The 144,179-nt window shown below is 48.3% G+C and overlaps 7 protein-coding genes, 1 long non-coding RNA gene and 1 other non-coding gene across 13 annotated transcripts; 5 read left to right on the top strand and 4 right to left on the bottom strand.

Annotated features, from left to right (window-relative positions):
• Positions 1–25,992: 25,992 nt before the first annotated feature.
• Positions 25,993–32,006, top strand: LOC135817425 (uncharacterized). 2 transcript variants are annotated; one of them, XM_065330606.1, is made up of 4 exons: positions 25,993–26,281; positions 26,391–26,786; positions 29,345–29,398; positions 31,244–32,006. In XM_065330606.1, exons 1-4 carry the CDS (start codon positions 26,210–26,212, stop codon positions 31,298–31,300), a joined length of 579 nt encoding a protein of 192 aa, XP_065186678.1. In that variant the 5' UTR covers positions 25,993–26,209; the 3' UTR covers positions 31,301–32,006. The 2 variants fall into 2 exon arrangements, with proteins under 2 accessions (XP_065186678.1, XP_065186677.1); XM_065330605.1 differs by lacking the exon at positions 31,244–32,006 and adding an exon at positions 30,988–31,226.
• Positions 32,007–38,140: 6,134 nt separating this feature from the next.
• Positions 38,141–45,022, bottom strand: LOC135817424 (uncharacterized). Its single transcript, XM_065330604.1, has 2 exons — positions 43,383–45,022; positions 38,141–39,613 (listed from the first exon to the last, which is right to left on the bottom strand). The coding sequence occupies exons 1-2, from the start codon at positions 43,938–43,940 to the stop codon at positions 39,056–39,058; spliced, it is 1,116 nt and encodes a 371-aa protein (XP_065186676.1). The 5' UTR covers positions 43,941–45,022; the 3' UTR covers positions 38,141–39,055.
• Positions 45,023–49,130: 4,108 nt separating this feature from the next.
• On the top strand, positions 49,131–50,513 carry LOC135816767 (uncharacterized). Its single transcript, XM_065329868.1, has one exon. It carries the CDS (start codon positions 49,131–49,133, stop codon positions 50,511–50,513), a length of 1,383 nt encoding a protein of 460 aa, XP_065185940.1.
• Positions 50,514–55,245: 4,732 nt separating this feature from the next.
• On the top strand, positions 55,246–62,038 carry LOC135816766 (uncharacterized). The gene is made up of 2 exons (XM_065329867.1): positions 55,246–56,905; positions 57,111–62,038. Exons 1-2 carry the CDS (start codon positions 55,246–55,248, stop codon positions 62,036–62,038), a joined length of 6,588 nt encoding a protein of 2,195 aa, XP_065185939.1.
• Positions 62,039–68,333: 6,295 nt separating this feature from the next.
• Positions 68,334–91,997, top strand: LOC135817428 (probable 4-coumarate--CoA ligase 3). 2 transcript variants are annotated; one of them, XM_065330610.1, is made up of 3 exons: positions 68,334–70,220; positions 78,500–78,647; positions 90,850–91,997. In XM_065330610.1, the coding sequence occupies exons 1-3, from the start codon at positions 68,850–68,852 to the stop codon at positions 91,173–91,175; spliced, it is 1,845 nt and encodes a 614-aa protein (XP_065186682.1). In that variant the 5' UTR covers positions 68,334–68,849; the 3' UTR covers positions 91,176–91,997. The 2 variants fall into 2 exon arrangements, with proteins under 2 accessions (XP_065186682.1, XP_065186683.1); XM_065330611.1 differs by lacking the exons at positions 78,500–78,647; positions 90,850–91,997 and adding an exon at positions 75,456–75,608.
• LOC135817426 (mannosyl-oligosaccharide glucosidase-like) lies at positions 91,156–118,762 on the bottom strand. Of its 3 annotated transcripts, none has more exons than XM_065330608.1 (31): positions 118,364–118,762; positions 115,954–115,992; positions 114,732–114,889; positions 114,429–114,508; positions 113,950–114,018; positions 113,069–113,167; positions 112,490–112,531; positions 111,911–112,006; positions 111,494–111,535; positions 111,239–111,274; positions 110,822–110,848; positions 110,429–110,473; positions 109,842–109,924; positions 109,559–109,589; positions 108,756–108,841; positions 107,820–107,850; positions 106,732–106,762; positions 106,004–106,191; positions 99,334–99,414; positions 98,933–99,004; positions 98,119–98,190; positions 97,592–97,721; positions 96,995–97,080; positions 96,463–96,535; positions 96,061–96,136; positions 95,182–95,290; positions 94,590–94,649; positions 93,577–93,719; positions 93,083–93,170; positions 91,650–91,742; positions 91,156–91,613 (listed from the first exon to the last, which is right to left on the bottom strand). In XM_065330608.1, the coding sequence occupies exons 1-30, from the start codon at positions 118,663–118,665 to the stop codon at positions 91,680–91,682; spliced, it is 2,538 nt and encodes an 845-aa protein (XP_065186680.1). In that variant the 5' UTR covers positions 118,666–118,762; the 3' UTR covers positions 91,156–91,613; positions 91,650–91,679. The 3 variants fall into 3 exon arrangements, with proteins under 3 accessions (XP_065186680.1, XP_065186681.1, XP_065186679.1); XM_065330609.1 differs by having other exon boundaries at positions 91,661–91,742; XM_065330607.1 differs by having other exon boundaries at positions 91,156–91,742.
• Trnas-aga (transfer RNA serine (anticodon AGA)) lies at positions 102,674–102,755 on the top strand. Its single transcript has one exon. It is a non-coding gene; the product is annotated as a tRNA-Ser (tRNA).
• A 1,177-nt stretch (positions 118,763–119,939) lies between the features above and the next one.
• Positions 119,940–129,956, bottom strand: LOC135817430 (uncharacterized). The gene is made up of 6 exons (XM_065330615.1): positions 129,366–129,956; positions 125,793–125,865; positions 123,876–123,962; positions 122,785–123,216; positions 121,204–121,326; positions 119,940–120,515 (listed from the first exon to the last, which is right to left on the bottom strand). Exons 1-6 carry the CDS (start codon positions 129,396–129,398, stop codon positions 120,466–120,468), a joined length of 798 nt encoding a protein of 265 aa, XP_065186687.1. The 5' UTR covers positions 129,399–129,956; the 3' UTR covers positions 119,940–120,465.
• A 2,097-nt stretch (positions 129,957–132,053) lies between these two features.
• LOC135816599 (uncharacterized) lies at positions 132,054–134,002 on the bottom strand. Its single transcript, XR_010553401.1, has 3 exons — positions 133,713–134,002; positions 133,446–133,616; positions 132,054–132,917 (listed from the first exon to the last, which is right to left on the bottom strand). It is a non-coding gene; the product is annotated as an uncharacterized LOC135816599 (long non-coding RNA).
• Between the last annotated feature and the right edge of the window lie 10,177 nt (positions 134,003–144,179).

The raw sequence follows: 144,179 nt of genomic DNA, 5'->3' as shown, positions 1-144,179 counted from the left end.
TATTGGTCGGGCAGGGATACTACACTACTTATTATAGCAATAAAAACTGCTTTATGGCAGTTTTCTAAAAAAAAGTTATTGTGTTCTAGTCCATGGACCCCGTCTAAAAAGTAAGAAATTAACGAAATGTGATAGCCGAAAATTAAAATTTCACACAAAACCTCACAATAATCACAACACTTGAAATGCTGCTTTCAACACTAAACTTGTACTGCACCAACAATTGGCAACATGCATGTCATGCATGCATAGGAAAGAGGATCACGAGGGGAAAAGGTCTTCTACATGTAGCTTTTCATTCTGTGTGTGATTATTGTGAGGTTTTGTGTGAAATTTTAATTTTCGGCTATCATATTTCGTTAATTTCTTACTTTTTAGACGGGGTCCATGGACTAGAACACAATAACTTTTTTTTAGAAAACTGCCATAAAGCAGTTTTTATTGCTATAATTTCTTTTGTTTTTTCTGTCACCAATCAATGGAATGCCCTATATAAATACTATATCAATATGTAAATTTAAACTAAATGATGGCCTTCACATCATATCAAGAGTACATAAACGGTTTATGTACATATCAATACCGTATTATACGCATTGATGTGCAAGCCTTTTCTTGCAGAAAATGGCATAATGCATGTTCTTCTGCGGGGAAACGGGTAGGACTAAAGGGACAAGCCCAACTATTTTTGCAGTTTTCTGTCATAAAAAAATAAACGTCACAGGCTGCTCTTCGCAGGTGTCCGCGTCGGAGCGGTCCGGGCGAGCGACCGCATCTCAGTGGGACACTTGTCCGTGGCCGTTGTACTGGAAATCTGTGGCAGAACCTTGCCATGCCAGAGGCTACACACACCCGGGTACCTATACCGGGATAGACAAATCCTTGGTGTTGCTTCTTTCATTTTTATTTGTTCTTGCTGAGAAAGAAACGTTGCTGCTTGGAAAGCTTTCTGTTCACTCCAGCGACTTTCCTCTAGTAACGTTGCTCACTGATAATGATCATAGCTCGTGATACCAATGGTGAAGAGAAGCTGGGTTTCTTGCCATTTGCAACTTCCTGGCTCTGAAAATATAGCTTGAACAAATAAGAGCTCCAAGTATTTTAGTTTTAGATTTCGATGTGCCAGACCTATCGTTACGAGATGCAGAGATGAGGAGCAAGGGAGGCGTTGGACTAATGCCAATAATGGTTTTATGGCCCAGACAACGCCAGCGATTTTCACTTGTCAAGAGGACAGTCAAGTTGGAGCAGGCAGATGACAGATTATTTGAGCATTTATAGCGGAGTGGGTGGTTTGCTAAAGAGAATCGTCTCAGTACCTCATGGTTACCAGGGAGTAGTACAATACCGGGAGGTGACACGGCCACACATTCAGGCGGGCGAGCTTTGCCTCAGGTCACTTTTCTGTGGAGCGCTGTGTCCCGGGAAACGTCACGAAATATCGTACTTCGCGCGCTGTGTCCCGGGAAACGTCACGAAATATCGTACTTCGCGTACCATTTATCGTAGCATTTCGTAGCATTTTTCAAAAAAATTCATAGAACGACTTGAAGAGAGTGGCAGAATGCTGTCAAGAAGTTTTCGAGCAGTACTTTTTGAAGTTTGTTTTGACGATGTAGGGAACGAATCCATCAGTCTTTGCTGAGTGATGAGGATGAATCCTACGAAGGATATCAAGTAGCAGCTGGCCTTCGCACGGGTACCTTCAGTGTGTCCAGTATTTACGTGGGCGGCTTGTAAGAGTGAAAATTTCTTCCTAATTTAATTTGTATTACATTTAGTTGTATTACATTTAGTTATTCACGTCGTTTCTAGGGGAATAGATAATGTTGACTCAAGTTTTAGTCACAATGAACAACATGTTTCAGGTATGGCTGACCCGTCTCAAGATAGTAAGGCTATTCCGAATCCAGATGCTATAGTCGTCAGAGAGAAACACAAAATAAAATAAATTTTATACTGCAGGGGCAGCTATTCGCAAATGTCACTATGACGCAAGTCTGTGTCAAGCAGGGAGTAGCACAATGGTACAATGGCACTGTGCTACTCCCTGCTACAAAGCCTGAGATGTTATGCGTTAACAGGAACTGGTGTTGATGATAAAGGCAGTGTGGAATTATGTACAATGTTACTGGTGCAAGTGACCATGCCGTGGAAGACCGTGCCGTGTAAGTCGTGTATGCAGGTAATCAGACCAAGCGTAAAAGGATAAAGATAGCCTGCTTACGTACTATTCCTAGTACGTGTGCTTATTATAGATACTTTGTGTGACTACTAGTTGTATGTGTCTGCATATTACTATACGTATTAGTACGTAATTGCTTTTACTACAATTTGTACTTTGTGGGGAGCTGCGTGACGATGAAACATGTGAGTACGTAGTGGTGGACCGTGGTGATACTTTTTTTTATACGGAGGTCATTCTGTGCATGTTCCTGTAGCAGAATTTCATGACTCTGTCATAAAATTTTCTTGCCTTTCAGATATTTCAGATTTCCCCACCCTCGATCAGATTTATTTCAGAAATGTAACCAGGTGCGTGTCGCAGATGTTTTTGTTGATTCTGTGTTTATAATGGTTTATAATCATGGGTTTTCGTGATAAGGTCATCCAGCATCATAATGCACTGAAATCGTAATCCTGTTGATGTCGATACAACTTTTGGAAGTAGTTCAATGACTTCAAACTGTTAGTCCACGATTTTCTAAAACAACACAGCAAAGGAGGAACAATAAACATGTATTAAAATGTAAACAAATACATTGCTGAGTCCGACACCTCGTTCCAACAACTACACTGATCCTGAGGATAAAAGGAGCAAGGCTATGGTTGGAGGTACTGAGAGATAAACAAGGCACTCCATAATAATAAAATCTTACACATCTTTTGGTGAGTATGAATGATAGATTTCTTCTACAGCGAAAGATTCTAAGCCACACCAACTCATTGACTTGTCTCGTATGAAACAAATGAGTCTGAACCTTTCTTTAGAAACATGACGGCAACTGAAACAGCAACAGAGAAAGTACGATACATGTACAGCACATTCTTGCAGGTACCCGTAAGAAGACCATAGGTCTGTGGGAAACACCCTAGTAAAATAAAAGTTAATAATAATAATAATAATAATAATACATGTACGTACTACAAACAGATTGCAGATCGTAATTCTTGCTTTGGCGGCACGAAACTTTATTTGGGGCAGTGCAATCTCGGCGGTACTCACAAATAATAAATCAAACAGCCCAGACTCAAGTAAACAAATCCAATCACACAAGTACAAGATCTTCACGAGACGAGACTGCACCCATTGGCTTGTTTCGTATGAAGCAAACAAATTACTGATCCTTTCCACAATGGAGATTTTCCCTGATATGCGAATTTATTTTGCAAACTCGGTCAATGGGTCCTTGAACCTTTCCCTCCAGATTGGGAACTGCCAACGATAGTATGCCACTGACCAGTGCCTTACTTGTAACGTACCAATGTACAATGAATATGAGTACATGTATTTCGACAACACATCTAACATAAGCCTTACCGTCAAGAAGGTGAACTCGCCGCACGGTTCTTCGCACACTGTAGACAAGGGCAAAGAGATAAAAATGGATCTAAATCCGAATAAAATCATCACACGTTTCCGTAAATGAAAGGGTGAGCATAAGCAAAATGAATCGAAGGAAACAAAGAGTTCCTGTCAGCTTTTCCATTATTTTTAAATTATATTGCATTCCGCCTAAAATCAGCACACTTTTCGTAAATGAAAGAGTCAACACAAGCAAATGAATCAAAGGGAACTTGTCAACTCACCTGTCATTGAGTAATATTCCGCGAAAGGAGGTCTCAGCAGCGCCGAAACGAAATAAGCCAGGCCAGGAGACGAAATATCCGAAACAGCTCATAGAAGAAGCAGTTCCAAAGAAGGAAGTTCCTCGCGCATGCACATCCGAACGTTCGAACACGGACTGCACTGCAACACAATGTCTGCCGTGCATGTGCACCGCACGCGGCTACCACCCGTTGGTAGATCTAATACCGAGCACCTTACGTAGAGACTTACGTAGCCTAAGTGAAATACCGAGCACCTTACGTAGAAACTTACGTAGCATAGCGGTGTCGTTTTTCTTGCCATGTGAACACAATAATAGAAAAGCTGACAGGATCGCTTTTCTAAATACATGTACGTCTATAGGATAGTGGGAAGTATTCAAGGTGAGGTGTGAAAAAACTAAAGTGGGAGAGAAGACGAAAGAAAGAAGAAGAAAAGATGTGAGAGTTTCCAACGGTGTGCGCTACTACAAAAGGTGAGTGAAATGAAGGCGCGGAAGCAGGTGAGTGTGATAGAGTGAGGAACTATGAGGTGTAGGTGTATGCGAATGAATAGGTGTGTGAATGCTAGGTAAAGAGTCTCAGTTTTGTGACATTTTCTTTCTGAATGCATAGATTAGGATTGTGTTTACGGATGAAAACAGCTTCTAATACCTTAAGTTCAAGAAATCTACGAGCACTTCCCTACACGTTGTAGACTGCTACACACTTGGTCATACCATGGTATTCAGTAGCCACGAACTTTGCAAAGCCGATATTGTGATAATGTACCGTGGTGCATGCACCGATGGTACCACCACTTCGTAGACTGCCTCCCGTTCATTTCTGTGCTCCTGTCTTTATTCTCGTCAGCTGTGTACTTCAGAAGTTCAATTCTGTACTCCAGTCCTCTTTATTCTCGTGAGTTGTGGACTAGTTTTGCTGTTTGTTTGGTTTATTTGAATTCGCACAGTAAACGAGTACTTCAGCTACTCTCTCCTCCCACTTCTGAGTTTGACTCTCCGCTGGCCTTCTCTCCTCCCATCCCCTTACGTTGCACATTTCCTGCAGTCTCACGTACCTGTGTACTTGTATAGGGTTCAACTGGTACTGGAATAGTGTGGTTCTGAGATAATTGTGCAACAGGCAACTGTTTGCGGGGACGGCCTCGTCCGGGTCGCTGGGCTCTGACTGCATCTGACAATAGGTACAGTGGCACATGTTGTTTGACGCGTGCTTTCAGGTGCTCAACTTCTTCTTTCTTTCTTTCGTCTTCTCTCCCATTTTAGTTTATTTTTCACACCTCACCTTGTATACTTCCCACTATCCTATAGACGTATAAGTAGTTTGTTTCTTCGCATAGCTTCTATTGTGAGACGATTTTCCCCTGATGATAGTCTCAAGAAAATCGATTAGGAACATCAATTTTAACATACATGTATTTTCATTGATCATTTCGTAATGTCCGCTTCGCTTATACTATTTATCGCCAATAAAGTTATTGTCTCCTCGTCGCCTATATGTTATGTGTACTTGAATGCTTTTCTGATATACGCTGTCTTTTGCATGCTATAAATAGCTGGTGCACCGGTCATCTAAGTGTTAGTTATAACTTATTATTATTATTATTATTCGATCGGAGTGAAATATACCGTTAAGATTCAATATTTGTCCTCGTGCCGTGCGGTCGTTCGTTCCTGACACTTATAGAGGATCAGAGGGTTCATAACATTTGGCGACCACGCCAGGATACGAAGCGAGCATGGCACAGGAACTATGGGATTTGGAAGCCAACTTTATCGCCAACGGAATTCGGTATGGATTGGAAGGCGATAAGCTGGTGGAATACGTGGAGCAGAGGCTCCGACAGTGCGAGGAGCGTGAGGAGCGCAGTGCCAGACGGCAAGAGGATGCGCTCCGCACCGAGGTTGAAGAAAAGCTCAAGGAGATGAACAAGCGCATCGCTAGGGCGTATGAGGGTGATGGTGACGCAGCCAGAGTGAGGTGGTTGGGAGGTACAGTTGAAGCTCCCTGTCTTCTTCTTCTTCTTCTTCTTCTTCTTCTTCTTCTTCTTCTTCTTCTTCTTCTTCTTCTTCTTCTTCTTCTTCTTCTTCTTCTTCTTCTTCTTCTTCTTCTTCTTTTTCTTCTTCTTCTTCTTCTTCATTCCGCTGTCTTGGCAGTGCGCCTCAGTAGCGCTTCTCGCAAAAAGTGACAATGACTCTGACCCGGCGAAATTTCGCCCAATTGCCCTATCCAACTGTGACGGCAAGATTTTCTTCGCCATGTTGTCAAAAGTTCTGACTCGCCACATGCTGACGAATGGGTATTTTGACGGCATGACCCAGAAAGGCTTCTTGCCGGGTATGTCCGGTTGTATTGAACACGCCACTCTTTGTCACGAGGCCATGAAAGACGCCAAACGCCACAAGCGTTCGATTGCCATGGTATGGATCGATTTAAAGAACGCCTTTGGCTCAGTAAAACACAATCTGATCCAGAGGGCACTGCAACGCTACCACATCCCGCTGAAAATCAGGAACCTTGTTTACTCTTACTATGAGCGTCTGACAGCATTCATTAAAAGACCACTCACTCAGACCTTCCGGTACAGCATCGGCGTATTTCAAGGTTGCCCACTTTCCCCTATTCTCTTCAACATCTGTTTCCAAATTCTACTTGATTCTCTTCAGACCAAACCGATCCAAGCCCTTTCGTACAGTTTCCGTGACACAACTGTCACTGCTTCGAACACTGGATTCGCCGACGATTTAGCAGTCTTCAGCAATCGAACTCATGGTGCGCAGAAGAAGTTAGATCTGGTTGATAGTTTCCTTGCCTGGTCAAAAATGCAGGCGGCCCCTCACAAATGCAGGTCGTACGCAGCCAAATTGACCAACAACAAATACACCTGCTTTGACCCCGCACTCAGAATATCGGAAACTCCAATACCAGCTCTAAACGGCCAACAATTCAAGTTTCTAGGCAGGATGCTAACAGATACAGTAGGTGAGATAACGCAACGCGAAGACCTCATAAACTCCACAAGATGCCTACTAAAGACAGTTGCCGAGACCAGACTGTACGGACACCAGAAGTTGTGGCTCTACCAGCATCAAATCATCCCCAAAATAGCATGGCAGCTCGAGATACTTGATCTCAGCCACAGTTTCGCCAAACTCCTACACAGAATTTGCCTTCCATTCTTAAAGAAATGGGCAGGCTTGCCCAGACCCGCAGCACCAGCAATACTCTTCATCGGCGCTCGGGAGCGCTTCGGCCTACGTTTAACGTCAGCTGGCAGCACCACCCGGCACCAGGTTTCCAGGGGCCTCACTGTCCCCTCGGCACAGTCAGAAGCCGGCAGATCTCGCCTGGCCTTTCAGGCAGCCTTGGCCTGGAACGCTCTCCCAAGGAGTGTAAGGGAGATCAAGGCTGCCCAGCAATTTAAGCTTGCCTCCATCCCCTACACCTTGCAATGAATGCTGTGTCTGACTTTTCCCGTCCACACACCACGTCATTTACTCTTATCTGCGTGCTTGTGCGCTTATGAACTCTTTGTGTTCCCTCTGTTGACACTGCAAAATCGCTCTGTTGACGCTGCAAAATTGCTTATCATCTCCCTCCCCCCCCCTCTCTCTCTCTTTCTCTCTCTCTCTTTCTCTCTCTCTCTCTCTCTCTCTCTCTCTCTCTCTCTCTCTCTCTTCCCGTAGCTCTCTCCCTTTTGAAATTCGCTTCCATAGAATTGGGCACCATTGCCCGTTTGGCCTTGCGAAGCAAAATAAAAATCAACAACAAAACGTACATCCCTACGCTATGGAAGCAACGACAGGTCATTAGATGGAATATCATCAAGAACAGCAGCGACAAGAACATGGCAAACCTGTACCAACATCACAGCAAACAACAGTATATGCTCACAAGACAATACTCCGCAATAAAAGAAATGGAATGTGCCGAGGCAGCGATCTCTGAAGCTAGTCCAACTAACCTCCAGCAAGGCAGGGCAGGACTCGGCTTTAGGCATGACAAACAAGAGAAAATCAAACCTAGAAAACAAATACTCAATACCATTCATGAAGGTGACTGCCAAGACCAGCTATCCCACCTCAAAAGCCTGCAAATGCAAGGCAGCTGGTTAAAGTGGAGAGACACGATGTTTGAAGATCTCACTTGGAAAAAACTGTTGTACGAAGGCTACGGGAGGACTTTCTCCTTTCAACTAAACTGTGTATTAAACACACTACCAACAGTTGACAATCTGAGGAGGTGGGGTAACTCTGTGGTCGAACAACAATGCCCTCTATGCAACAGGCAAGCTACGCTCCGTCACATATTATCAGCATGTCCAACAGCCCTCCACCAGGGCAGATATACCTGGCGCCACGACAACGTACTGAAATGCATAGTAAAACTAGTAAACGAAACCATCCAAACTTATCAAAAGGCCACGGCATCAGCAGAAACGCAGAGTAAACAGAAGAGAATTGATTACATAACTTTCTGCAAGGCAGGAGAGAATCTCCCCAAACAGCCCCCCTCCCAACGCAAACGGCTAAATGACCAATTCGTAACTAGCTCAGCAGACTGGCAGGTCCTGGTGGACATGAAGGATGAGAAACTTGTTTTCCCCCACTTCATAGCACCTACAACCTGTCGTCCAGACATAGTGCTCTTCTCCAAAGAATTGAGAAGAGTTCTGTGGCTGGAACTCACGGTATGTAGTGAAGATCGCTTTGCACAATCGCGCGAAATCAAAATCGAACGCTATCGTCACCTTCATAGCGCGTGTGTAAGGAATGGCTGGGATACGGAAAGTCACACAGCAGAGGTGGGAGCGAGAGGCGCCATATCCACCAGCTTGGATTCCTTCGCGAGATCCTTGCGCTGCACTAAGGAACAGCGCAGGCTTTTGCGGAGGAATTGTCGCCAAGCAGCGCTAAACTCAAGCTATGTCCTATGGCTAAGGCGAAGGGAGCGAACATGGCGCGACTGGCCGTTGTATTAAAACTGTTTGGTGAACCGGTTGTAGAGCACTTGGTGGGCGATCGGCCACCCAGCGAGGATAGTTGGACGTCCTTAAAATCAAGATTTGAACTCGCCATTCCGGCCTCTAAAGGGCCGGGGGTGGACGATCGCCAACCTTGCCAACCTCTCGTAGTCACTTGTTCTTGTCGAATCGTTATTTTCATAGCCTTCTCGACATTCGCCCTACAAATTACCATACATCACAACGCAACTACCTGTACATGACACACCATACCATACGGACACAACCACACCCCAACTGTACTGGGGGCCTATCTCTTCGAATTGCATTATCATGATGAGTTTCTTTTTCCTTTTTTCTTTACCCGTTACTGTCTAAAAAGCAGTCGAAACGGTTTTTATCCACCATTTGATGGTGAGCATTTCCCTCCAGAGCCGGACTGGGTTTCGTGACACCAAAAGCACCCGTGGTAAAACCTAGGAAACAAATCCTCAATACAATCAGAGAAGGTGACTGCCAGGAGCAGCTACGGCACCTAAAAGGCCTACAAATGCAAGGGGCCTGGACCAAATGGACGGACACAATGTTCGAGGACATGACATGGCGGAAACTCTTATACGAGGGCTACGGAAGGACGATAATTCTCGTTCCAAATGAACGCGATACTTAATACTCTGCCTTCGCCCGACAATCTGAGACGATGGGGCAACTCTGTTGTGGACCAGAGTTTGTAATAGTTTTACCTTGACTCTTCTTGCTTGTCTTATGGTAACACCTTGTGTTCCTACTATTTTCACTCCTGCGGTTCTCGCCTTTCTTTTGCTTTATAACCTCTGGTTTGAATATCATTCGGGGAATTCTCCAATCAATCAAGTCTATACTGTTACACTGGTAGCTTGAGGATGGTTGAGATCATCGTTTGCCCTTTGACGTGCCTTGTGCTCCTGGCCGCTACTGCTCTGCTATACGCCGCTTTCCGTGAGATCCGCCGCGCTCGGGACAACGTGGCTGCTACAGTTGGACGACATCAATTACCTGCTACATCAAGCTCAAGTCCTCCGGATCTAGCCCCGTGTCGATCGCGTTCTCTCTCCCAGACAAGCCCGAGCGTCAAACGCGTTACCAGAGAACCGAATGTTTTCCATGGCAACCCTTCCGAGTTCAAAGAGTGGGTATTTACGGTCGAGTTAGCCTTGAAGTGCTCACCTCAAGGTGACCCGGAGAGCCAAGTTAACTTTGCGGCTAGCTACCTCGCTGGGAATGCGCGTCTTTGGCTAATTTCTTCCATGGAAGCAGGTGAACAATTTTCGGATTGGCATTCTTTGAAAAGCGCCCTAGCGCGAGTGTATGGCCCTCACTATGACGGGGAAAGAGTGCGGTTGGATATGTTCTCTATCCAACAACGTGGGTCAATTGAATCGTACGTAACGGAGTTTTCTCGGCTAAGTTTACAGGTGCCGGAACTTGACGAACTCTCCAGAGCCTTGCTATTTGTCAACGGCCTGCACGGTAACATGCGGACCTTGGTAGTGAAGGAACACCCCACTACACTGTCAGCCGCCGTTCAGGCAGCGCTAGCAGTCGCCTCAGACAGCCGATTTCAGCGCAGACCACCACTGGCGACCGCGCCGGGATTCGCACCACCATCAGGTAGCAGAAAGCTAACAAAACTAAGCCCTGAGGAACGTGAAACATTACGAGCCCAGGGGGGCTGCTTCGCATGTCGTCGACCAGGCCATATGGCCCAGAATTGCCCGCAGCATCGAGATCACCCAAACGGTGGACGTCAGTAAGGCCGATGCGATTACTGACGCATCAAGAAAAGGCATCACCTGCGTATAGTGTGTGCTCCGTCTCTACCCGTAACCGATTCAGTAGCCTCGCTGTGGAGGATGTTGACGATGATGCTGAATGCTCCGAAGCCAATTTCAAGCGAGATGTTACACCAACTATTGAGGCCCAGGTTACCAGCGTCAATGTGGAAACGGAACATGGGCTCCTGCGTGTAGAAGGCAAAATCAACGGTCGTCGCGCGCTTATGTTAATAGATTCGGGCTCGACCCATGATTTCATTGCCGAACAGTTTGCCAGGAGAGTTAACCTGCCAACCGAAATTGGCTCGGAAAACCTGAATGTCACGCTGGCTGATGGAGCATCAAGCTCGTTTCCCATGGAGACGACCCATGAATTGAAGGTTATCGTAGGCGACTTCAGCGATAACCAAACCTTCACGGTGTTCCCCCTTCATCGCTATGACGCTATATTGGGGAAACCTTGGTTAACGCGTAACAATCCAGACATAAACTTCCGGACGAATGAAGTCAGGTTGAACTCGAATGGTTTGCCTTGTGCGTCACCCAGTCAAAGCGAACCGACCGCTCCTGTGGAGGCGATGTTCATATCTGGTCGTCAGGCTAGGCATGCTCTTAGGAGTGGAGACGAAGGTGTTCTGGCGTGGGTCAGCGTAGAAGACGGCATTGGCAAGGAACCTCCCGACAAATCCACTCAGAACGAGCACCCAGATCTCAAGGCCATGTTCCGTGGCTATAACGATCTTTTCCCGGATGATCTGCCAGCTAGACTCCCACCAAAGAGGTCTGTAGACCACGAAATCCGCCTGGAGGAAGGCTCATCACCCCCATCGCGACCTGCCTATCGCCTGCCCAGGCCAGAAATGGAGGAATTCGGTTCTCGCTGAGCATCTCGAAATCCACCATAGAAAACTTCTTCGTATCCTGTTTAGTCTACCCCCTCTCTACCCTTCTGCTTCCCTGTATGTCCTTGCAAATGCTTGCCCACTGTCGACCCACCGTCAAAAATTAATTTGCACTTTTGCTCACAAATTTAAACTAGCTCTACATCCTCCTCATCTTAACGTGTATAACTGGTTCCGAATCACAGATGGCTCCCAGACAAGATGCTCTGTTGCCCTCCCCTTGGCTAAAACGTCCTCCCTTGTACGCTCTCCACTCTTTGTTGCTTACTCTGCTTGGCTTGCGCTGCCCGCTACTACGCGCAATGCCAGTACCCTGGACGCATTTAAATCTGCTCACTAGATTCACCATCACCTGTCCCTCCCATGCTTCTCCGTCTTGACCATTACTTTTCTTCTTTTATTCACCATGGTTGGTTAACACCCACATCTCCCGTACTGGCTGATTTTCTTCTCATGCCATGAGGTGTTGTCTATAATAATAATAATAATAATTGAAGAAACAGCTCACAGAACTCTTGAAAAAGGGTTTCGTAGAACCAAGCAAGTCCCCCTTTGGTGCACCGGTGTTTTTTGTCAAGAAAGCTGATGGTTCGTTACGCATGGTCTGTGATTGGAGGGAGCTAAACAAGATAACTGTTAAAGAACAAGGCGTGCTTGCCCAATGTGGATGATTTATTCGATACCGTACAGGGCACTGGGTACTTCACGAAACTAGACCTCCGATCAGGGTATAATCAGATTCGCATTCAAGCTGAGGACGTGCCCAAAACCGCGATTAACATTCCCTTTGGGCATTACCAATTTAGGGTCATGGGATTTGGTCTCACCAATGCACCGGCAACATTTCAATCCATGATGAATACGATTCTTCAACCATATCTGAGGGAGTTCGTAGTCGTGTTCCTAGATGACATACTCATCTTCAGCAAAACGTGGTCGGAGCATATGCAGCATGTCCGGTCGGTATTGAGCGTGCTCCGGGACAACCAGTTATTTTGCAAACGGTCAAAATGTGAATTTGGCGTGGAGAGTGTGCGGTTCCTGGGACATTGCATCGATGGACTGCACATCGCCCCTGACCCAAACAAGATTGCCGCAGTAAAGGTCTGGCCCGCTCCGACTTCCGTCACAGAGGTGAGGCAATTTCTTGGATTTACGAATTATTTTAGGCGATTCATAGATCAATACTCATCGCTCTCTAAGAACTTGGAGGAGATAACGGGAAAACATGGACGATTCGAGTGGAACAGCTCTCGGCAACATGCCTTTGAATCGCTAAAGCATGCCTTGTTGAATGCGCCCCTATTGCGGCTGGCTGATGTGAACCGACCATTCAGAGTGGTAACAGATGCAAGCGATTTCGCCTTGGGATGTGTTCTTCTCCAAGAACTAGAGGAAGATGCCTGGCATCCAGTGGCTTATGCTAGCCGAAAATTGTCTGCTGCTGAACAGAATTCTACAGCTACAGAAAGAGAAACATTGGCCGTAGTGTTTAAGCTAAAGACCTGGCGCATCTACCGGCCTCTTTCAACACTTTGAGGTCATTACAGACAACATGGCGGTAGTTTATCTGAAAACAAAACCAAGCATTACAAAGAGAGAGGCGCAATGGGTTGAATTCCTAGCTGACTATGACTACACAGTCCGTCACAGACCCGGCAGAGAGAACCCTGCAGATCCCCTTTCGCGTCGCCCAGATCTCCATGAGAGTAACCTCGTGGAGAATGCAGTACCACGTTTGAATGCTATTGAGTATGCTTTAGCAATGAATGATGACGTGTCCAATATAATATCAGATGCCTACCAGAGAGACAAAGAGCTAACTCCCATCATAGAAAGATTGAAGCATTCTCTCCGAGGTAATTTGCATGATCGCTATTATTGGGGCGAATCCAATGATCGCTTGTACCTCAAGGCATCCCCCAATGACCGGTTGTGCATACCACAGTGCGGTGTCCGGTTAAAGCTCATTCAAGAACACCATGAGTGTGCAACGGCTGGCCACCCGGGTCGTGATCGAACGTACTTGCGCCTAGCACGTTTTTTCTACTGGCCCCGAATGGGTCTCGATATCAAGAGATTTGTCAAAACCTGTGATCTCTGCCAGCGAACGAAGGGAGGTCAGCCACGAACAGGGCTTCTCCAGTCACTTCCAATACCTAATAGTCCTTGGCAGGATATCTCAATGGATTTTATTGTTGGATTGCCCCTTACTTCTCGTGGCTTCGACGCAATTTACACCTTTGTGGACCGACTTACGAAGTGCGTACATCTTGTTCCAACAAACTCGAAGATTGATGCTAAGGGCAGCGCTCAACTGTACATTCAAAACGTGTTTCGTCTGCAAGGGCTGAGCTCGACCATTGTTTCCGATCGCGATCCACGATTCACTGCAGCTTTTTTCAAAGAAGTATTCTCTCAGCTAGGAACTAAATTGGCATTCAGCACTGCTAACCACCCTCAAACGGATGGTTTGACAGAGAGAGTTAACCGGCAAGTGGGAGATGTTCTAAGAGCATTTGTGAACTTGAGACAGGACAATTGGGATTCGCTTCTACCACTCTGCGAGTTTGCAATTAATAGTTCACAACAGTCATCTGTAGCTAATACACCGTTCTATCTGAACTATGGGTTTGACCCTAAGTCCCCGCCCGAATTCATTCTTACGGGAGGGGAAAGGAGTGATTCGGTCGATTGGCTTCATGAGCAGGAAGCCGCACTAAGGATAGCTCGAGATGCAATGCTCGACGCCCAGGCAAGGCAAGCTCTATACGCAGACCAGACGAGAACGCCCAGTGATTTGAAGGCTGGTGATAGCGTTCTTGTCTACAGAGACTTTCTACTGACCCCGGAAGCTCGTGGCCAGCCCTCTCGGAAGTTGCAACCCAAGTGGTTTGGTCCGTATCGTATCCAGGCTAAGATTGGAGCGAATGCTTTTCGCTTGGAACTACCCCGTGAACTTCGCTGCCATCCCGTGTTTAATGTCACTACTCTTAAACGCTACGAAGAGAACACGATTCCTGGAAGACACCAACCCCCGCCTCCGCCCTTCACAGATCTAGATGGACACACACGCTATGTTGTCGAGGCCTTTTTGAATCACCGACACCGCAGTGGTGAGCAACACTTCCTGGTGCATTGGAAGGGTTACCCCAGCAGCGAAGCTACGTGGGAGCCCGCTGGCAACCTATGTGATGAGTCTGGTCGGAATATTAAACCGCAGCAGAACTATCTAGCCTCACAACGACAGCAGCCTTGATCTAACTGGGCTGAGCCATATGCATCTCTTACTGAGATAGTTAATAATATGTTATAGACTGATATAGTTTTGTAATATGTTATAGACTGATATAGTTTTGCGTCATCTCCTTGTGAGAGTGATGGAGTTGAGTTGGATTACACTTCAATGTGGTTATGCATGTGCATGAGTGATTATTTAATATTCCCCTTTCCACAATGCATCTGCTAACTGAATTGTGTTATCTAATAGAACCTTGGGCTTCCTATGGGGCCGGGAGAGTGTAATAGTTTTACCTTGACACTTCTTGCTTGTCTTATGGTAACACCTTGTGTTCCTACTATTCTCACTCCTGCGGTTCTCGCCTTTCTTTTGCTTTATAACCTCTGGTTTGAACATCATTCGGGGAATTCTCCAATCAATCAAGTCTATACTGTTACACCCTGGGCCTCACCCTGCGAATAATCAGCTCATCTCTTCCTAGCTCCACATCTCCTTCCATCATGACCGAACATCAACTAGATATCAATTTAGAGCAATATCCGTAGCCTGGAGTCATATCATGGCTGCTAAAATCCAGACTGGTCATGACTTCGTAACATGCATAATGTACAAATGTAATGTACATGTACATGTACACGGAGTTTTGCGGACTACCCGCCACTACATGTATCTCGTCCGCCCCGGAATACCTGATGAAGGCTGATTCACTCACATCTTCTGCTACATGTACTGTACCAGTGTGAGAAAGAAATTTGAAGAAGACGAGTTCGAGCATACAATAATGTATTGCCATAATTTCTACCCTGCTTTTCATTGAAAACACTATCTGCATGACCTCCGAACCCTTTGCCATGCAGACCACCAGCACTGATCAGGTGCATTGTACACAATTGGATAGCCGCATACTAGAACTGTGGTATAATCGTGTAGTTATGCTCCTACCTCCGAGAGGATGCCAAATTATGCTCCAAATTTTCAACCATCAAATTATGCCAATAATTATGCCGGCATAATCCGCCGGTGCCTAGTCGGAGCCGGATACACATGTACCTGGCGCTGTCTCACCAGCCGAGTCACATGCTTTAACTGGTTGGTTGGTTTATTTTAATTCGGACAATAAACGGGAACTAGGCCCAATGATATACAGGCGAATGGATAAGCCGCATTTAGAAAAGAGAGGACAGGAATTGGAAAATTACGAAAGAAGAAGAAGTATCTGACACGTACAAGCCATGTAGTCAGTCCTTTCAAAGTCATTATTTCAGGCATAGAGGAGGACACTGAGGAGACGCTAGTGGATGTGCTGGCATCACTTGTTCCGGACATAGAGGTATCAACCTTCACTGCAGCAGACCGACTCGGACGACCAGGAGGTGATCGACCAAGGCTGATCCGCGCCAAGATGACAGCCACCACCAAGGCCAAATTGATGGATGCGCGCTTTGGCTTGAAACATGGTACGAACCCAGTTTACGTAAACCACGATCTAACTATGCAACAGAGAGAGGCCCGTCGAAGTCTCCTGCCGAAGTACAAGCAGCTCCGTTCACACGGCGTGAAGTGTTTCCTTCCCCGTGATAAAATCCTAGTGGATGGCAAGCCCATTACAGAAGAGAAGATCACGCAACTCTTGATGGGCCCAGGTCAGAGCAGTATGCAAGGATAGGATCCTCTGGGAGCTCCCAATCAAGTAAGAAGTAAAACCCCAAGTAATATCCACTCTGCATGTCTCGTTAAATACTCTGCCCATGGGGCCATGGCCCACTTGTAGTAGCACACATAAACATATGCAGCCTTAGAAACAGAACTCATGAAATTCAACAACTATTGTCTGACCATAAAGTTCACGTCCTATGCATTACCGAGTCTCACCTGGACTCCACTGTTAGCGATGCTCGCCTTAACATACCTAACTTTAATGTTTTCCGCTGTGATCGCACTATACATGGTGGCGGTGTCTGCATTTATGTTCATTCTCACTTTGCTGGAACCGTAATCCAACGATCTACAGGATCTACTGTAGAGATATTAACTGTCCGTATCCGTCTTGCTACCAAGCCACGTGCAACAGACATTAGTGTGTCCACCTTGTATCGCCCGCCGTCTGCCACAGTGAATTTCTGGGGCCAGTTGAGCTCTGAACTTGATTTAGCACTTCAAACTCCGAATGCATTAATCCTAGGCGACTTCAATACTGATGTCCTCCAGCCAACGACTCCAGGATATCGCCATCTACAGCGTGTCTGTGCGAAGCATCACCTCAGAAATGTTATCACTGAACCCACTCGTTTAGCACGCACCTGCCTAGATCTTGCTCTGGTTACAGACGGCTCCCCTGTAGTCAAGGCGGAAGTAGTCTCAATGAACGGTGTTAGTGATCACGATCTCATCATTGTCCAATGTGCCTATCAAAACCTTGAGCCCATTCCTGCGCACACTCACAGGCTGATTCGGAAGCCTGCACCCCATTCTATGGATTTTGACCAATGTGGCCAGGAAATCAGTGAAAGTTTCAGAACTTCGGAGTCGCCCACCAGCCTGGACGGTCAAGTGAAGCAATTTTCCACGTGTTTGAGACATGTTCTGGACAGAAATGCCCCGATCACTCAGCTCAAGGTGTCTGGATTTGGCAGGCCTCGTCGGCAACCATGGGTTACGCCACACTTGAAAAAGCTTCTTCAGCTTCGAATAAACTTGCACAGGAAATTACGAAGGAACCCAACCGACGGCCCCCTCCTCCAGCAGTACCGGGCAGCACGGCGCGAGGGAACCATCTTGAATAAGAAACTCAAAACAGAATACTGCGTGAAGGTATTCAACACCCACAAACGGAACCCCAGAGCCCAGTGGCAAATCCTGAACAAGCTTGCAGGACGAGAAAAAGTCAAATCACTACCTAAGGCGACTATATCCGACCTGACAGCCACATTTGCAACCGTAGTTTGTGATCCTGCAAGACCGTCTGAACTTGTTCTACCTAGCCCACCAGTCGACATTCCCACTCTCGACGAGTTTACGCCAGTCACAGTAGAGTACGTTGAAGATGTCTTGAAGTCATTGAACAGCCACAAAGCACAAGGTTCCGATGAAATACCACCATGTCTCCTCAAAGGATGCCGCACAGAGATCGCTGGCCCACTCACCGCTATCATCAATAAGTCTCTGCATACAGGCCAAGTTCCAAGTAGTTTTAAGCATGCACACGTGTGCCCACTCTACAAAGCTGGCGACGCAACTATTGGCTCCAACTACCGACCAGTTTCACTTTTGCCAGTGATATCTAAAGTGCTTGAGAAGGTAGTACACCGACAACTTGTTGCATTCTTCGACAATCATCCGGAACTCGGTGCACTACCGGAGGAGCAGTTTGCTTACAGGCGCAATCACAGCTGTGAAGACCTTTTGGCGTATGCAATAAACGACTGGCAGCTGGCCTTGGACAAGAAGCAGCTGTGTGGAGCCATGTTTGTAGACATGAGCAAGGCCTTCGACCGCGTTCAGCATGGCAAGCTCGTGCAGGAACTGGCTTCAGTTGGCGTCGGAGGTGTGGCATTGCGTTGGTTCGCAGACTACCTTACTGGGAGAACCCAGCAGGTCGTTGTCGGCGATGCCCGAGGCAGTACAGAGCCCTGCTCACGTGGTGTACCACAATGCTCCGTGTTAGGCCCCTTACTTTTCTGCATTTATATCCGGCGTACCCCTCAGAAATTTCAACATTGCCGTGCTCTCCTGTTTGCGGACGACATCGCGTTCTACGTCATTGGTCGCAAGGCTTCAACTGTGCTCAGAATGCTGCAGACAGATCTCTTGAATCTGGATGACTTCCTCAGCGAGCGGGGACTGGTGCTGAATCCCAAAAAGTCTCAGCTACTGCTGCTCAGACGACCTACTGCGCAACTGGACGTGATCCCCAGCATCACCTGCAAAGGCACCGTAATCCCCGAGTCCAGCCATATTCTGTACCTTGGCCTCCTATTGGACTCGTCGCTCAGCTTCGAGCAGCAGGTTGAGCGTGTGTGCGCAAAGGCACAGTGCAATGTTGCCTCATTCCGCCACGCCACGGGCACCGCGATGTCTCCATGACCGGCCGCCGCATGTTTAACCTGACAATTGTCCAGAGTACCTTGGACTATGCCAGCACATGTTATGTTCACTGCTTGTCTGCTAAACTCAGAGACAAACTTGAGTCAACCAGCAATAGGTGCCTAAGGCGAGTGTTTGGCCATGATCAGTATACTTCTATCGATTCATCATCATCGGTTGGGAGTCGGTTGGGCGTTCTGGAGCTCTGACGGTGTGCTGGATTTGCTTGGAGGCTGGAGGAGAAGCTGGAGAAGAAGACTCGGATGAGATCGCTACTCTGCTGTTGTTTTCCCGTGTTGTGTTGGGTTTTGTTCTCTTTTTTCTTTGGTTTCTGTTCATACTTTGTGTTAGCAGAGTCTCACCAGCTTCTGGCGTCCAGGTCTGAGCGAAATCACCAGTCTTCGCGCCTGTATGACGTGCCGGCATCCCTACTCCAGCTGGCGTCTCCTGTAGCAGTAATGCCTTGCTGTCAGTGTCAACTAACAGGGAAGTGCCAGAGATGTGCGTGCAAGATTTCTAACAACCCATGTGTGGATTGCTATCCAAGTCGCAACGTTCCATCAACGTGTCGAAACAGGACAAGAGGTGTCGCTGCCCCTCCTGGTTTCGGAGCTGGCTCTTCCTACAGCCAGAGCGATGGTCTGAGTGGCAGCGCTAATGTCGGCGCTATTATTAACAGCCGACCTGATAGTCTGGGTGGTGATAGCTCAGCGCTTCAGCCTGCCAGTCATGGTCATGGTGTGACTAGCGACCATGACCGAGGTGCTGACTGGCACAATCAGCCCCCTGCATGGCTGAGGAGAGTGTACCCCAGCAGTGAAAATTCTGAGCCGCAAACACAGCGCTATGGAGTACATGCAATTTCATCTTCGTCAGCACCAGCGTCTTCGCCAGCGTCAACACCAAGCCAGGACATGCCACCGCTAGTGGCTACTGCACCTTCAGTTGATTTGCTGGGGAGTCAGGCTAACTCTGTGCCCGATCCACCTCCGGAGAGAGTTTCCTCCAACCATTCTAGCCAGTCCGGCCCGTCGGGACCTGCACCTCGGATAGATCCGCCCAGCCCAGCAATCAGTTCTGCGTTTCACGAGGTTGTACATTGGAGGAAGAGATTTTTCAAGATTCCAACAGGGTCCGTTGGAAAGGATTTTGTCAACCTCATTGCCGCACAACTTCGCAGTTTCGTTGACTCGGCAGGCACCAATGCGAGTGCTATGTATAATCTGTCGGTCTTGCCATCGTTGATGTTGCAGGTGACTCACAGTAAGAGCAAAGCTAAGGCTAACGCTGACCATCTTCAGAGGCGGATGGCTTTGTGGCGGGGCGGTGATTTGGATGCACTGCTTGCGGAAGGCCGTTGCCTGCAGGACACCTTGTTTCGCTCTAGGCCGGGTGGCAAGAGGCAAGGAGAGAGTGACAGAGCCCGCATGTTTGCTGAACACATGAGGAAGGGAAGAGTACACGATGCACTGCGCTCATTGGATAGCGGGAATGATGACAGTGGAGTGCTCAAAATAGACGACATGGTCACTCTAAAGGACGGCACCCGAAGCTCTGTCAGGGACCTTCTTCAGGAGAAGCACCCAGAGAGGCTGGCTGCCAGCCCGGAAGTCTTGTTGAGTGGACAGCCCCCCGAGGTGGACGGCATTCGATTTGACCCATTGACCCCGGATCTCCTCAAGTCTATCGCCGAGCACACAGAAGGCTCCGCTGGCCCTTCCGGTCTGGATGCTGCTGCCTGGCGCCGCATGTGTTTGGCGTACAAAGGAGCCTCAACACGCCTTTGCGAAGCAATGGCTGATTGCGCCCGCTTGCTTGCGACCCGTGTCATACCATCGGAGGGCCTCATTCCATTTCTTGCTGGTCGGCTAATTGCACTGGACAAGAAGCCTGGGGTCCGCCCAATCGGGGTTGGCGAGGTGCTGAGGCGCATTGTTGCTAAGGCGGTACTTCGTGTCGCAGCCCCGGATATTGAGAAAGCCTGCGGATTTATCCAGAAGTGTGCGGGCCAACCAGCTGGGATAGAGGCGGCTGTGCATGCGGTGCAGCAGATTTACAATGACGAGGAGACAGATGGAGTGCTGTTGGTGGATGCTCGCAATGCATTTAACAGCTTGAACAGAGAAGCGGCGCTACACAATGTCCAGCGGCTATGTCCTGCCCTCTCCAGCGTCATCACGAACTCCTATCAAACGGCTGCACGTTTATTTGTTGCAGGTGGAGGGGAAGTCAAGTCGAGTGAGGGAACCACTCAGGGCGACCCCCTCTCCATGGCCTTTTACGCAGTTGCCACCATACCGATCATCACTCGTCTCCAGGAGCAGCACACATCAGTCCGGCAGAGCTGGTATGCGGATGATTCCAGCGGAGCAGGTAGGCTGAGACAGATCCGGTTGTGGTGGGACGAGCTGCAGGCAATTGGACGGCGATACGGATACTTCACGAACTCCGAAAAGACCCAGCTCCTTGTCAAGCCAGAGCTGGAGCAGGAAGCACGCCAAGTGTTTGCCGAGACAGGGATCCGGATTGTCACGGGGAGCTTGCGTTATCTCGGCTCCGAGATTGGATCGGAAGAGGCGGTCGCGGAAAGTGTGCAGCAACGGGTGGCGAAGTGGAAGGAAGAGCTGAAGAAGCTTACAGAGATTGCAAAAACGGAGCCACATGCTGCCTATGCTGCAATATCTCATGGTTTACGTGGTAGGTGGACCTACCTATTGCGTACAGTACCTTTCCCTGCACAATGCCTTACCGACCTTGACAAGGTGATCACAGAGGAGCTTCTACCTGCTCTAGCGGGCCGTGATTCCTTCCTACCAGAAGAATTGAACCTTCTCCGCCTGCCCTGTCGACTGGGGGGGATGGCCCTGCCGTGTTTTCAGCAAATGGGTACGGCAGAGCTCCCTGCGTCGAGAGCTGTAACGGCCCTTCAGGTGGAGGAGATTGTACACCAGAATGATCAATACACCCATAGCTCCACGGAGGATGTTCGCCAGGCAGCCCTAAGCGAGAAGACACGGCTAGCGCATGACCGTCGTCAGAGGGAGCAGAATGATTTCGTCACGATCAAGAGCAGTGCGTCTCCTGCCCTGGCTCGTCGGCTGGAGAGTTTATCCACGAAAGGTGTGTCGAGTTGGCTCGGGGTATTGCCTCTGGCAGACCATGGTCACCATCTGTCCAAGGGAGACTTCCGCGACGCTCTAGCTCTCCGCTATGGTTGGTCTCTCTTGGACACACCAGCGAGCTGTGTGTGTGGGGAGCCGTTCGACGCCACGCATGCGATGATTTGCCCCCGCGGAGGTTTCCCGACAATTCGCCACAATGAAGTAAGAGATATCGTGGCGGATCTTCTGACGGAGGTATGCTCAGATGTGGCAGTCGAGCCTGTACTTGCTCCGATCACAGGCGAGGTGTTTTTATCGGCATCAACAAACACCGCGAACGACGCCCGGGCTGATGTCCGAGCTCGTGGGTTCTGGACCCGGGCTCAGAATGCGTTCTTCGATGTCCGGGTCTTCCACCCGGATGCAGCATCATACAAGAGCAAGCCCGTCAGTGATCTTCTGAAGCAACATGAGCGCCGCAAGAAGAGTGAGTATGCCGAGCGTATCAACAATGTCGACCGTGGTTCATTTACCCCTCTAGTCTTTACCACGGCGGGTTGTTGTGCTCCGGAGTGTACTGCATTCATTAAGCGGTTGTGTGCATTGCTGGCAACTGCCGATCGACCGTATGCCCAGCTAATGGCCTATGTGCGGTGTCGCTTGTCCTTCGCTTTGCTCAGGGCAGCCATAATGTGCATTCGCGGTGCACGTTCGGCCTACCATCGTCCAGTTAATGCGATGAGGGAGTTGGCCATTGTGGAGAGCGGCCTCTAACTAAATCTAAGCATGTGATTGAGTGGTCTCTGCATGTTGATCGGGTAGCGGAGTTCCATCACTGACGCAGTGTGCGGGTATTGCATTATGAATTGGTTGAGTAGATAGTTCCGGAATTAATTCCGTGTTCGATATTGTTTATTTTCTACATATTGTTTATTTTATTTTATTCGTGTTCGATATTGAATTTTAATTTTAATTTATTTATTTTTTTACAAATATTGTTTTTATTCCATTTCACATTTTTCATTCGTGTTGGGTTTAACTACTCACTGTACTGATACATGGTGATGATTGTGCTTTGCTTTGCCCGTAAAAGAGGCCTTCCCCATACTTCTATCGATTTCATTCTCACCAAATATAACCTGTATACTTTCTCTCGCCGTGTAAACTTGAAGCTGTTTGTGTTTGTTTTTAGGTGTCTATCTCGTTGCACCAGTCCTCTTTTAGGCACGATATTTACCCCCGCTCTGCATCATGCCGCACAAATGCTGCTACCCGCGGTCAAGCTTCAGCCGCTCTGAACCTACCCAGAGCTACGTCTCGTTACGGCCTAAATGCTATTTCATTTTTGGCAGCAGACAGATGGAACATGCTTCCACCTGGATGTCGTCAAGCTAAGCCCCTTTCTGCATTTGTCACAAGCACCAAGTCATTCCTAGGGTTCCCAGTAAAAAGGCAACGCCTGTTGGGAGTTCCCTAGTAAAATAATAAATTCTACTACTACTACTACCTGTGACCCGGTACTATATTCTCAATCGGGTCCAAGCGCCGCCCAACTGGGTGGATTACCCGGCTCACCCGGCGCTGGAGCAGACACTGCATTATACAAACATTTTCGGAGCATTATCCGCTGGCCCCTAGCCAGCGGTGAACAGTGACAATGGATGGCGGTTGTTGGGCGATGTGTAGACTCATCACTGATACCAAGTTCAATGTTCTGTAGTATTGTTGTTGTTGCTGCTGCTCATGCTGATGCTGTGGTTATTGTTGTTGTTGTTGTTTGTTGGGTGTTGCTGTAGGGGCTGTTGTACAATCATCATGCAGGTGTTGCTGTACGTGCTGCGTAGGTGTCTTTTTGTTTGTGCAATCATGCTATCATGTTGTAGACATTGGCTCCTGATTTTTTTTGACTGAGGTGAAATTTTTTCGCAACACCTAGCCCCCCCCCACATATTTTTCATGCTATCTTCCCCCCCCCCTTACTGGCACCTTTTTTGGCCAAAATGTTCGTATTTGTCACTTACATAACAATTATCACAGATTCAACATTCTACATTTATCAGTACTGGGTGAATATGTCTCGAGACGAATTTAGCGGATCAACAACGCTTTGCTGGAGATAAATTCTCCTCTGGAAGACCCTCAGGATACCTGGAAGGGTATAGAAGACGGGATCGCTCACAACGTTGGGAGAACATAGAAAACAACCTCCTCTTCGATTGAAAATTGGCCAAAAAGTATGTGAAATGTATGTGCGTAGGTGCATTTCCACCGGCAAGCTAATCCCTCATTACGTCATCAGCGCTCGCTCGGCGAAATTCAAAAGTCGTCTTCCCGCTCGACTCGATCGCTTCTGGAGACTCGTTCTTGTTCGAGGGGTCTTCTCTTTCACCTACCTTCGTCTTGCCATCGAAAACTCGGCGTCGAAAATGAAGCCGGAGTGCCCCTTTAAATAGATGGACAAAAAGCAGGGGTAACAAGCAGCAGTTTCACACGACGATCGTTTCGCCGTATATAAAGACGGCTCATCAGGTGTGCAGGAATGTACTCAGATGGAGAGCCAAGGTATAATTTATACAAAAGAGAAAGACCAAGGAACTACAAGTTACGCTATACTGTCCACTAACACCACCAGTTATTAAACAATCAGCTCATGCGATAACATTGCACGACACTGACCGACGGTACTGACGTTCTACAACTAACTGGCTAACAGCTCTAGCACATCTTGGATGCGCACTCCAACAGCCTTTTGACCGTATTGTCCAATGGTCTTGCCAGTATCGTCATCGACATGCATGAACATCCGCCAACGTCCTTCACAGCTGAGACTTTCAGCTCGTGCTTATCTTGGTTGCGCTCACCTTCCCCTCCTTATGTTATTTCTATAACTTACTTAGAACCTTCCAAGTTGGACGGCTGTTGAAGTGCGCATCCAAGATGTGCTAGAGGCTGAGCTGTTATCCAGTTAGTTGTAGAACGTCAGTACCGTCGGTCAGTGTCGTGCAATGTTATCGCATGAGCTGATTGTTTAGTAACTGGTGGTGTTAGTGGACAGTATAGCGTAACTTGTAGTTCCTTGGTCTTTCTCTTTTGTAAAGAAGTTGATTGTTCCAACTAGGAACACACGCTTCTTGCCGAACTTGACACTTGACTATTACCGCGAAATCGCAACTTCTAAGTTCGTTTTCTCTTTTGTAGTCTATAATAAATTAATAATAATACAGTATTCAATGAAAAGTATGAATGCCGCAGACATCACCACGCAACATGACAATTTGTTCAAGGTTTGGTTTTGTGTGTTTCCAAAATCGATTTTCACGTTCCGATCATCAGTGGAAATACGGAACTAAAGAGATCAAGGGAAAAACAAAGGTTAAAAATCCAAAGAAGTGTGACACATGACGGGTAACTTGTGGTAAGTTCGGTAAGTTTCCACTGATGATCGGAACGTGAAAATCGATTTTGGAAACACACAAAACCAAACCTTGAACAAATTGTCATGTTGCGTGGTGATGTCTGCGGCATTCATACTTTTCATTGCTATTATTAAACTTTTATCTCCACGTAGATTATTAATACAGTATTCGAAAAACTTTGAGCACTTGAAGTTCTACCGAAAGAAGTATACTCTACCCAAACATGTACCGGTGCATGTACAGTGCTGGCAACTGAAATACCTGAATACGGTCGGATTTCAGTTGCCAGCACTGTACAATCATGTACATACAGTCATGTACATAGTCATTGTAGATCAAAAATGAACGCCCCCTACTGTCATGACTGTAGCCCGAGATCAAAAAGTTGAAAACGAACGCACCCTAAAAAAAATAAAAGCTCCTACCACGCGCTTCGTCATGGGATTTAATCGTGACGTCACAGTGCGTAACGGATTCGTGTCGTGGCTCGTGGGCCGGGCGCGTGGCGCGCGGTGGTTTGAAGTTTGAACTGATCCAGTACTCTCGTACGATCGTACAGTCGAGAGTAGACGGATGTGTGTGTGCGCGTGTAAAAAATGCATGCAGTGCATGCACGGCACGCGGGAGCGCGAGCATGTGATTTGTATCCGGCCTGAGCCTCCCCACGTTCTTGTTTTTCTTCTCTTCTCTCTTGCGTTGAAGTAACCAGTTTGTTGTACTTGTAGGCTGAGATATCTACGAGTTGCAGTGGTGTCTGAGGGAAATCAACACACACCTAGTGGACGAGAGAGAAGCTCCTGGCTTTGAACAGACTGCACAGTGACAGTAGTGTTCATCCCTTGGGTTAGTTCCTCAAGAATGGAGTGGTGCAAGCCTGAGAAGAGGAGACTGGATAACAATGAGGAACCCAGTTTACTTCAAGGTTGCGAGGTACGAAGGTGTTTTCCTGTCGAGTGGTGTAAAAATGTAAAGTAAATGCCTGACTATACTGTATCGCAACTAGACTGCTACGTATTTTGTTTGTTTCCTAATGTTTTAGAAACGCAGAGACGCTGGATTCCGTACGTCAGAAGCCAATAGCAGCTTTATGATGCCAATGGCAATGGATTCATTGAATCAGCCTCCGACCTCTCTCGCGCTGTTCAGCTCAAAAGCGGCAGTGATTCCCGCCACGCATCATTTCAGCTCTCCATTGTTGAATCAGACCGTTGGTGTCAGCTCTTATGGCATGATGCAGCACCAGGAGCTCCAGCAGCAGGCAATGACTTCTCAGGCAGCAGGTGAATCGTTGAACACTGATTGCAGTATGGACGTAGTGGAAGCCAGGACATCAGGGCCTGCGCCTCACAGTCTAATGTCGTCTTGCAGCAGTTCATCCAGCACAACACAGTCGCCCATGCTCAACAGCCCAGCACCCACCGACTTCGGGCAAGGGGTAAGCATCAGACAACGATCTGCAGATCACACATAGATTAAAAATTTAAAGTATTTTGCACGTGCTGATTTTCGTGTGTACTCACTAAAAATTTGAAAATTGGGGTTTGCACTCCAGTTGTACAGCATCAGCCGATCAAATAGTTGAATCCGGAGAACAAAGGTACGGAGACTCAGTCTGCAGCTTGGCATGGGGTGTGTGGCGAACAAATGCCACTCACAGATGCAAGCGGTTGATATTCGGGCAGAATCCATACAGCATGGCAGTAAGATCACCAGTTCTGGACAGTGGACAGTGGTATTCCCACTCCTTGCTACATGCCCCGATAATGGATTATCTGCACATGTAACTAACGTGCACACATTATTGACCATGACTTCACTTGTATTAGGACGTTGGACTGACCTCAAGAGAGAGAGAGAGAGAGAGAGAGAGAGAGAGAGAGAGAGAGAGAGAGAGAGAGAGAGAGAGAGAGAGAGAGAGAGAGAGAGGAGAGAGAGAGACATAGACGTGTGTATGCCAACGTCTAAAGCATTCATGCTCTGTTGCTTCAAAAGCTGTGTTCATAACTGGTGCGTATGCGCAGGTAGCCATGCGCTTCTCCGCATTCTTCTGGCTTTTGAACGCGCAGAAATGGAAGTTCCAGCCTGTATTTTTCCAGGGCATTCTGGCATGCATGCCAGTCACGTTGACTGGCGAGTTCAAAATAGTACTCGATGCCGTTGTGCGACCTGAATACAACTCCAACTCTGTGAGAGCTTGATGAACGTGTATTTTGGGCATGCACGAGCAGAAAATGTGCCATGTACACAAGCCTGTTATAAAAGCAGCCCAACATTTCCGTTTCATTGGCGCAGTCCAAGGAATAGTTGTGGTTTGTGTGAGAGTCGGTCCATCATGTACTGACTTTTTCCACCAGCAAAAGTGTTGTCGTTGCCATAGCAAAGCTTCACAACTCCTTTCTGATGATGCATACTGCTTATGATATGCGCAGCGTATTCTATAGAGCTTTTTCAAGGACGCAGCGCCGTGCCCGTCCGTGGCGCTCACCCCGAGTTTGTGGTGAACGGGCGCATTGAAAAGTATACGAAAAGTGACAGGTTCGTCTCCACCAGCGCTTGGAGCCATCTTGAAGTTAGTTCTCTTTTCGTCCAAGCCATGGAAGTGCTTCCCGGCAGCTGTTCTGAGTCCGCACGAGTGTCGGACATGAAGTTGAGCGCCATCCTAGTGCTTCTTTCACCTCCCTGCGTCCATTTCCGTGCAAACTGAATGTGACCTGGGCTTCGCCTGTTCACCAGCGATTCTAAATTTCTCGCACGTGATCCCCCAAAGTGACCATTGGTCCGTCCTTGAAAAAAGCTCTATTGACAGCAGGTGCATGTCATGAACAAAACCTTGCAACCTCTTATTGAACGCCAAACCAATGCCAGAGAGCCCCCCATTGGTGGACCTGCCATGTGATACTCATCCTGGTTTCATGCTTAGGCTTTGAGGACCTGGGTCTTCATCCTAAGTGTTTTGTGTCAATGTACTTATATCTTCTAGTGTGATGTTGTAGCCCAGGATCTTACTAATGTGTCATTGTGTGGATCCTCTCTGGGGGGGGGGGTTGTATGACTTGTCCCACGTGAGTGTTGACAGTCATGTACATCTTTACTTATAAAGAAGAGGCACCTGTGACGTGTGTCTGTGTGTGTGTGTGTGTGTCACGCTCCTTATAAAGAAGAGGCACCTGTGACGTGTGTTTTTGTGTCACGCTGAAGCGCTGCGGAGCAGCGCTGCCCTGAGCACGCGAAGCGTGCGAACAGTGTAGCACAGTGTAGCTAGCGGCCGCAGAAGCACTGAGCACGCGAAGCGTGCGAATCGTGTAGCTAGCGGAAGCAGCCACAGAAGCACTGAGCACGCGAAGCGTTGGAATCGTGTAGCCACCACCACGTGCTGAGCACGCGAAGCGTGCGAACAGTGTAGGTGGTAGCGCTTAAGTTATAGCAGACACGATCAGTACGAGTAGCAGTAGCAGCCGCGCGCAGAAGCACTGAGCACGCGAAGCGTGCGAATCATGTAGCCACCTAGCCTAGGCCATAGGTAGCACTAGCAGCCGCACAAGCGCTGCGGACCACGTGAACCGTTCTCTGCAAATAGAAACAGCTGCAACAAAAGGATACAAAAGATCTGCACTGACTGCACTCTGCATCTGATCTGCATGCAGTGAAGAGCGCATCGCACTTTTGTTCGTAAGTTTATGAATTTTTTGAGCCGCTTCATCCGCCACCAGGTGATGGACAACCCTGACCAGCCTCCCGAAGGCGTAACAGACGTCCCTCCTTCTCCTTCCAACCAAGAGGAACCTCCCTCACCAGGACTTCAGCAGTCTGGCCACCACCACGTGCTGAGCACGTGTGCTGTTCATGTACTTGCTTCACCCGCATGCCACATTCGGCCAGGCAACGCTGGCCTGGGGTGCTGCTAGTACTATCATAAGAATCCCCTTTGAAAGTGTGTTAGACTTTCTGTGTAGAAGTGATGGTTCTTCTCTGAACTTTGTTTGTTGCCTTCAGCCACGCTTTGCTTCTCCAGCAGCTCCATGTCCACGATGCCTTGCAGGAGAAGGGGTAAGTTGATTCTTCCTTTTATTTCCTTGCAGTCGGGCTTATGTAGGCTCTCTCTCTCTCTCTCTCTCTCTCTCTCTCTCTCTCTCTCTCTCTCTCTCTCTCTCCCTCTCTCTCTCCCTGACCAACACTCGCACGTGCAAGATGCCGGATTTGCAAGAGCACAGAGTGGACTTCAGATGCACTGCTTCAAGCTCAACACTGTTCCAAGTTCTTGTGGACGGGGCCTGGTCCTGGTAGGCTTGATATGGTGATGTGAGATGAGAATCTCAAGGAAACCTGCTAACTTCTGTATGGCCGCATTCACACGTTATCTACAATTCTCACACGACAATGACAAAACCAAGTCCTTTTCTGCCGTTACTCCGAGTTTCGTGTTAGGAAACACTCATCAGACGGCATGATATGACCAAGAAGCATTCACTAGAATATATATACGGAGGGGGATTTCAGAAAAGAGGGGGGCGGAGGTGATGGAGGTACAGTCAGACCTCGCTCAGGGCGCATTCACACGCACGGAAAAACCGGATACGGGTGCAGCTTACCTGGCGTGAAAAGTGTTACGGTGCATTCAGGCGTACTTCGTAAAAAGCGTTCAAATCCCCGAAGGCGCTCTTTTCGCCATGCCAACCAGGCGTGGCAAAAACAAAATTTGTACAGGAGAGGAAGAGAACGATAGAGATAGAGAGAGAGCATGGCCGGTTTTGTACATTCGACTTCTTCAAGAGGGCCTCGTCCGCTTTGGGCAAACCTAACCTGTCACTGTCATGTTCTAGATTGCCATATCGCCCAACACCGCTCTCTTCAACTTCTCGCCGTGGTCGTCGTCGTTCTCTCAATCGTCAGCGCTCGTGATGTTCATGGCGTGCTCTGCCTCTCTCAGACGGGAACGCAGTTGGTGGTCAATCCACCGAAGCGTCCAGGAGCAGAGAGGTGTCTGGGAGAACAAAGTACCACTGTGGCACAAAAAAAGCAGAGATGCACGCTCCCGGAGAGGCAGACGACTTTCTTGATGAAGAGTACTGTGGAACGTACCGGGTGCGCCAACAAAAAATCTTTCCCAGGGCTCCTCCGCGCGCTGGGCAACTTTTCCTGGCGGAAACGCGCCAGGAACATCACGCGAGCACTTTGACATGACAACTTTCCCAACTGCCGTGTTTTATCCGGGCGTGTGAATGCGCCCTTATCCGGTCCTCTTTTATCCGGATACTTCGCCATCCGGAAGAAAATAACTGGTTACAGATTTACAGCACACGTGATGCATCCAACATAACCGGTGTTCGGTTATCTGGTTTCCTCGCCTATCCGGATATTTTCGTGGAAAGCGGATGTGTGCGGTTAAGCCAGGTGTGACTGTGCAGCATTCCACTAGCGCGAGGAAATCTACATGTAACATTACAACGGACACAGTACAAAACCATGCGTAAGATGCCTGGTTGATCCTCTGTATTCGCACTCGCTCTCGAAGTGTCTACAAAGGCACCCACAGCCCACAGCCTTGTGACAGGGTCTCACGTTTGCACCATTGAATTTGCACAATGCTGCATGCGCGCGCATGTGTGTGTGTGTTTGTGTGTGTGTGTGTGTTGAAGTATCTGCGGACGACAGTAAAGCATCGAGGCCGATGGACGATGCAGACATTCAGAGACTGACACTTTGCCCAGCATCATGACATTGTGATAATAGAAGATCACTCATCCGCGTCACTTTGCAAAGCTGTAACATTGTTGTTTAATTTTATGATCGTGCCAAATAAATGAGCCCGTTGTGCTCTCTGCTGTGCTGTGCTCTGCTGTGCTGTGCTCTGCTGTGCTCTGCTGTGCTGTGCTCTGCTCTGCTCTGGTGCAGGGTCATTTCAAGCATGTCATCAGCGAGAGACACGAACACCACCCATGGTACTTTTGAGAATATCTTGGCTGTCATTGTTTAATATTAGCTCCTTTGTCCCCTTGTCCTAGGTATGTCTAGATCTGTGAAAGAGTCCTAGCCTTTCCCTCGCTGTGTAACTATTCAACTAGTCCATTTTTAACTTCTGAATTTTAACCCATGCACTTTCGGTGTGTGTAAAAGAGAATATTCTTGGCGCATCGGATTCGTCAGAAATGTATCCCCTCGCTTTCTCCCTTTCACCGGCTACGTGTCCAGCGTTTCCGCTGTAACTGCTCGTATCGAGTCTGCTATCCATCTCATGCCTTACATTCTCATCTGATATGCGATCCTGTCACGTCGTGGCTTCTATCTCTGCCCAGCTAGGGCCGTGTGAAATGTTCTTGCATGAACCATGGAGACTACGTCTCGGCGGAAAACAATCTCTGCCCTTCCGCTTCACGTTGGTAGGTCGGGCTCCATCTCAATCTTGATTCTTATCTTGCTTGACTCTTCTGTCCTAATCTGCACACGCGCAGTAATTCCTAATTTTTTCATCTGACATGAAACTAACCTATCTAGGTATGGTCACAATGTGCGTGTGTGTCACATTTTAACAGCTAGTCTATAGTCTAGTCTTTAACGTTTTATTCTAGTTCCCACTTCTTTTTCGATTGATCTTGCTCACCCAGTAAAGAGCGCATTGCCTGATGAAGTGTTGAAGGTGTTGAACACTGAACTTAAACCTGCGTTTTCTGACTTGATGAATGGTGAAGTATGGTGTGTGTGGGTGGGTAGGTGTTTTGTGCACACCCAGTGCATTTGCAGATTTGTGTGTTTCTCTTGCCACGGGCACATATACATGGTACTGGATGTGTTTGTGAGTGGGCGTGGGTGTGTTTGCTATCTATCCTATAAGAGTTAGAGAAAGCCGGTGCACCGGTGGGCGTCTAGCGCACTTGAGGCCTTGTCTTCTTTGTCGTCTTCTCTTTCAATGGGTGTACATGACGAGTGTGTGTGTGTGTGTGGGGGGGGGGGGGTGTATGTACGTATACTCAGCACTACACAAGTCTCGTCGAAATACAGAATTATGGGCAAGAATATCTTGTCCAATACAACTGTTTCATTGCACAGCTCTTCCTGTACCATGTACATGTACATGCAATTCGTATACTCTGTCCCCGGGGAAAATTGCGATTCCGCGGCCGCGTTTTTTTCCGCGTTTTTTGCGATTTTTTAAAAGACCGCGTTTTCCGCGATTTTCCCACGTTTTTTGAACTTTTTTGTTGCACTACAAGTACACACAGTGCACTGTTCGGTCAGCAACGTCTCATCGTGGCGGCTTTTTACTCAAATATGACGATTGCTTACACCAGAGACTTGTAACTGATTGATTTCACTACATACTCACTGAAAATTGCCGCACCTTAATATTGTTGAAAGGAAAAGGACATATGGATACGAGTTAAGAGTAACTCTCCATCACTGTAACTGGATACTATCCATATGTCCTTTTCCTTTCCACATTTATTTATGGCTCAACATCCGAGTTTCAAATTAATATTGTTCACCGCATATTTACCGCAAATTCACCGCAAATTATGCCATATTATGCCGCGTTTTTCCCCACGTTTTTTTGCGATTTTTTTCCGCAATTTTCCCCGGGGACAGTATACTGTACGGGCAGAAAATTTCGTCGCTCAATAATTTCGTCCAACTCCGAACACAGGGAGTTCGTCCGGTTGAAAATTTCGCCCATGGATCATAAGAGTGTATTGAAAAGCTGGCCAAATCGACATTAGTCCGGCATTTAAGCTCCTTGGACGAAAAAGACGAAATTAAATTCCAGACGAATATTTCTACTTATGCAGTATCACTTGCCTGGTTTGAGGACTGTCATTGTGATGGTGGATGCATGTTGTGAAACTCTACATTGATTTGACCCTTTGAAAGGCATAGGCTAGCTCTTTTGTCATGCGTTTGAACTGTACTGGCGCCTCTACAATGATATCATGTTTTCGTACTGTAGTACTTTGAGACTGTATTCCGTGCACTGGTTGTGAGCTTAGCATATCACCGCCACTCTCCGCTAGGCACTGTACATGTATCTGCCCCGGCCCTTGGTATAATGAGCAAGGCCTCGTAAACTGGTTTTGTTTCTAAGCACATACACTGCCTGTAAAGTCATTGATGGTGAGGATGTGCGAACTTTGTTATTCTGGTATAATAATAATATTCAGATGGAGAGCCAAGAGCCAAGGTTGTTTAGTAACTGGCGGTGTTAGTGGGCAGTATAGCGTAACTTGTAGTTCCTTGGTCTTTCTCTTTTGTATAAATAATATTAATAATAATACTGTAATTTCACAAATTTTCGGTGTACTTTTATTTTCGGTGCGTCTGTTTCATACCTAAAATTTCAATACACCGAACAAACACTAACCACATAATCCAATAGGGAACTGCTTCTCTGTACCGAAAATTTCTGTTCACCTAACCTAGCCTGTTGCCCTCATACCGAAAATATTGAGCACCGAAAATTTCTGAAATTAGAGTAATAATGACAGTTCGCATATCACTCATTGCGTGAGGTCAACGCATCTGTTGACAATTTCGAGCCAAGCAGCTCTATCGGAAGCAGATTGCACAGCATCCAGAAGCGAGATTCTTTTATACTTCGAAGTGTTATCTGGCTTTGGAAAAGTTTATTTTTCATTGCTATCAGGTTCGGCCTCATTTTCTCTGTGCTGCGCTGGCGAGTCCACAATGACACAAAGCTTAGGACGAAACAGTTCTGTCCGCAGATTGAGTGTTTTAATATCATTACAGGTGGTGTTTGTGTCATTCAGAGACCATCCCCAGGCTAAGTATACACGTCTATGCTGTTTCGTGGTACATATTGAGTCGTAGGGAGAATCACATCTGGCATGGGTAATACGTTTTTGTAATAAATATGTCGATGCATGCAAACACTCTGCAATATGGTTGTCTGTCTCTAAATGACAGTACTGCTGCATACATTACTGTACGGCAGTGTACGCTATTATCAGATTATGATTCCTACTGAACCCCAGGGCTGGCATGCAGACAGCAACGTTGAGAAAGCACGCGTCATGGCCGATGCAGTGATGGGTGGATGACTGGATGTTAGCCGATGGGTGGATGTTAAAGGGAAACTGAACGCCAAAAATAAGTATGGCTTATCCGAAGGAGAATTGGGCACTGATTCCGATGAGCTATGTCTCGAGCCGATCAGAGAAGAGGAACTGTGTCAAATTTCATAAATAACACCTCCCATATTTGGAAATTGGCCTTGATGACGTGCGTACTGCTTAGCTGTCACCATGCTGTGCATGTTCAGCAGTGTAATTGAATGGAAGAAAACAATTACTTTGGTGTTTTGCAGCTCTGTTTCGTTCCCTGACGGTAACCAAATCTAGATGTAGGAATCTGTTGAGCAGGAGAGTGACACAATGTCTTCCCGAAGGCTGTCCAGGCTGCAGTGGTGATGAAGAAGACACGATCATCACCCCGAGATCGATCGTAGCGAATTGGAAAACTCATGGTGAATTTGCTTCCACTCCAAGGCAATGTCGAGGTATGAAGGGTGCTTGTACTGCCTTCCAAAGTGAAGAGGAGATGAACATGGCTTTGCATAGCTGTTGTTCTATGCCAACTTACCTACTCTTGCTGGTACCGTAGTGGCATATTGCAAATTTCGTGGACGAACAACTCTAGTCACTAGTGGCTAGTGAGCAACACTAACAGGTGAGATTTTTCAATTCGACAAAAATTGTTTTTGTTTGAGAACTGACAGTGGCAGTCATTAGACTCAGTAGGTGTCTTTGCTGCTTCTTTCCCTTCATTGGTAGAGTTGTGCTTGAATAATACAAGTGCTTGAAGTAAAATAAAATAAATAGAACATGTGGAACATAAATCTAATCAAGCATCAGTACATGTATTGCGAAGTTCAACTTCAAAGCACATGAAATCGTGACAATGATCACGAAGTTTATGTAATCAAGAGTACACCCTGTGTTCAACGAACACATACACACATGCTGTATTGCGCACACACATGTACACATGTGCGTGCACCTCCATCCCATCCCACAGACACACGCATGCAGCGCGCACATCCATACACATGTGCGTGTACCCCCCCCCCCCCCACACACACACATTCCTACCCATACACATGTGCATCCCCCCCCCCCCCACACACACGTGTGCACATACAGATACACAAACACACACGCACGAACACACACATAAGATACGTGTAAGTGTACATGGTCTTCCTGGTGCAGATGCTGAGCCAGCACAATAGAAAATACCTCCATCAAGATGCTTGATCAAGTGTTGTGATAATGGCACTGTTTGTTTGTTTTTACAAAGAATTGTGGGAAAGATTACAATGCATTATAATTCATAATTGTTCTTTGCCTTGTACTGTGCAGACCAGAATGCTTCGTTATCAACTCCTGGCTTTCCATCGGCATGGTGTTCAGCTGCAGCGGCATCTGGTCCGGGGAGTTCAAGTTGCTGGATGGCTGCACTGACACAGGATGGGTTTGCGTTGGCAATGCGATACGGCAGTCATCCCACATCACGAGCTACATGTTTATGTAATTTATATTGTCGCTTGTCCAGCAACGTCAAGGCTCTGCATGTAAACACAGGAGAACACCATAATACTACTCAGGGGATAATAATTTTGGATATCAATTTCGTGACAATTATTAGATTCACACAATATTCACAACGTATGCAACACGATGCTGTCTATTGACACTACTTCAAACTGAAGTGCTCACTACTCCTCTCCCGTTTTTATCTCCCTCTACCTTATGAATACTCTGCATTACTGGTTTCGTTTCTACCCTTTCCATTGCTGCCAGCTCCCGGTCTTTTTCAATGCACAGCACCACCTTGACAGTCATTTTTGTGATTTGATGTACACATACTTTGATGTTCAAATTCGAATTACATGATCAGATTTTTGTTCCACATTTTCTATTTATTTTTACTTCAAGCACAACCCTACCGATGAAGGGAAAGAAGCAGCAAAGACACCTACTGAGTCTAATGACTGCCACTGTCAGTTCTCAAACAAAAACAATTTTTGTCGAATTGAAAAATCTCACCTGTTAGTGTTGCTCACTAGCCACTAGTGACTAGAGTTGTTCGTCCACGAAATTTGCAATATGCCACTACGGTACCAGCAAGAGTAGGTAAGTTGGCATAGAACAACAGCTATGCAAAGCCATGTTCATCTCCTCTTCACTTTGGAAGGCAGTACAAGCACCCTTCATACCTCGACATTGCCTTGGAGTGGAAGCAAATTCACCATGAGTTTTCCAATTCGCTACGATCGATCTCGGGGTGATGATCGTGTCTTCTTCATCACCACTGCAGCCTGGACAGCCTTCGGGAAGACATGTGTCACTCTCCTGCTCAACAGATTCCTACATCTAGATTTGGTTACCGTCAGGGAACGAAACAGAGCTGCAAAACACCAAAGTAATTGTTTTCTTCCATTCAATTACACTGCTGAACATGCACAGCATGGTGACAGCTAAGCAGTACGCACGTCATCAAGGCCAATTTCCAAATATGGGAGGTGTTATTTATGAAATTTGACACAGTTCCTCTTCTCTGATCGGCTCGAGACATAGCTCATCGGAATCAGTGCCCAATTCTCCTTCGGATAAGCCATACTTATTTTTGGCGTTCAGTTTCCCTTTAACCCCTTCGCCAGCCCAGCTAGCAGGACTTGCCAAACGGGTTATCATGGTTATGCCTGCGGCGAGACTGCTCCGTGGTGAACCAGCGGTAAAGCAGCAACAGAGTGAGCATGCTGAATACATGTACAAGTCAATAGGGCGAGCACTCGGCCGCACAGCATCCAGGTAGACTGTGGCAGATCTTGCGTGTATGGTGCATGACTGGCGTCCTTTCAAGTAGTTTGCTGAGACCCCATGCAGCAGTATGCTGGATGACTGTACTACTGTGCCACTTGAGATAGATATATACCATAATTTCAAGCCTAGACTGTGACCTTCTAGTTTACATGGTTTATGAACAGACCAAAATCCCCCATGTGAGTAACATGTGAGTGATAACAGCCATAGTGCTTTGGCATGGCAGGGCAGCAAACCTGCCAATTATTTCTTTTTCTCTCTTTTTTTTATTGCAAATGCATACTGAGTAGTAAGCGGTTAAAGCTGTGTTCACAACTGGCGCGTGTACGCGTGAAACCACGCGTTTGTGCGTATTTTTGCTGGCTTTTGGGGCGTCATGCGTATGGATACGCGCCGAAATGGAAATTCCAGCAAGTTGGAATTTTCAGCGCGTATCAGGCGCGTACCAGCTTACATGCCAGTCACTTTGACTGGCGGGGTCCAAAAATTAGTACTCGAAGGTGTCGCACGTGCTGAATACGAATCGGATTGCTGTTTTTTGTGAAAGCTTGAGCGCGCGTATGGGCGCGCATGAACCGCAAGCGTACCGCGTCAACGCGCCAGTTGTGAACACAGCTTTAGCGTGAACTCGAGTCCTAAGTAAAGCCTCGCCAGTTCAGCCTAAGAAAACTCTGCCTGTTGAGCGGGTGGCCAGCAATGGCAGCCTGTGTGGACAGAGGAAGACCTCTAGAATGCTGTGTGCATTTTTACCGTGATGATGTTAGAAGATGAGAAACACCAGCCATTCCCAGCATTCCCGTTGCTTTCAACTCAGTGTCAAGCCTCGCACCGTACACCGAGTTGGCTGCTGCTCGCATTTCAAAAAACGCAATTCAATTCACTCACAATCTGCACCGGCGGTGAGCTGTGTGTTATCGACGGGAAACGTATTCAGCCAGCTGCCCTCAGCCTGTGCAGATCGCTTTGGGGCCATTGCACCATTTCCATTCTTCAGAGAAGAGTTTACAATTCAGTGCAGCACGATGGGCTGGTGCATGGTATACACTGAGCAGCACACTCAGCCTCATGTTACCATGGTTACGGGCTGTCAAACCATAAAAATTCACAGCGTGGAAAATGAAGGATAACATGGTCAAGCAGTAGATAAAAATGGAGGTGAAAATAGAACTGGATTGGGACGGGTTGAGAACATGCAATTTGCCTCGGTGACATGGCAACTTAGCGGCAATGGAATGCATGCAAGTCTGGGTGTGGACACACACACTCTCATAAATACATTATACAAGTAACAATATACATGCATGCATACGCATGCACACACACACACACACACACACACACACACACACACAGTGTGTGTTCCACACATAATTTAATGCTCTCTCTCTCTCTCCCTCTCTCACAAAAAAAAAAAAAAAAAAACACACACACACACACACACACACACCTCAGACCTCAGACATGCCCATCGCGGAAGCGATGATAGCGAACAGCTATGTTAGACATAGCAACTTGTGCTGGGATTACACCACACACACACACACACACACACACACACACACACGTGCGTGCACGCACACACACACACTCTCTCTCTCTCTCTCTCTCACACACACACACACACACACACCTGCAGGCACACATGTGCTTGTTCAATCGAGGTTCAGATGGATGGCAGGCCAGTGCTTGTGGCTAGCTCTACCCCATACAGATTCAAACCTCGATTTGCACAATCCACACCTGGCATGGTCTTGGAATCACTAAAACTTGTATAAATTATTGGAACCGTCAGCATCTCTGTTACATTGCTGGCTGGTTCCCTAGTCTACACCATGACGACCCGTGGGCATCATAGATCAACACCAGGTGGCATCTAATTTTCGTCCTCTAGCCGGCAACTCAACATGGGCTTGTCAGCAGTGGCGCTTTCAGCAGAGGCATCCCCATCCACCGACTCCTCGATCGTGTTCAGCTGCGCAGAAGTGGCAGCAGCAGCTGGAGGCGGCAATAGACACGTCCCGCCGGGACCAGGAATACACATCATGTCTGGTGCTGACTGATGGCGGGTCATGCGCGGCGAGTCACAAGCACTCTCAGGGCTCTCCGGTCGGCGCAAGCTACCCGTTCGGAGCGGGCCACCTGCCATCGCCGTCGCCCAGGAATCGGGGACATCTTCAGGTGCGCTTGCCTCGGCCGCCGTTCTCTTGGAACCTGCCTGATGCCGCAGTGCCTGTGGTGACCTCGGTGAACATTCACGCTGTGTGGCTGGGTCTCGGTACACTTGCCTGAGGCTGCGGGCCGGGCGGCAATTCATTGATACATCATTCTGGGAGACGCGGCGATCCCGATAACTAACTTTCAACCCCGTAATGGCAGCTTCCAGGTCGTCTAAGCGACTCTGGGTTTCTGCCTGTTGTTGCTCGAGAGTATGCTGTGCGAGAGCAGAACAAGACAATACACACACACACACACACACAATCAGCACATCACTCATCAGGGGCGGATCCAGGAGGGGTTCCAGGAGTTCCGCGGAACCCCCTAAATTTCGTAAATGTACTACTGGCACCCATATGCGTGTTCATGTACATGTATCAGATATTCAGTTTTGACTATACTGGAACCCCCATGTAGAGATCGCTGGATCAGTCGCTGCACATGGACACTGTGAAACGGTGGTGCCATACATGTATACCCGAGGCAGGTCATCATTAGCCCTTGTTGGATAATACCGCAGAGCTATTGGTAGAATTTGGCACTTTTTCTGGTATATTTCATCATGCGGCATGTTTGATACATGGACGAAGAAGAAGATCAGAATTCTAGTAATTGCCCGCCATAAGCTTGGTATGGTTCCACCAATTATTATTTCACTGTTCTTCGATAAATGCAACTATCCACGACTGTAACAACTTGGGATAATAAGTAGTCAGAAAGTGCGATAACAGAGCACAAAACTGACTGCTACTGAGACATTTGAATGTCTCAGTAACAGTCAGTTCAAGTTGTGCCCTGTTATCACACTTCCTAACTGCGCATTATCTTGTTACAGTCGTGGATAGTTGTTTCATAACTCGTTTCCATGTGATTTCTTCTATTTTAATTGTATGCATTGCCTCAGTATCCGGGCCACTACAAAATGTCTTCCTTTCTTTCCCGTTTGCATCTTTCCCCCAAACAATAAATAATTATTCATTTTGGTTTCGAAAAGGGGAAAGATCAGAAGAAAAGATTGACTGTCACCACCGGAACTCACGCCAGCCACCTTCCCTTTACTTTAGGCTACTGTGTAAGTACAAATTTTCGTTTGGAAATTAACTTTCGCTATACTGTACTCAGTAGACATGGTTAGCATTTTCCCGTTCACGCTATTTCGACGGTCGGCGTGTAGAGGGCGAGTCTACTGTTTTTGATGTGTTTTCGAGACACGGTTAGCATGGTTAGCAGTTCGGCTCTCCGAGTCCCGACTCCAGACGCAACGATAGACGTGTGAGGTAACCCTAGTTGGAATCTTACCGTTTCGTTATCCCGCTAAAAAGAGCTTTCTATCGTCGAAACGGTACCAAACCGACGGTATTTTTGGGTTTGGGGTAAGAGTACCGTTGGATCTAGCGCGTGAACAAAAAACGGTGCAGGCCTACCGCCGAAAATAGCGTGAACGGTAAAATGCTAACCATGTCTAGTATTCGTTAGGGGGCACGAAATAACTAAAGTTTGTACGAGTACCAAACTAAAGTTTTTATTCTGAACGTTCGGGGTGACAGACCTCGACCAAAAACGAAGTTTAGTGCATAACAAGCCTGCTGCCAGTGCTGGTGGAGTGATCAAACGAAAGATGTCGTGAACGAAACATTTGTACTTATAGTTATACAGTAGTTTAGACCAGCAACGCTCTAACTGCCTATGGAGCTATGAATGATGTACTGAAGTAGCTGTCATCCCACCAGAGACCGTTCAACACCCTCCTCAGACTTCAAAGCTCACACTGAACATACTGGTGGGACGCAGCCCTCACTGTCCCCACACACTTCAAGCTCAAACTACTAGTGTACATGTATGATTGTACAGAAGAACACAGGGAGTCCCAATTATCATACGGTATCAAAATAATTCTAATTTAGCAACAAGGAGAACTAGATTCGCTGAAAGCACTCCCTATAAACTAGTCCTCCTTTTTTGATGATAAGTAGAAGCATAGTCATTGTAGGTTTGCAGTGTACTCACTGATCAGCTCAGTGCAGCTCATGTCTGCTGCATGCCTAGTAGATCTACAAGTACCAAGACCCAAAAAGCAAGAGTACAATAACCCCTGAACCCCTGAACTCTTGCTAGCTAGTACAGTAGACCTACACGTAGTCCGCAAGGAGGTTAGGTATGATTTGTCATAAGGCCACCCTTTGTTAATTCATTGTTTAACGTCCTTTTTTTCGCGAAAAGGTACGCGGGAGGGCGGAAAAAAAACAAAAGCCCATTCCAAAAACTGGAAACCCCAATCAAACATTTTGACCAGTAAAGCATGTGATATATACAATATTTCTGGGTCTAACGGCACTTGCAGGCATAGAACAACACTCTTTGATGGTACATTGGAGCACATGCCTGATGAATCCAACAAAACAGGTACATAGCATGGAGTTAGCATGTCATGCATTCATTACATCAGCATACTAGTTATACCAGATCTTGGTCAAGTTTTCGCTGCCTATTCGCTCTGGCTGGCCCTGCCTCTATCAGTAAAATCAAGAGTACATGGTTTATGTACTCTTGGTAAAACATCTTGTACACTAAAGGATTTAAAAAAAGTTCAACATGAAGCTTGAGTTCTAGCAATAACTGCTAATTCTTCATTCAGATTTGTTTCTCTTTGCCTCGCCCTGTGTAGCCTGTAGGTTATTCACGTATTGCCTCTTTGTTTTATTTTGTCATTTGGCATTGTTTTTGCTTACTGCCATGGCTGGTTATCGCCCCCCCCCCACACACACACATAGTGGCCTACCACGACTACCGGTATGTTCCCTGGCCACGGCCTGTGACAGGGAGGGTGAAATAAATACAGCACTCAACCAAGTACACGCACAAGTAGTGTGCAGGCAGTAGTGGAGCAGAGTGCCATGGTTCAATGATCCAGAACATAGTAATAATACTTAGCTCTAACAGCAACGGGCTCTATTCTCTACCTCAGGGGGGGAGGGGGGCGGCACCCACACACACCACCGCTCAACAGGTGTGTAGGAGGGACTGTGTCTAGTCTAGGAAGGTCGCATCCACTGTCACATGTATTATGCAAGCAGCAGCTATCATGCAAGCTTGAAGCTACCTCTAGCCTAGGTCTCTAGTAGTGGTACTACTAGTCTAGGCACTACTCACTCTATCTGGTGGAAACAGTCATGGCAAGTACTGCTACAGGCGGCTACAGCCTTACCAGTCATGTCAGACCAAGGCCACCAATGCTCAAACTCTTTATCTCTGTCTAAACTCACTGTCTAAACTACAACCAGCACACCAGCATGCTTTTGTGTCCTACCTTGCACTTGACTCAAGCTAAAAATTAATGTTGACATTCAGCGCACCGGCGACGAGACAGCTATGGATCATGTCATGCCATGATGATACAAAGACGTTACGGTTAGGCATGCTACAACACATGCGATACTACAAGTGTAAATTAATTGTCAATACTCACACAGCGCTGCGATGCCAATGGCACAACCAAGTCCTTCTTTGCTGTTGCTCGAAACTCTGCCTGACACTAGTACAATGTAACAGCAAAGCCGGACTTGGCTCAATACTAAGTGTGCGAGTATTTTACTGCTGCCTGCCCTGTCCGCCGGCCATCGCACACAGCAGGAGCATGATGTAACTGTTACTTGTAAAGTTGTTAGAATGTCATTATTATGACACCTAGTACCTAGTACCTGTCTACAATAATGTAGTGGTATTTAGTATAAAAGAAAGAAATAATTGTGTGTTGCTGCCTAGGTTCGAGATTGCGCTATTCCTCTCGACTTGAGTTGACACTTGACTCAATGACTGATTCAAGTCAGCGGCGGAAAGCGCAAGAAGCCATCCAGGGAGCAACACACAGTTACTCAATTATCGCCATGCCTCTTATTTTTCTAGTACATGTACATTGTAAAAACTACAATTTTAAAAATAAAAGTATTGCCAACAGAGAGACAGTCATGTACATACACGTCACTTACGATTCCCGCCATGAGCGCGCTAATCCCACCGCCAGCCATGTTGTCGGGGTTGCCTTGACCACCTGAATCCAAGCCTGAATCCATGGCTAAAAAACTAAAAGGCGAGGTTGGCGAAGGCGGTGGACCCGGCGGATATTCAGCCTTGATCTCATACTCATAGTCACAAGGGAAAGGACTATACCGAGCTTGAGTACTGCTGAGCTTGCTGGGTGAGCTGGACTGCTCAGCCTCAAGGAAACTTCGTTCATCTTGAACAAGTAAGCAAGAACAACTCACCGATTCATTTTCTAAGGCGCATTGAATGGGACTTCTGCTGGGACTTCTGCTGCAACAGCTCGTCCCAGATGAAGCTTGAGCCGTCGGTGGAGTCTTCTCTCGCGCGACAGCCATTGCCACGGGTGTTATGCTGGTATCGCTACCGGTAGCAGAAGACAGACATGCACCTCGGTGGAAACGCGGGCAGTGCAAAGACGTGCTTTGAGTTTGGTGGTCTCTTGTGCATTGTAAATATACAGGTGCAGGTGAGGTGGAGCTGTGCGCGTCAGCGGAAAGAACCATGCCGGCTGATGTCTTCGGCTAGCGCCCACAATGCTGCAGTGTGTACAGTAGGCTTCCTGAAGTTGCGAGCAAGCTGCGCTGCGCGCGTCGACTCTCGTCGCACTAAGCACCGAGAAGAGTGTTGCCTTTATAAGCACGGAGTCCTGGCCTACTACCACGCTAATGACGTTCTGAAGGGTGAACTGGAACCACCATTGGAGCCACCTTAATAATGGCCCTTGGACTGAGTGTGCAAGAACTAGTTTCTTCAGAAAAACTCAAACTCTTTGAAAGCCCGCAGCTGGTTGCAACTGGCGTGTTTCAGTTCGAAGCCGCTTCGTGACAGGAGTCTCCCTCTGAACACTACTGGTATTGAATACTTCAGTCTGCGTTTGTGTCCTCCTGCTCGCAACTGAAAAAGCCTGAGCTGTAGGCGGTGTAGAAGACCTGCTGAGCTGAGAGGGCGGTTGACTTGGCAGGATAGACTACTGAGGAAAATGATGAGGCACGCACGCAGCGTAGTCTCCTGTATCGCGCGCAGATTCGTCACGGGCAGTTAGACATGTTGAGCTGAGAGGGCGGTTTACGTGGCAGGATAGACTAAGTAGATCTACTGAGGAAAATAATGAGGCACGCAGCGTAGCCTCCTGTATCGCAGATTCGTCACGGGCAGTTAGATTCTAGGTATTTACTAGCTTATCTACCGAGCAGTGGACAAGAGGCGCTAGGCGCTCGGCATTCCCCGCCTGAAATACATGCTCGTAGCTGTCAAGAGCAGGACAACTCGCAGCACCCTGGCATGCCTGGAAGGACTCCCTAGCGATGTCCTGACTCACTCCATCCACCAGCAGTCAGCACCCATCGCATCACGAGCAAGGGAAACACAACGGTTACGTGCATAGCAAAGCTAGCTGTCAGAAGAAGAGCACGGGGCGCCGGGCCTAGGCTGCAGCACAAGACTTTGAGGTCACTAGACTCTCTAGTCACTAGTCACTACATAGATGTACGAGGTGGATCCACATTGTTATTGTGCATGCTTGTCGTACTCAGTCACTACTAAAATTTAATAGTACTAATACATGTACAGTAATAGTAGCTGTTTCGAGTCTTTCGACTGATTGCGTCAAAGTTTCTTCGAGACCTTTATATTTATAACATACTTGAAGTAATTATTTGAAGGTCTCATCCACGGTGCTCAGTGTGCCCGAATCATTGACTTTATGCATACTATTTTAATGCATATTGACTGTACATGTATTACGGTCTGCATGTTGCACAGGTACACTGTATTGTACTGTTGTGGACATGGAAATCCGGTCGCACGTCTAGCGGGCCCAGGGTGCACGGTGCTGGCAGCCGTGGATAAGCGGTACACGCATGCATTTTATGCGCTGCAGCGCGCTAGCGCTAGTCGCATCGGATCGGATCACCATGTGCCCTGCACGCATCGTTCTGTACGCGCTGAGGGCGCCGGCCCTGGTCAATTGACCGGATTTCCATGTCCACGACAGTATTACTACCTGTCTTGTGCACTTGCACATCCGCGCACTCGCTAGCAGGTGGCACCGTGTGAACACCGGACCAGCAAGCACTGTCTGGCAAGATGGTGCAAGTCTGTCACATGCCAGCATGCTGTCAACAGTTTTACATACATGGTCAAACCGAGCCTACTCACCCTAGCCACGCACTGGCACGGTGTCGGTATGCTGATTATGCAGCGAATATTTCTAGAAATATGCACATTCTACTTCCATATCGACCTATACAATCATGTACATATACATGACATGACATGTATTATGTCTGTGTATGAGGCGAGAACAGGGATTTCGGAGATTACAGACTACTGTACTCAGTACTGTATAGTGTACTTCAGAGTTCAGTTTCAGGGTGGGGTTCTATGTTTACTTACTAGTACTGTAGTACTACACAGTACACTAGTCGACTAGTCTACAGTCTACAGTCTACATGTACTCACCGCCACAGCACAGATTCAGTAGTGTCAGTACTTCACACTGGCAGGCGCTAGGCAGGCTGCAGCGCAGATGCGCGAGTGACCATGATGACAGCGATAGGAGATCCCCCTGGTGAGCTGATATCACGATAGGCGTTAGCCTTTTACGGGAAACGAAGAGTATTCACGCTACCACTGGCACTGAAATCATAATAAAATATGTTTATTGAAGTCAAGAGCAAGTAAGTCCGGACCTCACCTACTTGCATGCGTCTATCGACAGCCAAATGAGCCAGTCGCCAACTGGACTCGGATAGAGCTAGAGCAAGAGCTTGAGCGGGCGTCCCAAGTGACACCGTCGATGACCCTACTGGGTGACTTCAACGCAAATGTATGCCAAGGTAGTCATCAGGTGCGCCACTTGCTTGATCTCTGCGACGTATATGGCCCGAAAAATCACGTTATCTCCCCAACACGTGTCACACCAGAGCATCCCCATGGGAACTGTGATCGACCCACCAACGTCTAGTCTCCGCTTGCAGTGTTATTCCCTGTGACATCAGCGACCATTTCCTGGTGAGAGGCTGAGAGCGCATCTCCATCTCCTCACTGCGCAAACTACTAGTCGTGCACTTCGCATCACTCGCCATCTACTACTAGTAGTACCCCGGATGGACTTCGAGTCTTTTCGGCATGACCTCATCGCAGCCAACTATGTTACTTGTAATTGTATGCATTTGCACCTGGATCCGACGTACACCAAATGTGGCACCAGTGGCATGGATGGTTCATGGACGTGCTGGACAGGCGCTAGGCATGCTCCGCAGATTCCTACAAGTCAGAGGAAACGGCCATCAAACCCGCCCTGGTCGGATAGAGACTTGTTCCAGCTAAATCAGCGGAAAATCCGACTCCACAAGAAATGGCTCGCGAACAAAGGGGACTGGGCGGCACATCAGGACTTCAAGCGAGCCAGATCTGCATGCTGAAATGCGTACCGCAGAAAACGCAATGAGTACTTCCGCACCCAGTGCAGTGAGAATAACTCTAATTCTCGTCAAATGTGGTAGGTTATCAATCAGGTCACAGGACGAAGCCGTCAACACCAGGAGCCCGCATGCCCTAGTAACCACCGCGTTCCACAAGGTTATCACGGACACCAACCGGCCGCAAAGTCTCCAGATACCAAGCGGACCACCACCACAGCAATGCCTCATCTCCTTCCCGCTGGCTACTGTCAGGGAAGTTGAGCGGTTACTACGATCAATCAACACGACCAAGGCCACAGGAAGTGACGACATACCCGGTTTTTATACTGAAACATAGCGCTGATATCCTTGCCCCTTCACTGGTCACACTGTTTAATGCGTCCCTGTCCAGCGCCGACCAGCGGGGAAGTGCCCAGAGATTTCAAGCTATCAAGACGCTCTCGTCAGGTTTATGTGAAGGCGGTCATAATGCCCGACCTGCTTTATGGCTCCTGCTGCTTTTCAGCCGCAATGCGAGAGGGTCAACTGAAACGACTGCAAACCGCGCAAAACAGAGCCATCCGCTGTATCGATGGCAACCCGCCCCGGACAGCCATGCAGCCGCTGCTCACTGCTCACTCCCTGTACCGTGTCAGCGAGCTCTACAGGCAGAAAATATTGATCACCATCTGGCGGTGCATCCACGCCCGCACCAGCCCTGTGCTCGTCCAGCTTCTGACCCCGGCACAAGGCACCCCTAGGGCCCTAGCCTAGGCCCTAGGCCCCTATCCGCCATCAGCAGTCAACATGGTCTACTACAGTCAAATCTGTCGTAAGCGACCGCCCCTTGGTGCAAGAAAAAGCGGTCTCTTACGGCAGATGGTCTCTTACGGCAGATGTATGGTAAGTCCGGCATACCGGGCATGCACATAATTATGCTTCCATGTACGCAAATCGACGAGAATAATGCGATTTTTCATATCATTTTATTGGATATTGGGGCGCACTTGGAAGACAGCGCATTTTCACACCTTGCATGCAGTTGACAGCACACTGGCAAGTACAGTTTCGCACCTGACTGAACGACTTATGTGGGCTGCGGTCGCTTACAGCAGATTTGAATGCAGCCACCGTGCATGAAATCGCGGTCGCTGGTCGCGCACAGCAGATGGTCGCTCTGGACAGATCAATTTGTATGTGAAACCGTCGGTGAACGGAAAATCGGTCGCCAACGGTAGATGGTCGCCTACAGCAGAGGTCGCTAACGGCAGATTTGACTGTAGTACTAAGCCAGGCTAACCGTAGCCGCCGCTGCGGTCAGCGGAGATTTGCTGTTGCTGGTGCTCTGCTAGCATCATGCTGTGGAACGCTCTCACTGGTGAGGTCCACACAATTACCCTGCTACCTGAGTTTAAGCATGCATGTGTACCATATGATGCCTGTAGGGAGTAGTTCGAGTTGCTGCTGATCGCTCTGCTCTCCCTCCCCGTGCAGTTCAGTAATCCTCACGTAGTATCACAGATACATGTACATCGTATTCTCTCTCTCCCCTCGTTTACTCGCAGTTATTAGTATCCTATTCTCTATCTACATGTATGTGCTTCCAAAAAACACATTCCGCCACAGACAACACGAGAAGGACACCCGCCTATCGCAGTACGTCTGGACCAAAAAGGATGAAGGGAAGGCATGCAGCATTCAATGGGCGGTACACCGCAGAGCAGCGGCCTACAGCAACAAAAGCAAAAGGTGCAACCTGTGCCTGGCGGAAAAATTGGCAATCGCGCAAGCACCCAAGCACCTCTCTCTAAACAAAAGGAGTGAGCTTGTGTCGAAGTGTCGCCATGAGAATAGGTACTACCTTCGGAACTTTAAACCAGCTACAGCCATCACCTAATTGAGTAAGAGACAACCAGCTCCAGTGGTTGTCACCTTTCACCACTTGCTGTCATTCACGCTTTGCACTGCCGCTATTTACACTTTGCTTTGTGAGGATATAAACCAATACTGATCCAGATTTCCAATTACTGTTTTCTGATGATCGCTTAGTGCGTGAAACTCTGAGTAAAAACACTTCCTCTGTCCTCCTATTGTTTGTATGTGCTTCCATAGCTTTTACTATGTTCTTCCATAGCCACTTCTAGGCTAAGCCTTCGCCGTCATTTTATTGGGTCGTCATCCCGTTTGAATGTGCGAAGTGAAATAAAAACCAACCAAACCAACAAGCTAGCCCACGTCACACCCCTGTTCAAGGCCGGAGACCCATCCGTGCCCACAAACTACCACCCTATGTCGCTGTTACCCGTGATCTCTAAGCTACTCGAAAAGCTGGTGCAGAAAGCCATCAACCAGTATGTACTATCATCCGGGTTATATGGCGCGGCTGCATACTATGGCCTCACAACGAACAGTGGAAAACGACTGCTGGAGACAGCTTACAACCAGTGCCTCCGCGTCGCTACAGGATGTGTGCCTTCTACACCACTGACCAAGCTCTACGAGGTTGCAGGTGCTCCGTCCCTGCATACAAAGATCACACGCCAGGCTGGGAATTTGGCCAATATTGCTCTTCGTCACAGCACCCCAACCCCTGCTCGCACCGTTCTCTCCGCTCGGGTTCCTCAACGCATACGCCAGGACAAGACCACTTGGCAACAGTTAGCCCAGGAGACTTTGCCTACTCAGCAATTTCTCCCGCTGCCTTCGCGACCACCGCCATGGGCAAAGGTGGAGAACTTGACGATCCACATCACTGACTGCAGCAGAGATGATCCCCCGCATGTCCGGTTGTCTGCAGCCCTGGAGTGCCTGGACAAGGTTTCCTCTCTTTGTGCTCAATCTCAGTCATATGAAGTCTGGACAGATGGTAGTGTCACTGATGAGGGTACAGGAGGAAGTGGCTATCTTGTCATCAAAGTCACTGATGGCCAACGCTCTGAAGTGTGCAGTGGAAGCGATCCTGCAGGCGTGGTAGCAACTTCCTTCACCGCCGAGGTAACTGCAGCAGTGGCTGGTCTCTCTGCGGCAGAAGATCTACTTACGGCTGGCCTCACCAACACAGATGGTCAACCCTCGCTGCCAGACCTCATCCTCGTTACGGACAGTCGTTCGTTGACTGATTCTGTTGCCGGCGATCCGTACCGTATGAGCCCAGATACGATTCCTGTGTTTGAGGCTATCAAGAGCATTAGCCAGCTTGTTACCAGCATCCACCTTGTCTGGGTTAGCAGTCACTGTGGCTTATTCCTCAATGACAAAGTAGATCGCCTGGCTGCGGCTGGTACCCAGGTTCCCCAGGGTCACGTCCGTCTTCCAGTGCAAGCCACCAAGACTGCAGTCCGCAAGGCAACACGGTACCCACCACCATTGCTCGACACCAAGAAGCTCGGTGACCTTCGGACACGGAAAGCGTCCTGCAAGCTGAACCAGCTGATGACCGGCCACTGTAGTCTTCTGAATGGCTACCTCCACCGCATTGGAGCTGCACACTCGCCTCACTGTGTCTTCTGCCCTGGCGTCGTCGAGGATGCAATGCACTTCCTTTTCGACTGCCCAGGAAGAGCACAAAGCCGCCACTCTGCAGCTCTTCAGTCGTCTTCATCCGTCAGTCAAGCTGTAGCCGAGTCTCCCTACAATATTGCACGATTCTTGCAGTTGGAGAAACTGCTATGAAGTTTCGAACACAGTCTTGAAACACGATACATGATGAATTGCTGCTATTATTATGAGAACTCTCATTACACTGGTATGCGGTATTACCTTCCACATAGTCATTAGTCTAGCATGGCGTCATATATTTGTCTCAATTCAGTGTTTTCCGAAGAATAATAAAAAAAATAAAAAGCCCTCGTTGACTTCGTCGACCCAGCTCTCCCTAACACCCAGTTTGCATTCCGCCCTGGACACTCGATCGAAGATGCGCTGGCACTGCTCTCGGACACCGTCCTCCAAGCCCGAGACAATAGTTCTGTTGTAGCAACATGCCTGTTAGATATGAGTAAAGCCTTTGACAAGGTGAAGCATGCCACCCTCGTCCAAGACTTGTTCAGCATCCCTGAAATGGTTTCGGGACTATCTGTCTGGGCGCCATCAACGCGTTCTTATGGGCTCCCAACTCGGCAGAACTGTACCGTGCACTTGTGGTGCGCCGCAGGGCTCTGTACTAGGACCCATGCTGTTCTCCATATACACCAGAGATGTCCCCTCTGAATCTGCGCCGGCATCATCACTGCAGTTTGCGGATGACATCGCCCTGACATGTACAAGACGGACAGCGCAAGAGGTGTCTGATGCGCTCAGCTTGCCGGTTACCTCCCTCTCAAGTTTGCTGGACGCTCGTGGTCTTGTATTAAATGCAAAGGAGAGCAATGTATTGGTTTTTACCAGCAGCAGTGGGCAGCAGCCGGACATGGTTGTACGCTGTCGAAATGATGTCCTTCCGCACACCACCAGTGCGAAATACCTCGGCATCTTGATCGATAAACGAATGGCCTGGCAACCGCAAGTTGACCGGTGCATCTCACGCACTGCTAGGAAGATAGTCTGTGGTAGTCTGTGGCGGGCGTGACGCTGCCTCACTCTAGCTAGTCGAAGCAAGTACACGTGTACTTCCTATCTGCCATCATGCCGGATTTGATATATGGATCGTCAGCATATGGCTCCGGCTTGACCCACAACCAGCTAAACCGCTTGCAGGTGGCCCAAAACCGCGCAGCAAGGGCGGTGTTCGGACGACAACGATTTACCAGGGCCAGTGACCTCTTGGAGAGGCTCTCTGTTATCGCGTGGACGAGGTATATCGCCAGAAACTGCTCGTGATGGTATGGCGGTGGGTTCATAACCGTGCCAGTCCTGCTCTGCAGGCACTGTTTGGTCGCAACTGCGGAGCAACTCGCCTTCAGCGCAGTCTGGGCCTGCAACAACCAATAGCCAGAAGCCGAGCAGGCCAATGCCGACCGGCATCTCGCGGTTGCCTGTTATGGAACCATATACCTGACACGGTGCGAGCCATGGGCAACATCTCAGCATTCCGCCGAGCTGCCATTCCCTACACGTTGTAGACTGCTACACAGTTGGTCATACCATGGTATTCAGTACCCACGAACTTTGCACAGCCGATAATGTGATAATGTACCGTGGTGCATGCACCGATGGTACCACCACTTCGTAGACTGCCTCCCGTTCATTTCTGTGCTCCTGCCTTTATTCTCGTCAGCTGTGTACTTCAGCAGTTCAATTCTGTGCTCCAGTCCTCTTTATTCTCGTGAGCTGTGTACTTGTTTTGCTGTTTGTTTGGTGTATTTGAATTCGCACAGTAACCGTGTACTTCAGCTATTCTCTCCTCCCTCTTCTGAATTTCACTCTCCGCTGGCCTTATCTCCTCCCATCCCCTTACATTGTATTGGGCCTCCGCAGCTCCCCCCCCCCCCTCCCACCACCACCACCACCCCACGCACACACTACATAATAATAGTCATTGTCACATAGCACAACTCAACCATTCGCTACCCTGTTATTGAGCACTCCTGCTCGATTGGTCTCGCGAATCCAAATAAAATCAATCAATCAATCAATCACCTAGCCTGGTAGTACATGTACATGTATGTGCAAAACAAGAACATGGACTGATAATTATAATGATGGAGCCATGACTCGGAAATGACGAAGTCGCGGACTGATTTCATTCACACCTCACTGCACTGACTGGCGCTGGGCTTGGATGTCTTTTTGCGGTCTCTTCCTGTCAACGTATCTACGATGATGTCAAACCGTGCGTCCAGGACTGCAGGATAGGCTATGGGGTGTTGATGGTTTCGTGGCTATAGACTAGTATGGCCATTGCAGAATGCTGCATCGCTATCCTCCATGCACTCCATGTGCTACCACTACTACGAGTACTACTAGTCCTACATGTACATGTAGCTCGAGCAGCCATACAATGTACTTGAGCTTCTGCTAATGCCACGAGTATGGCTATAAGTGACTCTGCCGCCTAGGCTATGGCTTGTCTTGCGTGCGTGTGGCATGATTAGTTCGGAGTTCGAACATAAAAGACGTTTCGCATCACTGAATTCATGAAGTGAAGTGACGCCTGGTGCAGCGGCCAGCGCAAGGGGGAGGTGCAGTTTGAAGCATGCCCGTTTTACATGTACATGTACATGTAGATAAATGTCATCGTAGCTAACTGTGCATGTACTTTGCACTAGCCATGCATGGTAGTGACTACCGCAGTACTGGTGATGCGTCCCATCTCATTCCGCAATCTTGCCATGTTGGTGTGAAACTGTTTTGGTATGCTTGGCGGATATCCGTATCGGGCCTTCACCTAACATAACTTTTGTAAACATTCACCAATGCAGTTACGGGTAAACTATGATTCGTATGAACAGCTAAGCCATGCAGCACTACCACAGTTCAACTGTATTGTAATAATTATGAATTTAAACAATAGGAGGACAGAGAAAGTGTTTTTACTCCGAGTTTCACGCACTAAGCGATCATCAGAAAACAGTAATGAGAAATCTGGATCAGTATTGGTTTATATACTCACAAAGCAAAGTGTAAATAGCTGCAGCATGGCGCAAGTCTAAAAGTTGTGAATGGCGGCAGTGCAAAGCGTGAATGACTGCATCATGAGACAAATCCAAACGTAAAAGTGTGAATGACAGCAGTGGTGAAAGGCGACAACCACTGGATCCGGTTGGCTCTTACTTAATTAGGTGATGGCTGTGGATGGTTTGAAGTTCCGAAGGTAGTACCTATTCTCGTGGCGACACTTTGACACAAGCTCACTCCTTTTGTTGAGAGAGAGGTGCTTAGGTACTTGCGCGATTGCCAATTTTTCCGCCAGGCACAGGTTGCACCTTTTGCTTTTGTTGCTGTAGGCCGCTGCTCCGCGGTGTACCGCGCATTGAATGCTGCATGCCTTCCCTTCATCCTTCTTGGTCCAGACGTACTGCGATAGGCGGGTGTCCTTCTCGTGTTGTCTGTGGCGGAATGAGGATCGGTGGTTAACTTATGGTAGCGTTGTTTGAATGTTGTTGCTGTTAATCCAGTATACTCCTTCTTCTCCATATCTGCGGTGACTCTTGCCTTATACACGATGCTCTCCGTTAGACACGCTCCGTCCAGTGGACATGAGTCTTTCGCCCGATCTTCCTTCACTGCTTCATTGTCATTGAGCTACGACACCATGCCAGCAGGTACATGTGTATGCCGTCCAGTGGACATGAGTCTTTCGCCCGATCTTCCTTCACTGCTTCATTGAGCTACGACACCATGCCAGCAGGTACATGTACATGTACAGTATGCGGTGCACTCTGCAGCCTTCGTCTACAGCCATGTATGAACAGCGGAATCTGCGACTATTCTGCGTATCATTATACATGAGTCATTGAGTGTACATCATAGTGCGCATGTGGTATACAATGTACATGTTATTGTAATTGTATAATGTCACCAAGACTGGCAAGAGAATAAGCTCTCAGGTGAGCTTATTATTGTATAGTTTACTATTGATGTTGATGAACTTTAATTAGTAATTAGTATAAATACTACTAGTACAGAGAGCTGAGTCCTCCGGCTCGATAGAGTGCTCAATGCGGAAGCAGAGCAGTAACACACGAGTCACAGAAAACCACGCGTGATCAGTTGTCTGAAGATTGCTATAATAATTATAGCAATCTTCAGACAACTGATAATGCGTGGTTTTCTGTGACTCGTGTACTACTACTAGTACTAGTACATGTACAAGCCATACATGTACATGACGTACATGTATTGTCGGAGTCGTGGTGACGCCTGGTACCGTTCAGGTTTCAACAGGTCACATTACAGGACTGCACTTTGCGTGCATTCATCGAGCACTACACCTGTAGCCATGCATGACTGTATGATTTATGTGTCTGTTTTCACTACAATCATTCTCTAGTTCTGTAGGTCATGTATGGTATCACTCATGCGTGAAATCATGTGATCATCAACCCTGTTTTTCCCGGGCTTGTGCTCCTGTGCACGAGACGTTTGCTTCAGATGTATGGCCTTTTTCCCGCTGCACGGCATCTCACGTGCAGAGTTTTTCCGCGTGCAGTGCTCTAGCAGCTTTGGTTTTGTTGTTGTTTTTATTCTCCTTGTGTTGGAAAGAGTTCATGGTGAACAGTGGTTGAATCCAATTCTAGCTAGGTTCTTGATAGGTTTTTGCTAGGGCATTGTTAGAGTGCATCCAAGATAATCCAAGATGGAGTTGGGTTTTTGAGAGTGAGAACTCGAACCAGTAAAGTTTGTCTCCATTGTTGAACGTGGGTTCGGAAAGTATCCGCAGTCGGTATTACAGTCACGGTACTGATGCAACCTGGTTCCGGGGAATACGGAACATAGTGGTCCTTCGAGCCGGATCACGTCCACGATGGAGAAGCTCAGGCGGAGTCAGCGCACGACGAAAGGCGTCGCAGCGCCAAAACTCGGGTACACAGACACCCAGTCCTACGCTGGTGCTAGTGGTGGAGATGACAGGATGACCGAAAGTAGGAGCCAAGCCGTCACCGCGAATTCAGCTGACAGGCTCAGCGCCAGGATAGCCGTGTTACAAGCGGAACAGGCTGTGGCGGAAAAGCGGCTGGAAATCGCCCGGTTGACGGAGCAGGCGATGTCGGAAGCCGAAGGGACGTTGAGGGAAAGGTCCGTTGAGACCTCCAGCTCTCCTGCGATGCGAGAAGAAGTCTTCCAGGAAGCGGGTGAGTTGCATGAGGCGGTTGCAGCCCAAGATACGTCGCTTATCGACTTTGACGATGATGTAGTTGCACCTAGTTCAGTTGCTGTTCCAACACCAACAGAGTCACACACGGTAGTCGGTGTAGAATCTCAGCCATCAGAAGGAGAGGCTTCCCATAGATCTACGCACGTAACGTCAGAATCAGCAGTAGGTCTACACCATGCAGAGGCCTGTCAGGCTAGCACACCACCACCGGTAGACGTAGTGATAGACGCACATGTAGAGAGGGACTCAGATGTCCAGCATGTCCGTGCATTCACTCCGGCACACAGCTACCACTACCAGGCACCGCCATGCGTAGTCCAAGATCCGATTCATGAACACCTGAATGAACCTCCGTTTCATCAACCAGAACCGCAGGCACAGGCACAGACACAGGTACTTCAAAGAACGATTGAACACACCACTGCTGTTGTAGCCGATGCCACTTACGCTGACTATCTAAGCGAGTCCATTCAGCGGGGAATAGGGCCCGAGCCCTGGGATAGGACATTCGTAGAGCGTCAGCAACTGCCGAGATCCAGTACTGGCAGTAGTCTACGCAGTGTAGAACGTGAGTTCCGGGCCAAGGAAGTTGCGTATCAGCAGCAACTACTACAGCTTCAGACGATGATCGATGAATCCGCGATCGTCGAGAAGCGGCGCCAGCGAGACGCTTACGCACTGCAGACGAACCTAGAGGAAGCTGAGGCGAGTAGGGCAATGGTCGAGCTAGCGTGCGACAAGCAAGCCAGGGATCTTGCGGCAGAACGAGAACGCAACGATGAGCTGGCCCGATCGATGACAGAGCTGAGGCAGCGGCTATTCGCAGCGAAGTATGCCCTACGAGAAAGCCGTGCCAGACAACGACGAGCGCCGAAGTCTGGTAGTGTCACTGAGCCTGTTAGAGAAGTACAAGGCTTACCGGTAGTGCAACCACAGCCTGCACAGGTCCACGAGGAGAGACGTGAGCGCTGCGAGTCGACCGCAAGCACAAGGCATAGCGGTATCCCGAGCACTACGTCACCCAGTCACCCACACGCATCCATGCCAGTACCCGCACCACGAAAGCACCGTCGCGACACGAGTGCACGTGCACGCGGCTACATGACAGTCTCAGACTCCGACTCAGAGTCAGGGCCACGTGGATACTCTAGTGCCAGAGCTACGGAGACGTGTACCGGTGGTAAGGGCGCAGCAAGTAATGCGAGTGAGGTCGAAGACGCGTACATGAGTGGTTGTACCTCTACTACCGGTACTATTACTGGCAGCACAGTTAACAGCAATCCTGCGCGTCAGATGGCAGACCTGGCCAGTGAGTTTGTAGGTGCAATCACCCAGGCCCTACGTCAAGGGCAGACCTCCCAGGTCGAGAATAGTAACGCTGGCATCAGACAGCTGGCTGCACGCCAGTCATCCACCAGCAGCAAGCTGCATCTTCTCTGGCAAGCCGGAGGAATGGCCCGCGTTCCTCGCGCTGTACCGAAGCAGCACGGAGCAATGCGCATACTCAAACGCAGAGAACGTCCAGCGCTTGCAGACCTGCCTGAAGGGACCAGCCCAGGAGGCAGTACAGCTGCTCCTGGCCGTGCCAGACAATGTAGACGAGGCCATCCGGACACTGGAGCGTCGTTTCGGCCGGCCGGAATTGGTAGTGAAACAGCTAATCGAGCAGGCCAAGGCGCTGAAGCCAGCCAGAGCAGAGGACACGGACGCCCTGCACTCCTTGGCCACATCTGTGAGGAACATCGTCCTCACTATGAAGCTGCTAAAGAGCCATGGCCACAGGAACAACCCTGCGCTCCGTGATGAGCTGGTGGCCAAGCTGTCGCTCCCCCATCGAATGCAGTGGGGCGAGTATGTGAAGGCCAAGGGCCTTAGTACGGATGAACTAGACCTTGGTGTTTTGTCTGAGTGGTTGGCCGAACGAGCGGAAGCCGCCTCTCTGGTGACACCAACCTCCACCAAGACGGCCGCCGTTCAGCCAACCCCACCGCCTAGAAGGTCAACGACCCTGGCCGCAGTAACAGCGGACACTACCCGCGACGCCACCTCTGACTCCCCAAGGAAGAAGAAGAGCTGCAGGAAGTGCATGGAAGAGCACGCAATGGCGCAGTGCAAGGAGTTCCAACAGCTACCCGTCCAGAAGCGATCAGAGCTGGTGCGCCTCTTGGGCCTGTGTGTGAACTGTCTACAGGACGGCCACTTCGCCAGAAATTGCACCTCGAGCCACTGCAGGAAGTGCAAAGGCAAACACAACACGCTGCTCCACAGGGACGACTCTGACAGGCCTAGCAGCGGTAGCCAACAAAACGCCGCTCGCACCAACACCGCGAATATGGCTTCTGCAGCGAGCGCCCTGCATGCCGAAACCCCAGCAAACCTACCAGCTCTGATGACGACTGTGGGGACAGTGAGATGTGGAGACGTCGAGCTACAAGCAACGATCATGCTGGATTCTGGGTCCACCTGCAGCTTCATCACCACCGACATGGCTGAGAAGCTGAATGTCCCACCCGGTGAGACCACGTCCGTGCGCACGACTGTTCTCGGTGGCAGCTGTCTGCAGCACGAGTCCAGGATCGCTCCCATAGAGATCTGTCACAAAGACTCAACTGCAACAACCCCAGTGCAGGCGGTCGTTCTCCCTCAGATAACCGCCGACATGCAACGTGTGGACTGGGATGCGCAGAAGGCAAGCTGGCCACACCTGCGCGGGATGAATCCGGATACCCCAGCTAACCCAACTGTGGACATCCTACTGGGCCTTGACGTTCCACAGTTGCACGCCTCGCTAGCCGAACGCCGTGGGCCTGGCCATGGTCCAATCGCAAGAAAGACACCACTCGGATGGATTTGTTTCGGTCTCCTGGAGGGGAGCGGAACATCGGCGGAACCAACCGTCCACCACGCCACACATGCCGCGACCGCAGAGCCCACCAAGCCAACCCTGGAGCTGAATGCCATGGTGCGTAGCATGTTCAATTTAGACACCATCCGCTCTACAGCCACGGGAGAGACCATGTCTCGAGCTGAGCGTGAAGCCGAGAAGGTGACTGACGACACCATGAGCCTCAACAACAACCGTGTCACCATTGGCATCCCGTGGGTCGCTGAAGACAGAAAGCCTCACGTGACCTCGAACAGACCGATGGCCCAACAACGACTGGCGAGTCTCCAACGGTCCCTGTACAAACGACCTGAGCTCGCAGCAGCGTACGCCGGTGTCATCCAACAGTACCTGACGAAGGGGTATATCCGCGAGGTGCCCGAGACGGAAGTGCACAACGATGCGGATGACCAGTGGTTCCTGCCCCACTTTCCCGTGATCAAGGAGGACCGCACCACCACCAAGGTGCGGATAGTGTTTGACGCGGCGGCCAAGAAGAACGACGTCTCGATCAACGAGGAGATGCACGCCGGCCCAGCACTACAGAACAACATCGTGAGTTGCCTACTCAAGTTCTGTAAGGAACCTGTGGCTCTGATGGCAGACATCAGCGAGATGTTCCTGCAAGTGGAGCTGGCTGAGAGAGACCGCAGGTATCACCGATTCCTGTGGGAGGTCGACGGAAGAGCCAAGGTGTTCGAATTCCAGCGAGTGTGCTTCGGGTGTAAGGCGTCGCCATACCTCGCCGGAAAGGCCGTTCAGGCTGTCGCGGCCACCTATGCCGCCGAAGGGTCACCCACACGCACCATCATCATGGACAACCTCTATGTGGACGACCTACTCGCGTCTGCGCCAACGCCAGAGGCGGCGGTGGGCCTACGTACTGACGTCCAGGAGACACTGGCCAAGGGAGGCTTCCATCTACGGAAGTGGATGTCGAACAGTGCAGAGGTCATGAAGTCTGTGCCAGAAGCCGACCGGGCGCCGAACACGCTGATCTCGGTAGCTGACCACCAACACCCCACGCTACCCTGCGTGAAGACGCTAGGAGTCGCCTGGGATGCTGAGAGCGACCATTTCACGTTCAAGTACCAGGTGCCCGTCATCACGCAGTACACCAAGCGCACTGTCCTGAGCAAGATGGCCTCTCTGTTTGACCCACGAGGGCAAGTGTCACCCTACACCATCCGAGCAAAGGTCATGTTCCAGGACGCCTGCCTCCGCGGGCTGGAATGGGATGAGGAGTTCGCAGAGCCTGAGGCTAAGGGTTGGAGGAAGTTCTTCGAGGAACTGCCCAAGCTAGAAGCCGTGAGAGCCACCAGGTCATTCAAGGACCCAGACCGGGATCCGGCCGATGCAGAGCTCAGCCTCCATGTGTTCGTTGACGCATCCGACGCAGCAGTCGCAACAGCAGTCTACGTACGGGCGAGTTATCCAGACGGCATGGCTCGGTCCACGCTGGCCATGGCCAAGGCTAAACCAGCCCCGCTACACCGACAGTCGATCCCCATGCTTGAGCTACGAGCAGCTGTACTCGGCGCCGAGGTAGCCGAACAAGTCGCCCAAGCCCTCGGCATCAGCTCGTCCGACATCACGTACTGGAGTGATAGCCTCAATGTCCTGTACTGGCTTCACTCACACAGCCGCCGTTTCAAAGTCGAGGTGGGCAACAGGGTCAGCAAGATCCAAGCACTGTCGGACCCCCGTCAGTGGAGGCACGTTCCGACATCAATCAACCCTGCGGACAAGGGCACCCGGGGCCTATCTGCAGCCCAGCTCGCATCCGATGACGACTGGTGGCATGGCCCGAAGTTCTTACGCGGACCCGAGAGTGCATTCCCGGCGCGGCCGATCGAGGTTCCCAGTAGTCTGCCGGCAGAGCTGAAGAAGCGATCCGCTATGTCGTTCAGCGCGGTTCCAGGGAGGTACCAGCTTGACCCCTCCAACTTCTCGTCTTGGACGCGGCTCATCCGTGTCACCGCTTGGTGTCAGCGCTTTGTACGTAACGTCCGTATACCGAGGGAGGCTGGCGCCAACAGACCAACACCCGCTCCACGACGCAAGTTTGGATCTGCCAAGTCAGTGAACGGTATGACAGTACCCGCTCTCTCCCCTGCAGAGGTCCAGGCGGCCGACGTGTTCTGGGTACGGAAGGCCCAGGAGGAGGTGTATGGCAAGGTCATCAAGCGACTGGAGTCCGGCAAGGAACCCGATCCCAACGAGCCATTGCTGAAGCTGCGACCCCAGCTGGAGGAGGTACATGGCACAACCGTACTGACGGTCGGTGGGAGACTCACCACTGCACACCATCTGCCGCTGACGACAAGACACCCCATCATCCTGCCACCGAAACATCGGGTTACAGCCCTGATCGTGGATGACGAAGACGAGAGATGTCAGCACTCCATGGGTCCCAACCACCTGCTGGCCAACCTCAGCAACCGGTACTGGCTGATAAACGGGAAGTCCGTTGTGCGACAGCATCGCCACAGGTGCGTCAAGTGCCGACGAGGCTACGCGAAGGCTTTGACTCCAATCATGGGAGGGTTGCCGGATTACCGGACCTCGTCACCACTTATCGCCTTCAGCAAGGTGACCATCGACTTTGCCGGTCCATTTCTGACGCGCCAGGGACGAGGCAAGGTGCAGCAGAAGCGGTATATCTGCGTATTCTCGTGCCTGCTGACCAGAGCGGTACATCTGGAGCCCGTCAACTCGCTCGACACAGATGGGTTCTTGATGGCGATGACCCGATTCTGCAAGAGGCGTGGAACCCCGGAGTTCATAGTGACAGACAACGGGTCGAACTTCACCGCCGCAGAGCGACAGCTGCGCGAAGCCACCTGCACGATAGATCAAGACCGCCTAACCACCCACTCCGAGCTGCGAGATGTACAGTGGCATTTCAACCCACCGAGAACGCCCCACTTCGGTGGTGTAGTAGAAACGATGGTCAAGGCAGTCAAACGCGCACTCTGGCATGTGCTGCACCAGGCTGGCCTCACGGATGAGGAGTTCTCAACAGCGCTGGTACATGCCGAGGCAATGCTGAATTCCCGTCCCCTTACCACCGTATCATCTGACAGCGACGATCCAGAAGCGTTGACGCCAAACCACTTCCTGATGGGACGCGCGGCTGCAGTCACACACCTCGAGGCGGAGACAGAGGATCTGGAGAAGGTCCACCCCAGACGGCGCTGGCTGTTTCTACAAGTGCTGACAAGGCAAGTTTGGAAGAGGTGGCTGCGAGAGATGGTCCCGGCGCTAAACGTCCGGTCCAAGTGGTACAGGAAGGCAAAAGACGTCGAGGAGGGTGAGGTCTTCCTTGTCATGGATGAGAGTACTCCGCGCGCGACATGGCCTCTGGGACGCGTCACAGCCACATACCCAGGGCAAGATGGTGTCGTCCGTGCAGTCAACGTGAAGATCAAAGGCAAGGAGTATCGACGATCAGTTCATCGCCTCATCCCACTGGAGGTAACAGAGGGTGAGGTGGAGCTCGACTCCGAGAACTGCCCAGCCACAGCCAACGTCAATGTGGACAATGTCACCAGCTGAGCGAATAGTGGATGGTGGTACGGCAGTGGCGATGAGGTAGTAAGGCTGTGACTGTAGTGTTAGCAAGCAATCCACAATCAGAGTGAACAATACATCCAACCGGCTAGATAAGACGTATCCTCGTTCCCGGATATGTCTAGTGACATTACGGCATGCATTTGACAATGATGTTAGGTGTGACATCCAATAGCAGTTCCCCAGGAGTTAGAACATCACTCGGAATATTAGTTTGTCTCACTCGCATACATTGATTAGGCTATGATTCGTTCGCGAGGGAGGTATGTCGGAGTCGTGGTGACGCCTGGTACCGTTCAGGTTTCAACAGGTCACATTACAGGACTGCACTTTGCGTGCATTCATCGAGCACTACACCTGTAGCCATGCATGACTGTATGATTTATGTGTCTGTTTTCACTACAATCATTCTCTAGTTCTGTAGGTCATGTATGGTATCACTCATGCGTGAAATCATGTGATCATCAACCCTGTTTTTCCCGGGCTTGTGCTCCTGTGCCCGAGACGTTTGCTTCAGATGTATGGCCTTTTTCCCGCTGCACGGCATCTCACGTGCAGAGTTTTTCCGCGTGCAGTGCTCTAGCAGCTTTGGTTTTGTTGTTGTTTTTATTCTCCTTGTGTTGGAAAGAGTTCATGGTGAACAGTGGTTGAATCCAATTCTAGCTAGGTTCTTGATAGGTTTTTGCTAGGGCATTGTTAGAGTGCATCCAAGATAATCCAAGATGGAGTTGGGTTTTTGAGAGTGAGAACTCGAACCAGTAAAATTTGTCTCCATTGTTGAACGTGGGTTCGGAAAGTATCCGCAGTCGGTATTACAGTCACGGTACTGATGCAACCTGGTTCCGGGGAATACGGAACATGTATGGCTTGTACAGCACAGCCGAGTCCGCCGGGGAACGATCCTGGATTGCTGGAAGATACTGTACATGTACAATGTTGATGGTTGGCAGCATGAAACAAGGACTACATAGTCATTGTAGGTGGACGAACCAACAGCAATGACATGTATGAACTAAAACAAGGCTTTGTCATGGTTACCATGTACTACTAGTATGCAGGTATGGATGTGGCCAGATTTCGTGAGCTCAGTCTGCTGCCTAAGGCCTACTGGAGGACTTCATCATGTGCAGAGGGCACGGTGAGGGCAAGAAAGCGTCCGAGGGAGTCTCATCAGGCTTCTATAGACACCATTCTACGTATGAAACGCATTTCTGCCCAGACCTTCACTTCAGATCTACTTCTTTTTTTAAAAGTACTTCTACTACTACTACTAGGGTCCTCTAGGGAGAGGGGGGGGGGGTGACGTCGACACCAGACGGGAGAGAAAGGGGTTCCGGGAAACAAGATCTACCCCACGCCTTACTAGCCAGATAGCCATGCTTTTTACACCGAGCATCTGCGAGTCTGTCAGACTCAGCCCGTGAGTGTGGATAGAGTGTGGACTGCAAGGTGAGCACTGAGCACCATGCCAGCCGGCAATGCCGACATTCAATCATAACAAAACCCGTTAATGCGTCATGCGCAATGCAGCTGAACAGCGAAACAGAATCAAGAGAAAGGCTATAGTCTGCTAGTGCTTGGGAACAACAGCTATCATACGTTCAGATCACGGTAACAAGCTCCATTCAAACTTTGCAACAAAAGTACGTTTGGTAATATAATAATACAGGTCGCATGTCTCCCAAATAATGGGTTCCACGCATCTGTCAACTGTTTCACCATGAAATAGATTGCAGCAGGAAGCATACGAAAAACAATATACAGGTTTTAGTACACGACAAGTACATGGTAATATACATTTGGCAAATTCCTGCTCATCCACCGTGACGATGGCATACCCGCTAAGGTGCATTGAGACAATCCATGCCGGGGCACTACAAGGTGCTGTTACAGATGGTATTAGTAGCCTAATCGCACTGGATATGTACACGGGAAGTGACTAAGCGAGAGAGACAGAAAGAGATCAACATGCTGAGAAAGCCTTCCTTTTATCATGCCTATAGTGTTCATGGTGACTCCAGGCCCCTGAACCAGCCACTGCCGTACGTGGCACAGTAGTATACACCTCTCTTGACTTGATCTATTGCGCAATCACGTAGCTGCCCTGGCTGCCAAACATACTTATTGATCTTCTTCCAGGACGCGCCAGCATCGTGCGAGAGGTACACGCCCGGGTTCAGGAAGTTGACGGTGTGCGATGGGTTGTTAGCGACCAGAAGAGTCTTTGTATCCCATGCTGCTATTTCCACATCAATCACAAAGGGCATGTAGAAGATTTTCTCCCACTTGCTGTCGTGTCCAGCACTTCTTCTCCACACACCGCCTCCGGATGCATTACTATAGCTGTAGCCACATGCAATGTACAGGTTTCCGTCTTCATCCACCTCCACGTCATTCACTCCTCCAATTCCTGCTGGTATGTCGACTCTGCTCCACTGCAAACCTTTGTTTGTGGACATGTACAGCCCTCCGGTGGGGTCATGGGCAGGGTTTTGGAGGGCCACAAACGCCACTGCTGCGTAAAACTCTGTGCTATTGTTCGGATTGAAGAGGATCTTGTTGACATTGAGGTTGTCAGGAAGACCGTTGTTGCGTCTGCCGAATGACTTTCCGCCATTGGTACTTACGTACACACCAAAGTCGTCAAAGCCTGGGGCCATGGGGATGTGATACTCCACTCTCAGAGCTGGAATGCAGAAGAAGATGGTGCTGGAGTTGTCCGGGTCAAACATCAAACTGTTCTGCACTATAATAGGGTTGCTCTGGTTCTTAGGAAAGTTCACTGGGCACGAGACCGGTGCCCAACTAGCACCATTGTCGGTGGATCGAACAAGACAGCCAGCACTCCATTGCCGAAAGTGTAGGGTGTAGAAGGTTTGATTGTCACTAGGATCTATGGCAACAGAGCATACCGATGCTTCTCTTGGCATGAACCTGGCCATGCCGGCCTGGGCATTCTTCCGCACTAGATCCCCGTCACTCGTAGTTGACCACAGCCAGTTTTCACCGGAGCACATGAAGAGAGTTTCCGGAAAGCGCTTGTCTTGCATGAGTTCCTCGCACGGCGTGTTGCTATTCCCTGCTCCAACCCAATGTCCACTTCCTGGCGATGTTTCTTGTTCTTGGGACGAATACCATGATAGTCCGTTGTCTGTACTGTTTGTAACCACTTTGGCTACTTGCACCATTAGAAATGCTCCATCGGCATTGAAATCGAGGATGTCACCCGACTTGACAAAGTAATCATCCTGCTCTTCGATCCACATCTTTTCCAGGTACGCCAAGTGCACATTAACACCCATGGGATTGCCACGTGACTTCCAGTACTCCACTGCCTCTCCCGTTGTGTTCGCCCAGATCTTGCCGCCACGCCAGCACGCGTCCCAGTGCACTCCGCCATTGTGTGTGCACCACATCACCACCGGCATGGCAGTGACTTGACTCTTGTAATCATTCATCACGTATATGCGCGACGCATTGTTAGGATCCACGCGTACTCTCACCAGCCCATGTAGGTAATGTTCGGGAATCTTGCTGTACGTTTTCTGCGCCTCCGCTTGACTTATTCCAAACCAGTACCCCAGAGTTTTAAAGTAGAATGACTTGACTTCGTAGTCGGCAGCGAGGAGACTCATATTGATATGCATATCACCAATGAGACTCTTCCACGTTGCACCTTCATTCAGAGTCAGGAACAGACCACCACTGCTGGAAGTTATTCCACCTTCCTTGTCTGCCTCCCACATAGTCAGGGTTATCACGTAAATCTCAAACTTCTTGTTGATTTTGTCCACTCTGACGTCCATGTCCCTGACAATGTCGTTGTCTACATGCAGCAGTGTCCACGTATCACCGTGATCTATACTCTTGTACAGTCCGTACGTAGTGGCGGCGAATACATGACTGGGCACGAGGGGATTCACCGCGATACGAACAATGTTCGCTGCATGTGGGATTGTAGTACCGCCTAGCAGTGACCATGTTTCACCCCTGTCCATGGAGCGCCATATTGAACTCGTGGAGATGTTCTCCATCGGAGTGCCAGCAACATCATCTAAACTAATGGCAACTGGCTCGTGCGGTGGTTTCCTTTCTCCAGGAGTGCCATGTGGATAGGCACTGGTGTAAATGAACCGGCCGAAATAGTAAGCATCTCCAGCACCGGCATACCAAATGGAGTCATTGGTGGGGTCCGCCTGGATATAGTTGATGTGCGACATATTCCAAGTTGCGTCCAGGTCATAGCGATACGTCCACGAGCGGCCTTTGTCCTTCGTCATCCACATGCCCTCGGACTTATCTGATGAGCAGAAGCCCAGATTCTCGTCCTGGTGTGAGAATCCTACAGCCTTGATCTGTATAGGTCCCAGCTGCGTGGCATTGTATGCTGCATCATACTCCACCATGCCCCAGTAGGTCGTGCCACGATTGGAGGAAAAGTACGCGTTACCCATGTTCGGCCCTTGATACGTCCAGTCTGGGTCCGTCGGATGCCAGTAGCCGCGATCGCTGTTGCCCGACATGCCCGGGCCAAACTGCAGCCATTCGACGGACGGATCACTGTCCACTCTGACGGTCTGCAGTGTTTGAAAGTACGGCGGCACGTTCTCCTCCAGTGAAGTGTCTTGTTCAGGCTGCCAGTGCTGACTCTGATCAGCTTCATCAGCAGTTGATGGTCGCACGTCCGCATCGGCGAAGGCCAGTAGGCCTACGATGATCGTGCAGACCAGCAGAGCTCCGACGCCCACAAGCCGACACATCTTCCTGCTTTGGCCCGATGCACTTCAGGACAGTGCGAGTTGAGTGGTCACTGAGAAGCTACCACGTACCAGTCTCTTCAGACACTCCATGTGCTCTACTTCTCTGTCCACCGTTGCCGTTTCCAGGATGAGCCTAAAACAGTTTCTAATTTTCGGTAAATTCTAATTCAATTGCCTCGGCCTCGTGATCGATTGTCCTTTTCTCGTTGTCGACGACGCACGCCATGGCATAGTATGTACATGTATGGCAAACGATCGTGTCAGTCGGGGTTTGGTGTGATCACGTGAGGTAAGGACGGTTCGAGACTATCCTGCCTTTTTAGACTAGTCTAGTCCAAGATCCCGAACCGCCCAAATCTTCAAACTCAGACTAGCTTCTTTTCGTTCAAACTGTCTCTTTGGATCAGAAGGATGCTAATATAACCCACTTTCATTCAATGTTGATTCAAAAGGAAAGAAAAGCATTCAAACCAGTGTCCTTCGACTGAATGTACCCCCCAGTGAGTAGTGACTGTGTGGATGGGGCATCCACGGATTCAGAAAGTCAGGCTAGTACCATCCATGCCTTGACCGTCATGCAGACTCCCGGAGAGATACCCACTGCCACTAGGCATTGTGGGCATCAGCCATCAGCGTTAGAAACATGTAGTGTCATCCAGAACAGTGCAGCACTTCGGCAGTTGAAGTAACATCACATCGTTCCAGGGAGTAGCAAAATGCGCTGTACCGACATCTTTACTGCTCCCCGCTCGGGACTATTTCAGGCTGATTCGTACAACAAACACATCATGTACAGTGTACATTGTGCAAAGCAGAGTGTAGTTCCCACCATCGTGAGCTAGAGGTACTCTGCAGACTCGCGTGTTACCAATTAACCAGGATTTCCTTCAGCCTTTTGAAATCCTGTATCATGTGCATTCGCGGTTGTAGGTGTATAGTTTGAAATTTGCACCCTCCTGCGGAGCCCACGCTGCTTTGGCAGTGGCGGAGGCTCGCTTGCCGACGTAACCGTCGGAGACCATCATGAACAATGGACTGACTAATTAATCACTTGTCCTGTCTTTCTAAATAACATGTTATTGCACATGTTCTTGGTTTAGTTTTTGTGCCTTTTCGAAAAAAAAACCAATTTTACTTACTCGTGTGAGTATGCCATATTTTTAGTAGCAGAGGAATAGGAACGCAACAGAGGTGCAAGCCAAGCGCCTGAGCCGAGGTGCAAGCCAAGAGCCTGAGGAGTGAGGTGCAAGCCAAGCTTTGCAAGGGCAAGGCGCCACCGCGGTACCGCCAGGCCAGGGAAGCGCGGATACATGACGTGTATTCTCACTTCCGGCTTATTAGTACGTGAGCGGTTCAATCGACACCTTCAAAAAAGGCCCTGCATGCTGCAGCCTGGGTCATGTAACTAACTTTTCAAGGTGTCAATATGGCACCCTTGTCCCGCCTCTCTTTCAAGATCACCACGTAGATCTACACGAATCACAGACTGTATCAACACTATCACGAGTAGATACAGTAGATTTACTCGTAGATCTACTCGCAGTTGTGCTGCGCCTTCAACGCCTCAGTGCAGTTGCCTCGAGGAAGACTAGCCCTCTCGTTTTCACCAGGAACTCGGCGCAAGATGGCAGAAAGTCGAGGAGGATGTTCTTGCCCTTCCTCTTCGTTGCAGCGGTCTCCGACCCCACGAATGCACCAGTCCTCGGCCACTCAAGCAGCCCCGAGCAACGCCAACAAGTAACGGTTGGGTGTTGACTTGGAAGCAGGCACCAGACTGTCGGTGACGAAACCAGCCAGAGCTCTACAAAAACACTTCATCAAGTGCTCTAGCCCACGCGCGTGACTCCGAGCCGTTCACTTGTTGACGTGCATAATCTTTTTACATGCCAAGCTCCACGGCTAACAAGCGGTCCTTGGCCTAGCTCAAACGAGCTCTGGTGGTACTCCGCACACATCCCAAGAAATAAGGTGAGCCACACAACAGCCTAACCCTGCCAGACGACCAGGGAGAGTGGCGCTCTGTTGTTCATGGTGGCATGTACCCTGGTATGTTTCTGCACCGCTCCTGCTTCAGGCTACCGTGGCTTGTGCAAGCTGACGGAGCCTGCGTCCGAAATGCAAGCGCCTCTGCCGCTCTTCGTCCGAATTACGAGCCTCGACGCTCTTTCAAGCTGTCACTCGCCGACGACCAGCGCACTGTTCGGAGTCCATTTCCGGACGTTGACATCCCGTCAGGAAGCATTTCCGCAGCGCACTATGTGCTCGACGGCGGAAAGCGCCACGCTCGGTCGTCCGACATTGCACTGGTGGACTGTTTGGACAGGGTGGCGCTGACGTACGGTGACCTGCGTGACATGCACGAGGCTTTCCGCTGCTCCCTTGTCGGCCGGGGCATACAGCGCGGCGACGTTGCGTTGTTCTATTTGCACAACTGTCCCGAGTTCGCTGTATGCCTGTATGGGTGTCTGTCCGCCGGCGTGCGAGTTTCGCCATGTAACCATGCGTATGGCGTGGACGAGTTAGCTTATCAGATACAACGAACACAGCCCAAGCTGATAGTCACATTTCAGGACGGTTTGGAGACGGTGTCCCAGGCACTATGCAAGGCATCTCTGCATGGAGCTGAAGTAGTTTTGGCTGATTTAGCTCCTGAAGGGAGCCCATCTGCGCATTGCACTAGCACTCCGCCGACTCCGCTTGCTGACTTCTTGAACGATGGCCAAAAATACAGCTCGCCTGATCGTGTGCATGACTGTATGCGGGACACTGCTATATTGCCGTTTTCCAGTGGAACGACGGGTGCGCCGAAACCCATCGCTCTCTCGCATCACAACCTGATCGCCAACATTTGCCAGCAGACGGACACCCCCGGCAGAGACATATTCAATCACCATGGATACCATGGGGACAATCGGCCGGAGGCCACCGTCGGCGTTATGCCGTTTTTTCACATCTACGGTCTGACGGTGACGCTCGGCAGCGCTCTTCTGCACGGAGGCAAGGTGGTCACCATGGCCAAGTTTCAGCCGGACCTGTTCCTGCAGAGCTGTGCAAAGCATCGGGTCAGTCAGCTACACTTCGTGCCACCACTGACACTGTTCATGGCCCAGGACAGCCGTGTAAGCAACTACGACCTTTCGTCGGTCAAGTCCATATTCTGCGGTGCAGCGCCCATGGGCGAAGAACTCGCACGTCAAGCATCACAGCGGCTCAATGGTGCGGTGGTTCGCCAAGGCTACGGCATGACGGAGCTCAGTCCAATCTGCATGGCGTCACCACTGCATGCCACAAAGTACGGCTCTGTGGGCGTGCCCGTGCCTAACACAGAAGTCCGTGTGGTGGATATCGAGTCGGGGAAGCTGCTCGGCGCTGGGGAGAATGGCGAGATTCGCATCCACGGTCCACAGGTGAGTGGTGTCCTGCTGATGTGTATTTCCTATACAGCCCCCACATTCACACACAGTTTTTCATACAGTGCTACAAGACCCACCCTCTCCTGGCATATATACCGGCATGTTAAACTGGAAAATTTCGGTGGAGTTCTATTTTCGGTAACTTCGGTACATATATTATTATAGTCAAGAGGGGTAAGCAGCAGCATTCGGCCTTGTCCAGATTATTAGGCCGGAGAACGCAACGGTGTGGTGTGCTGGTTGATAATAAACTTCGGTAAAGGTAATTTTTACCTAAAATAAAACACACCAAAAATATACGTACATGCATGCTGACTGCAGTACGGAAAACTGGTTTACCGAAACGGTCCGAAAGTTTTGCGCTACCGAACCGTTTATCAGTTTGGGAAATACCGAAAATATCACACCACCGAAATTTCCCGGTTTTACAGTATTTGAAACCCACAATTTTGTTAGTCTTTTAAAGCTGACAAAGTAAGCGAGCGGTATTTGGTTGGGAGGCGTGTACGATTGTAAGAGTTTTTGCTACAGGCACGCACAATAGTATTCATATTCAAAACTACACGCAGTTACCACAAGAGAAAATAATTTCATTACTTGATATGGTGACCGCGTATCAGGAGAAAGTTACTATAATTATATTAATACGTTCTGCAAGTGAAAACCGGTGGTGGAGATTTGATATTGTCAGCATGGACGAGAAAGGAGTGAGTGTGTGTGTGTGTGTGTGTGTGTGTGTGAGAGAGAGAGAGAGAGAGAGAGAGATTGTGTGTGTGTGTGTGTGTGTGTGTGTGTGTGCGCGCGCGCGTGCGTGTGTACGTGTGTGAGCGCATGAGAGCGAGAATCTCGTATACGCTCATGGGCTCTGACTTGGCCAGGGTCTTCCTCCTCTCAACAGTGCATGGCTCCACCAGACAGTGCAGCGGTTGCATATAATGCACCTAACGCACCTCTCTACTAAATCCTTCGATACTCCATAGGAAAACTCACACTTCAATATTATTATTTATCCCAAGGAGTGAGGCCGAAGCGCATAGTGAAGACGATGTCCAGACTAGTAATGGTAGGATTCCGTCTGTTCTGGTACTATAACAATGAGGAAAGAATGGACTCGGATGGAGAGCCAAGAATTAATTTATAAAAAAGAGAAAGGACCAAGGAACTAGTGGTGTTAGTGGACTGTATAGCGTAACTTGTAGTTCCTTGGTCCTTTCTCTTTTATATAAAGAGGAAAGACGTCAATATTATCCAATAGTTAGCGTAAGTTGGATGCAAGACGCGACAAGTGCCAAATTTGAGAAATTGAGATTTTGAGCTCATTGTAATCAAAAGGGCTAGAAGTACTTTCAGGCAAAAATTCACATTCAAAATCTGACTAGAACCACTTCAAAAATGATGGCCTAATATGGATTTAGGAAAAAGCCGCACGTAAAATGAATCCTTTTTGGTCAATATCCGAAAAGTCATAAGATATAGATTGATCACAAAAGCACAGCCTTGAACAGTCTTAATTTCAGAAATTTTCGGTGCTCAATATTTTTGGTATGAGGGCAAAAAGGCCAGGTTAGGTGAACAGAAAATTAGGTACATAGAAGCAGTTGATTATGTGTTAGTGTTTGTTCGGTGTATTGAAATTTTAGGCATGAAACAGACGCACCGAAAGCATAGAAAATAAAAGCACACCAACAATTTGTGAAATTACGGTATACAAATAGTGGATGGTAAAAATAGAGTATAAAAATAATGGATGGGTAGGTAGGTGGATGTACCTAGACATTAGTAGACAGGTGCATGTAGAGGAGACGGCTCGATACCGGGACGTTTTGACAGCCAAATTTGTATAGACCCAAACCGATCATCAGCGTTGATTTTTCACTCGAAATATGTTTGTGGAAGGAAACTGGAATGTTGAAGTTTGCTCTGGGGCCAGAGTCGATCGAACTGAGCCACTCCTTTGTGTTGACCCATTGCCTCCAAGTTGCCCAATTTTTCGCTTCAAAAAAGTTCAAATCAGAGGTGGCTCCAAACCGGACACGTTTTAGATTGCACGTCAAATTCACTCTGGGTCTGAAATTAGGTAATTGCTATCGCTCCACGACGGCCAGTATAGAGTAACAATAAGCCTTGTGTGTGCTTCCATTAGTTTTGATTGGTATGCGGTGCTTTATTGGCGAGAGGCGAGCCGCTGTTTACCTGCGACAAGAAGTTGATTTTTCGAAAGTCGTAAAACTCAAGTCGCAGTGCGAAGCAACACGTCAAAAACTCACCTGCTTGATATGGCGCTTCTGGTCATCGCAGAGCCATGAAATTTTGGCTCGGAGTATAACAAGTAGTAGTCTCACTGTGACATATGTTTTCTAATCAAAATACCAAGAGAGAAAGTGAATATTGAGTCCGTTGCAAACCGGTGTCCTATTTGAAACCGTCCCCTCTACATGTCTTTAATTTATAATTATGCACATGTACATGTCTATGCACAAGTACCGTTGTGGACATGGAAATCTGATGGGATGACCGGGGCCCGGCACCCTTACTGCTTTCAGCGCGTACATGCACTCTGTAGTTCACGTGCACAGGCTGTAAAAACGGAGCAGGTGCAAGGCCAGCAGCGCCTCGTTGCCACTTGACGTCTCAACAGATTTCAATGTCCGCGACGGTAGGTATCACAGTGGGTGGGTGGGTAGGGAGGGTGGTCGGTAGGGTGGCGGCTAGCTATGTAGATACAGTAAGTTGGTGAGGGTCAGCGGGTGATAACGATCTGAGGTGATTGTATTGTCGGCGGTGGTGACCGAGAAGGCAACACGTATGCACTCTTGGAGGAGGGATAAGCGGCTCGGAGACAATAACTTTATTATGGGAATCAGCAGAATCAGCGAAGCGGAGGAGGAGGACTCATGGACGTGTCGGCTGATGTACCACACACGTTACTGGTTTCAATGCGTGCATACATGTATGCCAGGTGCCGGGTAGCTGCAGGAGAATACACCACATGTGCTGGCTGCACTGGACACCTACACCTCAGACCTGGGAATCTGTGACATGGTTGCAGTGGAGAGAAGTGAGTCGGCTTGCATGGATTGTGAACTGCATACTTCGGCGAATAGCTACACTTCCATCCAGGTAGTCACTGCTATTGTCGTAACCGATGTCTTCTACTGACGTGAGGTCGGAGTGTAGGTCTCCGATACAATCTCTGAATATCGTAGACACAGAGCAAGCGCGCCTGTCCTCAAGTACAACTCATCTAAGAGTCTACTTGAGTCTACTTGCAGCTTGGCTTTGGACTCCATAGTTCGTCCTCATGTTTCTCCTGCATGTACAAAAATACATTTGCTTATGATGGATGCGCTAAAAAATCGGTGTCCAGGGAAAACAGTCAAAATCAAGGGAACTCAGCGCCATTGTCCAGGGAACTCAAGCCTCCAGGTTGCCGGCATGTTTTTCAGGGCATGCTTGTCAGTGACCTAACTAGCATGCAGTTCACAACGGGTTATCTTGCCAACCCCAACTCGCAATGTGTGTGTGCAAGTGTTGCACCTGATGTTTCTTTCCTTCCAAGCATCTTAGGTCAGGTGTGTGTGGGGATGTGTCTGCTGGGTGATTCTCTTCGGTTGCTTTAACTGCATGGCCGCCTGTTGTATAGATTGATGTTGAATGAAGCCTTCCACGCCAGTGCGAGGAGTGGGATTCAAAGCAACAAACAACACTGCCTTCTCATCAGTAGGATGGACACATATTAGAATCTACACTGTACCAGGAATCCACAACCAAGAGTATGTCTCTGTTTATGGGTCAGTGTGCGGCGCGCTACCTTCATTACGTAACCTGTCTGCAGTACACTTTACACTCGTGCACCCAAACCCAGTATCTTGCATACCAGCGATCGTTTCAAGTTTGCTCGGTCCAGTCGTGTACCTACCTGATCTCCAGTTGCAATGATCCCACAGCAATGACGCAACCAAGTCCTTTTTCGCCGTTACTCGGGGTTTCATGTGAAACACTCACCAGACAGCATGATATGACCAAGACTAGCATTCACTAGAATATATACGGAGGGGGGTTTCAGAAAAGAGGGCAGAGGTGATGGAGGTGCAATATTTCGATAGCGCAAGGAAAAGGAGGTGGCAAAAATCAGCGTGATTATAAATATATGAGAAAAAAGATGTTACATACCATTGGGTTAAAAGTGTAGAGCATCGTGTAGAGGAATAGTGCCATTCTATGCATGTAGCCCACATGCTAGTGTGCAATTACCTGGCAACACAGCAGTACAGATTCAGTGTGCTGCATTATGACACATGACGAAGGTGGTGTAACAAAAATGGAGATGAGGATTTTGCGTAGTGGGAATCACTCACGCCAGGCAAGGGGTGACTACCACACTCGCCAAGGCATCGACAAACCGGCGACAGAATATAACATCCGCCAAGCACGTGAGCCAGGAGCCTTGCAGAGTGCTCACCACTCCTGCGCCCCGCGGAACCCAGGCCCGATCACCACTTCCCCGATCGCGGCCCGACGGGCAAAACAGCCACTCCCAGCCTGGCGTGGCTCATGTATTTGCCGTTCATCACGTTACCCTTTTGAGCGGGAACTTGTTGGAATGGCGGCATCTGGAGGTTAACTCGCCCTCTTGTTCAGGCGGGTATTCCTGTCGGCGATGATGATACAGAATTTCTCTGTTACGCAGAGATTGCACCGTTTGCTGACGTTGCTATACCCTTTAGCTTGCTCTGCAATCCTCCACTTGATGGTATACTGCCTGTTCTCTTTCAGCTGCCATACATGTGTGGATAGCTCCGTGTTGCTCCTCCTCGACTCGATGTTCATGTCCAATTTGTGCTTGTAGTGTCGCTTCTTGAATGGTGGCTCAGTAGATCCGATGTACACCTAAGGTTATGCTCGTTTTCTCTCGCCACGTACGCTTCATAACTGACTTCTTGGGCGTTGCACCGGCTGTTCAGCGGGCACTCCGATTGAGCGCGGCAGTTGCATGGCTTTCAATACGCTTCGGCTCGTAGCATCTTGTTGTGCCCGTTATCACTGCGGTTACGTTGTGCATGCAACTGTAGCTGACTTTGATGTTATTTTGCTGTTTGCAGCTTGGAATTCAGTGCTTCTTCACCGATAGCAAGAACGTCGCCGCCACATTCCTACTAACATTCTTGCTGAAAGGCGGGTTGAACCAGAACACTTTCCTCCTATGATTCTTTCTGTTCCTTGCTGTAGCACGTGTCACCTTCTCCTGGTATTCAATCGTTGAAGCGAATCCACTTTATTTCAGTGCGTTCTGGTATAACGGCGCCGCCTCGCCGAATGTCTGCTGATCGGCCGATATATCTGATACTCTCCGCTCGATCGCCTTAGGGAGGTTTCTCAGTACCATTGGTGGATGGTTCGACCTCCTGCTTACATACAGTGGCATGTTGTTCGGCTTCCGGGATGGTTAGGGTTAGGGTTAGGGTAAGGGTAAGGGTAAGGGCTAAAGGAGCTGCAAAGCATAGCGGTCGTAGGGTGGCACAGCACAAAGCGGAACGCAACGCTGCGGGATTAAGAGCGCGGTGGATAGAAAATGTAACACGAAGCAATGCAAAAGAAGGGAAAGAACACAATTTGAGGAGTAATGGAGAATTAATTATGAAAGAAAAGTGGGACCGTCCAGGAGTGGGTAACCAGCTTGTTTCGCTATTTCAATAATAGCTCACCACACCAATGGAACAGTTAGTGATGGAACGGTCCCTTATCAATGCAAAAAGTTAGATATTCTAGAACTCAAGAATTCGAGGTGTGAAATTACACGTGTTTGTGTGTCAATTAACTCGAGAGGCTCTTGGTCTTCTTCCATGCAATAAATGGTGGTTGACCGAGCTTGGTGTCGAGTTTCTGCTTGATCCACAAGTCTCGCAATGTTTTGTTTAGACCCATAAGGGGTCGTCCGCAATTATCGAAAGTTTTTTCCAATCCGTAGTAGCTTATTTTCCTCACCCACCCACCCACCCACCCCCCCCCCCCCCCAGTCCGTAATAAAATATTATTGATGGACACACAACCCAACACATATGGAACAAACTCAATCAGTGCTGGTCCACAAGCAATTTATTGTTCTGTAATAATCAGAGTCACCAGCGGTTTTGAAAAAGGGCTGCTTCTTCACCGCCTTTCCAAACAACGTCGCCTGTCTGGACATAGTCAATAACAGTCGTCAGCGCCAGCGCTAGACGGAAGGACTTCAAAGGAGTGCATGGAAGACGGTACTCTGGACGAAGGAGACAGTGAAACTCAAAAATAGAAAGTGTCGACTCGCCGTCGAATGCGCCGAACTATATGATCCCCGGCCCAGGACTAGCGAGCAGCCAAGGAAGCGCGCGCGGGGGCGCAGAAACTGCCAGAACTACAAAAATATTTGTAGTAGACAGTTCGCGCGCAGCCGCGCGTGGAAAACAGGGGCTACACGTAGACGTACACGTGGCACGCGCACGTGTCATTTCGGAAGTTTTTCAATCCGTAACTGGCCTTGACCCACCCACCCACTTTCGAAGCTACTACGGATTGGAAAAAACTTTCGATAATCGCGGACGACCCCTAAGACTAGGGTGATATGGAGTAATTACGGGTGGTGTGGAGTCACGCTTGCGTGAAGTGGATTTTTGTTGTGTGTTGTATGTAAGGCAGCTTTGATGATGAACTTAGAATATCCGCGTTCAACTTTGAAGGGACTGCTCCATCACCTTGTCCTCACCCATTTACTGAGGTATGGTGAGCCCATAAGTGGGATCATTTCCAAGTCCACCCATAGTTGGGGGGTTTCAGGGGTTGTCGGCCGCTGGGCGGTTCAATAGCTGATTGAGTCATCTTTCCAAGACTCCTTTTGGGTCTCTCTCCCACTTCCCGGGGCGATCCACGTGACCAGTTCTGGCTGTGAGCAAGTGCAAGCACAGTGCGTATTGGTTATAGTGTGGTCGTGTAAAAGAATAAACTGCCTGAAAGGATGAACTCTCATATTTTCACGATCATAACGTGGGTTTCAAGTGAACATTTTATTCTGACAAGCAAAGTTATCACATAGAGAGTATATCGGTCCTAAGAATGGACTTTATGTAGCAAAACATGCCAGAGTAGTGCAATGTGTATCGCCTGTACTTCTGAAGTAGGCATAAGACTGTCCAATGAAGTTCTGATCCGACTCGCATTGCATCGTAGTGCTGCAGGTTCAACTGTTGGTGTCGTGTACAGTCAACTTATGACACTCGGCGGGGCATCAGAAAAGTATCCTTATTCTCGAAGTGTCCTTATACCCCAAGTCCCATTATATGTATTTACAGTTAGATGGGACTTTGCTCTAGGCATGGAAATTCTGTCGGTATTCGCGAATTGTCGTTATATGCGCAGTCGTTATTTATCGCGAAGTTGACTGCGACTCGTGCTGTATAGCCACATGGTATACCTATGGGACTATGAACAGCCGCGCGCACAACAGCGATACGTTGCATGTATGGCCTTCTTACCTCTGCACACATGCATATGATATGTCACACTTGATTTATCGCATGTAAGAAATTAAAAAAGAAAGTTGTTTTTCAAACACCCACGCTATAACCAATACCAAGAGTACATAACCCCCAAGAGTGTGCAACTGCCTGCACACCCTCTATGCTGTGCTGCCCCTTTAAAAAAGAAAGTTGTTTTTCAAACACCCACGCTATAACCAATACCAAGAGTACATAACCCCCAAGAGTGTGCAACTGCCTGCACAACCTCTATGCTGTGCTGCCCCTTTAAAAAAGAAAGTTGTTTTTCAAACACCCACGCTATAACCAATACCAAGAGTACATAACCCCCAAGAGTGTGCAACTGCCTGCACAACCTCTATGCTGTGCTGCGACGGCAGAACTTCACATCAAGTGACATGGTTCAAAAGGTTATGCTGGCAAACAGTGCAAAGTGACCACAAGAGACTTGTACCCAAAGCTGGGCTGCGTACAACCCTGTATCAATCATGCACAGAGTGCAAATAATGTGTACAGGTTCATCACGTGATGTGAAGTTCTGCCGTCGCAGACCCCATAGCTGGAGTTGCACACTCTTGGGGGTTATGTACTCTTGCCAATACAGTACCTTGTGTGTGTATGTGTTGTGTGTATCAATGTGCTGTGTGTGTTGTGCATGTGTATGCGCATACGTGTGTGTATGCGCATACGTGTGTGTGTGTGTGTGTGTGTGTGCGTGCGTGTGTGCGCGCGCGGTGTATACATGTACATATTGTGCCTACTCAGGTCATGCAGGGCTATGTACTGGACAACGGTGACCTAGATCGAGGAGTGGACAGCGATGGGTTCTTACCGACTGGAGACATCGGTCACTACGATGAAGATGGATACTTTTTCATTGTGGATCGGCTCAAAGAAATCATGAAAGTGAAAGGTAAGACAGTGGAGGTTGTAGAAATGCTCTGCCGTGTATTGCATATAACGTTACTTCCACGTACACTCAATCAGTGGACAGAACTGTTTCGTCCGTTGTGAACTCATCAGCGCAGCACAGAGAAGAAAATGAGGCCGAACCTGATAGCGATGAAAAAATAAATTTACCAAAGCCAAATTTAAACAAGGCCCGAACGTACCTTGCCAGAGCCGGTATTCAAACTGACAAGTCAGTGACCTCTGGATAATTGCTACCTCTATGTCGTCCTGGTTGAGTGCATGCCTCAGGTCGTCCAGCTTGTTACGAAGGCTACAAGCATTAGTCACCAGCAGTTTGAGTCCTGTTGGAGAATTTGGCAATACAGATAGAGGGATGGGACAAGAATTTGGCAGTGGAGAGAAAGGTGTGGGTGTATTCAAACCTGACATAACAGTAGCCATAAGGTTCTCACTGATATTGCAGAGAGATGTGCTGGAAGGGGAGTGCAATGAAAGCCAAAACTACAGAGTGTTAGAAAATTACCCCCACAAGCAGTCTCAGGCATACCACGGCCAAAAAACACAAGTCTGGACAAGTAATTATACTAACTGGAAGGTTATTGTTTGTGCTAATACATACGACAGTACAACAAGAGAGAGAACTTTGTTCACCAAACCATCGCCATCGGAACACACCAGAACTACTGTAAAAAAGAGCCAGGAGCAGCGTGTATCAGAAAGGAACTGGAGCATGCATGCGTACCACAGCAAGCGCAAACAGCTGCACAAAAGATGAAACATGACACTGCTATTATGACAGCATACATGCATGCGTACAAGAAAGCCGCAACCACAGGATGCACATGAATCACATGACAGGCAACAAGAGGTAAAAAGTAATGTCAACTACACAAGACAGAGTCATACAAGAGAAAGTCATAGTTCGATTACAAGAGATGCGTACGGTAAGGAGCATTGGAAGATGGATTACTGTCCCCTGCTTGTCCTCACCTTGCGGAATCCATTCCATTTCGAGGCTCTTACCTCTCCGCTACTTCCGGGAGAGCAGGATCTCGCTCGTCGTCGTCGCTTCACCTGTGACCTCCGCGTCTCTACCTCAGTCCACCCATTACCTATGGGGCTGTTGGCAGGTGTTGAGCGAGCAAGGCATGCGGGGAACGCATCGCGTTGCTCCTCTGTAATCACCTTTGGACTGAAGCTTTTCCCAGCGGGCTCAATGGAGGTATGGAGCTCCACTCTGGAACGAGAGTGCACTGCCTGCCGGTACACTGAGGGCTGTCCTAAAGGACATGTAATCCTCCACCTGCTTGGGGGTTGGAGGGAGCAACAGAGGACTAGAATCATCCGCCTTCATTCGGGTTGAAGATTCTGCTGCTACAGGGTGATGTAAACCTGGAGCCTGAACATATGCAGGCATGGCTGAATATGAAGGGGCAGCAGCACCGTATGGCTTCATACTCTGCTGTCGAGACGGTGAGTCTTCTTGTGTCGGTTCAGATCGTCAGTCCTGGCGAAAGCACTATTGCAGATATCGCAGGCGTGCGGTCTTTCTCCAGTATGAGTCCGGCCGTGTCTTTTCAGCTGGTCTTTTCTTTTAAAATTTAGTGGGCACGTCTTACTTCCTCCGTTAACAAAAACTTCGTGATGGATTTTTGAGGGGCTGATTTGGGCACAAACTGCCGTGAAATGAGTCGCAATCACTTTCTTGGCCTTCCCTGGCATGCCATGAAAGAGGTACGATGCAAGGCAAGCGACCTTTCACAACAAGCCGAGCGGAATCGATGGTTGCGCTGTGGCAACATAGGTGATGACAGTCATGGTGAGCGAAACTGAAATACCACTTCTCCGAGGGATATATTGCGCTGCTTGGCCTCTCTACTGTGATATCGGCGATATCAACAGTTCATGCACTCAAAGTCTCTCTCTCTAAACTACGATCACAATCAATGCTATGACACAGTCGCAGACTTTCACAGTTGAACTCGGGGTCGAGAGAGCCTAACTCTCGGGAACGTACTTCTCTTGGTCTGAATCACGGAAAGGCAAAGAATGATTGTGAACACTAGCAATTTATAGAGGAAGTTAGCTATCGGGGAGATCGATAAAACAGCGCAGCGGAGCAGGGAGAAGGATCGCTAGATCGAGATGGACAGCGTAGAGTACAGAATAGCTAGCCGGAGAACAGCGGGCTTTGCGGCAGAAAGATCGAGACTACGGGAAAAGACAGCGAGAACTAGCGGAAAGAATATCGAAGAGAAACAATGGAAACGTTATGTTTAGGTAGCGAATGAAGAAAGAGAAAGAGACGCCAGCGGTGTAACGGAATCCATAACTAATTGCTAAAGCAAGGGAGACAGTGTAGGAAAAGTGATATCTATTATTATGTGTGTGGACCAGACAGAGTGGCGGCAGGAGGAAGAATAAAATCTGTGAAGCATTCAGGCTATTGACTGTGGTGTGCAAAAAGCGTGTCTATCAGGCCGGCGTACAGGTTTCTATAGATGACAGGTCATGCATGCAAAGTGTCACGTGCTCCTACGCTACGGTGCGCCAATACTACACCACACCTTGTTTTCTTGAGAACACGCCCTCGTGTTCAAAGTATACAGGTAGTAAACATGAAAGAAAAATGAAGCAGGGAAAACAATATAGATAAGGGTGTCTTACGATGACGTTTAAAATGATCTTACAATTTATGGTTGTCTATAGCGGTGAGGTCGCTGGAGTGCATTCCGAGGCCGGAGGTTATAGCGAGGCGGCGGGCCAGCCAGCGGTACGGGTAGGTCGTCATCGCAGGTCGGGTTAATCTGGGCCGTATACTGTGCAGGAGCGACTGGCACTTCAGGCGGCCGAATATACGGCTTGAGGCGGTTTACGTGGACCGTCAGCCGTTGGCCCTTGCTGGCGTCTTCGATGGTGGCAGTGACAGAGTCCAGCACCTTACGGACAACGAACGGGCCGGACCAGTAGCTGTGTAGTTTGGGCGACTTTCCTTTCGGGACGACGGGCGAGAAGACGGACACTTCAGCACCGACCTGGAGACGTGGCTTTGTGTGGACGGTGCCGTCATAACCCTTCTTCTGGCGACGGAGGGCGAGTGCATTCAACTGGCGGGCATTAGCAAAGGCTGTCTTAAGGGACGCTTCCAGTTGTTGGACATAGAGCGGGTAGTCCGGATGTGGGCGTGGAGGTGAACCGTACATGATGTCCAGAGGGAGCACCAGTTCTCGACCAAACATGAGACGGCTAGGAGTGTGCTGGGTGGAGGCATGCACGCAGGACCGGTACGCAAACATCGTCCGTTGCAGGTGTAAATCCCACTCCTGATGGTCGGTGACACAGGCGGAGAGCATCTTCTCAAGCGTACGATTGAAACGTTCTATCATGCCATCCGACTGTGGGTGATAGGCGGTTGTCCTGGTCTTGGTAATATCCAGCAGCTTACATACGGTCTGCATGAGTCGGGACTCGAATTGAGGGCCCTGGTCGGTATGGAGAGCGAGAGGTACACCGTAACGGCACACGAAGCCATCAACAAAGTAGCGGGCAACGGTGGAAGCAAGCATATCTGGCATGGCGAAAGCTTCCACCCACTTTGTGAAATAGTCGCCGATGACGAGGATGTACCGATTTTGGCGTGCCGTGGCGGGTAGCGGGCCCATGATGTCCATGGCAACACGCTGAAGCGGGAATGACGACTGTTGACTGCGGAGAGGAGCGGCAGGCTTTGGGACTGGGCCTTGGCGAGCTTGGCAAACTGGGCAGGCCCGAATAAACACTTCAATGTCCGAGGTCATTCCCGGCCAGTAGTAGCGCTGTCGAGCTTTGTCGGCCGTCTTCGTGATGCCGAGGTGAGCAGCAATAGCGTCAGTGTGGAGCGCAGTCAGGATGTCCTGGCGAATTGCAGATGGGACAATCAGCTGGTGAATTGGTTCGGCGGTCGTGTCATAGCGTCTGACGAGGAGGCCATCCTTGATCACTAGGCGGTCAATCTGTTGCCAGAGTTTGAGCAGAGATGGACTGGCGGTTTGAAGAGCAGGATCACCACGAAGCGGAGTGGTTGTCGACAGCCAGTTTAGCACGGCTGAAATGTCACGGTCAGCGGACTGGAGAGAGAGCATGTCGGGCGCCGCACCAGCAGCGCATTCCTGGGCAGTAACAACAGACACACAGACTGCGGGCAGACGAGAAAGAGCGTCTGCATTAGCATGTTTCGTACCAGGACGATGAACAATGTGATAATCAAAGATCGACAATCGCTCAATCCAGCGGGCAAGCATGCCATCAGGGGACTTGAAGGAGGCAAGCCAGACAAGAGCAGCATGATCGGTGCGGAGCGTGAATTTGGAACCCAGGAGATAATGCCGGAAAGATTCACAGAAATGAACTACTGCAAAGCACTCTCGATTGGTCGCAGTATAATTTTTCCGACTCTTGGACAGCGTAGCACTACCATATGCAATCACAACTTCACGACCCTGGTCATCTGCCTGAGAAAGAACCGCCCCGATTGCATAATCACTGGCATCGGTATCTAAGATAAATGCACGTGAAGAATCAGGATAGCCCAGGACAGGAGCAGAAAGGAGGCAAGACTTGAGCCTGTCAAAGGAAGACTGTGCCTCTGAAGACCAAACAAATGGCACATTCTTGTGAGTGAGACGGAGAAGAGGCTTAGCCACTGCAGAGAAATTCTGGATAAAGCGCCGATAATAGGAGACAAAACCCAAGAACTGTCTGACCTTAGTAGACGAATCAGGCGTTGGCCATTCACGAACGGCGGCGGTCTTCTGGCGATTGGGAGCAACACCCTCAGCACTGAACGTATGACCGAGGTACACGACTGAAGGCTGGAAAAGACGACACTTAGAAGGGCGGACCTTGAGGCCAGCCGACTTAAGACGCTCAAACACCGAACGAAGACGGGTCAGCTGAGTATTGAATGACTGGGCATGTACAATGATGTCATCAAGATAATCAAGGCATACATCGGGAATCAAACCCTGGAGCACAGTGGTCATGAGGCGTTGAAAAGTGGCAGGGGCATTGCAAAGACCAAATGGCATCACATTCCACTCATACAACCCAAATGGAGTAGCAAACGCAGCTTTAGCCTTGGACGAATTCTCCAGTTCAACCTGCCAGTAACCACTAGCCAGATCAAGTGTGGAAAAGAACCGTGCACCATTCATATGATCAATAGCGTCATCAACTCTGGGCATGGGGAAAGCATCTTTGCAGGTGACACCGTTCAACTTCCGATAATCAACACAAAGGCGGATACTATTATCAGGCTTACGTACAATGACGATGGGCGCGGCCCATGGACTGCTAGATGGGGTGATGATACCATCATCAAGGAGGCGGTCAACATGATCTCTGACTTCAGTCTGCTGATGAACTGGGAGCCGGCGAGGCGCCTGGCGAATAGGACGAGCGGTCCCAGTGTCGATGTTGTGTTGGACAACACCTGTGCGACCAACATCACCTGAATCTGTGGATATGCAACATGAAAACTCTTCCAACAACAGAGACACGGCAGAACGCTCAGAGTCACCCAAATGGGCCAGATCAAACAGAGAAGCAACAGAATCAACAGAGCTGTGGGTAGCATGAACAGGCAGGGCATCCGCCGGGGCAGATGACTCGGGATCAACAGAGCAAGGGCTAACAGTAGCTACCCAAGTGCCTTTCTTAAGAGTGACAGAGGCCTGGTGTGTACTAGCAGCACGGAGCGGAACAGGCTCAGCGAGGGGACCCGAAACAACACTGTAAGTAGCGGATATGTCAAACACCTCGTGAAGGTCAGGGCGGGGCTCAAGAAGAAAGTCACCGGTGGGAAGTGGTGCATCACAAGCAACAGGAAGAATGACTTGGGAAAAGGGCTGAATGCAAATACTCTCCGTTAAGCGGACACGACAGTTAGCGGGGAAGGGAGGTGGGGTATTGTTATCAAGGCGACAGGCATTGTTTGAAGCAGGCACAGGCTCAAAGGTAAGTCGACGGTTACTAGTGTCCAAGATACAGGCATGCAAATCAAGGAAATCCAACCCTAGGACAAGTTCTGGCTGGATATCAGCAACAAGGACGTCATGACGGAATGCACGGCCACCAACAGTAACAGACACAGACAGCTTACCCAACACAGAGACAGGGGAGCCATTAACGGATTGAAGTCGTGGAAGGGAAGACTTGCTCAAGGATAGGTGATCCGGCAGCCGAGAATACAACTGCATACTGACCATGGATACCGCAGAACCTGTGTCAATAAGAGCTACAGCAGACACATCCTCTGCAGAGGCAGGTACAGAGAATGAGGAGGCAGCATTGACAGAGGTAACATGCACAGGTGGTTGTACAGTCGGCAAGGAACACAAACCAGAAATCTCAGAGACAAGAGTAGAAAAGGGAAGGCGGAAGGCCTGAGGATTCGACCGGTACACACACCACAGAACGGGAGGACAACACAACAGCCAAGGAAACAAAATGCAGAAATGGATGCAACCCAGTGCAAACAGAGCGATGGCAACGAAGTCAAGAATATATACAAAATCACATCGGTCACTAACCGGAGCCCAAAAGGAGAAGACGGCTGGCGAACGTGGGCTCACCGTCGCAGCTGGCGCCAGTTTAACGGCTGGGAAGCCTGGCGTTGAGGAGCAGAGCGGCAGTCCCGGGCCAAATGACCGTCTCGCCCGCAGTTCCAGCACGATGTAGAAGGGCGAGGGCTGGGCGGCATGCGGCGGGGTGATGGCTCGTCACGCCGATGGTAGCCCGTGTCCCTGGTAGATCGGCGGGCAAGCTCCGTCTGGACAGACTGCAGTGCGGCCACGGTCTCCGCCAGGGCCTTCACTTGGTCGGCTAGAGCGTCCCTGATCGAAGATGGCTGCGCGGAACACGCGGGCAACGTTGGCGGGCGCTCCTCCGGGGCAGTCTCCGCGCGTTGGATTGCCTGATGTTGCATCGCGGCCCGAAGAGCGTCGTCTAGCGTGGCGGGGTTCAGCTCGCGGACCCGGATCCGCATGGCACGCGAATCCAGGCCCTGGACGAACTGGTCCTTTGCGAGGACATCCAAATCAGCAGGCTGCATGGCCGGGTAGGCAAGGCGTGCAGAGTGTCTTACGTTCTCGCAGAAGGAGCCCAGTGGTTGCTCCTTGGACTGGTGTGAGCCCTTGAAATTGGCGCGGTGTAGGTCCACGCGCTGGGCAGGCGCGAAACGGTCCTGGAGCGCCTGAATGAGAGCAGCGACTGGGCCCTGTCGGGTGGCCTGGGGCAGCGACTGGTAATAAAGCTGAGCCTCGTCGTTCAATGATATTGCCATGAACTGACTCTGCTCGGCGGGCGTCCAGGCATTGATGGTAGCCACTTGCTGAAAGTGGTTGAGCCACGTCGGCCAGCTGTCCGACAGCGAACCAGCAAATTTGTTTGGCATAATAGCGTGAGGAGGCACACGCGGGACGGCGGCAGGCGCAGCAGCAGCAGCACCAGCAGGAGCAGGTTGAGCCATGGTGACCGGAGCGCAGGTGGTGAACGAGATTCAGGACAAGAGGAACGAGGACCGCTAAGTGGACAGAGAAGCAAGCAAGTAGCGACCGAGACAGCAAGAGGACTAAAGAAGAAAGCACGTAGAGGACGAGCCACCGCTGCCACCAGTGTGATATCGGCGATATCAACAGTTCATGCACTCAAAGTCTCTCTCTCTAAACTACGATCACAATCAATGCTACGACACAGTCGCAGACTTTCACAGTTGAACTCGGGGTCGAGAGAGCCTAACTCTCGGGAACGTACTTCTCTTGGTCTGAATCACGGAAAGGCAAAGAATGATTGTGAACACTAGCAATTTATAGAGGAAGTTAGCTATCGGGGAGATCGATAAAACAGCGCAGCGGAGCAGGGAGAAGGATCGCTAGATCGAGATGGACAGCGTAGAGTACGGAATAGCTAGCCGGAGAACAGCGGGCTTTGCGGCAGTAAGATCGAGACTACGGGAAAAGACAGCGAGAACTAGCGGAAAGAATATCGAAGAGAAACAATGGAAACGTTATGTTTAGGTAGCGAATGAAGAAAGAGAAAGAGACGCCAGCGGTGTAACGGAATCCATAACTAATTGCTAAAGCAAGGGAGACAGTGTAGGAAAAGTGATATCTATTATTATGTGTGTGGACCAGACAGAGTGGCGGCAGGAGGAAGAATAAAATCTGTGAAGCATTCAGGCTATTGACTGTGGTGTGCAAAAAGCGTGTCTATCAGGCCGGCGTACAGGTTTCTATAGATGACAGGTCATGCATGCAAAGTGTCACGTGCTCCTACGCTACGGTGCGCCAATACTACACTACCACTTTAGCACTAAGTAAGTTGGAGAGCGATAGAGAGCGATAAAATGGAGCAGCGAGCCCACACAATGAGCGAGTGAACAAGGAGCTGCTCCGATCGCACGGCTCAATGAAACAAACTCTGAACTCAAGTTCTTGTTCAACCTGCGCAAAGCCCAGATTCGTATGATGATCACCATGCATTCTTTCAGGAAGTCTGCAGTCCGATGCGAGTCTCATGGCTAAAGAAAGTCGATTGGACTTGCTAGCCGCTGCCGTTCAGTGCTGGCAGGGGTATCCATTAGAGAAAATGGAATCAGTTTGGCTGTGCCTTTACTCCTCGTTTCGTGGAGTTCTGGATAGCGAAGATGAAACCAGGGAGTCGTAAAAATTAAAAATGTTTCACGACTCCCTGGTGGAAACGAGTAATCGCCATCGCGGCGGATCACGCAGCTTGAAAGCCAACTTACTTGAACGACGGCGACATCAAGGTCAGCGGAGTGTGATCAAAGAAGCCGAGGGAAGGCTGAAACGAGCGGAACAACGACTCGAGAGAGATGACGACTCGCGTGCAGCAGATGACGACGCGCGTGCAGCAGATGACGACAGCGACGCAGGTCAAAAATTGGTCTAGCGAAAGCGACGCAAACTGAACTCTCTGCTCATTCCGCCAACAGTGTCTCTTGTAAAGACGCTGTACATAGCCTGAATCACCTTCGTCCAGTGATTGGCAGTCGATACAAACTGTTCTTGACCTGTTCTAAGCGTTTTCATATCCATCAAAATCCATCACGAAGTTTTTGTTAACGGAGGAAGTACAATGATGTATCCTGTCGGGATGAGAATCTCGGCGCTTCAGGTCCTCGACACTCTGAGACTTGGCATTGCAGCCATTGTGGAAACAAGTACAATCGTCATTTGACGTCAATGGTCCTCGCTCTCGTTCTCCCCTGGCTTCCCTGGATGCAGAACTTACTGCTCCAGAATAGAGTTGAAGGCAATACTGATTGGTGTTCAGTTACTTCTACTGCGGCTGCAAGGACTGCAATTCAACAGCGGGCGTTACCGTGTGTGAATCGGCGTTATTGCTCTCCAAGCTAGGACTTTACCCAGATTGTGCCATCATGCAGGGATGTCTTGCTAAAGCTTGCACTGGTAGTCTGAGGCAAGAAGAGGTTCAATGCCAACTTTCTACATCGGAAAAGAAACGAGTAGTGACGGTGTTGGGCCCACTTGGCTGGTTTTATAATAAGGACCACATGGATGGACCTACTAACCCTCATCTACGAGTTGGTAGGTGAGGCGCTCAGCTTGGATTAGCACAAACTTAAGCGAGTACTACGACATTGTATGTAGGTGTATGGCAAAATTATACTGCCAATCTCTTGCTGTGCAGCAGCACCTTTGCTCGGTGTTTTTGGTTTTTGGACCGTCTACGCCTACGCCTCGATGTGTGCTGGAGTCCTTCATGACGTCTGCTTTGCTCCCGCCAATTGTGCATGGTTCAACACGTAACCATAGCTGTAATGCTGTTGGCAGTGTGGAGCCATGATGTACCGTAGTTCAGTTCTTAGCTGACCAGGCCAAGGATAATTGTTTTATTCCCGTAGCTATGCAAAAGACGTTACTTCAGTAACGTCTGGCGCTAGCCAGGGTCCACACAGCTTTAATTCCGTGTTTGTTTGTTTGTGCCACCGGCATGCCTGGCGCTATCCCGTACCTGTCCCGTACCGTACCATCAAGGACAGCATCGGCATGCCTGGCGCTATCCCGTACCTGTCCCGTTCCGTACCACCAAAGACAGCTGGCCACAATATTCAAATAGGGCTTTCAAATGCAAGATCATAACGTGAAGCGACTTGGAAGAATGAGTATGTATGCGAAGTGTATCGGGGGAATGCATGCCGGAGCAGGGCAATAGTGCGGGTTCGAATCGTTATATCTTGAAAATAAAATAGGAGAAATGAAAAAAATTCCCCTTTTTTTGCCTTGGTCAGCAAGGTGGCAGACGTTGTCGTAATACCCTCGAATGACAAGAGAGTTTATTTATTTCGCTCAGGGCCCTACGCTATGCTTTTTTGCCTAGCTCATCATGCATGTTATTCGAACTAATGGAAACTTTTTGCAATACAATGATGTAGCCGATCAGTTCGTTTTGGTATGGTCGGCCATTGTAGCCGTCATGGTCGACGTAGAACACTATAGCCAATCAATGGGAAAAAAAACATGTCCATCAGTTCTAATAACATGCATGAGTAGGCAAAAAAGCATAGCGTAGGGCCCTGAGCTTCCAAGCTCTCTCTCTCGTTATGCGCTGAATAGTCGATTACCACAGTACACGGAGTGTGCATGAAAGTCCACATCGACCTATGCTGCATAATACCATGCACTGCCAGAGTGACATGCACGTCTTGCTTCATTCATGCACTGATTAATAATAATATGAACAGGTCACATATTGGTTGCTCCAACGAGGAACACACGCTTCTTGCCACCACCCCACCAACTTCATGACTAATACCGTCGAAGACGCAACTTCTAAGGTCGCATATTGCCCGCATAAACAAATCATATGGAGGTCATGCATCTGTCAATGATCGTTAACCAGAGTTGCTTGTTGGTTGCGAGGTTGAGGCATTCCTGAATCGGCACATTCAGAGGCTTGAGGTGTTCTTTAATGTTGTCGACCCATCTCTTGTGGGATCGTCCATGGGGGCGCTTGATGTCCGAAGTATTGAGACATCCGCGCGAGCTTTCCTGCTCCAAGACACTGGTTGTGACCTAGCGATATTAATGCACTGATAACGGTATGAGTATAATGCCATGCATCAAACCTTAGGCTCAGTGCCAACCCACTATGCAGGCACTACGGCGATAGCAGGAGTGCTGCATGCATTTTTACCTGCTGCATGTGTGCCTTGGTCACAGTGGTGCAGTAAACTGACCATATGTAAACAGTGACCATGTGCATTAGACGTACCGCGTGATAGCGGCAGTGAGAGCTGCAGCAAATTCAGGCCGTGAGCCACTATGACCTAAACGAAGAAACCTTCCGGGGTTATTCTCCCTGTGTTCTACCATATCTTCCGGGGTGTTGGCCGCACTTGAAAACATATTCGCATCTGTGCGAGCATGCAGTGGAGTTAGCAGCAGATGAACTCGCTGAAAGTGTGCCATTGCAATGATATGTAGTGTTGGGATTTCTGAGTGTGGCCAGGCATGCAGGCATGCTTTCTCGCAATTATACAGCGCTGGGTAGCGCTGTAGCCAGTGCAGCCGTAACCGAAGTGCAGTGATTGCAAATTGCATGGCACCACTCCCAGGTGCAGTGATTACTCACTCAAATGGAGACAATTCCAATGCTTCTCTGGAGCTACATTGTGAGAGCAATACTTGCCAGCTGCATTTTGAAGACTGTTGTTTGAATGTCACTAACTTGAAAAGCAAACCTTGAATTTCAGTTGTGGCTCAAAAAGCCTATCACTAGTCTTGCTGATACTAGTCATGTGTGGGAGTTCGAATCGATTCAGGCGGGCCTTATTCAAAGTCCTTCCGACCAAAAATCCCTTCAATGAGAACTATTTCGGGGCAACAGACTGCTAAACCTTTTCCATACGCACTGTCCATGCCAAGAACATTTTCATTTGTGCCAGCTCGCTCTCGCTCTCTCTCTCTCTCTCTCTCTCGCTCTCTCTCTCTCTCTCTCGCTCTCTCTCTCTCGCGCTCTCGCTCTCTCTTTCTCTCTCTCTTTCTCTCTCTCTCTCTCTCTCTCTCTCGCTCTCTCTCGCTCTCTCTCTCTTGCGCTCTCTCTCTCTCGCTCTCTCTCGCTCTCGCTCTCTCGCTCTCTCTCTCTCTCTCTCTTTCTCTCGCTCTCTCTCTCTTTCTCAGGTTTCCAAGTTGCCCCAGCTGAGCTGGAAGCAGTACTACTACAGCACGATGGCATTGAGGACGTCGGTGTCACCGGCATCGCTGACCATCGCAGCGGGGAGGCTCCGCTGGCATTCGTAGTACGATCGTCCAGTCACGCAAACCTGACCGAGTCAGACGTGCAGGACTTTGTGGCCAGTCGCCTAGCCAAACACAAGCATCTTACGGGCGGCGTGCGCTTTGTTGACAGCATACCAAAAACCCTGAGTGGAAAGATCCTCCGCAGAGAGCTCAAGGAGATAGCTACAACAACCAGCAAGAAAAGTGTGCACCGTGTTCGGATTTGATCACGTGACGGGTTTCACTTAAAAGAATTGTTTGAAAGTAAGGTTAAAATTGAAGAGAATGCAAATTAATATTTTGCTGTATGTACATGGCAGAAAGTTCTATAGCCCAGTTCAAATGTTTCAAAAACGGTTACAGCGCAATAGCTTATTAGCTGGTTAACACCAAGATGATGCTATGAATTTCAGAACCGAAACGTACATGCTGCTGGACACTGATGTTGATGAACACAACTCATGTTTATGAAGACAGGGATTCAACCAACACTCAGCTTGCAGGTGTCAACCGCGTGTCGGGTTGCGTTTGATCTTCAGTAGCTATGTCCCGTGACGCCAATGATCGAGTATGATGATGATGATGATCTAACGATGATCATCATCATGACGGTTGATACGTGCAGCTACGCTCTCACTGCTGCTGTTCTTGATAGTGGCTGCTGCTGCATGGCTGCTGCATGGCTGCTGCATGGCTGCTGCATGGCTGCTGCATGGCTGCTTGTGTTGCTGTCAGTAAAGCTCACTCATTAGTAACACCACCAGGGCTGACCAGCCAGTAAAGGGCCGTGTTCCCTGCAACAATTATAGCAAGAGTGTGCACATTCAACATGTTCATCAATCCCTGGCAAAACCCACCATCCATCTTTGGTCTTCTGGTTACTTTTTTGGCCTTTTGTCACCATTATGTTCGTACTTCTTTCGCCTCAATTGATTTATGATTGATTACGAGTGTGCACATTATGAAATTGGTTTACTTAGTTGTCATTGACGACTATTATTTCTCACTTTGAATTGCCCCGTTTTGCATGACAATGGATCTAGCGGATTCATTGCAATTAAATTAGTGGTGAAACGAATGTCAAAACCCACTAGTCGAATATTCTTCAGCTTAACGAACGACGGAACGAATATTCTTTTGGTAACACAGATGTCATCACATGCCCTCCTCTCAGTCATTTGATGGATACTGTCAATACTAATGTATTATTAGGTATGACAAACGGTAGTGCCACGTAAAATGTACTGCCACATAAGGCTACTTCAAAGTGCATAAAATGTTATGTGCAACATTGGCAGTCCAGTATGGACACACATGTGCATGCATGCAGTACAAAGTCACCGGCAGGCTGTACGCACTGCACTGTACCGTGTTTGGCGTGCATGTATGTACAGGCATTGCATTCGAAGTGACGTAACGAATACTCGAATGTGAACGAATATTCGAATGTGACAAACCGAACGACTGTTCGAATATTCGAATATTCGTTTCACCACTACATTAAATCCATCCAAATTTTGTGATCCTGGGTCAGGAGCTGAGAACAGGCTGGGCAATGGGCTCAAAATCCAAACTTGAACCCTACGAGCAGGGTAAACGGAAAACGGAGGGGGGGGGGGCAAATTAAGGGCCGTGAAGGACCCACCGACCTGGAGTGATGCAGTGCACCACGGAAGCATCGGCTACGCATGAGCCAAATAGCCGCGAAAGACTGATGTCATAAAAAAGTTCACCCTGTGCAGCGGGATCGTCGAGTTGCACACTCTTGGTTATGTACTCTTGTTAGTGCCCATAAGCGGTTCCAGAATTCCCCTGACTCATCATTATGACTTCTTCCTATCTCTTGCATAACCTCTAAACTATAGTCCATTCATAAAAAGATGGGTCAAACTTTCAAACTTTGAACTCGGATGGCGAGCCAATTTAATTACGGTAAAAAAGGAGAAAAGAAAAACGGTTACGAGTTATGACTAACCGTTGGTGGACAGTTAGTCATAACTCGTAACATTTTGTCCTTTCTCCTTTTTTACCTTTCAAACTTTGTGAGTTTTTTTTAATCTTTTGCTCCCCATAGCCAGAGGTCGTCTTTTTAGGACGGAGTGTACATTAAAATAAAAGTCTGCTGCACTCTCACCTTTCCTTGTCCTGTCAAATCATCATACTGCTCCCAGATGAAGCCAGTTTGCTGGTATTGTTTGAAGATGTTGCTGATCAAGTTTTTCCTGAAAGATGGAGCACCGCACCACCAGCAAAGTAAGGAAATACTCAAGAAAACCGTTGCAAAAGGAAACTCTCACCAAGAGAAAATATCCGCAGACAATGTTATGTCACTTTACGGGGAAATGAAGGCGACAACAAGTACTCGTGCTCAATTGTATGCAGCCATGGGTCCAGCTGGCACGAGGAAAACATGGATGTGGCAAATGGGATTTCGGCCTTTGGCCTCTGGTTGGTGGATCTAATCTATCCTCCCCAATCGTTTAGGAGCCTCATCTAATGCCTGATCATGGGGCGGTGGCGACCCAGGGAAACGGAAAGGCGTTTCTTGACCGGCCCTGAACGCGAACCCGCGCAATTTATTTTATTTTATATTTCACAGGTACAGTGCTGGATGGCTTACACGCTTACCGTAACAGGCGATACAGTGCCCTTGCCTTGCGCTGGTGCGGGCCCTTCATCTGTCCATAGTGGTGCAGAGAGCGCACGCACAGGTAGTTGATGTTGATCCAGATGGCACCCCTCCAGTACGGCTTGTCATGCTCCGTGTTGTCCTGTGCACAGGCAAGTAACATTGAACACTGATACTATTGAGCTCCTTAAAAAATGCAACAATCTCTCTCTCCTCTTCTCCTCCATACGCTCTCAGCCGACTACTCTCTGTAGCCATTACACACACCGACAATTCAACGAAGGGGTTACGCTTAAAACATGATTCATTATTCACTAGACTTCTAGCAATGTGTTGGGCAGGTAACTCTGAGCTCCGTCGACGAGACCTAACAAGGTGGAAACCTGTAGCTGTCCACAGATTGAGTAGCAAGTAGAAGTGGAAATGACTGGTACACTCGAACAACACAACGCCGTACACTGTGAGCACCAACCAACCCTAGGTCCTCTGTTCAACTGAACAACAGTCCAGGCTTATCACACACATCACATGCAGTGCACTTTAGTTGAAGAAGGGGTACAACCAATACTTGTACACTGATACTCAGCACACTGCTCTGTATGGCAAAGTAATAGGAATTTGAAGATCGGTATTCATGATGCATTGAACGTGGAGTGATTTCCGGCAGAGATCACATCAGTGTAGAGGAGCCTATGCCAGCCATCTTACTACATTCTACAACACTGGCCAGGTTATTCAGAAATCTCTACACCTTGTGGTACAGAATATAAAGCAAGCTGTAGTGTGTAGTGTGTAGTGTGTAGTGTGACGAGTACAATGACTGTAACGAGGGGAACATGCAGAGGAGGACGGTGAAGATCATGAGAAACCGATTTCTTGCTCAGATTCGGTCGCATTAGAATGAATGGCCACGCTCTCGATGAAGGCACAACTCAATGAATTATCCAACAACAGTCTTCTGCAACCCGAGCAATTGCAAAAGCTATGAGAACTAATACAGTGTACTACTTACAGCAAGATAGAATGAGTCATTCCTGGCAACAGAACGCAGTCCAAAAGATGTCCACAAAAGCTGCAGTGAGAACACACATATGCCAGAGCAAAAATATACATGAAGGAAAGGCGTGTGAGAAGGTACATTCACTTCTAAACGTGATTTTCACACCAGCGTCGAATCCACACAGCTGCAGTAGCAGTCATCGCACAGCCAGCTGAAAACAAAAACAGATTTCCATACCACGTTGATCTAATCCAAGAATGCCTCCCTTTTCTGCGCATTCATCTTCGCAAAACACAGCCACCCAGCCAGGTCTCCACATCAAGATGCAGTTGCTAGGTGACAGCAGTAGCCACCGGAAATATGGGCTCTACCATAGCATAGTACAACAGTGTATTTCACACAACAGAGTGCACACGTTAGCAATAACATTCACTTTTCTAATTGTCCGCAAACTCCAACACATTTAGAAAACTTCACTTCTCAACTCCAAACTCCAAAAACGGTCCCTTCACTGCGATGTAATGTACATGTAAATTTGAATTTGAATCGCAGTGAAGAGACCGGTTTTGGAGTTGAGAAGTGAAGTTTCCTAAACAACATTCACCTTTGTGTTATTCAGCCTGTCCAGAATCACACCCAGCTGAGGGGAGCTAGGCTCCAGGATCTCCAGAATCAACGGGAACAGGTTGACGTAGCCAAACACTGGAACAAACCTGGAGACAGAAATAAAAGTAGACAAGACAGCTCAACGCATACGGCACACGTCTCTCAGAAAGAATACGCATGTCACCATGTTTTGCCCGATCCGGTATAACAGTTGGCATTACACTGGTGCAGTAAAGAAATCAACAACCACCGCTGTGTGGACTGCACCAGCTACTAAGCACCGGAAAGAACTACATGTAGAGCAACACCCCGACAGGGTTCACGTACGGGATTAAAAAAAAACTTCCACAGAGATTATCAGAGAATGTCAGTCATTCTCGATGGCCATACTGTGAACACCTTAACAAAAGAATTATGGGAGAATGTAATTGACCAAAATATTGCCATACCGTACTCGCGCGATTAGTGCCCCTGGGGTACTATTTTGTTCAATGTCCATCACAGATGGGGCACACTATTCAAGAGAGGGCACTATTTTTGCAATGCTGGTACATTTACGTCGTCCGGCATAAAAACAAAGAAGGCAAAGAAAAACAAAGCCTGAAGTTTGCTGTAAACTATCACTACTCAAGAGAAATTGCAACAAGAGCACCCCCCCCCCCCTCCATTCAGGCTTTGGCAGCCCTCTTTGAAAATCAAAAATGCCATTCTAATATGCACGGATCACTTTCTGGTTCATTGTTACAATTAAATAAAAAATGGCAATAGGCCTACATTACCATGATGGCGTACACCACGGTGTAACGCAGATTTGCACAATTGAATCATGCACAAACTCATCCTGCCAACCCTCTCCAATTTCACGTTGGCTACTCACTTGTTCTTGGGTGCACCAGTCACCTTGCGCACCATCTTACGAACAACACGAGGAGTACGATTTGACCGCTGCTTGCCTGAATGAGACAAGCCAGAAGATAGACAGGCAGGAAAGTCATATCCACCACAGGTATGTAAACACAAGATGCAGGCAGTGGACGCTCCGAAATTACGACAGTACCCGTAACAACAGCACAAAAGAAAGGACAACGGCAGAAACGAGATAGAGATACAGAGATAGAGACAGAGAGATGATAGAAATAAAGATATATAGATAGATAGATAGATAGATAGAGAGAGAGAGAGAGAGAGAGAGAGAGAGAGAGAGAGAGAGAGAGAGAGAGAGAGAGAGAGAGAGAGAGAGAGAGAGAGAGAGAGAGAGAGAATGATAGGGAAGACTCACCTGAATCTGGCAAGGTTTCTCTTTGCCAAATCAGTTTAGTTTGTGACACATGTTTCCCGTAATCACAGTAACTCTACACGCGCACACACACACACACACACACACACACACACACACACACACACACACACACACACACACACATAGCACCGCAAGAAAGCACACAGCAGGATATAATATACGGCTACTTGTACAGTCTATCCACAATGCACTGCTATATAGCAGACACAACGGAGTTAAGGCTAACATGAAGTAAGGAAGGAGTCTGTTGACCCTTTGAGCTTGGTCTGCCCCAGCGACATAGCCACCCTGCGTGGCCTCTACCATTAATTGTCCCTGCTCTTACCTGCTTCTTTTCCTTCACAATTCATTGGTAGGGTTGTGTTTGACGTAAAAATAAATATAACAAAGTCTCTAAAAACAGAGAGGTTCCAGGCTGTCCAATACAGTGCTCAATACCGAAAGGCAGCGCTAGTTCAAACAATAATAAGAGGATGAAAGAAATATTTAAAAAAATCTGTCTCTCTCTCACCCTGTGTTTCTCACACCAGTGTAGCTTATTCAGCATGTCATTGGCTGACAGATCCACATGCAGTTTCTGATACGCCTCGGATGGCTCTGCAGGGACAACAACCGGCCATGCGCATTGGTACAGAATTCAAGATTGAGTAAAGCATAAAAACTTACAAACACATGAAAGTTGCGTAACACGAAGTCGAGAACTATGACTCTGCCAATTTTAGATTTGAGAGACAAAATGGCACATGGATTCTACATACAGTTGGTGGGCAGATTTTGCAAAACCGAACGCAATGAAAGTTCTCATAAGCCAGCTTCACGAGTTGCTCAACCACTTCAAGAGCAACATCTTGCTTTGGGTTGTGCAATGTGAAGCATGCAGAATACAGGAGCACATCAACTCATCACATAATATCATGTACTTCTTATCTAGCCGATGACCGCTGGAACTCAGTTCCGGCATCGGTCCGCCTTGCTGCTTCACCAAGTCAATTTCGTATCGCAATCCTAGATTGGCTAGGGTACAGCGTAAGGCGACCATAGGTCTGTGGGGACTGCCCTAGAGAAATATGAATAAATACTATACTATACTACTATACTACTTGCTTACCACCAATGACCGTGGAGATATTCGCCATGATACCGGCAGCCAGAGCCATCCAGCATCGCAAGTCAACATGACGCTCATCCTCCGTCGGGTGACTACTGCGCGGGAAATCGTCAAGACCAGATGTCAAGGTCTGCACACACAAACACACGTACACACACACGTACACATGTACACACACACACACACACACACACACACACACACACACACACACCACACACACACACACACACACACACACACACACACACACACGCACACACACACATGCACACACACACACACACACACATCAACAATAGGAACAGTAGCATAGCATATGATGGCACAAAGCTCATCCGTAGCGATTCTACTTCATTCTGCTTCCTCAACTCAACACTCAACACGGTCTCTTCGCTGCATACGCCACTAAAATTAATGTGTTCTACAATGTACTTCATTCATCGGAAGATAAATTCCACTTGCTGTAAAGAACATCTACTGAAGTGTTTTTGCGCTTATCTTGAGCAAAGAGACCCAAACCTCACCTTCGGATTCAGCTCCATGTCTGTGGTGGCATTGCGCCCTCGCCAGCGATAGGAGAGCGGTACTGGACCAGCCTACAAGCCACAGCAGAGTACAGATAGAATCACACGTGCACGTGAATGGACACGCACGCACATGCACACACACAAACACACACACACATACACATACACATGCACACACACACACACACACACACACACACACACACACACACACACACACACACACACACGTGCACACAGACATAAAGACACAGTCAGTATGTAAGTAGAATCATCGCACATTTTTCTAACAAATTGGACATTCATTCATGTATTACAGAGGCATGCTACTTCCTCTGTGAATGGTCTGTAAACAATCAAAAAGGGCATCTAGAAGATGGTAGGAACCAATCACACAACAAAGAACAAAGCAAACAACAAAAGGAGCACAATGGAAATATCGAATCATTGTTACAACCAGGGCAAGTTAGACAATATGCAAAAGAAGAAGTGATAGCCGGGGTAAAACAAGGCCCACGCACATTAACGACAATTCGCGAATAACGACAGAATTTCCATTCCCAGAGCAAAGTCCCATCCCATTGTAATACATAATAATGAGACTTCGGGTATAACGACACTTCGCGAATAAGGACACCTTTTTGATGCCCCGCCGAGTGTCGTTATACGCGAAGTTGACTGTACATTTGTATCTAGTCTACGATGCTTCACCATCTTCTACATACTTCCAAGTACAGCCGTGGAGTAAGTAAAAACCAGAACTCTGCTCGTCGAGAAACGAATTTGTGTGCGCTGTGTGCGTTCCACTGACCTGTGTGACGTTGAACCACTCAAACCACTTGCTTAGTCTCGGGTACAGGTGTTGCAAGAACTCCTTGTCAACCTACAGGCACCATGAAGCATTACGAACACAAACAACAGGAACGAGGATGGCATTCATGGCCAACACACCCAATACTACTTGCAAGGTGCAACACGGCAATATACTTCCCAGCAGCAGCAGCGGTGTGGCGACAGCAGCAGTGACAGTAGCAGCAGCAGCAGCAGAGTAGACAATAACGTCGGCAGTAGCGAAAGCAACAGCAGCGGCAATCAAGCTGACCAGACATACCAGCCAGGACCGTATGTGTACACGACGGCAGAGTTGAGCAGAACATGAGCGAAGCAGAGCATGGCATACAGCACTTCTGAGCACAGGCAAGCTTCTCTTACCTGGTCGTTTCTCAATAGAGACTGGATACTGAGAAAGAATGTCGGTGGATTGGCATTCTCATTATGCTGCACAACAAACTCCTGGTCAGAGACGGGCAAAATAGGACGAGAACAAAACCAACAAGAGACAACAAACAGTCAACATGCAGGCCCGGAGCCAGCTCCTGGGGGGTGGTACGGCCCCAGGTCGGCTACGGGACCGACTATTTCCACATGCCCAATTTCAAAATCCTGGGAGGATACATCTCTACCTCTATGCATTGTCTGTTTGTTTCAGCTGCACACTTCCTCTAGCAACAGAGATGTCAGCTAGCACAGTAGACTCCACTGGACAGGAAGAACAGTTGAGGCTGAGGTAGAGACTCTAGGAAGGAGTGTATGAGGATAGCTTATTACTGGTGCTTCCAGATAATCAAGTGCGCAGTGAGCAGCCCATGAACGCTGGAGTTGGTGAAAACTGGTACGGCCATGGCCGCACCAGCCGTACCAGTGGCGCCGGCCCTGACATGGGGCACTACATTCTCATACCTCCATGTCTGTTCATTTGTAATCGCATTCTGGAGTAAAGGTGATCCCAGTAAGAAAACCTCTCAAGTCTCCGAAATCCCACGCTGTGGCAACTGAGACCCGCGTACACACCAGGCGTGCAAGGCTAAGGGGCCGGTCACACTGAGGGAAAATTTGAAAAAAAATCCGTGGTTACCATGGATATTTGCCGAGCGGGAATTTTGAGATTAATAATCCACTCGATGAAAATCACCTCGAGGCTCCGCTTTTCCGCAGAAGATTTTCATCCTTCCTGTTTCATCCTGTTTTTATCCGCAGCTTTGAGGTGCCTTCTTTGAGTTTCCTACATTTGACAAATTCCTACATTTGACAAATTGTTGTAGTTGTTACATGTTTCATGAAGTGGAGCGATACCCTAGAAGCTGTTCTGATGCAGCTCTGGCACAAGAGCGAGTCAAACTGCCAAAAAAGAATGGTGACGAAAAAGACCCAGCTCGGGTGGGTATCGGACCAGGGTATCGGACAAGCTGGCTCCGTACTTGGCTCCAAAGAGAGAATGCGTCATCGTCACCAACAGAATCACAGTCTGGCCATGGATTGAGCAAGTAGTTACAGGCTGACAGTGTACTTCTCCACCTGATCGAAGCCATCATGATGCTGTAGTTTACAGCTGTTTCCCCTCAGCCACTAGGATAGGATAGGACACCATAGGATACCAACTACATCCAAGATGGAACAGATTCCACCTGGGAGCGCTCCAGAAGTGTGTCAAGATAGGATTGGGCACTGCCCGCCCACAATACACACTTCCGCTGAATCGCTCCGCCCAGCAACACGTCAAGCAGTTACAGAATGAAATTTCCAGAGCAACATGTAGGTATTCACACAGAAGTCTCCACACAGAAGTGACTGAGAAGTCTTCACGTTTTCCCCCCAAGGTCACAAGAATGGAAGGCAGGCAGTGTTCACTGCAGAGCAGCTGAAGAACCATGCATTTCTAGCCGCGTCCGACTTTCAAGGTCCTTTCCATCACTGTTCTAGCATCAACGTCACAACCGATGGTCAATGAGTGCCTGCGAAAGATGGCGTTCACCAATGGACTGCGCGAATCCACCAAACCCAAGAAGGTACAGGCGGACATTAGCATTCTACCACATGGTGCTAGCATGCAACCGGAAAGTGTTTGCGGCTATCCAACACATGGTACTGGCCTGCAGCCAAAGTGGATATGCTGTCATGATACTTCCATCCAAGAAGAGCACACGCTTGGGGTGTGGGTAGTGAAGAGTTACCTGCACCCGGTAGACCTAACATGGTCGTAAGGCGGTAGCCGGTACCCTTGCATGCGTGCATGTGCGTGTGTGTGCGCGCGCGTGCATGTGCGTGTGTGCGCGCGCACGTGCGTGAGAGCATGCGTGTGTGCACGCACGCGCGCGTGTGTGGTGGGGGGCATTCAAGTTTCGGTTTGAGAGCAAGCTGCAAGTCCGCGCGCAACCCTCATGCAGGTTTAGTTTACGTGTCTATGTTTCGAATGCACCATAATACAACAGTTTTTTTTTAAATTCTGACCAAAATAAAAAAAGACTCACAAACTTCATTTCCCACAGTTTACTAGTTTTTACTACATTTTGTACAGTGTACAGTGTACAGTAGAGCCGCGCGTCCAAGAACGTTGTTTCCAAGGGTCTAGCCTAGGACGTTCTTATTTTTTCAGCAATCTGGCTGCGTTCTTATGGCACGTTCTTAGAAACAATCCGTACTGAATCGTAATGTATCCCACGAGCTCCCAGAAAACCAACACCGACATTAACTTTAGGCTGCGGCGTTCTTAAGCTGTGTTCACAACTGGCGCGTGTACGCGTGAAACCACGCGTTTGTGCGTATTTTTGTTGGCTTTTGGGGCGCCATGCGTACGGAAACGCGCCGAAATGGAAATTCCAACTTGTTGGAATTTTCAGCGCGTATCAGGCGCGTACCAGCGCACATGCCAGTCACTTTCACTGGTGGGGTCAACAAATTAGTACTCGAAGGTGTCGCACACGCTGAATACGACTCGAATTGCTGTTATTTTGTGAAAGCCTGAACGCACGTTTGGGCACGCATGAACCGCAAGCGTATCGCGTCCACGCGCGCAAGTTGTGAACACAGCACGAGTATTTCAGGCTGGAATTTCTTGGGCTCCACGTTCTTCAGCGCGCGACTCTACTGTAGTTTGAGCAGTTTAGCATTGTACTTCCGGAGAGTATAGTGCAGGGAGTCGTGTAAAATACCGGTGTTTTATGACTCCCTGGTATAGTGTGTATGCACGTTGGTAATATTTACGACTGTCAATTGGATTCAAATAACAGTTAGTTTCCGTTGTCCACATCAAACGTCAAGGAAAATGGATATCTACACTGTACATCAACAAGAGATGTTGCGACGTGTAGATAACTCCAGACTCCTGGAAATACGGTTCTACGAAATGAGTTCCATTCTGCTGCGAAATGTCGCAATATGCAATCACGCTCACGACACGATAATCTTCGAACTGAATCAATGATCTACTGAAGACCTGAATGGTTTCAAGGAAAGAAGGACAAGCCTGAAACCAACAGGGCAACAGAATGTCGGGCCGTGCGCGATACAACCATATCGATACGTCTTTCATATCAGTTTGAAAGGAGAAACATTCTATAATTACAACATGTCAACATGACATCGCGTGATCGACTTGGCCAGTCATCTCGGTACAGACGGTAGATCTACACTCACTCGCATCTCCTCCATAGAATGGATCCAGGTGAACGGGCCCCGTATAAGATGATCGATAGCGCAGAAGATCTTGTACGAAGCAGTGGTGGCCGAGTGGTTAAGGCGATTGACTAGAAATCAATTGGGCTCTGCCCGCACAGGTTCGAATCCTGTTCACTGCGATTGGTTCTCTTTTTTTCTCCCTTTTCCTTTTTTTCTTTGGCCAGGGAGCATGAAGCGCGCGCGATCACAAGACCGGAAAACGAACCTCGTTACACAGTACAGGTATAGCGCGATCACTTTTTTTTCTTCTTCATTTTCTCGTCTAGATTCAGGCTATGAACAGAGTTCTGGAGTACAGCTACACTACTATACTGACTGTACTGTCTGTGTGTCATGTTCATGTAGACCTGAAATTCCGGGAAAGAAATGAACTGGTCCGGGTGCCCTTGACAATGCCCTTGACAATGCCCTTGACTGGCTTGACAATTTGACATGACAGTGGCTAGCCCATTGGTTTGTTCGGTATTTTCATGGGAAAGCTGTGTGACTTGTGTCTGCAGTCCTCTCCTTACCACAGTCACACAGACAAACACACATTAGGCTAATTTCGGACTATAATAGTTTACGCTGCCTGCGCTCACATCAAACTATGCTGTGCTATCACTACTTCCAAAAGTACATACCCCCCCCCCCCCTCAGAGTGTGCAACTCCCACATACCCTGCTGTCCCGGCAGAATTTCAAGTTGACGTCATTATTTATGACGCAATGCTCCTTGCACCAGTGATTTACAACATGTGTACGGGTGTCAACGCATCACACGTTTTTCTTTGCAATAATTTGTACAGGATCAATCGGCTTCGCTCAACCACAGGTTCCGGATTCGTCTGATAATCTGTGTACAGTGCGCATTGCATCATCAAAATGACGTCAACTTGAAATTCTGTCGGGACAGCACCCATAGTGGAGTTGCACACTCTGGGGGGGGGGGGGGGGTATGTACTCTTGCTACTTCGCACTACTGTGCTGAACATCATCTTCAAGCAAAACACAGCGGCACAATAAATCCATGCACATGGTGCCAAATATCATCGAAGAAATCCAGATTCTGGACACCAGGCTTCGGCCGTACGCACACCGCTTTGTTTGCAAAGAGCCTAGTCAACAGCAGAACACTTTGCGGTGCTGTAGCAGAGTGAAAATCTACTCCTCTTGGGCCGCTCGGATAACCACCTCACATAAAACCAAGACGGGCCATAATCCCCCAGAGTGCGCAACTGGGATGGGGTTGTGGGACGGCGTACTCCGTGATGTACGCCATTTTTTGGGTCGGACTTGCATCATTCCGTCGATGCGATCCACCACACTGCCTCTACTCATGATGTCACACTATGACGTGCAACACGGATTTCGCCGTCCCAGATCTGATCCGTGAAGTTGCGCACTCTGGGGGATTATGGACTCTTGATAAAACCAAGAGTATATAACCCCCCAGAGTGTGCAACTCCCACATACCCTGCTGTCCCGACAGAATTTCAAGTTGACGTCATTATTTATGACGCAATGCTCCTTGCACCAGTGATTTACAACATGTGTACGGGTGTCAACGCATCACACGTTTTTCTTTGCAATAATTTGTACAGGATCGATCGGCTTCGGTCAACCACAGGTTCCGGATTCGTCTGGTAATCCGTGTACAGTGCGCATTGCATCATCAAAATGACGTCAACTTGAAATTCTGTCGGGACAGCACCCATAGTGGAGTTACACACTCTGGGGGGTTATGTACTCTTGATAAAACTGATAAAAGTACTAGAACAGAAAATAAATTCTAAAAATAGAAACCACTTGCTCAAGGGATCGGTGCAAGGAAAAGGTCTGAAGAAATACTAAGTCTTGATTGTCATGAGTCAGGACCAAACAGCGTAACGTTAATCAAAGGCTGCGGGAACAGTGGCTGTGTGGCCGGAGATGCTCAGTCAGTGAGCACCACAACCTAGATTTTCGGCATGAATTAAAATTCTAAAGTTAGAGTAGTGGGCGCTTGGCCATATCCATGGTCAACGGCGGCCGGCAATGGGAACAATAGCACTGGTACAGGAATCCGAGTGACTTTTAACGCACCACAATTGTTAATTTTGTTTGCCATAAACCCAGAAAACTAACAAACGCCAGACTCTCGTACAGCAATCTCCCTAATCCATGGCCATGGCTGATTGTAGTCAGCGGTGGGGTCGCAAAGTGCCTACCCCCACCCTATCCCGCAAATAAAAATAGCTCCGCACACTGCACGGGCCTTGCATTACGAACGCTATGCTGCGCAATCAAAAATGGTGCTGCTATACATGTACTCATGGGTGGGGGCTGCTAATGTGTGGACCCGATAGAAACTTGCCAAATGTGAAACAATTTATAGTACAGTCCTGCTCAATGAAACCCAGTCCCGGCACTCAAATTTGTGCCTTGCACCATTTCGCAACCCAGTGTTTGCAGGTCTAGGGCTGCGCAACGCCCGGTGCATACTTGAGAGACGCGACTGGATTTCATTGAGCAGCACTGTACATGCATAGTATAATAATAAAAATAATTCGCGGGATTCGCGTTGGCATCGCTTGAATGTTCAGAAACACACAAACTAGCCTTCGCTTCCGCAGGCCACCACTATGCCTATGCCTTGCACACCTGAGTGGCGAATGCAGACCTCACAAGTGAGTCAGGGGAGAGTAGGTGAGTCTCTCAACCAATCGGGCGTGTAACGGCCCATAACCCTGTAAACTGCATCCTTGTTACCCTCACTCCGAGCTGTGAGTACCCAGTTGACCGTGGGTGTCGGCGCAGTTCACCACGCGTAAAAAGTCTTTACTCACGTAAAAAGTCTTTACACGCTCCCTGCTACCAGCGCGGGTCTCGAACTCGGGACCTCATGATTCGCAGGCAGGCCTGCAAACCAATCGGCCATGTGCGTTGGTATACACCCAGTTTTAAAAGGGACCCTACCACCGCAGTCAAACAACACATCGCACCTGCTGTGCTGTGCTGTGCTGCTGCAGTACCATCCTGAGCATATCCACTGAGCTGTGCTCAGATCTATGCTGGGACTAAATCCTACTGGCACAACAGTCTTTCAAGGGATAGCTATGGCGTATGGTATATGGGGAGAGGGGGGGGGGGGGGGGAGATATATCCCATGATCTATGCTTTACTCCTATTCTACATACTACATGTACACGGGCAGGCTATGCATACAGATATGCTCAACGAAATTTGGGCTCATGAGTAAGCTACCACACTGTACCAGTGCACAGCCCAGTGTTGCACGGCACCCAGGGCTGGCTGACTCGCAATGCCCAGATTTCCTTTAGCAGCTCTGCAACTACAGTGATATTGGTTCTGGGCTTTGCTATCAGATGTTTGTCCTTAGAACTTACAGCAGGAACTCGACTTAGTGCCTCTGGTCCCAGGATCTGCTCTCGCGGTATCCAGCCATCCTGGTTGATCAAGTCAAACCAATGACCTATCGACTCCTTGGCAATCAGTGGGTCCCAGCGGCTGATCAGCAGCTGATGAAAGCCTTCGTCCCACAGGAATCCGCGGGGGAAGAAGGATCTAGAGGGTACTGCGAGTGAAGGGGGGGGGGGGGGAGGAGAAATGAGAATGTAGAGCGCAGTACGACAAACGTGATGGCAGCAGAGGTAACAGCTGCGATGGATGCTGGGACAAATCCCCAATGCACATTGATAGCACAAAAACAAAACAGTGCGTCCTGATTCCTGGACCATCCAGTCTTCAGCTACTGGTACTGCCAGATAACTGATTTCAAAAAGATCATGCGACGGCAACTCACTATGAATGAGTCGTATCTACACGGTCTGGATCCTACGTTTGTACATTACAAGTAACAACCACATGCCAGGTATACTGCATCTGACTTGCTGACATGGTATTGTGTACTGAATACACTGTACGTCGACTACATCTGAAAAGTATTTAACGTGTAAGGCTAGGACAGCGATCTCGTACAACCATTTGCGAGATGTGTCTACTCCATCCCTGGACAACTAGCATACGCATACAGAACAGAGCAAGTGAAGTAGGAGAAATCCCAGATGCAACAGTGCTGCGGTAGCCATTCAACACCGTTCGCTCTGGAACTTACCGGCAGTGAACAGCGGGCGAGTCATGTACTCCTGTACAGGCAGAATACAATGCAGGACAGACACACAGCAGTCAGGTGCAGCACATAGTCACACTTGATGCACTAGCAGATAATAGTGTCAGACCTTGCATAACCGCACACACCCGTTTTCCACAAAAATATCCGGATAGGCGAGGAAACCGGATAATCGAACACACATACTGTATGTATGCATGACATATGCTGTAAATCGGCAACCAACGATTTTCTTCCGGATGGCGAAGGATCCGGATAAAAGAGGACCGGATAAGCGAGGTCTGACTGTACTTCAAACAACAATAATACAGTGGAACCACTCATTTACTGACACCAGCAGGGAGCAGATAACATGCACTGTGCTGTGTAGGGATGCGCCCTCAACAAAGAACTCATCACGACTTTACTGGGAGCATGGGCGAGTGAAGAAACTGGAGATGTCCTCTGACGAAAGGGACGTTCTACTGTGACAGTTGTTTGGAGTACTTCACTCTAGTTTCCTTCCAATCTAGAGAAAAGTACGCATATATACAGTATAGGCGGGCGCAGGAGAAAAGACCGCTGAAGAACGGACAGGCTACGGTTTCAGTAAGACCCAGCATTCACGCGTTGACTCAACTGCACTTAGACTGCAGTACATGAAAAACAAGAGCAGCCTAGACTATGATGTTGGTCCCCCCGTTCTCTGGCACCCAGCAGTACAGTACATGTACACTCACAGGTACTGCGATGGGACTTTGATACATCTACAGTCAAACCTCTTTAGGACGAACGCCAAGGGACCGATGATATTTGTTCGCAATAACGGGAGTTCTTCTTTTCCGTATGTTATACCCAGTGAATATACAGTGATTTATCCAATGGAGTTACGAATACTAGTTCTTCTTAAGCAAACATTTGTCTTATCAGTGTTCTTTTAACGAGGTTTCAATGTACCATCTTCGAACCAATCTGTACGTGGGAAGTAATAGAAACGGCTTCTCAGCATTTAGCAGTGCAAGTCATACTGCAGCACATGTACAAACACACGTGGAGAACAGCGAAAGTCATGATGCTAGTAGAGCACTACTTACCACAGGTGTAGACAAGTCACTAGATGTCACGCTGCACAGACCGGGAAAACACACACACACACACACACACACACACACACACACACACACGCACATACACACACATGCACGTACACATGCGCCCACGCACGCACGCAAATGAAAGAAATTTTGATCAGGTACAATACATGTACATGTACACAGCGGTTTAAAAAAAGGTGGTAAGAAGGAAAAGTGACCCTGAAACAATCATCTCCGAGTCCTAAGCCTCAACTACAGCGCTGGCCAGTGGAATAGGACTACTCTGCTGAGAAGCACAGCACAACGTTACATTGTGGACACGTGAACTACGCTGAGTTGCAGAGCTATCTGGTACCAAGCATTGCATTTCAGACCAGCAGTGTACGTGTGTCAAACACAGTGGCGGCTACTGGAGCAACCACTATGGGTACCATCACACAATACTAGGGCAAAGTATAGCCAGGGGGTTATGGATGTGGACGACCTTTCTATGTATGGCACATGTACATGTTGTTTGTATAGTACTTCTGTTGCGTTTCCCCAGTGTCTACCTTGCAGCTTAGTCGTACATGTACGGCCAGCTCGTGCTTCCGCCAGTCTCTTTATAAGTGAAGTTTTGCGAAACACACCGCAATAGTCTAAGTGTGGGGATGGCAAGAGGCTGGCAGCGGTAAGCTTTGGCCATTGCAACACACCTACAAAACATGTTTTCTCACAACAAGCGACTAGCTAGACATGTACTTGTACTAGCGAGACACAGAGTGGTGCCTAGGTTATATTCCCCCTTCAGCAGTGGCTGAGATTGCACTGCACCAACTCAATGGCATGCTGAGCTCCAACATCCCTGCTCAAACCGACCCAGGAGTCAAGGGTGTGCGATCAGTACGTGCAACATTAAGTTACACTATTACATAAGATTAAAGTTCACCACCATACCTTGAAGCACCGTAGAAATATCCCATTCCACCAAGCATGTTACTGAGCGCTGCGCGGGCAAAGTTGATTTCAGCCGCCGAGTACTTCTGCAAACAGGAAATACAGCACAATGACAATGGCATGGCTACTGAAGAGGAGCGGTTCATATTCACTTCACCGGTGGCAGATCTTGTCAGAGGAATGAGAGGCGAGCGCTACCGCCCTCGCGCCTGAATTGGGGCCTGTGGGTGAAGAACCCTACAGCCAGTGTATTCATCCACGCTAGCAATCATCACCACCGCCAGTGAAGTTCGGCACTAGGTCTTGAGACTGCAGTCTCACAGAACGAAAAAAATGTTCTTCCTCACCGGACCTGCTTGTCAGTTCACAACTGCACAATGCTGGCTCTGATGATAGCCCACTAGAGTATTATGTGTCCAGTTTGCACCTCTCAATGCAGTTTTCATGGTTCTTCCACAGTGTTTTTTAGTGTTTGCTGCACAAGTGGCTTTGCCGACAGAGCACAGTACTGGGTGTGAGTGAAGCCAGGGGTTGTGTTTCTCACACATCCTAAAGCTTTGTCCCTGTAGCAGTCCACCCCAACCCCCTCCCTCTATCCCGCCGGGGAGACACCCCAGGACCCCTAAAAACTCTTGATTTCATCCCGGTGCCAAAACTGTTCACAGCCATTCAGATGACTCAAGAAATGAAGTACAAAACGAAGATATTCTTCCACTGACATCCCATTCACAAACACACACACGTGCATGCACGCACACACGGGGTACTTCTATGCAGCCGCGTGCTGGTACATATCAACTCACCTTAGCTGCAAGGTCAAATGTCTTCTCAAACCTGAATAGCAGAATGAAGCACAGAACAAAGTAGTGTCAGAGGAGAAATGTCTTCGACCACAACAGCTCACTTCCTCCCGATGCACAGCAAAGTATACCACATATGCGCCACATACGCCAAGACTATGAGCCAGGAGAGAAACAACATCCTCCCCTGAACGAGTGCCCTTCCCCCTGATTCAAAGCAAAGTGTATCACATACACCAACACAACAACAGATGCAAAGTGCCCAGACTGATCACACTCCACTTGCCGTGTATTGAACGCCTTGTGGTGTGCTTTCAACGCCTTTGTCAGATCACTACCAGCAGGAGGAGCACCGTTCCGGTCGGAATGCTGGACAGGGGAACACGCACAGAGATAGCAGGACAATTACCTACAAATCAGATATATTGCTGATAACACATAACTCCTAGGACCTGGCAAATACCATGCAACACCCAGGATTATGCTGTGGAGCAGAAGCAATCCATCTGCTGCAAAATAAAGTTGACACCCAAAAGGGAAGAGCTTCCATCATCAAGTACACACACACACACACACACACACACACACACACACACACACACACACACACACACACACACACACACACACACACACACACACACACACACACACACACTTAGCATTCATGAAGCAGCTGAGTAAAGGCAAATCACCAGGCACCAGGCAGCTGATATGCCAAGAACGCTGTTTTACAAGCTGAGCAGCACAGTGTGGTTATTATGTGAGAGAGACACATTTCATTGAATGTGCCATTGGCTCTGTGATTCGGGCGTTGAGCTACCGCAAAACAAAACATCGGAAGAGCAATCCTGATTGCACAACAAAACTTACAGATTTGAATGTGATGTCAGCTTGGAAAGGCAAATCAAACATAGCCTGGCGAGAGAAGAACAGAACAGAGAACGACACAAAGCACCAAAACTAGCTTTATCGATCTGTTTTTTATACACTGTTGCTGTCGGTAGTACAGTCACAGTGTATGCAAAAGGGAGAGCCGAGTCCAGTGAAACACATCGGTGCATGCACACACACAGTCACAAGTGAAATGCCAGATGGCAGAACACACAATGTGATCTCAAACCAAGTCAACGCAAACCCATGCCCACACGCACACAAACACACACACACACACAAACACACACACACACACACAAACACACACACACAAAGCCACTTGGGTAGCAGAGTAATACAAAGAAAGCAAAAAAACCCAAGAAGGCATACCTGTTGAATGATGACATTCGGCTTGGGCTATAACACAAGATACAGCACAGCAATACAACAACCTAACAGTTATGACAGTGAACCTTGCATGTGGACCATACAAAACAGTAATAATGACACCAAACCACTCGCATGATGACCATACATTTCTTGTATGCTCGTGTGTGTGTGTGTGTATGGGAGAAAGTGAGAATGAGCGAGTGGGAGTGGGTATGTGTGCGCGAGAGAGAGAGAGAGAGAGAGAGAGAGAGAGAGAGAGAGAGAGAGAGAGAGAGAGAGAGAGAGAGAGAGAGAGAGAGAGAGAGAGAGAGAGAGAGAGAGAGAGAGAGAGCTGGATTGTATGTAGCAGAGCATTTCACATGATTACGAAAATAGAAAAAACCATCCTCAGGTGAACATTAGCTGTATTCTACTTACAGGAAACAACTTGCCAATACACTCCGTGATGCTGCCCTACATAGAGGAAAAGCATAAAGGCAAGAAGGAATTCAAACTACAAAGTAGTAAATTCCATTCCCCCAAGTAATGGGTAAATATGGTGGACAACATTCTTCATTCACTACTCCCGAAGGCACGCAAATCCGTAGCTAGAGCTTATCATGGAGTAAAGCATGTTTGGGAGTAGGTGTCGGTTCTTGACCAGTTCAGAGCGTAACTTATTCTGGTCCTTACCTCAGTAGCGAACAATGTCATCAAGCAGTCCGTCCACGTGACCTGCATAGCACACATGCGCAAACAATTATTCGTACCGGAAAAACAAAGACTTAGACTCCATGCAAAGAAAATTAGCCGACTCGCGAACGTCCTGATAAATTCAACTCCACAATAGACCCTTTGAATTCAGAAACTCGTGACTACATTCTCCACGGAGAATAATATAACAGGAGCCAAGTTCTTCTGTGCATGTATACGCAGTTGCCTTTGCATGATGCTGTTCTCCAGCAAAGCAATAAAAGAGTGACATAATCCAATGACGTCATCAATTTGGTGCAAACAGTCTACATTGTAGAGGTGAGGACTAAATCACTAGAAACAAGTGTTTGAGTAAACTAAACTGCCATGAACTTCCTGTCATAACATCCAACTCACTTCATCCAGCTTGCGACCACCTCGCATCATCTTGTCCATGACAAAGTCGTGCAGCTTCTCCAACTTGGGCGCATGGCTGACGTAGTGATCCTTACCCTGCAGAAAACAGCGTCACGATGGGTGCGCACACACACGATCATGGTGTTCAGACATATGGAACAGCGATGCCTTTTAAAATACGCTGTTGATCAACTGCACGTATACTTCAGTACAGTATACCTCCAAGGGGCATAACACCTGCTATCTATAACCGAGGCACTCTATTTCCAAGATCAAATGAATGGAACAGAACATGAAGCGTACTAAAAACACGACATGTACACACGGGTATTTCGCACTTTGTAGCCGATTTAGAAAGATATTTTAAAAAGCACATTGCACGGCGGTGAAAACTGAAAAGATCACAATTTACATGTACCGGTACTCAGCGATCGAGCATTCGATCATAACTGTCAGCCAACATCATCAGTTTTACAAACGTAAGCACCCCTCCTTTTCGAATACTGGCGGTTCATAGCTCCGTCATTCTATTACACAAACAGGGGGCATCAAGTTTGAAGGGTACATAGACACACGTACCGTAGATGCTGCTGCCGGTAAGCTGATTGTGAACTCTCCAAGCTAGGTAACAAACACGCAGAGGCAGAAGAGCAGGAACAACAGCAAGTGAGTCTTAAGAATAAGAGCAAAGAAAACGGGAATAGAGCTGCAAAAGTTAATTTCAGAGGGCAGCGAAGTCCACACTTTACTCGTACGTCACGGATCAGTGCCGGTAGTAGTCCGCACAGATAGTCCAAACCCTGCCAGCAGCACTTGGTTCCAGTGATGGTGCATGGTACAGTACGGGGTAGTCAACATGTGACGGCAGTGCATTGTGCTCAAGGGTTGGAGTGCAGCGTACTCAACAACACTGGCATCAGAATCCTGATGATTGCTTTTCAGCATGAAACTCGTGAGTATGTTAGAGACATCTAATCACTTTTCGTTCCACCGGATTTTCGTTTGTACTAAGCTCTGCACCCCGTGTGTTGAGCACTGTGCCCGGTAATCAAGGTTCTTCTATAGATATGCTGACACAGAGCCAGGAGCAGACCTAGTAGGGACACGATATTAACAGAGGAGACAACGCACAACAAACGGAACAAATAATACGCCCACCTCTGGTGTTGCACCGCGGATTTCCGTCATCTTCGGCGAGCCAAGGCGTGTGCGAGCTGGCTCCACGATGGGGCTCATTTCACCGTCGCCTTCATTGAACTGGATACGTATTGAGACCACACGTGCAAACAATAAATCACGAGAATGTTGTCTACCTTAGAATGTAGTAGCTCTGCTTTCGCTGGCACGTCTTAAAACAGCTTTGCACTAAAAAAAATAGTTAGAAAACCGTTACAACTGCACATCCTTGAATTGAATATCAAGAGTTACCACAATGAATTAGAACAACCAGCTACTGTGCTTACCATTTGAAGTATTATTCACGCTATGATGTAATGCACTGCGGTGATTTACACCTTAACTGTGTGCGGGTATATAAACCAGCATCCAGATATTCCTCATCACTAATGTCTGATGATCACCTCGTGCGCGAAGCTCAGCGTTACAACACAATCTTCACCCTCTTCTTGTTGTATGCTTGAATAATATGGTGGTAAAAGCACACCTGGCGGAATGGCGTAAAAAAACCCTCGCCTGCCCACAACAAACTCTCCAACCTGCAAAGTTACACTCTGGCACAAAGCTCTCCTTCTCACCGGCACCAGCACCATCAGTTCATGCATGGCACCTGATCGATACATGGCTGGTGGCATTTAACACAGTGGGTTGGTACATCAGGTAGCGCTTGGGAGCTGGTGAGAAGGAGAGCTCTGTGCCAGAGTGTAACCTTGAAGTTTAGTGAGCTTGTGCAGGCAAGCATGTGTTTAATCTTTAGTGTACACTGTGTACCGCCGTTTCGTCAGGAGTTGCCAGGAGTTCATATTAGAATGATGTGGCACTTCATACATAAATCTAAAAACCTGGCAAAACGAAACACTCACCGCATAGAAGAAAAGAGCAATCTGATCTTTCTGCTGCTTGGACTTGGATGTCTTGACCTTCTTTCGAGGCTATCTCAAAGCAAACAATCAAATAAGAAAAAATACACACACAAAGACATATATACACATGCATGCATGTGCACACACAGATACAAAGGGACGGACACACAGACACAGCACGCAAAAGATCTGATGAAAATCAAGAAATCATCAACGCCAAGACGTGCCACTCAGTGGACTTGGATAAATAGAACTACAAACTTGCAGCCAACCTGCACACAGCCACAGTTTTGCAAACGAAATCCCTTCAGCCATGCAAAATGCAAATCAAGGGCATTGATGTGGATACACAGTGCACTGCAATACGACACATGTTCCGAAAATGACGTACACTCCGCCAAAATGGCAAGCGGGAAGGACTGTGCTGTGAAGAGCAGTGCAGTGCTATTGGTTACCCTGCATGCTCACTGTTCACTGACCTTGGCTGATATCCGTGCTGACCAATGGCCGCCGTGTTCACCACCGGCCTGCTTGACGAACTCCGTCGTCAGCGTGAAATCTTAGTTGTCGGCACAAAACACAGACACACACACATACATATTGACTTGGATGTGTAGTTGCAAAAACATCCCACTGGAGTACAGAGCAAAGGGGTAAAAGATTACACGCTCCACCGTGTGCTCACACACACATTGACTGTGATGTGCAGTTGCAAAACGACCCCATCGGAGGCCAGAGCGCATTATAAAACATCACACTGTACACCGCGTGCTCCACCTTACCTTCTTCAGCGACCTCCTGGCTACCAAACGCCTGTCCGTCATGCTTCAGCCAGCCGTAATGCAAGAGATTGTCATCCTGCTGAGCAAGATGACGAATGGACCGCCACCCCTGGCTTCCAGGCATGTACGGGTACCACATCAAGCCAGTGACAATAGACCTAGAACATATATACACACGGATGCGTGCACACACACACACACACACACACACACACACACACACACACACACACACACACACACACACACACACATGCACACACACATGCATACACACACATGCATACACACACATGCATACACACACACACACACACACACACACACACACACACACACACACACACACACACACACACACACACACATGCATACACACACATGCATACACACACATGCATACACACACACACACACACACACACACACACACACACACACACACACACACAAGAATACACACATGAACATGCATACACACACACACACAAGCGCGCACATGGACACCAGGAGCACAACATACTCATGAGCACCTAACGACAGCAGTGCGTAATTTGTCAGAACAGAGTGCGACCACACAGCTGTGTCGGGTGGACTCTGGCAAAACATCATGGGAGGATACTAGTACAGTTGCGCTCACTGAAATCCGACCCAAAGTGCAAAGCTGGCGCCCTCGACCAGTTCCGTTTACATCATCGTATGTGTACATGTGTACGGCCAGCCGCATTCGTTCCACTTCCAGGGTGTCAAGGGCCGTGGACGTTGAGGGTGCCAGGTTTGCATGTTGGGTCGGATTTCAGTGAGCGCAACTGTACTTGATGTTGGCACTGACAGAACCTCTTACATGTTCCGATCTCAACAGGCGCCACCCTCACCCTGTGCCAATCTTGTTAACAACAGACAGCCACAAGGTTGCCACACTCAGCGGCGACTGGACAATGCTCACAACAATCTACAACCAGTCTACATTACGATTCGTGAAAGGCGGACATGTTCTAGTACAAAACATGAAATTTTCTTCTCCGGTTCCGCAGTGGTTGAGCGTAAACCCTCTCCTTCGCATACACACACACACACACACACACACACACACACACACAAGCGCACGCACAAAAACACACACACAAACACACGCACAAGCGCACGCACAAAAACACACACACAAACACACGCACACACACACACACATGTGCATACACCTGGACGTGGATATGACACTTACTTTGGTAGACGGGGCCGCATGCCGAAATACACTTGCGGCCTGATGGGAACACACAGGGTGAACACAAACGTACATGTACGGTCCATTAGACGTGTATGCAAGGGAATTCTGGAAACCGAGCCGTGACGGAGGTTGCTGTTGAGTTGCACACACTGGGACAGTTATGTACTCTTGGTATGGGTACTACCAAGTACATACTGTACACCACAGGGGCGGATCTAGGAGGGGTTCCGCGGATCCCCTAAATTTCGTAAATGTATTACTGCCAACCATATGCGTGTCCATGTACATATATCAGCTATTCAGTTTTGACTATACTGGACCCCACCCTCGCAGGGATCGCTGGATCCACCACTGTACATGCAAGTACATACAGATGCAACTACACTACGGAATGTAACGTACTGAATTACTGAACGTGTCACAAGTGGCCTGATGATTGCATAGAGCACTAAACAAGGTGTTGCGACTAACTCTGCACACCTCTGCTGTGCCCTTTGTGTGTAACTGCAATTACATGTACAGTCAACTTCGCTTATAACGACATTCGGCGGGGCATCAAAAAAGTGTCATTATTCGCGAAGTGTCGTTATACCCGAAGTCTCATTGTATGTACTACATGTACGTATACAGTTGGATGGGACTTTGCTCTGGGCGTGGAAATTCTGTCGTTATTCGCGAATTGTCGTTATATCCGCAGTCGTTATTAGCGACGTTGACTGTACATGACGTACCAGTACTGCCGGAATCAGTTTTTGATTGGTCCGCTAGTGTTATCATGGCCTTTCATACTTTGTGTATGAGATTGCAGGTACACATGCTCTCCACAGTAGGGAACACATGTTGGTGGCCAAACAGTTGGTCCGGTTAAGTCCCACATACAGTACATGCAAGTATGCAAGTATGTACGAGCCGTGTACCAGCACATGCACATGCAAGTACATATACCAGTACGCAAACAAGACATGTTGAACTGAATGCATTTGCTGGCGGTCTAGCAACAGACGGTCGAAACGTGCGTACATACATGGAGCTGGTTTTACCCGCACACAGCCATGTACAGTGTACACTACAAAAGTATTCGGGGCCCATGCATGTGCATTATGTACACTGCCATGTACACTACAGACTATGGTCCGTGTTGAGTCAACGGTGAACCGTGTAGGCTAGAGTGGACATATTCATTGTTGTATCATGGTTATACATGTAATGGCAAGTGTAGGGTGTGCACAGCTAACTGTCTTGGCCGTTTTATGCCGATGTACTCCGTGTGGTGTAGACCAGGACTGGTGTGCATTGGTGGTCGATTCACATGGCTTCGCCAGTTGTGTGGATTAGACAGTTATCTGGCGCAAGTCTTGATCTGTCTCATTCAGATCTTGTTCGCTATCGTTGCTATAAGAGAAAATCTGTGGGTGAACATCCAGTGCATTTGCAGATTTGTGTTCTTCTCTTGCGACGGGCGTATACATGGTACATGTAATGAAAGTGGATTGTATGAGGTGGGCACCCTGTTGATATGATCTCCTATAGAAAGGGCACAATATACACAAATTGACATTGCGGTGTATGGATGCTTGTTAATCCTGCAGAAATCTGCCGCACTGACACCGCTGTAGGGGCGTAGCTCGTACATCTGTAGTGTGGTGACCATGTACCACCGGCAACCTCATAGCCCCCATTTCGCCTATTTCGACTATGTAGTAGCTATGACGGCAATTTGCCGGTGTCGTGACAGGACTACGCTGACTATGCACGAGCTACGCGCCTGCGCTGTATTAAATAGGCCTGACTGCGCCTGCACATTGCAGTCCTTGAACCGACAATACAACTTACATGACATTGACTGTTTTGGGGACCCATCCGGCATAAAATTTCCGATGATCCCACTCAGTTGACCTCTGATATAGAGCTACCACCTAGCCTATGAATATAAAGTACGTATCCTCGCGTTCCTTGGAGATAATAGGGAGGTTTAGCCCCACGTAATCCGTGGGTACTTTACGAGTGTGTACCACGTGATACTCAGTGACCCACGTACAGACGTTTTCTGATTCACGACATACCGTGTATGGAGGCTCACCCACGTTCCGCCAGAACGTGGGTGAAAATCAGAATGGAGCGCACTGTGCGAGCTGTGAGGGTGCTCAGCTGAAGAAGTTTCCGAAGCACGAAATCAAAATATTGGATGAGCTTCTTAGGCCGGGGTAGCTTCGTCTTTGACCAGGTTTTGGCCTTTAGCTTCATGCTTTTGTTTGTTCCGTGTGACTAAACACAACATTGCAACGTGGGTGCCCTTCATCCACTTTACGTGGATCACCCACGTACGCGTTTCCGTTACGTGGGAACTAAACCTCCCTAATATACACTCTACTGAACTTGTACCGTGACACGTATTGAATGACCTCACCTATAAGATCCCCACAGTCGTTCCTTGGAGAATTCTGGTGAGAAAGAAGAGCCATTGGTCATCACCCTGGGAGCGTCCAGGGGAACTTGAATATGATTCAGTGACTGGATGGACGTAAACAGGGATGGATAGGATGACCAGAGAGCTACAGCACAGCCCATGATCAGCCCGGGCAATACGATACAAAACATGGATATTCCTCCAGACTTGCGATCGTTCCCAGCTGTCCGCTGCGCTGAGTCCGAGCCATCAGGAGGAGTTGGTTTCCTCCGCCTCGGCTCACTCGCCGGGAGCTTCGCCATCCTAAAAGCCACCACTCATAAGCTTCAGCGGACTGCAGTAAAGTATACTTTATAAGTTTATGGGCACTTGGACTGGATCGGAAAATATTATTGGGAATGATCAGTGAAGCCTGAAGAGATAAAAATAAAAATTGTCGAAAAGGTACGATGTACGAGTTTGAACGCGAAACTGACGCCATAACTTCATAAGTTCTCACCATGGAAACGAGTTGGGGAAGCTTGATCGTGTATCCGGGACTTCCCCGGGCCCAGCTGCAATCACTGCATGTCAGATTGATTTGATTTTAGGAATAGGATCGGGAGCCACCAAATGTCCAAAGCCCAAATAAAAAGTCTACAAAAGACTCCAAGACCTTGCGCGAGCTGTCTTGTGCCGAGAAAGTGGGGGATCAGACAGCAGAGTCGCGACCTACAAGTAGACCGTTTTCATGTAGAAATATCTAGACTCGCTGACTGAGCCACCAGGTTACAGCTAAAATAATTAATTATTAGTCCTCCTTGTGGCTGTATTCGGTGCACGCCATTCTCAGACAGTGCTTCCGAAGGCCAGTAGGCGGCAGTGCACTGAGCAGGATCCAGGAAAGCCTGTACTGTAGTGATCACTGATTCAGTTCACCTTGCACCAAGTACAAATGTAAGTAACAGCTAGTTAGTCAGTGTCGACTGTTGTACCTATGCGATGCGAAATGCCACGAAGAACGTCGAAAGATCACACCTGGAACGAAAATGATGATCTTATATCGGAATCATTGGCGATCATTATTTGATATGGCATAGACATATGGCATAGACATATGGCATAGACATATGGCATAGACAGGATGCACTTTTAGCACGTTTACTGTTTATGATGGTGTTGACCGGGAAGTCGTGAAAGGACTTTTCCAGTTTGGACCTGTAACAGCTGGTACTGGTGTTGACCAGAAATACTTCGACAGCCGAAGATCCGCGCGCGACTCCAGGCGATAGGCATGTTGTGCACGTGCACACACACACGCACACACCAGGGGCGTAGCTGCCCCCCCCCCCCTTCTAGGGGTACACGGCCGGTTCATCTTTACCGGAACGCGTAGAATGGCTGGTGCATGTCATCATGGTCACTATGTGCATGCAGAAACTAGGTCGAACTTTTAGGAGGGTGCACGTACCCCATGCGGGCTACACGCCTGCACACACATACATATACACACACATGCACACACATGCACACACACACATGCACAACATAGATGCTATCATGCACTTGCAAGCTATCAAGGCTGGCATGAATGAGCACCTTGTAAAGCACAGCAAATAAATAAATATGCTGAAGTGTGATGGTACAGCTGAATACAGGTAAGGCATATATCACAGCAGATGGCAGTAGCAGATACGGAAGATAACAATGACCATGCTTCATATTCTCTCATGATATCCGCTAGAATACTGGACAAAAACCGGATTGACGTATGGATGTGGCAACAGTTACAACTTTGACAGCAGCTTTGTCAAGTTTTAGGTACAAAGTCATTCTAAAATAGCCTGATCAAGGCCTTACCATATGGGGTAAAGCAGCTCTCACCGACCATTAGATTTCTGATATTTAAAAAAATTAACAAAATATAATAGCAAATGGGGCTAAGCATGTATTATGGTACATCGGTAGTGATCACTCTTTTCAACTTCTGCGTGTGCTGCACATGCATGGTATTAAATGTGTTCTCCCTCTCTCCCTCTCTCTCTCTCCCTCTCTCTCTCTCCCTCTCTCTCTCTCTCCCTCTCTCTCTCTCCCTCCCTCTCTCTATAACAAAGTACACTGGGTCATGATGGTAATCTAGCCTTCTGCGGGTGTCTTCTTTCAATTCGGTATTCTACAGTCAGCACACAGAGAAGGCATCACATGGAGATAGAGCGAATGGCACACACACACGCCTAGCTAGCCACTATTGTAACATTTCATGTCGTCCTGATGAATGATTTCACTCAAGTGTGATAAATCATAATAGTTTGAAATGGTGCATCATTAAATTGCCACCCACTGTAACTTTTCTAGGATTGGGAGAACTTCAAAATTCAAAGGATCAGTTAGGGAAGTGAACTGCTTGAAAAGAGAACAAATGCTACTAGACCCACCAGGACTCGAACCCGGGACCTTGCTAATCATGAGCAATGCTCTAACCATTTGAGGTATATGGGACCAGGCCAAACTTAGAAGGCGCTGACAAGCTTTCCACTCTCAAGCCAGCTCACAACACGTCCCACGCAATCAAATTGATGGCAAGTGCCATCAGTACGATTGTGTGGCACGTGATGTGAGCTGCTACTAGTGTCATATGCACCTATGCATATACGTATACAAAACAGAGAGGTTCCAGGCTGTCCAAGAGAGTGCTCAATACCAAGAGGCAGAGCTGGTCCAAACAATAAGAGCACAGAGAAAGTGTTTTCTGATGATCGCTTAATGCGTGAAACTCGGAGTTAAAACACTTTCTCCGTCCTCTTATTGTTTGTTTCATATACGTATACATGTTCGTAGAAGATATTGCAGGTGAATCTCACCGTTAATCTTGTTTGTTTTCCAGCACAAGCCAACGAGAACCAGTGCTGAGAGTATAGACAGGGTGATGGATGCCGAGCCCATTGTGATATACGCTGTGTGCTTGTAGTCCGTGTCGTGGGATTCTGCAGAAAAAGACATGGACGCGGCACCAATACGTAAATTCACCACTTCACAATACTGTCAAGTTGACCAGATTGCTATTGCTACAGCACTGCCGGTCACCGAAGAACTGGGGGGGGGGGGGGGGGAGGTCAGCATCCTAGCCTAGACCGTTCTTAAGTTCATGTTTTACCGTCTATGCGCTGTTGAGTCACCGCGCATACATAAGTGTGCTGTGCTTGGTGAACTTCTAGCCTGGTCGTTCTTCGGCGCCCGACAGTACTGTATGCACAATCTATGAGCAGCAGCACGCACTGGCTTGACTGGCTTGACTGGTATGCAATTACATGCCAGTAAGTACAATGTAGTACTGTTGCTTTCGGTGCAGAAAGTCGACAGTTTGAAGCTGTACGAACAACACTACCGGCTTCAGTACATTCAGCAGCTCAGTTTCATAAGAAGGTTGGTTTCTCGCAACACTCGAGCTCGCGCTTTCCCCGCCAACTTGACTCAACACTTCACTGACTCACGACTGCCAGCGAGAGCACACGAGAAGTCCATCAAACCATCGACTTGGCACACCTGCAAGAAAACCGCACCACTCCCTGCATAACAACGCGAGTTCAAGGGTTAGAGGCAACCAAACTTCTTGTATTTATTGCCGACTTCGCCACCAATAATGCGTGCTCGTTTCAGTGTGAACAGATTACGAGCTGTGGACCCTATAAGCTTCTACCAGCCCACGAATCGGCACATTCTCCAGGACACGCAATGGAGCGTAGTAGAGCTATCAATTACTGGTCTTCTCTTGAAAACTGCCACCGATTTAGGAGCTGCATCTGTGCCTTGAGGCTTGAGGGGCTGGTGCTCCTATGGATGCGGAGAATTCAGTCTGAGTCTCACACGCTCCGTAAGATACGTATATCTTGAGACCGGCATGTGGCTTTCCAGTTCATGCACCGAAGTGCTGTGGATTAAGCGTGCATCCCTGGATCAAGCGGAATCCTGTCGTATTAGGACAGTCTCCGCTGCACAAAGGGCGTCCACTCAGGGCAGGTTTTACTGTAAATAAATAACTACCGGGGGTATAGTTTAAAAACAATGTACGTAGTGTCCAGTATGGCTGGCTGATCACACTTTTAGGACACTGCTGTTCAGTCAACTATTCAACCCCATTTTCACGTTATCCCAGCATACGAGGGAGCAAGGCGTTGCCAATGCACTGCTGCGAGTGCAATCTGCCTGCCTGACTGCACCATGCCTCTACAACACAGTCAATGCAATCACCACGACAACGGCTACGAGCCCATTGCGCAATGACGTAATTTTTACCGTCAACACGCCACACAGCTACCCGGGTATGGACGTGTGTGGGGTGTTGAACAGGCAGTGTGTTTGCTGATCCCAACATGCTCACATGCATTACTCTCGCAATCTACTAGTACATTTGGCAATGCGCAATGGGCTTATTAGGATATTACCTGCACATGCGGTGTATTCCGGCGACCAGCTCCCACCGAGCTGACACATCGTCACATGATACTCCGTCCTGGCCAGAGCATCAGCAGGATTGTGGACCTCACTGTTGCAGGTGAACCTCACTGAAGTGTGTGCGGGCACACGGCGAGGAAAGTCCATTTCATCACCACTAGCATTCACGAGAGAAATGGACAACGCAAGTCGGATGAATCTCGGCGACAGAGTGCAGTATTTCAGGGGCCGTGTTGTGACGTGGGTGGCCGTGGCGTGGCCCGGGCCAGCGGAGGTCACCGCTCGCATGATGACCACCACACGGTTTCCAAACGGCAGTCCAGTGATGCGGTGGTGTGTCGACTGTGAGCTGATATTCACCTGTGTGACTTGAAACTGAAGTTGTACAACACCATAGTCGAGCTGATAATATTGGAGAACTCCTGTTGTTGAAGAAGGGCAAAAAGAGTACAGATTCACGGATAGCACATGATCACATTTCCCAGAGATGTTTGATAGGCAACCACACAGCATCAGAGCTATGGAAAGGCAAATCCATGCATGCATTGGTGTGTAGCTTCTAGCAATTGGAGAACCCCGAGTTGTCCAGCATGATATACAGGATTTCCATGCACGGACAGTTCTGCATAGAAACTGCACCGGAAACAGCGACCAGCTTTTAGTGTATCAATTGCCATATCTGACCTGCACACACAGTGCCCAACGTGCTTGACTGCAACAGGGTTGAAGTGTGCTCAGAAGCGAGTGCATACAGTTAACGAAAATGACAAGGGACAGTGCGAGGTGTGAAACTCGTGGGTGCTTCGTCTGCATGACAGTGTTCCATACCAACACGTGTCAATACGAGTGAGTACATGTATAATGGAAGTATGTGCATGATCCGGCATGCCGCGAATGTATGGAACCTTGTTCTAAAGACCACTTGGTTTTAACGACCACTTTTGCTCGCACCGTGGGGTGGTCACCTAAACCATGCTTTACTATACAAGTAATTGTGATAGTACTGTAGTACCGGTAACTACGATTGCGAATGGTGTCAATTCTGTAGGTCCCAAATGCCACAGTATAACCCACTACTTACCATTGGTTACCAATGGTGGCTGCCACTTGACGTCAACTTCAGAGTCAGACCTGGCAAAGGCAGCCAGGTTGGCCACCGGACCAGCAACTGATAAAGCATAAAAAGGACAGCAGCAAGCCCAACTCTCACAATCACAACAAAGCCACCAAGACAGTTGTCAATGATAGGATAGGGAGCACTGTCTTTGAGCTGCTCTGACTGGCTCTGGTTGGATGTTGAAGAAAAATGACCACTTTCTTTGTCGATGGCGAGAAAAGTGTCAATTTTCCCCCGCGTTGGTAACTATAGCATGCATGTACGCCCGCCGCCCGTACACGCACACACACACACACACATACACACATACACGCACGCCTCAGACCTCAGACTTGCCCATCGCGGAAGCGATGATAGCGAACAGCTATGTTAGACATAGCAACTTGTGCTGGGATTACACCGTTCAACAGCTTGCAAGGCATGCACACATTCTGCCTTCTCTCTCTCTCTCTCTCTCTCTCTCTCTCTCTCTCTCTCTCTCTCTCTCTCTCTCTCTCTCTCTCTCTCTCTCTCGCGCGCTCTTTCTTTCTATCTTTCTCTACTCCAATCACGAACTCTTTTTAGAAACCCTATCTTTCAGACGTCTCTCTTTCTCTCTGTATCTATCTCTAAAGGCATTAATGACGATAAAAGGATGGAGCATGCGGTCTATGTACATCCATGAGGAAAACCTCGTGTCACAAAATATCATGTAATAAGTGTTACAGTATGCGGTTGATGTTACTAAGCTCGTGTATGTGACAGGGTGTGTGGACGGGGTGTGGAGCATGTGAGGGTAAATGGGCACATGGTAGGATGGAGTGGAGGGGGCATGTTGCACTCCCTATAGAACTCGTCTGTCCAAGGGAGAATATGACAACAGCTATACCTGATTGGATACAGTCAACTTCGCTAATAACGACTGTTGTCGTGCACGTGCACGTGTCCCAGGTCGTCAGACTAACACACGGGTCGAGCGAGATCCCTCGTCACAAACAGTTTAGAAACACATGTCTTCGAACAAACAACAACTACCAAAACTCCATTGAAGCATCAAAAATTCAAAATCAAAGGAGAAAAAAGAACCAAGAACGGAGAGCTGGGGACGCACGTACCCGGCCCCGTACCGGGCGCACAGCCAAGGAGGATGACACCGTAGCGTCCCCACGCTCGACTGGCAAAGAAAACAGCAAGCAAAGAAATCTGACGAGTGCGAGCGCAGTTTCAACTTCCAGCATTTTGAATGACAAGCTGCAAGCGCGAAGCGAGACACGTGACCGAAAATAATGCATGATGTCATCAGTGCACACGCGGACATATGCAAAAAGGTCAAAAGCGAGTGCTGCAAGAAACAGCACAAATAAATAATAGTTCGGATGGCGAAGAGCTAGAAAGGCAGATTCCTAATCATCGAAGAACAATACATATTGTAGAGTTCCAACGCGACTGCCGGGAGATGCTGGCACCCACCAGACGGGTGGTTGCTGCCCCTGTCAGAGAAATAGAACGGAAACTGAGGCAGAGGAGCCACGTTGCAAACGGTGAAATGCGCAAGGTAAGAATATTCAAGCGGTGTCAACTTTACGACGTACTGAGTAATATATGGGTAGACAAAGACAAACACTAACAAATGGAGAACGTTCCAACAGAAGCCGTGAGTGAGAAGAGAGGTGAGAGAATGAGAGCCCTTTCCTGATCGGATCCGCAACAACTGTAGATATAACGACAATTCGCGAATAACGACAGAATTTCCATGCCCAGAGCAAAGTCCCATCCCACTGTAATACATATAATGAGACTTCGGGTATAACGACACTTCGCGAATAAGGACACCTTTTTAACGCCCCACCGAGTGTCGTTATAAGCGAAGTTGACTGTATTATAATTATTGCATTGTCGTACCTGCTTGCTTCTCATTCACAGCACCGTGGATAGTGTTGGCTACCACCACCAAGAGGAGAGGCAAGACGTGCAGCTATGGAGAACATAGTCATGGAAAGAAAACACAACAAATGACTATATGATTGTACGGTTTGCGTGGGAGTCAACCATACTGATTATTCCGCAGCCATGGATAGCTTTTTTTTTTTTAGAAGTGCCACCACCCTCAATGATCAAGGCTCTGCGCTGCTAAGAAGAACATAGTCATAATGGTGGTCTTCACAAAGCAGCCAAAAGCCTATCCAGCCGTGTGACTGATTGCAGCAAGCTTCAGCTGCTTATCACTCAGACCATGAGTACATGGAAACCAAGGGCATGTTCAATTGGTAGGATCGGGATCCCGATCCACTGGATACGCACCCTTTCAATTGGTCGAATCCGGATCCGGATCCTTCGGATTTGGATCCGGTCAACCCACCTCGGGGAGCAGGGCTGACCGGATCCAACGGATCCAAATGTGACCTTTGTGCGTATATGGCGGGTGAAAATCATTTTTGTACACATTGTGGTATGCACACGTGGATGGAGATAGAGCTTGTTGACTTTTTGTACGGTGCACGAGATGAGTATGACGTTCACCCTTTTGGGTGACTTGTGACCGCCATTGTCAACATGGCAACAGTCAAGGTCCAAAATAAAGTGTTCAGTTGAATCTGAAGGATCCGACGGATCTGAGATCTGGATCCCGATCCTTACCAATCGAACATGCCCCAAGAGTGTGTAGCTTTTGACTTTTCTGCACGGGTGTCTGGCACGTAAAAAAAATCCTGGGTCACATCATACTTGATGCAGATAAGCGACAGGAAGTGGCGTAGTGCGTACGACTGAGCTGCAGTTGTGCAGCACGAGGTCTGCTTGAATCCTGCTTGTGCGGCAATGTGCACACTACATCACTAAAATGACGTAATCCAGGAATTTCGCTGTCACGCCAACCCATCCATGCAAGCAGCACACTCTGGGTATCATGTACGTTTTCAGGCGTGTGCGCCGGTGCCCTTGAAGGGGGCTTGTTGGGGGCCTCCCCCGGGAAAATTTTCAAAAAATGAAGCAAAATCCTGCATTTTGAGCGAAAAAAGGGGGGTTCCGGGCACCCAGGAACCCATACGGTATCTTGGTGATGCTAACCACATACTGTTAGTACGGACACAGTGAAGAAGTGCGCAATATTGAATACAGGTGGAATCCTGATAATTCGAATACGGCTTAATTCGAACATACCGCTTAATTAGAAGTTTTTCCAGGACCGATTTCTATCAATACGATTCCCACATCTTTTGTTCTGATAATTCGAACCTCGAACTGGACATGTCGGTTAATTAGAAGTCCTACAGATTCCACTTACTGTAAGACATGTTATTATAACGAGTCGCAAATTTAACGATTGTCCAAAATTCATAGGTTAACGAGAAGATATGTTAACGATCTTGCAGTATTCTGCCATATCCACACACAGCATATATGAAGCAGTACGGCCTCAACGGATCTTATTATAACGAAGAAATGTCATCCGTTAAAACGTTAGATTTGCTTCCTCGTTATATATACATGTCTTACAGTACATAGAAAATGTGTGGGATTTGTGCTGATAATTTGAAGTTAGCAAAGTGTAATTCGAAGTTCACTGTACACTGTACTGGTCAGTTCAGTGTCCGTAAAATTTGTGGCTAAGGTCCATAGCGCAACTCTGCGTGACCATGAGAGCATTTTGACATACATATTAGGATTCATGTTTGGATAATTAGAATGTCCGGATAATTAGAAGTTTTTTGCTGGCATTTCGAGGTTCGAATTATCAGGATTTCACCTGTAATACAATCCATGCATGTGGTTGGTTGGACTGGCTCCACATGGCCGCACCAGTTCTATGAACCTAGGGATGTCGACACATGTACCGTAAAGTACCATTGATCCGCCCCCCATGCCATGTCGCTTCCCAGCTGGGTTTTCGGCAGGGGGCGGGAATTAGATCAAGGCTGTCAAGTGCAGTACGATGTACAACAATGTGGAGAACCAGACTCGATGTGCTGGTTTGTGCACATTTTCATCCTGCACTGGCACATATTGTGTACAGCAATGCATGGGTCGGTTCAACATCGTACTTTGTTGTATACGCAGAAGTCGCTTCACAGGTAGAAACTCGACAGGAGGCAGCAATTAGAGAGGGCCCGGGGCGGATCAACGGTACTTTACGGTACTCGTACCTGATAAGATTCATTTGCAGACATGTACGGGGCCAGTCTTTCTAGACCAGTCCACCCTATTTCAGAGTCATTTGCACATGTACTGTACATACACATACATGTGTGTATCTATCCCCCCCCCCCCCCACACACACACACACACACACACACACACACACACACATGCGTGTGCACACGAGTGCATTCAGGAAAAAGCAATGACTTAGAAAACTTCGAACTTGGATGGTGAGCCAATGTATTCAAGGATTTAAAAAAAGGAATTACATAAATTGTTATGAGTTATAACTAACTGTCCACCATAGTAAACAGGTCAGACAATCATGTACATGTACATCATAATAATATTGTTGTCGCACTAGCTGACTGTAATAGTCTGTATGATGTACTTTGGTGGACAGTTAGTCATAACTCATCACATTTTCTTTCCATTTTATCCATACGTATGCCTGGCTCACAGTACTCCGGGCCGATAATTCGGCCGATGCTCCGGCACCAACACCAACACCTACATGAAATCGGCCGACTGGGTCAGACCACCTATACACACACGGATTTGACGGAAACGTGTGCGACAACATCGTCCACACCAGGTGATTATCGTGCCGATCTTGAGGATTTTTCGTAAGATTCCATATCGGCCGACAATCCGGGTCTAGTGTGCACCAGGCATAAGGATATTGATCAGGAATGTTGTTCATGTGCTATGCCAGTCCATGGGCATGGATCTGAGAAAGACCAGCATACTACAGAATTATAATAGTATGACTGCACTCTCACTAGTCTCTCAGGTATTCACGGTATTGGTGTGTCTGTAATCTTACAGTTGACAGCCCGTAGACTAGTACTGTGATCTGGGTAGCAGGGGAACAGCAGATCAGCCGTCACGTCAGGACACGAGCCATGTAAGGACATGCAGTCTTGACCCGTCACAGCGGCAGCATGACACACTGCCACAGAACTAAGTGCCTAGTGCCAGTCGTGCCGCTTGATGTCCATGTCGTGTTCGCAGTTTATCGAATACACAACAGGACTGAGGTAGTAAAAGCAAAGTAACATTACTCGTTCGTTTTAGCCGGATTCGCGGCCGCATCACCTGACGAGTTTAGGAAGACATCAAGCAAATACATTCGCATCGATATCGGCGGGCCACCACTTCGCCCATAATATTTTATCCTCAGTGTCCGGCAAAATGCAGACCTCACAAGTGAGTCAGGGGATCAAAACAGTACTTTTACAACATGAAAGTATGCCAGCAAGCAGTGCAGTGCATGCTGGGAAGAACTCGCAACTCAGGACTACACACACCACACATAGTAATACATGAGTCATTTACCTTCATGAAGAGAGTGTCGGTTCTTCCGTGCATCGTCTTCACCGCCGACTCTTCATAATCATTATCATTGACTGTTTACTCCAGCAACAGTGCGAGCGAGACTGCTCGGTTCTTCTGGGCATGCAGCAGTTGAATATCCTGCCAAAGGAATTACTAGTAGTACCAGCCGCTGCATGGACAATGATAGACAATGTACCCCACCTAACACTTAACAGTTGTCAGCTGGCAAGACAGCAGGAACAGCAACTACTGCAGATACTGAGCAGACCGTGATTGCGTGAAGCACGAAAACTTCGAAAAAGCAGTCGGAACCGTGTCTGTCAGGACAATGATATCCGGTACCCTACGTTCTACAGACAGTCCTGCCAAGAGTAGATAAACAGTTGTTTATCTTTCTACTCTTGTTACTAATGTAACAGACGTCTACGACCTGTGTCATGCCACACGACATGTGAACAACACCTTTTCGCTCTGATCTGAAGACTGACCACACACGTACACACTTCCTGCTGACAGTTCGGCAGAGCGCAACGGTGCCCGGGTGGTATTTTCAACGGCCGAATTACCTTTTTCTAATCTTCACAATGGGCATTTCGTTGCATCGGCATCCGTTTTCGAATGGTTGGCTCAAAACTACATGTCTGATTGTAAGTGACTGGTTGTACGTGATTGTAACTATTACTACTTGGCTGGTTGTAAGTGGTTCGCACAGTGACTACCGGTATCTTGGGCTTTCTATTGACGTTTTTGTCAAGTCTAGTTGTAGTAAAATCCCAAAAGAGCGCCCCTACGTAGCTACATTGTACCTCAGCTCAGCTCCGCAACCATTCGAGTACTGAGTAGATCCATTTGGGGAGGGGCGGTTGGGCGAGTCCTCCTTGCGCTGAATTGCCGCATTTACTACATGAAAGAGTACTCACGTTCACCCTACGAAATTATTATTATTATTATTTAAATTTTGAAAAGGGCAATCCCCACAGGCCTAAGCCTTTTTACAGGGTACCCTATGTGATCACGTACAGATTTGCGGAATAGTGAAAGCGAGGGGCAAGAGCGAATGTCAGCTGGAAGAGAATTCCAGCGGTCAGAAGCCAGAAAGCTCAAAGCGAATAAGCCATAACGATTGCGTGCTTTACTTGTAGGCAGAGCAAGTGAATCTATGGACTGGGAACGTGTACGGGCAGCTGTGTGTGTTGCGGCAGAACGAAGGCAGAAGCAATCAGAGATAAGAGCAGAGTGCAAAAAAGAAATCTGTGCGTGCGTCTCGTGCACCGACAGATCAAACGACGAAAGTACTACGACTCCCAGGTCTTGACCTCTGCAGAGGTCAAGACCTGGGAGTCGTAATACTTTCGTCGTTTTGTGCGATTCCTGGTCAAGAGGGGGAACTGTTGCGTACATTTCCAACCGGGTCGAGGCTGCAGTATAGTAGACGTCTATGGCCTTATCACACTTGACGTACGCCACACGTTTCAAGCATTGCTGTCTGGCTATGACCATATCTCCCTCCTCAACTAGCTCTCCGATGTTGTGCCTACCATGTCTTCTTCACAGATTCTGCCTGAACAGATGCTCACTCCCCAACGCATTCACGCTGCACAACTTTTCACTACTTTCACTTTAGCTCATACGTGTACATGTACATCCTTCAAAGCGGTGAACCCCTTGCATGATAGGCGACAAGCCTCTGGGTCATCCTAATAAAGATATTATTATTACCGTATATTCTCTATTATAAGCGCAGGTCTCCATGGGGCTGTTAAGTGTGACGTCACGGCCCCTTCGATACGCATAGCAACGGAGAGCACTGGGGACAAACAAAAGTCGCGTCCTCTGGATGGAACCAGTTGTCAAAGGCAACAGCATCTAAATGACTGGAGAGAGAGCAGTTTTTCTTTGCTTTTTCTTCAAGCGATTGTTGTCGCTCTTTACTCCTTGTTCTTTCCTCTACAAATCTCCTGTAGTCGTCGAGGGCCTTCATAATGGCTGTGAAATTGGCTGCCCACTGTAAAACTCCGTGTTTGAGAGTCCTTTGAAGATTCTTCCCGTCCTGATGGATCAAAGTACGAGCGCTCCCTGTGGATTCGATTATAATAATTATTATGTAGGTGAGTTGTTCAAGAAATCAGTGTCTTCTTTCTGTCTCTGCCCTCACGCTGGCACAATAATATCAGCCTCTATATCCATGACAGCTCGCACCTCCCGTAAACTGCATGACTTAGATATATTCTCGCCCTCCGTGGTGATTGAAGACCCATGGAAGAAGTTATTATGTTCAGAATGATGTCCTGAGAATATATTAAAATAAAATAATTCTAGGAAATTGTTACAGGGTATTTTGGAAGGATGGAGAGAGAGAGAGAGAGAGAGAGAGAGAGAGAGAGAGCAGTGAAGTGTTTGTCTCACTGTAATTACTCCAGATTATTGAATGGTGTATGATCTACTCGATATTTTCCGCAATGGGTTTTCCTGATTTGCGGGATCTCTTCTTTTGCTGTTTGCGTGTTTACAGGAAGAGACTGTCTGGTGTATCTGCACCACATCCTGGGGACATGAAGTCAGAGGCAGGGTCGTCCAGTGATGCAACACTGCCGTTCTATGTGCAACGTCACCGCTAATTCCCCCGGCGAAAACACAAAAAGACAAACACGTCACGAGACTACAGTATTGACCGTTCTGGTAATGAATCGCGACTGCTCGGACAGTCGATAATCAAAACACAGAGCACCAGCATGATGTTTTGATATTGGGAACCACACACCAGCTCAATTCTCAAGCCCAAAAATTGATGAATACAAAACACAGAGCGACGCAACAAGAGATCATCCGGCAACCAAACCAACCTGGGTCTAATGCACTGAATAGTCTTGAAATACGCAGGCCACACAAAGCAGTGCAAGCACATACTGTTACAAGGTACATGCGTTGCAGAACAAAGTGTCACCAAAGATACACAGGGCTATAGCTGCACACTCATGCATGTGCTCGCTCAGCCCAAGAACACGCATGATGATAGAAATAATCCGGGGGAAACACGCTAGCACCGAAGTAAGCATCAAGACGTAAATAGTCATCACCACAAGCCCATAGCCCTAAGGTCGTCGGGGCGTCACAGAGCAAGTATGAACAAGTGAGCGCCATAAAAATCGATCGCGTGCAGCAGCGAGCAGGGACTGCACGTCAAGTGCAGTCCATGAAATAATATTATCAAGCCATGACATTCTGGGCCTGCCTCGGCAACGACCTCCAGCAACACAACCCTGAAGAACAGTCAATGACAAACAGCCGGAACGAACAATATGACCAAAAAATTGCAATTTCCTTTTACGAACAGAAACAATAAGTGGGACTTGTTTGTGAATACTATTTATTTCCTCTCTAACAGACACATTCGTCCGTAAATAGTGCAGCTCTGAAAGAGTAAAAAATTACATTGACATGTACATTGGTGTGCCGAGTAGTATCGTCCTTGATTACCCATCCAACCAAGACGTTATCAGGTCCCAGACGCCGAGATCGCACGCCGAATGTGAAGTGCATCTAGCCTTGAACCTGTTGCACAAGGCACACACATATGACAAAAATGACATCCACTCCGATTATTTCCAGAGGCCAATCATAACAGAACACAGAAATGAAACCACGGGCTCAACAAAGTACATGTAAACGCAAAGGAAATTAGTTAAAATAATCCATGAAGTGCTATTTTAATTCCAGCGCTGACTGCAGTGTGGCGTCGTGGCCCGATACCCGCTGAGCATAGACACAAACTCCATTTCACAGGGGCAAGACATACTATTTTGGAATAAAGTCATAAAGTACAGCACTCTAATGACATAACGGACAACTCGTGCAAATGCGTGGTCTGTTCATCCGGCCAACTCGGCCACGCATGAGAGTGTGTGCATGTACGCGCGCACGCAAGCGCGCGCGTGCACACACACCATGTGTTTGGTGCGTATGGCGTACCTGTTGCGGAGATATGAAGATGGAATCATCAGTATCATGATGTTATGTACAGTGTATGTTTGAGTGTAAAGTAAATTTTATTTTATTACACATTTCTTCGACACAACTTACTCCACATCTTCGCATTTCTCATAATCCATCCACCTACACTCCGTCTCAGTTGAGGAAAACTCTCCCAGGTACAGGTATACAATAGTCACCACAGCCATGTGATGACATTGGGATGGGTCCCAAGCACGATTGCACTCTCCAGTTACAATATAATTTATTTGTCCAGATTATCTGTGCAGACAAAATGCAATGCATAGCGGCAATCGATGGATGAAGAGAGAGAGAGTTTGTAAATACACATATCTGTCCACTTGTTCAGGAGCTTACCTTTTGGAGTTCCCATCGTTTACACGATCTCTTATGCTGTCTTGCACCTTGGCTTTGTTGACCATGGATACGCCATCCCAGAAGACATTCTACAGGAGCTACTAATGCAGAGCGTTTTTCACGCTCGATCTCGGCGATCTACCTCGTCACGCCAATAAAATCCTCCGTGACACTGGCTACAGTCACAAGAGACGTCTCAGTAAGGTAATGAGCACGAAAACACCGTCGAGATCAAGGACAAAGAGAAAACAAAACACTCACTGAAAACAGCAAAGAAGAAACGAAGAAATGTACACGATTCCTATATGTTGCCACTGACAACTGGTTCGGTGGAGACGACGCTACTTTTGTTTGTCCCCAGTGGGATCGTTGCTATGCGTATCGAAGGAACTGTGACGTCATCACTTAACAGCCCCATTACAAGCACAGTCTCTAATAAAATAAAACTAGCACACTGTGAGCACCTTTCGAAACATTATAAGCACGGTCTCTATTATTAGCACGGTCTTGGTGGAATCAATGCGGCATGCGTGATATCTAGCATGTATTTCTTCTTGCCCTGTATGGATGTATTGGTTGAAAAAATATAAGCACGGTCTCCAATATAAGCGCGGTCTCCAATATAAGCACGGGGTAGAGGGGTGTTGAAAAAATATAAGCACGGCGCTTATAATAGAGAATATACGGTATTATCATCAATAATTATGTTCTTGTCCTCTATCCTAGTCCAAATCCTGCCTTGCCCATGCATGACTCTCATGAAATGCCCGTACTAAATAGTCTATAGAACAAGAATATTGGATATCATACTTATTATTATTATTATTATTATTATTTGGAAAGGATTGGGAGAACTTCAAATTCAAATGATCAGTCGGGGAAGTGAACTGCCTGAAAAGAGAAAAAAAACGCCAGACCCACCAGGACTCGAACCTGGGACCCTGCTTGTCATGAGCAATGCTCTAACCACTGAGCTATGGGACCAGGCTGAACCTAGAAGGCGCTGACAAGTTTTTCACTCCAAAGGCAGCTCACAACACGTGCCACACATACTGATGGCACTTGGGTCTTTTTCCCTCCCCCAGGGGACCAACCACGGTCAGTTTCTGGAAACTACCAGACTGATCCTTTGAACATGAAGTTCTCCCAATCCTTTCCAAATTTAATCACTTTCTTTCACCTCTGGTAGTTTCCAGAAACTGACCGTGGTTGGTCCCCTGGGGGAGGGAAAAAGACCCAAGTGCCATCAGTATGTGTGGCACGTGTTGTGAGCTGCCTTTGGAGTGAAAAACTTGTCAGCGCCTTCTAGGTTCAGCCTGGTCCCATAGCTCAGTGGTTAGAGCATTGCTCATGACAAGCAGGGTCCCAGGTTCGAGTCCTGGTGGGTCTGGCGTTTTTTTCTCTTTTCAGGCAGTTCACTTCCCCGACTGATCCTTTGAATATGAAGTTCTCCCAATCCTTTTCATTATTATTATTATTATTATTATTATTATTATTTATTCATATTTTACTAGGGCAGTCCCCACAGACCTATGGTCTTCTTACAGGGTGCCCTAGCCACGTGAAGATAGCGGAGCGAAGTGCAGCAGGTAGGGATATGGTGCGAATCGCGGCAGGGAGGGCGTTCCATCGGTCAGCTCCAAGATAAGATACAGAGTGATAGCCAAAATACAATCTGGCATGGGGCAGTACCAGGCCGAGCAATTCCTGAGAACGGGTAATTCTAGCAGTGCGGGATGATGAGACAGCACGAGGAGTGAAAAGTCGGCAAAGTAGGGGACTAGCACGAGCATTTATGCATCTATGTAGAAACACATAGAGGTTGGCAGCATAGCGAATATTTAACGGTGTTAGGTATATTATTAGGGAAGGCCTCTTTTACGGGCAAAGCAAAGCACAATCATCACCATGTATCAGTACAGTGAGTAGTTAAACCCAACACGAATGAAAAATGTGAAATGGAATAAAAACAATATTTGTAAAAAATAAATAAATTAAAATTAAAATTCAATATCGAACACGAATAAAATAAAATAAACAATATGTAAAAAATAAACAATATCGAACACGGAATTAATTCCGGAACTATCTACTCAACCAATTCATAATGCAATACCCGCACACTGCGTCAGTGATGGAACTCCGCTACCCGATCAACATGCAGAGACCACTCAATCACATGATTAGATTTAGTTAGAGGCCGCTCTCCACAATGGCCAACTCCCTCATCGCATTAACTGGACGATGGTAGGCCGAACGTGCACCGCGAATGCACATTATGGCTGCCCTGAGCAAAGCGAAGGACAAGCGACACCGCACATAGGCCATTAGCTGGGCATACGGTCGATCGGCAGTTGCCAGCAATGCACACAACCGCTTAATGAATGCAGTACACTCCGGAGCACAACAACCCGCCGTGGTAAAGACTAGAGGGGTAAATGAACCACGGTCGACATTGTTGATACGCTCGGCATACTCACTCTTCTTGCGGCGCTCATGTTGCTTCAGAAGATCACTGACGGGCTTGCTCTTGTATGATGCTGCATCCGGGTGGAAGACCCGGACATCGAAGAACGCATTCTGAGCCCGGGTCCAGAACCCACGAGCTCGGACATCAGCCCGGGCGTCGTTCGCGGTGTTTGTTGATGCCGATAAAAACACCTCGCCTGTGATCGGAGCAAGTACAGGCTCGACTGCCACATCTGAGCATACCTCCGTCAGAAGATCCGCCACGATATCTCTTACTTCATTGTGGCGAATTGTCGGGAAACCTCCGCGGGGGCAAATCATCGCATGCGTGGCGTCGAACGGCTCCCCACACACACAGCTCGCTGGTGTGTCCAAGAGAGACCAACCATAGCGGAGAGCTAGAGCGTCGCGGAAGTCTCCCTTGGACAGATGGTGACCATGGTCTGCCAGAGGCAATACCCCGAGCCAACTCGACACACCTTTCGTGGACAAACTCTCCAGCCGACGAGCCAGGGCAGGGGACGCACTGCTCTTGATCGTGACGAAATCATTCTGCTCCCTCTGACGACGGTCATGCGCTAGCCGTGTCTTCTCGCTTAGGGCGCGTTCAGACTGGCGTGAATAGCCGCCGGAAAGCTGCAGCGTAATCCCGGGAATCGCAATCACACTGCACGTGTATCCCGCTGGAATGGCCAGTACATGTGAAGCTTCGACATTTGAATATTTTTGAGTTGACTCAGTTTGAGTTGGATATCAAAATAAACTCATTCAGTCTGTTGAGATACTGGATCATTGTGCTTTTGCTTGTGCTTGTCGACGGAAAGAATACTATGTCCGGAGTGTTTGGTGCTTGGGTGGCATTCATCCGCTCCGCGATCAGAGTATTCTTCTCGTTCGCAGTAACGTTTTGCCTGCAGAGCGGCCCGCAAAAATCACCACGTACAGCTCCATGAACTCCCTCTCCATTGCTGATTCGAACAAAGATTTCGGCATGATCGGAGAAGTTGGCAGTCTAGAAGTCAAAACTCAAAAGCATGCAGTCAGACTGCAAGAGTAGAGGCTGAAATAAAACGAAAAGACGGAACATGTGCTGCAAGGATATCAAAAGCGCTCCGCGTTCCGCCGGAATCTGCATTCCACTGGCCTGCAGAGTGGTGGGAAACCTTTTCCGTGTTTACGTTGGCGGGAACGTCACGTGAGCGATTCACCTTGACAACTTTCACATTCCGCTTGTTTTTTACGCCAGTCTGAACGCGCCCTTAGGGCTGCCTGGCGAACATCCTCCGTGGAGCTATGGGTGTATTGATCATTCTGGTGTACAATCTCCTCCACCTGAAGGGCCGTTACAGCTCTCGACGCAGGGAGCTCTGCCGTACCCATTTGCTGAAAACACGGCAGGGCCATCCCCCCCAGTCGACAGGGCAGGCGGAGAAGGTTCAATTCTTCTGGTAGGAAGGAATCACGGCCCGCTAGAGCAGGTAGAAGCTCCTCTGTGATCACCTTGTCAAGGTCGGTAAGGCATTGTGCAGGGAAAGGTACTGTACGCAATAGGTAGGTCCACCTACCACGTAAACCATGAGATATTGCAGCATAGGCAGCATGTGGCTCCGTTTTTGCAATCTCTGTAAGCTTCTTCAGCTCTTCCTTCCACTTCGCCACCCGTTGCTGCACACTTTCCGCGACCGCCTCTTCCGATCCAATCTCGGAGCCGAGATAACGCAAGCTCCCCGTGACAATCCGGATCCCTGTCTCGGCAAACACTTGGCGTGCTTCCTGCTCCAGCTCTGGCTTGACAAGGAGCTGGGTCTTTTCGGAGTTCGTGAAGTATCCGTATCGCCGTCCAATTGCCTGCAGCTCGTCCCACCACAACCGGATCTGTCTCAGCCTACCTGCTCCGCTGGAATCATCCGCATACCAGCTCTGCCGGACTGATGTGTGTTGCTCCTGGAGACGAGTGATGATCGGTATGGTGGCAACTGCGTAAAAGGCCATGGAGAGGGGGTCGCCCTGAGTGGTTCCCTCACTCGACTTGACTTCCCCTCCACCTGCAACAAATAAACGTGCAGCCGTTTGATAGGAGTTCGGTGCTGTCTAGCTAAGATGGGTTGGATGGAGGCAGAGGGAGGGAAGCCAAAGACAGTGCGGATCGCCCGATTCGCGATGCTAATAAGAGCGTTATAGGTGGTCTGTCGCAGGCAGTGCACGTACGCATTGCTCGCGTACTCCAGGGTACATTGGACAAATGCAAGATAGAAAGTTCGCTTGGCTCTAGCACTGAGAAGGTGGCGACAACGGCGAAATGCATTGACCTTGGCATTAACTTTACTTCTAATGTTACTTACTTGCTGTTGAAACGACAGATGCTCATCTATGATGATGCCCAGGTACTTGGCTTGCTGCGATTGCTGTATACGGCTGTTGCAAAGCTGTAGGGCACAGTCTGCATGTACATTGGGTTTCCGTAGCAGCAGGAATTGCGTCTTGGATGGGTTCAGCTGTAGTCCATGGGCCTCCAGAAAGCTGCTCACACGAGTCAGATCATGTTCCAAGGTCTGTGTGGCAGTGGAAGGGGACGGGTCGGCAGCGTAGATGTTGGTGTCATCTGCATACAGGAGGCAGAGGGATGACTGTAGGCAGGCTGGTAGGCGCCTGGTGTACACCGTGAACAGTGCCGGTCCCAGGACAGAGCCCTGAGGGACACCGCGATTGGCCGTGTACGGGGTTCCAGGTGGTTGACGGAGGCATTCTCTCATCAACTATGATAATACCCATTTCATACCCCCCCCTTCATAAAATTAATACCTACTGTTTCTTTACAAATAATCTACGTGGAGATAAAAGTTTAATAATAGCAATGAAAAGTATGAATGCCGCAGACATCACCACGCAACATGACAATTTGTTCAAGGTTTGGTTTTGTGTGTTTCCAAAATCGATTTTCACGTTCCGATCATCAGTGGAAATACGGAACTAAAGAGATCAAGGGAAAAACAAAGGTTAAAAATCCAAAGAAGTGTGACACATGACGGGTAACTTGTGGTAAGTTTTACAAAAAGTGAGAACTAAAATAAAGAGTAAGTGTGACAAACATGGATGGTATCAGACGACTGACTGGTGGTGAATATGAGTTGGGTGATGATGCGGCGGATGACGAGAATACAGATGACGACGAGGCGGATGACGGCGAGGATACAGATGACGACGAGGCGGGTGATGACGAGGCGGCGGATGAAGACGAGGCGGATGACGGTGAGACGGCTGGTGGTGATGGTGATAAAACGGACGAGGAGGAGTCAGGTGGCAGGGAAGGTGATGGAGCTGATGAGGGTGAAATTCGTAAGAAGTCAGCTGTGTATTTGCATTTGTTATCTCGTCCCGATTGTTTGAGTGTGTATGATGATTCCCACTTCTCTGTACTGTGTCGTGCCCGTTATGTCCAGCAGTTGAAGGTCCTTGAAGCTGTTTGTATTCGTACGCATAAGCCCGATTTGTGTAAGCAAAAAGAACATGTTTTAGCACTTAGGTTATTTTCGTGAGTTTGCACCCCGTGTTCATGAGTTGTTTCTGCACTGTTCATGCCCGTTTGTCACACTTACTCTTTATTTTAGTTCTCACTTTTTGTAAAACTTACCACAAGTTACCCGTCATGTGTCACACTTCTTTGGATTTTTAACCTTTGTTTTTCCCTTGATCTCTTTAGTTCCGTATTTCCACTGATGATCGGAACGTGAAAATCGATTTTGGAAACACACAAAACCAAACCTTGAACAAATTGTCATGTTGCGTGGTGATGTCTGCGGCATTCATACTTTTCATTGCTATTACTGTTTCTTTCCTTTCATTTCATCTTCTTTTCCGTTCCTTTCTTTTTCATACACATTTTAAACATTTTCATCATAATATGATGAAAATGTTTAAAATGTGTATGAATTATTGTGAGAGCCGTGGGCCAATAGCCCCGGTGAGAAGGCAGTCTTGCCTGTTCATATGGTGAAGTAAAATAAAGAAACAACTTAACAGAGTCATTCATACAAGCAAGAGTACATGGGGGTTATGTACTCTTGATACAAGGATACAGCCAATATCACTTCCCGCAACTCAACTCTCAAGTCAAGAGCCACACGACAGGCAAATCCACGTTTGTCTGGTGCCCGCGCCCGCAGTAGGCCCAGCCTGCTCCGGTCGCCTCGATATTTTGCGGCAAAATGTTGCTGCGAAAGCTTCGATATTTTGCCGAGTCTGGCACAAGAAACGGTACGCTTTCCAACGGCCAAAGATAGTTGGAAAGCTTGTGTCTTTGTGGGTAACTAATTACTTGAACATTTGGGCTCATGCAAAATCGCACCGATTTTGGGATTTCCCCACAACTTTTTGCGTCAGCAAAAATGTTGTGCTCGACCGCATTCCTGTCACTTCGCAGTGGCTTTTCCTTGGTGCAGTTTGTATCCCACCCTCCCACTCCTGACTTCTGGGTGTGTGTTTATCGATATAATCTTATTGGTTTTCTTATTGGCCATGTGGCTGTCACAGTTGCAGTTACGACTGCTTTTCTTTTTTAGTAAAAAAACGTAGGGGTGGTGTGTGCGTCGTGAGCCAGCCATTGTATGGTTACATACAGCTTCAGATTGTACATGTATGGCTAGTGACAGGGGGGGGGGGGGTTGAGTCTGCAGGGGAAGAATACAGTGATTGAACTGAAGCTGGATGATGACCGTATGGTGAGTGTGTGGGAGTTTCGAGACGCCGTCCTGGGGCAGGGATGTCGGTCCTTTAGCTTGGACGGGTGTTGTTACATTCATTGTAACATGTCGTTTTCTGTGTGTTTTGCTGTGCGACTACAGTAGCAGCATGCAGTGTCTTGTGCTTATTTTTTCTTATCAGGCCCTATGCGTACAATTATTCAAGAAAAAAAGAAGAAAAAATCAGGAAGGAGATACAATAATATCAATAATAAAGCCATTGCCGAGCCACCGTGCTCACAGCAGAGACTTCTGTGTACATGTATGTTATTGTTGTGAAGTGGACCACAAAGACTTGATATTTTGCTCCATTTTGCTCCGGGAAAACGTGTATTATATCCACTTCCCGTACAATGTTTCATCAAAATCGCAGGGTCGGTTTCTCAACACGGGTTTCAACGCACGTGTCCCTGAGTTCTTCCAAAATCAAGTCGATCCACAGCGAATCCCAGAGATATTTCGGTGATTATAAGAAGCTCACTGCAGACTTGGCCAAAAGCCAAAACGCAAGCAGAGCCCATCACGGAAGGTTGTCTTGTGGAGACGGAAGCCATGGCGTTTTAAGGGCCGACACGTTAGCCAACTGGAGGCTCCCTTCTCCGATGCCAAGTCGATGATGCGTTTCGAGTCTGCGTCAATCTGTTGGTAGATGCTGGCTGCGTTATCTGCTTCTAGCTGACGAGTCACCGCCTAGGCTACACCGACCGTACACGCTAGCGCTAGCTCAGGGAGTAGTACAATACTGTATTGTACTACTCCCTGCTACCCGAAGTACTGAATTTACTTCTTCTGTACTCTATATTCTAATTTATCTTCTACCTCTTCTCCCTTACGAACATACTTTCTCATTTTCCATACTTACTTAGGAGACTCCCTTCGATAGGCATCTATTTGCCTCTAGTCTGGAGGATCCGTGAAATAAAGTATATAACACATGGTACGGAGGGCATTATGGCTGATTTATGCCCTGGTGCGTAGCCCGAGGTCGTGCACCGTAGCCCAAGGGCCGCAGGCCCGCGGGCTACGGTGCACGACCGAGGGCTACGCACTAGGGCATACAATCAGACATAATGCACGACGTACCATGTGTTTATTATAGTTCATACATGCCACGTGCCTAGTTGTAGACACATAAGGTAAACATGGTCAAGGGAGGAGGAAGGTTCCAATCAGCTGTCATATGAATGAAGGGTCGAACAAGATAAGAAGGAGCTTTCTCCGTGGAATGATAGAACGTTTTGAGTCAGATTTACTTGCAGTTCCAGGAATATGCCTTTGCATTTTGGTGTTAGTGTTGCCTATTGGGCGGTACGGAAGTTAGCTGATTCGCTGCTGCTTTGGAGTTGACGTTGGACGCAAACATCCTTGACCAAGTGGCACTAGTAATTAGACTACTAGTAGTTTTGAGAGTACATTGTAAGTGTTCTTATTCGGAAAAATGATACTTTTTCACATACATCTGAGATTTTGTTCGCATTGCTTTCAGTTTACTTGAGGTTCATGTACACTGGACATGTAGCTAGATACATTTGAAGTACATGTAGATGTAACTGTATATTTTGTAGGAATTCGAGGTACAATCTGATCTATTCCAGATAGGTAACTTTGTGATGCATGTTCACCTGTCGACTTGTTCGCCTCAATTGATTTGAATCTAGTAATGCATGGTAATGACATGCTGTGTCCTATTGTCACGTTGGTATAAATTACTTCTCCTATGTCGACATTGCTAGTAAAATATAATTGTTTTAGTAGTAGTAGTAGTATTCTTTTATTTTCCATCGGAAGCCTCAACAGTGATGAACACAACTCTTAAGAGGGCCGATAACAGGGTAGAGGGGTGTGGGGTGAGAAAAAAAAAAAAATAATAATAATAATAGGTTCAGTCTGGTCCCATAGCTCAGTGGTTAGAGCATTGCTCATGACAAGCAGGGTCCCAGGTTCGAGTCCTGGTGGGTCTGGCGTTTTTTTCTCTTTTCAGGCAGTTCACTTCCCCGACTGATCCTTTGAATATGAAGTTCTCCCAATCCTTTCCAAATTTAATCACTTTCTTTCACCTCTGGTAGTTTCCAGAAACTGACCGTGGTTGGTCCCCTGGGGGGAGGGAAAAAGACCCAAGTGCCATCAGTATGTGTGGCACGTGTTGTGAGCTGCCTTTGGAGTGAACAACTTGTCAGCGCCTTCTAGGTTCAGCCTGGTCCCATAGCTCAGTGGTTAGAGCATTGCTCATGACAAGCAGGGTCCCAGGTTCGAGTCCTGGTGGGTCTGGCGTTTTTTTCTCTTTTCAGGCAGTTCACTTCCCCGACTGATCCTTTGAATATGAAGTTCTCCCAATCCTTTCCAAATAATAATAATAATAATAAGAGATATTTAAACTAAAATAAACTGATACTTGGAACAATAAAGCAGCAGTAAGCAGTAAACACAGGTATACAATACAAGCGATGCAGATCAATGAGGCCGTTTGCTGAAAAGAAGATCAAAATACTTCTGAAAAGACGCTGCGTCTTTAAGCATGGGCATAATGGGATAATGCAAGAATTAAAGAGATGTTTTTAAAAACGAATTTAAACTAGGAACGCAGTAAACACAGTTATACAATACAGGCGGTGCAGATCAATGAGGGAGTTTGCTGAAAAGAAGATCAAAATACTTCTGAAAAGACGCTGCGTCTTTTAGCATGGTCTGAAGGTGCTTAGCAAATGTAGTGCGGTGCTGGGTGCGCCACTCCACAGGCAAAGAATTAAAGAACAGGGCAGCACGATTTGAAAAGGAATTGACACCGTCAGTCGTCCGGAATTTAGATATTGCAATAGCAGCATTAAAAGAGCTTCGTGTTGTCCTAGGGCCGGTTGAAACTTGAGGGAAAAGGTCCGTCAGATTTGGGAGAGGGAAAACGACATGATTAACATGGATAAATTTAGCAATGCTACGAATAAGGTAATGTTCAAACGGATCAATCGACAATCTAGCTAACAGCGGCATGACGTCATCTTGTAGTTTCGAGCCACAAGCAGCGCGTACAGAACGACGATAAACGGACGAGAGTCGCTGTCGGTCCTTGGCGGATAGCTTCATTGCAAAGCAAGAGCAGCAGTATAATAGGTCAGGCAGGATAACCGAGAGGATAAACTGCCGTGTTGCCTTCAAACTTAGTTGCCGAAAACACCGTCGAAGAGCGCCAATTTTCGTGCAAGTCTTCCTAACGATAAAGTCTATGTGACCAGACCAAGAAACATCACTGTCTACAATGACTCCC

This window comes from Sycon ciliatum, chromosome 5 (assembly GCF_964019385.1).
Source record: "Sycon ciliatum chromosome 5, ocSycCili1.1, whole genome shotgun sequence".
Lineage (NCBI taxonomy): Eukaryota > Metazoa > Porifera > Calcarea > Leucosolenida > Sycettidae > Sycon > Sycon ciliatum.
This window is presented reverse-complemented; position numbering and strand designations above follow the sequence as displayed.

Excerpts from the sequence above, each read along its gene's own strand:
- LOC135817425 (XM_065330605.1), top strand. The coding sequence starts at position 26,210 with ATGGAGTGGTGCAAGCCTGAGAAGAGGAGACTGGATAACAATGAGGAA. Across the intron at positions 26,282-26,390 it reads GTTTACTTCAAGGTTGCGAG|AAACGCAGAGACGCTGGATT; the intron begins GTACGAAGGTGT and ends CTAATGTTTTAG. Across the intron at positions 29,399-30,987 it reads GATGCCTTGCAGGAGAAGGG|TATCTGCGGACGACAGTAAA; the intron begins GTAAGTTGATTC and ends TGTGTGTTGAAG.
- LOC135817424 (XM_065330604.1), bottom strand. The coding sequence starts at position 43,940 with ATGGTTCTTTCCGCTGACGCGCACAGCTCCACCTCACCTGCACCTGTA. Across the intron at positions 39,614-43,382 it reads GCGCGCTCATGGCGGGAATC|CATACTCTCGAGCAACAACA; the intron begins GTAAGTGACGTG and ends GCTCTCGCACAG.
- LOC135816767 (XM_065329868.1), top strand. The coding sequence starts at position 49,131 with ATGTCGCTGTTACCCGTGATCTCTAAGCTACTCGAAAAGCTGGTGCAG.
- LOC135816766 (XM_065329867.1), top strand. The coding sequence starts at position 55,246 with ATGGAGAAGCTCAGGCGGAGTCAGCGCACGACGAAAGGCGTCGCAGCG. Across the intron at positions 56,906-57,110 it reads TCAGATGGCAGACCTGGCCA|AGAACGTCCAGCGCTTGCAG; the intron begins GTGAGTTTGTAG and ends ACTCAAACGCAG.
- LOC135817428 (XM_065330610.1), top strand. The coding sequence starts at position 68,850 with ATGTACCCTGGTATGTTTCTGCACCGCTCCTGCTTCAGGCTACCGTGG. Across the intron at positions 70,221-78,499 it reads TTCGCATCCACGGTCCACAG|GTCATGCAGGGCTATGTACT; the intron begins GTGAGTGGTGTC and ends GTGCCTACTCAG. Across the intron at positions 78,648-90,849 it reads AGAAATCATGAAAGTGAAAG|GTTTCCAAGTTGCCCCAGCT; the intron begins GTAAGACAGTGG and ends TCTCTTTCTCAG.
- LOC135817426 (XM_065330607.1), bottom strand. The coding sequence starts at position 118,665 with ATGGCGAAGCTCCCGGCGAGTGAGCCGAGGCGGAGGAAACCAACTCCT. Across the intron at positions 112,532-113,068 it reads TCCGCGGTGCAACACCAGAG|CTTGGAGAGTTCACAATCAG; the intron begins GTGGGCGTATTA and ends TTTGTTACCTAG. Across the intron at positions 109,590-109,841 it reads CACAAGGCGTTCAATACACG|GTTTGAGAAGACATTTGACC; the intron begins GCAAGTGGAGTG and ends TCTGCTATTCAG.
- LOC135817430 (XM_065330615.1), bottom strand. The coding sequence starts at position 129,398 with ATGCACGGAAGAACCGACACTCTCTTCATGAAG. Across the intron at positions 123,217-123,875 it reads GCCACCATTGGTAACCAATG|GAGTTCTCCAATATTATCAG; the intron begins GTAAGTAGTGGG and ends CTTCAACAACAG. Across the intron at positions 121,327-122,784 it reads GGAATACACCGCATGTGCAG|AATCCCACGACACGGACTAC; the intron begins GTAATATCCTAA and ends CTTTTTCTGCAG.